Source organism: Dysidea avara, chromosome 11, assembly GCF_963678975.1.
Source record: "Dysidea avara chromosome 11, odDysAvar1.4, whole genome shotgun sequence".
NCBI lineage: Eukaryota > Metazoa > Porifera > Demospongiae > Dictyoceratida > Dysideidae > Dysidea > Dysidea avara.
In genome coordinates, this window is record NC_089282.1 from 7,462,551 (window position 1) to 7,581,958 (window position 119,408).

The window sequence follows — 119,408 nt, forward strand, 5'->3', positions numbered from 1 at the left end:
TTTAAGTGCTTCGTTTTGGATATACTGAACAATAATAATGATACTTTAAATAGTTGAACCATACCACATTATGGACTTCAATTCCTGACAGCTGCCAAGTTAAATTGCATTCACACTTCACTAGTATGGAGAAGTCTATTTTCCTTCCAATGGCACTGTTTTTCCTCATTAATATTACACCATGTAGCACAAACTAACGTGGTGGTACCTACTGAGCCAGCTAAATCTTCAACTACTAGACACACGTGAACCATTTAAAACTAAACATATAACAGTACTAACATATGTGGTCTTTCCCTACATACCTCCTGCTCTCTGACCAAATATGTGCAGGCATGCAGTGAGCATAATCTTGAGTGCCATTAGGTAATCTTCTTCTTACTTTTTCAGCTTAACATAATGTGCATGCAGCCTGCCAACCTCAGTGAGAGCTAGAAATAATCAACAGTATACTTGCCTACTTGTCAGTCAACTAGTCAGAGAGAGCTTAAGAAAGAACACCTTTTTTTGGCATATTGCAATACTGTAGAGAAATGAAGTTTTAGTCTTTCTACAATTGAGTTTCTGAAAAGGTTTGCATGTAATGCTACACTATGCAGCTTCTTCAAGTATGATAGCTGTGAGCAAGTATTCTTGTTACAACATGGGCTTACTGTATAAAGTAAAGTAAGGATTAGTGATATGATGTAACAAGCTAAGTCTATGCAGGATTGCATTACTAACAACCACAATATGTACTACAGAACATTTTATTGAAGGAACAAATTATCACAGATATTAGAACAATTATACCACATTAAATTGGCCCTAACGCTATGCGGATCAGTGTTTTAATTACTAGTAGGTTGCAGTCACATCACCAACTCATTCTCATGATCAAAAGTAATCCTTTGGTATTTCAAGCCAAAGTATCCACTAATGTGGCATTATTCATCCATGAAAATATTTTATACATTAGTTGCATGTGTACTAACAACCAGATTGCTGGTTAAATTAATTACTTGTTAAACTTGCCTTTCCAAATACTCATCAACAAGCAAAGGTGTTTTTTGTTCAGTCTAGTAAATGCACTGGCAAACTTAGATGGTTTCCATTAGTGGTGTGCGATATCAGGATTTTCATTTCGATATGATATCGATACGATATTGGGGTAAATATCGAAATTTCGATGCAATTTTCGATTGTGTGGGTGGTGTAATTGCGTGGGCGGCCAATATTTATAAATATGCTTGAAATACAATTTACACACTAAAACTATTGCATAAAACTAATAATAAGCCTAGAAAACTGGTAGACAAGTTTTTAAAGTGGCTAGATAGTACAGAACCAACCTTCATTTCTAGCGTGATAGCGCAATCACACACTAATGCTGTAGATTTATCGAAATATTCTTCGATATTTCGATAATTATTGCAAAATATTACCTTTTCGATAAATATTGAAATCTGCTAAAGCCGTATCAAAAATCGATACGATAACGATATCAACAAAATTATCACGAAATCGATATTTTTTTCGATATATTGCATATCACTACACTAGTTTCCATATATAACTTATCTAATCAAAAACAGCCAAGCTGTAAAAAAAGATGCGGCCCCTAAAAAGGACATGGTGAAAAAAGATGTGAAATCCAAGGTGGCGGCCAAGAAATGGCTGTGATGGTAGGTTAATGGCAAAAATTTTATTTACGACGATTCAGGTGAATTTGCGTTGCCTCCTCCACTAGGATTTGGCATCAAATTCACCTGAATTGTCATAATTAAAATTTTTAGCCATTAACCTACCATCACAGCCATTTCTTGGCCGCCACCTTGGATTTCACATCTTTTTTCACCATGTCCTTTTTAGGGGCCGCATCTTGTTTTACAGCTTGGCTGTTTTTGATTAGATATCACTTCTTTTTGTATTTGTATATTGCAAAGCCGGCCTATAGCTGGCTTTGGGGCTTTTTTAACCCATCTGTTTTTTTTTATTAACCACAGGAAGAAGAAAAGAACTTAAAGACGATTTTTAATACTTCAACTATTTTTGATTCTGTTATATAGTAATTACACAAATTATATACATATATTTATTAAATGTCAATTATTCCCCACAGGATAATTTCTTTGCACCTGATCTCCCTACTGGGTGACTTGAAATGTAGCTGAACTACAGGATGGTTTCTTTGTAGCTGATCTCTCTACAAGGTGACTTGTTTCTAGTTCATCTCTCTATAAAGTGGTTCGTTTGTAACTGAACTCTCTGCAAGGTAATTTGATTGTAGCCGAGCTTTCTACAGGCTTCTTTCTAGCTAATCTCTATATAGGGTAACTTGTTTGTACCATGAACTTTCTACAGAGTGGGTTCTTTGGAGCTGAACTCTCTACAAGGTGACTTGTTTTAGCTTATCTCTCTACAAGATGACTTCCTCTAGCTGATCTCTCTACAATGTGACTTGTATCTAGCTGAACTATCTACAGGATGATCTGTTTGTAACTGAAATCTCTACAGGGTGACTTGTTTCTAGCTGAACTCTCTACAGAGTGTGTTCTTTGTAGCTGAACTCTCTACAAGGTGACTTCTTCTAGCTGATCTCTCTATAGGGTGACCTAATCTCTCTGTATACAGTGACTTTTATCTAGCTGAACACTCTACAGGGTGATTTGTTTGTAGCTGAACTCTCTACAGAATGGTTTCTTTGTAGCTGAACTCTCTACAAGGTGACTTACTTCTAGCTGATCTCTCTAGACGGTGACTTCTTCTAGCTGATCTCTCTAAAGGGTGACTTGTATAGCTGAACTATCTACAGGTGATCTGTTCATAGATGAACTCTCTACAGGGTGATTTGTTTGTAGCTGAACTCTTTACAGGATGACTTGTTTCTAGCTGATCTGTCTATAGGGTCACTTGTTTCTAGCTGAACTCTCTACAAGGTGACTTCTTCTAGCTGACCTCTCTATAGGGTGACCTGATCTCTCTGCAGGGTGACTTTTATCTTGCTGAACTCTCTACAGGGCGATTTGTTTGTATCAAAACTATCTACAGGGAGACTTTTTTATACCTGAACTTTCAACAGGGTGATTTGTTTGTAGCTGAACTCTCTACAGGGTAATCTGATCTCCAGTGTTGGGAGTAACGCGTTACTTATGTAACGCGTTATGTAATATTATTACTTTTGTGGTAACAAAGTAATATAACGAAATATGCTATAAAAACAGGTAATATAACGCAAGCTACTTTACTTACAAATGTAACGCGTTACCTAAGTAATATAGTTACTGTAACAAGTCTAATATTACGTAATATTATTACTACAAGTAACGAAGTTACTAATATCGTTAGTTATCCTCTGAGTAACACCTAGCCACAACGAAGTAACGAGGCCTACTGAATGAAGCTTATTCATCAGCTTCTTACTTATAACCAAAATTTGCATATTGTCCAACAATGCAATCATGTCACGTGATGATAAGGTGATAGTTTCACACGTGACAGCTTAAGGCTGTGGACACAAAGTAATATAATATGTAATATTATTACAGTTACTTTATTTTATGGGTAATATGTAACTGTAACTAAATAGTTCAGTTGCAAGTAATATGTAATATGTAACTAGTTACTTTTACAAAGTAACTTGCCCAACACTGCTGATCTCCCTACAGTGGGTGATTTGTTTGTAACTGATATCTCTACAGGTAGATTTGTTTGTAAGTGAACTCTTTGCAAGGTGATTTGTTTGCAGCTGATTTCTCTACAGGGTAATTTGTTTGTATAGCTTAACTTTCTACAAGGTGATTTATTGTAGCTGAACTCTCTACAGGGTGATGTGTTTTTAGCTGATCTCTCTACAGGGTGATTTGGTTGTAGCTGATCTCTCTACAGGGTGATTTGTTTGTAGCTGATCTCTCTACAGGGTGAAGCCGATCTCTCTACAATGGGTGATTTGTTTGTAACTGAAATCTCTACAGGTTGATTTGTTTGCAGCTGAAGTCTCTACAAGGTGTTTTGTTTGTAGCTGATCTCTCTACAGGATGGTTTCTTTGTCACTGAACTCTCTACAAGGTGACTTGCTTCTAGCTGATCTCTCTACAAGGTGACCTCCTCTAGCTAATCTCTCTACAGGTTGATTTGTTTGTAGTCGAACTCTCTACAGGGTGATTTGCTTGTAACTGAATTCCCTATATTGTGTCTAGTTTCTAGCTGATCTATCTACGGGGTGATTTGTTTTTAGCTGATCTCTCTACAGGTTGATTTGTTTGTAGCCAAACTCTCTACAGGGTGATTTGCTTGTAACTGAATTCCCTATATTGTGTCTAGTTTCTAGCTGATCTATCTACAGGGTGATTTGTTTGTAGCTGAACTCTCTACAGGGTGATTTGTTTCTAGCTGATCTCTCTACAGGATGGTTTCTTTGTCACTGAACTCTCTACAAGGTGATTTGTTTCTAGTTGATCTCTCTACAACGTGACTTCCTCGAGCTGATCTCTCTACAGGTTGATTTGTTTGTAGATGAACTATCTACAGGGTGATTTGTTTGCAGCTAAACTCTCTACAGGGTGGTTTGTTTGTAGCTGAACTCTCTACAGGATGATTTCTTTGTTACTGAACTCTCTACAAGGCAACTTTTTTCTAGCTGATCTCTCTACAAGGTGACTTCCTCAACTGATCTCTCTATAGGGTGACTTGTATCTAGCTGAACTATCTACAGGATAATCTGTTTGTTGCTGAAATCTCTACAGGGTGACTTGTTTCTAGCTGATCTCTCTATAGGGTAGCTTGTTTCTAGCTTAACTCTCTACAGGGTGATCTGTTCATAGTTGAACTCTCTACAGGTTTATTTGTTTGTAGCTGAAATCTCTTGTTTCAAACTGATCTCACTGTAGGGTAACTTGTTTGTAGCTGAACTATCTACAGGATGGTTTCTTTGTAGCTGATCTCTCTACAGGGTGACCTATTTCTAGCTGATCTCTCTACACGGTGACTTGATTCTAGCTGAACTCTCTATAGGGTTTTCTGTTTGTAATTGAACCCTCTACAGGATGGTTTCTTTGTAGCTGATCTCTCCACAGGGTGACTTGTTTCTAGCTGATCTCTCTACAGGGTGACTTGTTTCTAGCTGATCTCTCTACAGGATGACTTGTTTCTAGCTGATCTCTCTACATGGTGACTTGATTCTAGCTGAACTCTCTATAGGGTTTTCTGTTTGCAATTGAACTCTCTACAGAATGGTTTCTTTGTAGCTGATCTCTCTACAGGGTGACTTGTTTCTAGCTAATCTCTCTACAGGGTGACTTGTTTCTAGCTGATATCTCTACAGGGTGAACTTGTTTCTAGCTGCTCTCTCTACAGGGTGACTTGTTTCTAGCTGATCTCTCTACAGGGTGAACTTGTTTCTGGCTGAACTCTCTACAGATGATTTGTTTGCAGCTGAACTCTCTACATGGTGGTTTCTTTGTAGCTGAACTCTCTACAAGTTGATTTCTTCTAGCTGATCTCTCTACAGGGTGATCTGTAGCTAAACTTTCTACAGGGTGATTTGTTTGCAGCTGAACTCTTTATATGATGGTTTCTTTGTATGTACAAGGTAACTTCTTCTAGCTGATCTCTCTATAGGGTGACTTGTTCATAGCTGAACTATCTGCAGGGTGATTTGTTTGAACTCACTACAAGGTGATCCTTCTAGCTGATCTCTCTACAGGATGACTTTTTCTAGCTGAACTTTCTACAGGGTGAACTGTTCATAGCTGTACTCTCTACAGGGTGATATGTTTGCAGCTGAACTCTCTACATGGTGGTTCCTTTGTAACTAAACTCTCTATAAGGTGATGTCTTGTAGCTGATTTCTCTACTGGATGACTAATTGTTTCTAGCTGATCTCAATATAGAGTTAAAACTTTCTCTATAGAGTTATAACATGTTTGTATAGCTGAACTCTTTACAGAGTGGTTTTTTGATTGGTTGCTGAACTCTCCAGCTACACGGTGACTTGTTTGTACTACAGAATGACTTGTTTGTAGCTGAACTCTCTACAGAGTGAGTTACTTGTAGCTGAACATTGCTTAAAGTGATTTGTTTGTAGCTGATCTAGATGAACTCTCTACTGGGTAGCTTTTTTTGTAGCTGAACCCTTTATGCAGTGATTTGTCTGTAGCTGAATTCTCTACATAGTGACTTGTTGTAGCTGAACTCTCTACAAGGTGCCTTGTTTATTGCTGAATTCTCTTCAGTCTGATTTATAATGTTCTGAATCTCTACAGCAACATATTTGTAGCTGAATTCTCTACAGGGTGACTTGCTTGTAGCTGAATTGTCTATAAGATTAACTGTATGTAGCTGAACTCCCTACAGAATAACTTGCAATGTAATATAATTCTATAATGGAGTAAGTTATAAACGTAGCTGAATGCTTTATTAGGGTGACTGTTCTATTAGAGTATCTCGATCTCGTATATGCTACACGTAGTTGGCTTTGGAATCATAACTCAGTGGTTTGTAATCCGATTCTTCTGTACTACTGCATTGACTTTCTATGATAATTATTCCAGCCACACACCGATTTTCAGCTGACTACTCTAAGCGGTTTGCCTGGTAGGCGTGAAAACTATTAGTTTTTTATTCATAAAAATCGATCGCATAATTGTGACACAGGTTGGGTTTTGTGTTATATCTCGATGGCCTTTAACTGGATTCCTTTCAAACCACAAAAAGGCATTCCTACGATAGTTATTCCATCTACACAGCAATTTTCAGCTCATTCCTTCAAGCGGTTTACCCTGTGGGCGTGACAGACCTTCGACCTTATTTTACGCAAATAATCGGTCATAACTCCGTGAATGTTCATCGGATTCCTACCAAACTTGGTACTGAGATTCGCCTTAATGAGCCCTTTAAGTGTGCCAAATTTCAGCCCGATTGGAGCACGCATTCGTGTTTTATTTCGGATTTTGCAAAGTGTGCGAAAAGAAGAAGTAGAAGAAGAAAAAACGAAGAAAAAAAACCCAAACTTTGGCCGCTCGTATCTTGGAAATGGCTGGAGCGATTTTCTTCAAATTTGGAATGTGGACTCCCCTACCTAGCCGGCACGTCTGTAGCAACTTTGGTTTAAATCGGATGAGAAATCACGGAGCTACAAAGGTGTGAAAAGCGCGTTTACTTTCTTCCTGTAAATATACTCACGGTGTGGCGCGCCGGCTTCTTGGGCCGCACGACACACTACCGTGTCTTGATTCACTTCTTTTACTTAGCTATTGTAATCACCTACACTAAGCTTCATTCACTTGCTCACTATTAGTGCTGCCATGATATAGAAAACTCTGTATCATATATCACCAAGGTTTATATCACAATATGAACATATATCACGATATAGAACTAACTGTAACCAAACATATACATACTTTTCATTGTAAGTTTAAATTTAAGTTGGATGTATACCACAAGCAAAAGCTACTCTTATTTATCAGGTTTTAAATGTATTTTGCTACTGCTTTACAGAGTTGAGACAAGTGGCTGGCACTACATAGAAACCTTAAAATCTCCCAGTTTACTTTGGGGTTGGCTTGTTTACCACACTATACCATCAATACATAGCTTAATTAAATGCCAAATACCATATGTCTGTCCTCCCCCACATCATTATACTAAGAGACGCCACTATTGCACAACCATCGATATAATTGATTGGCTATATCATATCGTATCACCGCCTTAATTGTTATATCAATACCATCAATATATCGAGGCAACACTACTCACTATGAACAGGTATTGTACTAATGAAAACTTAAAATATCTGTGATTAATGATTATGACTCATCATTTGTTACTGTCCCACTAGGTACACATGAGAGGGTTACTGAAATCCTGTAAATGTTTCTTTTTGACAAGCATACAGCTGTGACACCTGGCGAAAATCTCAGACATCCAAATAAGGGAGGACTGAGTGTACATCCAAATAATATTAGTAATGCACATCACATGCAAGGATGTCAATGGCAAGATTTGTAATCATTACACCACTACAATACACCTCCACAATCAGAATCATGAATAATAGCTACAGAAGGTTGGTAATTGTCTGCAGATATACTACAAGACTGATTATGGAAATCTTTTGGAGTACGGCTTAGAAACTGCCAAACTGGCAACTTCTGGTACACAAACATTACCAATTTTGGTCATTGCTTCACTAACCATAACTGAACAATTTAGAGGTGTATAGCTAAGATTTCCTGGAGGAGTTGAGTCCTGAAAGGAGTGCCTGAGGATGCTTCCTCTGATTGCCAGTTTTCAGACGGAAATGAGGCAACTACATTTGTGCAGTAACCGAAACACACATCATGTGTGCATCAAACTTGACACATCCACCAAACTGGATGGTATAAAAGGAGACTACTTATAACACTTCATCATAACACAACTGATCATTTACTCACTAACTACAAGTGAAGCTGTGAACAATGAAACACACTGGACTGCTAGTGATCATAATATACACTGTAGTAGTTACTATTACTACACAGTATGGGTGAGTATTGTCTTCTTCAGTTAGTATCAGATTATTAGATTGCGGCTACTCTTTCAGAGAGGGGACACAACTTGTTGATCAGGACATAATGAAGGTACAGTACATACATATTAGTAATAGTCTATTGTATACAGACTATTGATATTAGCACAAAGCTACAAACAACAGTTGTTATTGTTATTGCTATTAATGCTTTACAGTGACCAGCACTGAAGTTACTTTGCTGTGCATTACAAGGCACTATCGTGTAATCGCAAGTGTATTTCTCTCTATGAGTGCATATAACAGAGTACGAACAGATTTTCATGCTCAGTACATGAACACTGAGCAAGCTGAATACTAACAAAAGCTTTATTTTGAACAACAGAACACTTTTACTGCTCTACTAAAGTATCTAGATATTGACTGCTCTATTAGAGTATATCAACCTTTTTTAGTAGATATTCAAGGAGCCCTTGGTGGGTACCCCAGGGGGCCCCTTTCAGGTAGGAGCCCGGGGAAAATGCCCCAGTTGCACCCCCCAGTGGGGAGCCCTGAGAAGCTTACCATTATATAACATGTATGCTGCAGATGTAGAAGACCTAAGGAGAACTATTATTCAAGAACTGATATTACACTGAGCCACATTTGGAGCACTACACTATGTATAGATCAATTGACATTTTAGAATTTCATTTATCAATTATTCACACCACACTGTTAAATGTGTGAAATCTCAGGTATCCATATAAGGTAGAGGATTGAGTGTACATCCAAATATGGTTTTGCACTTTACAAGGAATCCTTCAAACATTTATAGTCACTGCACCACTACAATACAACTCCACAACCAGAACCATGAATAATAGCTGAGTCATTAAGTGGTAACTTTATATTGTGTTTATCTAGTTAACACAGAAGGTTGGTAATTTCTGCAGATGTACCAAGACCAAATAAGGACTTATTTGTGAACTGCTTAGACACTAGTACACAAACATTACCAAATATGGCAGTTGTTCCACTGACAACTCAAAGGGATAGCTAAGACTTCCTGGAGGGCACTTAGTCCTGAAGCAGAGTGTCTGGAGTGTTTCATTTGACTGCCAGTATTAAGTTGATTGCCAGTATCAAGATAAGAAGATTATGCAGTAACTATAACATATATTGTGGCTAGCTGAAACACAGACAACATTTGATAAATACATCAAAGGAAATAGCTAATTTCACTTCACATGCATACTGATCAAAGATGTAGCCAGAAATATTAAAAGTCAAGGCAGACTTGATTACTCCTATCAGCTGCTCTGTTATTTTAACCAAGACACTTTCTGAATGATAGCTATACACTACTGTTGATGGGTGACTTTAACATATTAGTATACTTGTCTCCTCCACACCAAAGTCCCAACATTTTCTTCCTGAGGGTTAATAATCAATGAGTACAGTATCTTCAGATGATCTTGTACTTCAATTATTTTGTGACCGTATCATATCCATAGAGATCCTTCACAGGGTACTAAATATTAATGTCTTAGCAGCTTGTGCTAACCTGCTACACACGTGTGCATAGCACACATCAGTTATGGTAATTGAAGCAACAATACATGCATCTATATAGTTTGCTTGGAGTTGCCTATAGAACTTCTCACAGTGATCAAATTGTTGAACAGTTTGCCATATATGGTCATCACTAGTTTGTTGTTATTATAGGATAGTCATATGACTAATAGCCAGTGATGGTGACACACTCACAAAACTGGATGGTATAAAAGGAGACTACTCATAACACTTCATCATAACACAACTGATCATTTACTGACTACCTACCTACAAGTGAAGGTGTTAACAATGAAACACACTGGACTGGTAGTGATCATAATATACACTGTAGTAGTTACTATCACTACACAGTATGGGTGAGTATTGTCTTCTTCAGTTAGTATCAGATTATTACAACGTGCCTACTCTTTCAGAGAGGGAACACAACTTGCTGATAATGACATAATGAAGGTGCAGTACATACATATTAGTAATAGTCTATTGTACACACGACTATTGATATTAGCACATAGCTACAAACAAGAGTTGTGTTGCTATCAATTAATAGAAACCATTGTGAAACTGCATGTGTAGTTGTGTGCATGAATGCATGCGGCAGTGCAGGAACAGACTTTCATAGTCAGCATATGAACATTGAGCAGGTTGAAAGCTAAAAGTTTTCTGATGCAATGGTAGCAGCAGACCATTATTAAGTTCTGACCAGCATTTATGTACTGTTGGTAATAGGTGACGGTATGCTACCCAACAATATCATTTAGTGTGTAGCAACTATTAAGACGTTTGTGCATTAAGATTGAGTATGGTATATTTACAGCGACAAAGCATTGCTCAACCTACTAAGCCATGTACTAGTTCCAATGAAGGAGAATCACTCTATAAAGCATTACATGCTGATATGATATGGATCTGTAAGAGTAAACAATGGACTCCATACAAGTAATCTTACTACATCTATACAACTAACAACATTAATACTTTACAGGTTGTCACCATCCATTGGTACTACTAAGTCTTTAAGTGCTACTTCCTGTAACACAATAAAACAACAACTAACCACTCACTGTAATACACCAACAACAAGTGGAATCTACTGGGTACAGGATATGCAGGTATGGATGTGTACAGCATTAATAATAGTAATAGTCCACATTGTGTGCTGCTGTTTAACAGGTTTATTGTGACATGGAAGAATTGGATGGTGGAGGATGGACATTAGTGTGGCAACATTCTTATATGGAACATCTTCCACTCACTCACAACATGACATTCTTCAGTGATCACTACAAGAATTGTACCACACGAGCATCTGGATGGTGTAACATACCAAATAAGGCAAGATTTAGTGAAGCTACTGAACAAATGATTGTGGCATATCACAAGGGAACTGTAGTGTATGCTTACAAGGGTCTCCTGAATAGGAACATTGATTATAACTGGAGTGGAGCTATACTACTAGACTTTGTGAAGATTGTGGACAAGTGTACACAACAAACTGGGGTCCAACCAGCTCCTGAAAACAGGATTGCTATTGGTCTCACTTTTGACAAGTATTCACCATACAACTACAAGCGTAATTGTGACACATATGGTGGTTCATTTACAAATCCTACAGAATGTCGATGGGCAAACTGCCACCTACCATCATCTATTTCAAGTAGCAACAGGAATGTCCAAATGACAATAGCCATTTTTGTGCGCTAACACCACTAACAGTAAACAGTAATACATTTCAATAAGAGTGACACAGTATAAACATACATAGAACTCTCCAGTTTACTGTTAAATGTTCTACATGCAGTATGTGTGGGTGACTGATATGTACGTACATTTTAAATGTTTTCAAATTTAGAGTGTTAAGTGAACAATTACAGAATGGCACAATTAACAATACAGTTATAATGTTCACAATAACTCATTGTCAAGGTTAAATTTTGTTTGCATTTACAAGGTAATAAATAGTATACAATTCAGCAACAATGTACGTAGGTCACTGCAGTAGACATATTCTTGGTGCCAAATCTTATTCTATACTAGAAGAACTGATACTGTGATAGTAAAGGGAGTGAATGAAAATACCATGATCTTATGACTATCATAGAGATATAAAAGAGCTCATTTCAAATATTCATCAGGGAAGTCAAAATATCATTGTTCTGAATGCATTAGGCCAAAGGAGCATTCCACAATCAAACATGAAGCAAAACTTGAATCACATTGTTCATCATGTAAACTCATAACATTCTGGCTCTCACCAAGGTTGATAAGCTACATATAGATAGTCATCTTTGCTGGTTGAGGAGAATACGCAGCTTTGCTCCATAACATACCAAGACCTACTATTAAGTAGATGAGAATGTGGTCAAAGTGGAGGAAGGGCAAGTTTACCTGCACCGGTATATGTTCTATTGCGTGCTATTTCTCTCAGAGCATTGGATAAATAATTGATCCTCAGTACTGCATGTTGACATGTATGCTATGCTATAGAAATTATTTCCAAATATGGGGAAGTATTGTCTTTATCATGATGCTCCTTGCAGACTGTACACATGAAGTGAGGGTTAGTGATAAGATGGAACAACAGTGGCGGATCTAGGAATTTATAAAGGGGTTTCCAGCTCAGTTTAGAAGGTGGACATATACACTGACATGACGCACGCAAAAGTCTGTACTATATTGTCTGGTTTGGTAAGGTGAAACTAAACAAACAAAAAAAAGAGGTCACAGCTTATTGATAAAGTACATAAATCCCTAAATAACTCGCTACACACTGCTCTAATAGCAAGATTGCATAAGTCATTTGGCTGGTGAGATTTGGTTACAAGTTGAACAGAAGGCAGTGATTCAAGAAGCTAATTACACTTTTTCAGATCTCAGAACCTATGCACATATGTACGTTTCGCATCAAGGTTGGAATAGCTTTAAATTTGTGCAAAAAATTTTTTTCGACATGTTAAAATCTCCAGTAATTTGTAGGTGTTGCTTCATCAGTCCTACTATGGGGATCAATCTGTTTGCTAAGAATGGAATTATTTTATTATTACAACACTTAATGTTGAAGCAAATAATTAATAGGTGGATCTGAGGGGAGACAAGAGGCAAAGCCCCCTTGGCCCTTCTCTTGCACCCTTGGAATATTGACACCAAAATCCAAGTTGGAAATTATTCATTCCAGCTTTATTGAAGTACAGAAAGCCATTGGAAAAGTAAGAAACAACAATTAATGTACTCTAGAGTTATAAACTGCAGAAATTGAGGTAAATAAGTTTTGTGCAAGATCAAGATACTCTAATAGAGCAGTCACTACTCTAATAGAACAGTCACAATTTTAATATCAATTGATAATTTTTGCAAATTATAACTTCCTTTGATTTAATACACTTTACCATCAAACACGTTTATCTCAGAAAAGCAATAGATGATTTACAAAGCATACACTTTGTTAAATAACTATCTAAAATAAAATATAGGAGTAAAAAAATTCTTAGAAGACATCTAAATAGAGCCTAAGAATGTCCAGTCCTTCAGTCATCCAGTTATACCAACCAGTTATGTAAATGAATATAACTTTTGTACTAGAGTTCCACTCTTCTCGTCTTAGCGAAATCAATACTGTTTTTATAGGATATAAAACTTCTTGCCCCTCCTCAGCTCCCTAAAAGTGTCTCCTAGATCTACTTATGCAAAGTATTAACAGTATATAGCCAAAGTCCTGGATTATTTGATTCTCCTCAAACTTGGCTTTTAAAATTTTCACTGACAAGTAATGATGTTCCTTGTTTTATTTTAGTAAATGCATATACAAGTCCAGCTTTCTGTATATGACTAATAACAAATTGCTACAAATGACAATTTGATTTAAAACTTACACATCTATACGTTGTACTTTTGTTGCCAGGTTTGTTGAAATGGTGATATGACATGTTCTAAATCCATTTTGCTATATTCATGCTTTACTGACAATTATACATCTACATTTACAAAAAAAATGATGCATCACCAATTTCTCCTTCATCCACGTAACTGCTGCTGTTGTTACACATAAAAATATCCATGATTAATTACTGGTTATTTGTCACTATCATTCATCATTACTTACTGAGTTGTATCATCTCAGTGGTAATCCATAGGAAGGCTACAGAAAGGCTGTAAATGCAGGAGTCAAGACTCTTTACTTCATGAGGGTGTTTTGTCTGTGCAGTTCACAAAGATTTGCACTCAAATCTTCTATATCAAAAAACGAAGTGTAGTAGCTCAATTTGTTATCATCTGAGCACTTTGAGACTGAGGGCACAGCCAGAAATTTTCTCAATTCCCCCATTGAGTAGCTGTGGTGATGTTTTTTGATGTGGCTGTAACACTTGCAGCATTACAGATGGTTAATACTGTTCATGTGTTACATTGGTGGATCTGTCCACATCACAGACATCCATATAAGGGAAGATTGAGTGTACATCCAAACATGGTTGTGCACTTCACAAGGATGTCAACATTTAACAGAATCCTTACAAAAGATATACAGTCACTACATCACTACAATACATCTCCATTCTCCACAACCAGAACCATGAACAATAGCTGAGTAGTCAAGTGGTATATGTAGTTAACACTGAAGGTTGTTAGTTGTCTGCATCTGTATATACAAGACCAAGTATGGAAACATTGTGAACCTCCTAGAAACTACAATTTCTGATAAACAAACATTGCCAATTATGGTCTATGTTCCAGAATTAGAAAGTATTGACATAACAAAATGGAGATGGGTAGAATTGGCAAGCACCAGCACCTTACTTCCAAACACTTCATGTGAGCAAGAGTTTTTATTATACTAAATAAACAGCAATATTTCATTTGATCACAGTTATCATCACTGAAGAGACAACAAAACATAATTCATTCTATAATTACATGTAGGAACATAATATGAAATCTGTTGCATTTGGCTTTCTATACTCTAAGTTTAGTTATGGCAACTAAATTTCCAACATAACAGATTCTTTTCCTACTAATCAACATATCCAGTGAGTTACAGTAGGAGGCTGCCAGTAGAATTTCCTTAAATACAAAGTTTTTGTGGCTTTACCATATTTACCATACATATTACGTACTCTTGTGAAATACATATAATAGCTATATATTGCAAGAGATAACAGAAGTGAAATGCACTGAAAAAAAGTAACAAAAAAGTAACAGCTAATATTCTACACAACTGGTCAATTTTAGTAATTGTTAAGTAGTTTGCCATATATGGTAATTACTAGTTCATTATAATGGGATTGTCACATGACCAACAGTCAGTAATGGTGATAACACACTCACAAAATTGGATGGTATAAAAGGAGACTACTCATAACACTTCATCATAACACTTCATCATAACACAACTGATCATTTACTGACTAACTACAAGTCAAGCTGTGAACAATGAATCACACTGGACTGGTAGTGATCATAATATACACTGTAGTAGTTACTATCACTACACAGTATGGGTGAGTATTGTCTTCTTCAGTTAGTATCAGATTATTAGAATGTTGCTACTCTTTCAGAGAGGGGACGCAACTTGTTGATCATGACATAATGAAGGTACAGTACATATATATTAGTAATAGTCTATTGTATATACACAGACTATTGATATTAGCACATAGCTACAAACAAGAGTTGTGTTGCTGTGCATTACTAGGCACTATTGTGCAATTGTATGTGTATTTATTTGTATGAACCTGTTAAACAGCAGGAACAGACTTTCATGCTCAGCATATGAACATCAAGCAAGCTAAAAGCTAATAAAAAAGTTTTCTTTTAGGCTGTTGCAGCAATGGTAGCAACATTAGTAAATTCTGACCCGGTCACTTAAATTATGACCAGCATTTATGTGTTATTGGAAACAGGAGACTGTGTGCCTACCCAACAATATCCTTCAGTGTGTACATAGCAACTATTGAGGTGTTGTATATACAATAAGATTTAGTGTGGTAATTTCTACAGCGACACAGCATTGCTCAACCTACTAAGCCATGTACTACTTCCAATGAAGGAGAGTCACTCTATAAAGCATTACATGCTGATATGATATGGATCTGTAAGAGCAAACAATGGACTCCATACAAGTAATCTTACTACATCTATACAACTAACAACATTAATACTTTACAGGTTGTCACCATCCATTGGTACTACTAAGTCTTTAAGTGCTACTTCCTGTAACACAATTAAACAACAACTAACCACTCACTGTAATACACCAACAACAAGTGGAAGCTACTGGGTACAGGATATGCAGGTATGGATCTGTACAGCATTAATAATAGTAATAGCCCACATTGTGTGCTGCTGTTTAACAGGTTTATTGTGACATGGAAGAATTGGATGGTGGAGGATGGACATTAGTGTGGCAACATTCTTATATGGAACATCTTCCACTCACTCACAACATGACATTCTTCAGTGATCACTACAAGAATTGTACCACACGAGCATCTGGATGGTGTAACATACCAAATAAGGCAAGATTTAGTGAAGCTACTGAACAAATGATTGTGGCATACCACAAGGGAACTGTAGTATATGCTTACAAGGGTCTCCTGAATAGGAACATTGATTATAACTGGAGTGGAGCTATACTATTAGACTTTGTGAAGATTGTGGACAAGTGCACAAAGAATAATGGAGTCCAACCAGCTCCTGAAAATGCTCAAGTTATTGGTCTCACTTTTGACAAGAGGACACCATACAACTACAAAACTAACTATGACACATATGGTGGTTCATTCACAAGTCCTATAGATAGTCGATGGGGAGACTGCAAGCTACCATCATCCATATCAAGTACCATAAACCTTGTCCAAATGACAGTAGCCATTTTTGTGCGCTAACAACACTGACAGTTAAGAGTAACACATTTCAATTAGAGTGATGCAGTATGAACACTGAAGTTTAAACTACTCCACTTTGTTGCATAATTGTTGAACACATAAAGCATCTATTTGTGATATGTTCCTTTTGTATGCTTGCAAATAAAAAGAATTATCTCTTATAAATAATTTTCTTCTACACAGCTGAAATCGCATACAGCTACAATCGCATACAGCTACACACGAATACATCATAATAGTCATGGAATATGACAGTACTCAGTTGTATACATTGAAATAGACTGCAAAAGCAAATACTAAGTCTTCTAGCAACAAATTAGTAAATTGATACCTACCAGTGACACTGTTATATCAAATATGACACTGGTAATTACTGGACATTTGTAGAGTCAACATTATGCCTAACTGCATGCAAGTGTTACCATGTACATATGTACATACATTTTAGAGCTGAGCAGTATCACACTTATGTAACCTGGTGCAAAATCTCAGAAATATTGCAATAATTAGCTTTATACTTTGTTTTATTTTCATGCAAAAAGTTCTTTGTAAAATATTTTTGTATGATTTACATGAATGACTGCTCTATTACAGTAGTGTGATCTTATGTAAAAATTTTCTTGTAAGAAATTTTTGTGCAAGTTTTGTATATGAAAATTATTGAATGCCATTATGCAATGAGAAGCCCCTTGCAAAATTAAACATCCTGATCATGTGCCAACATTACAAGTGATGTTGTGCACATCTGATTTGAAACTAGCAGCAATGGACACATGCAAACATAAGCAACTGGATGCGGAGTGCCACTTGGAAAGTGAACAGGAGAAAACTGTTGGAGGATGTGATGAAGTATGGTTTGCAGCAAAAAAAACCCTCCAAACTTATAGGTCTGTAATGCTAGCTATATCACTCGATTTAACCATGATACTGATGCTGCGTGTGACCACATGCAAAGTGTAATCATCATATGCTTTTTGTAGAGGTGTACTGATAATCAGATCAGCTAAAATATTGGCCACCGGTATGGTAATTTTTACCAATATTGGTATTGGTACAGAATGTGATGGATAATTTGAAGTACAACACGAAGGTTCGAAATGATTCAGTATGGCCATTCACATGAAGGCAGATCACTTCCACTACACGTGTTCACAGTACTAATGAAGCACACTGACAAGAGTACATGCACGTGATAGTACAGCACAGTAAGTACATTACATAATAGTTACAGTAATAGTATCAGAGTTACTAGTTCCTGACACAGAACAGCAGGAGGACTAATATTGCTACTGATATTTATTCAGTAGCAATAGTTTGTACATAAACAGATTATGCATTGGTTTTCTACGTTATTCATGTGGCTCTTTAGTGCCAATAGCTTATTCACTCTGAAACAAGCATGAGGGGTACGACAGGATTCAGAGTCTTGTTGAACACGTCAGGAATCTTAACAGGAATCTAGGAATCTTTGAGAATCTTGGAATCTAGAATCTCTGAAGCAATTTCATCTCCATAAATTATAGTAAAATTCTGCATTTTGTTACACTGCTGACGGATGGGCATGGCAAGGAAAATTAAATTACCATAATTATGTAGTTAAATAGCTTCAGCGGAATTCAGGAATCTGAGTGGAATCTTGGAAGAATCTTGGAATCCTTAGAGAATTTCACTGAGATCCGGAATCTTGTTAATAATATCTGGCAAATTTTCATGTGTCGTACCCTAGAACAAGCACTACCCTATGAGAAGCCATACAAAATGCATGCGATTCTAGTGCTTGTTGCTGCAAAGCTTATCACAGTCTTTACAAATGAAGCAGTTATAGAGTACCTTGTAATAAAAAGAAGGGTCACAGGTTAACCTAGTCTGGCGCCGCCGACCCTATTTAGGCGCTTATACAAGTGCCCCAAAAATAGGGTCTGGTCTGTCTAGCATACAGGACTTGTATTTAGGAATGTGTAATTACACTGCGGCTCACGTTAACAAACATATCGAACAGCGAAGAATTCAATCACAACAGTGATGCTTTAAGGGTTTCAATCAGTTAATTTCTATAGGCGGTTGATGTTTAGGCTGTGGAGACAATATTTCTACTTTCCGAGGGAAGGCGTCTATTACACACGAATGGTAAATGGAAAATCGTCCCCGGGTTTATTCACCCTGACACAAAAAGAACTCACGCAACTTTTGTTTTGTGACTTTCGCCCCAGTATTTACTAATGTCGTGCAGCCAAAATGCATTTAATTGGCAATACTACGATTTGATTGGACGCACCAGTTTTTGGTAACGGTGGCACAAGTCCTTGATTCTAGACAGACCAGACCCTATTTTCGGGGCGCTTGCATAAGCACCTAAATAGGGTCAGCGGCGCCAGACTAAGGTTAACCAAGGAAACTTGCTGTACCAGCTTTCTCACAAGCCATTAGAATGTCGAGTAATGCAGAAATTTCCATTTAAGGCTTCATAGGAACATGCATAAAAAAGTTTGTGGGTGCCTAATTGTCTGTATTGCACAATAGAAACCCAACCACCACAGGCAGAGCATAGCAATGAATACATGCACATGTTGTTGTTGTAGGGTAGGTAAAAGTACACTTTTAACTATAATACAAATATCAGATTGACTATCGGTTATCGGCTTCTTTTGGTGGCATCACTATTGGATATCTCAATATTGGTACACCTCTATTTTTTGTGGGGGGGGGGGGGGGGGGGGTGGGTATGTCCATATAATCACTAACCCCAGTTTGTATCAAGCTTTCATGCTATGTAGATACAATGGTATGCTTGTCCCAGATGTGACAAGTCATACAGTAGGAATAATCGTCTGAGTAAGTACATCAAAGAAATCCATGAGATTGAAAGTGGCAACTGCACAAGAAATTTTAGCTGTCCCTTTAATTGTGGAATAAGACCACATGCAACTAATAAGGAATCACTCTCTCACTGTGAAGAAATCCATAAAGATTTGCTGGGTAATGCATTATAAAAATACAGTATACCAGCTATTTTGCAGACTGACAAGTTTACATGGTGCTTGTATGCATCATACAGTGTGATAGTACTTCATACAGCATGATAGTACTGTATAGTAGGGACCATAAAGGAGTAGGCATGGCCCATGGAAAACATCACCCAAAAACCAGCCTCAATTTTCCTGACGATGATGAGACAGCATTGGTTAGGCAAAACTAAGCCCAAATAAGCCTTCAGATTGACCAGAAATGCTTTCAACAAGTTGCTATGGAATTTTAAAAATATTTAATGAAATTTTTTAAAAAGGTATTTATCAGAATTTTCTAGTGACTGACTGAGTAAGTAACTGGCCGATGCTTTCAGACAAGTGTAACTCAATATCGGCTAAGGCTAACGGGTCTGATTTTTTCACTATTTGATGTTGCACTTTAGCCCGAGAAGTGCCTTTTGGCATACGCAAGTATGTACAATGCATTCTTCATGGACTTACCAGTGTCCTCCTTTGTGTCCCATTCAACTTTGTTGACAGCAAAAAGTGTCAATATGGTGGTAGAATGCGATGGCTTCCTTTAAGCTTCATAATGGAAATTTTTCGTATTTTTCATAGTGGCTACTTTGATTGCAGAGGTGCTTTTCAAACAGTTCTTGATTTGTACTACTGTGTAACGGGTTTAACATAGCTGACAACGAATCATAATGGGTACTTCACTTTTCAGACGATTATTGATATAACTGGGGCATGCCCATTTCTTTCCTTTGGTACACATAGCTACAAACAAGAGTTGTGTTGCTGTGTATTACTATGGATTATTGTGCAATTCTGTGTGCATTTCTCTGTATGAATGCATACAACAGAGTATAGCAACAGATATTCATGTTCAGCATAATTATGAACACTGACCAAGCTGAAAGCTAACAAAAAGCTTTCTGTTGAGCTGTTACAGCAACAGTAGTAACAGACCATTATTAAATTCTGACCAGTATTTATGGATTGTTGGAAATAGGAGGTTGTATGTCTACCCAACAAAACTATTTTGTGCGTAGAACCTATATATTGAGATGTTTGTACATTAACATTGAATATGCTATTTTTACAGCAACAAAGCATTGCTCAACCTACTAAACCATGTAATAGTTCCAATGAAGGAGAGTCACTCTATAAAGCATTACATGCTGATATGATATGGATCTGTAAGAGTAAACAATGGACTCCATACAAGTAATCTTACTACATCTATACAACTAACAACATTAATACTTTACAGGTTGTCACCATCCATTGGTACTACTAAGTCAAGTGCTACTTCCTGTAACACAATTAAACAACAACTAACCACTGACTGTAATACACCACCAACAAGTGGAATCTACTGGGTACAGGATATGCAGGTACGGATGTGTACAGCATTAGTAATAGTAATAGTCCACAATGTGTGCTGTTTATTGTGACATAGAAGAATTGGGTGGTGGAGGATGGACATTAGTGTGGCAACATTCTTATATGGAACATCTTCCACTCACTCACAACATGACATTCTTCAGTGATCACTACAAGAATTATACCACACGAGCATCTGGATGGTGTAACATACCAAATAAGGCAAGATTTAGTGAAGCTACTGAACAAATGATTGTGGCATATCACAAGGGAACTGTAGTGTATGCATATAAGGGACTGCTTAATAGGAACATCAAGACTCACGGTAGTGAGTCGCGCGGCCAGTAAAGCAGAAATGCGCGCCGCAGACAATAAATGACGCGACCACTACGTGAGGATTTTACAAGAACGAACGTTGTCGAATTCGGCCTTCCTGTAATCCACCCGTCACTTACGCTATCCCTCTGAAACTCTGGAGTTGAACTCATCGTGTCACTAGTAACCACCACACAAGCAGTGAAGCAAATCCATGCCGATTGTTTCGTGATCGAGGTTGCCGACATCAAAGGGGAAGTTTCATTTTTTTTTTTTATCGCATGCGGTTAGACGCAACCGCAGGTGTATGCCTTGCGTTCCTTTGTGCATTCCAAACATTCATCGCCCTGTTATCGCTTCAGTATTCACTCAATCACCTCAAGATTCACATCATCGATTTCACCATACATGATTACCCTACAGTCGTGATTTCAGCACCAAATGAAGTTTCAGTCGTCCTCAGTCGACCTAGAGGCCAAATACAAATCCCAGATCTTTGTTTTCCGCAATACTCGCTTGGCATGTAGGGCAATGTGTCTTTAAACTGTTCTGAAAGTTTCGTTCAGATTGAAACATTTGTTTTCGAGAATGGCTAGTTTGAAATTTGAATTTAGTCGCCCCCACGTCATTTGCTCTCTAAGAATTTTACTCGGAATTTAAAGAATGACGCAGAGCACAACTGCGGTCACTGGGTATTGATGAACTGGCGCTCTATGTAGTTAATCAGTACATATAGCCACCAAGAAGTGTGCTGCCATAGATTATAGTCCATAGATATAATCTATGGTGCTGCATACCATCCTTCGTTTTGAAATTAGTCGCCCCCACATAATTTGTCCTCTAAGGGCGTGGCTTAAAGAATGACACAAGAGTACAACTGCGGTTACCAGTTGTTGACACAAGCTGTGAGTAATTAGCACATGTAGCTAGCTTAAAAGGAAGTATGCAAAATCGCCTAATACAATTGTCACCATGCATTATTGCATTTTATAGCACCCCCACACAAAATTACACATGTAATTACAACATACAGAGGAGACACATGAATACCAAACACTTTTCACAACAATAAGGTAAGAATTGTACAATAATGACTGTAATATAACTGCTATGCAAATGTTTTCCAGTGGCCCGCCATGGTAGCAAGTCTCACATGACGGCATGTATATTCATCCAAACACAATGGGAGTAATGAGTAAGTATGATGACAACAAGTTGGTATGACTCCATTTGTAGAATCCAGATGAGTGGGTGTGGCTCCAGTATGTCTAAACAGTTAACAAACATTCCTGTTATAAATACGTGCTAGAGTTGCAATATAATAGTATAGTATTTAAATGCAATAATACATATTCTCCATTGCATCACTATCAAACGACACTAAGTGGAGGATATTGTTGCATCTCTAGTATGTACACTCTATCAGTACAACCTATCTTAATGGCCACTAGTATAGAAAGACAACCACTCTTGAAAAGCCAATTCCAATTGAGAATTTATACACTGTTACCTGCTGAATGAGTGAAGGTGGCAATAAACAAGTTCCACCGTAATTTATACACGTGATCTGATCCTGTATATTCTGTCAGTGGATGAGATCCACTTGGCCAGGACAAAATGTGACTCAAGTGCCCTGGATGATGCATACTCAACCAACTTATGACTCAGTGGCACAATGGAACTGACTATTTATAGAGAATACAATTATATTTATTTCTAAGATGTGTGGATGTGTGGACACATTACAACACATTACATGTACATACAAGACATGCTACGTACTGTTTTAGCATTTCAAGTCACCACACTATACACGTGCCAGTCAACAATGCTTCATAGTGCCCATCAGTAAACCTGAAGAAAAGTTACGAAAAATAAAAATTCACATAAGTACAATGAAACCTCATTAATATGGCAGGCTGTGGGACCAAAAAAATTGGCCTGAATAACAAGGTGGTCTTATTAATGAGGTCATAAGTAATGCTTAGCTATATTTGGGACCTACTAGAGGTGGCCAATATAATGAGGTGGTCTTATTAAAGAGGTGGCCACTAAGTGAGGTTTCACTGTACATATAGTTCACATTATTGTGAACAATATTAATGGTTAACAATATACACTGAAACCTGCAGGTCACTTCTTGTGGAAGATTGCTCTCTACACAAAATGACACATTCAGAGATTGTATTTAGATGGATGATACAGTAACGCATTGTGACTTCAATACTCGTGATGTGTCACTGCTAGGCAGCAACCATATACACGGCACTGCCACATCGCACTTGCTCGCACACACAATTTTGCTAAAGATTTTACAAATTGATAATTAAGGGGTGTGGCAACTAGCTGTTTTGCTCGCAAGACTGTGTGGCAGCTGTTTCCCTTCTGTACAAGTGGCCACCAAGACAGGTCCACTGTGGATGAAAGCCAGGCATTACATATTTGGTATTTCATGTGTTGAAGACATTCCAGGGCTTCTGGTAGTCTCAAATCTCACCACAGTTTAACTCAGGCAGTGTTGTGGTCACCACTAAACTACTGGAATGCTGTGTTATGTTCATCTTATGCTTGGCTACTATATTGTAGAACTGAAATGGATACTCTGAAAAATATACTATGGATAATGACTTCATCACTTTCTTCATCAGGAGCTTATAAGGACCAATAGTGAAACTTTTTACACTTGGGGCTGACAGTCAACTACCTATGTCTGAAGCAGTGCTTTTGGTGCTCTAACAGATTGGCTGCCCCCTTGCTGCCAGCACTCACTGTCTCAAACGCTGTCATACACTAAATCCATCTCTATAGCCAGTTAGAACAGCATGCTTCTTACCTTTTTTTAAGGCCGCATAATGCAGCCACCTCTGTAAAAGGCAAGGTTAGAAAATTTTGTCCCTACGGCCTGAATAATGACCAGTTTTCACTGTACTATTAGTGATTAGTGATCATGGAGGATTATTTAATAAGATACTAAGATATACAAACGCTACAACCTCTAAATATAGCAGTAAATTTTTTACCCTCGTCCAATGTCTCGTAATAATCGTGACTTCGTGAGAGACTCTACTGTGACAAATACATGTTTATCATGATATGTGCTAATCGCCTTTTTACAATTAAGTTTTACAACACAAATACATGTATAGTTAAACTCACCAATTGCGACTAAATCCCTTCAACACGAAAAGACAAGTAATGAGACAACCTTGGAGACAACAGCCACACAAGCCTATTCGGTGCGTTTATTTAGTAGTAATATAAATTTTAAAGGCATTTATTTACAACAGGACATAATTACGCGCCCCTCTATTGTCTCTGTACATACTTGCCTTTTCTTTACTATTCTCATTTCATTTCACAAGATCTCTTGGCAGGGGCGTAGCTTCTTCACTTGAATTAGTCAATGCTTGAAGTAGATCGAGATACTCTAATAGAACAGTCACATTTCTACAAGTGCCATATTTTTATATTGTAAAGTCTGTAAGTAGCTAGTAATTTAAACTATACAATCCGATGCTAAGCAGAAGTTGTAACTATGCTAAATATTGATTGCTGTGTTACAGCTGTTTTGTGACTGCTCTAATAGAGTATCTTGATCGTTTCAATGCAGTACAAGATGAAAGGCAAAGTGTTGTTAAGGGTTTACTAGTTAAAATGGGTGTTAGTTGACTGCAGTTGCATGCCACTAACAGGGCCATCCAGAGAAATTAGAGGGCCCAGGGAAAAGAGTTAAAGAGGGGCCCAGGGGCAAGGAAGGGTCTAGATCCTGACTGCTTTATTAGAGTATATCGATCTTTCTTTAAACAGGTATTCAAGTGGCCCCTTTTGGGCTTTGGTAGGGGGCAAAATACCCCAGTTACCCCCAATGTGGGCGGCCCTGGCCACTAAAATTACAGTTATATTTTAATATTCTGTCACTGTAATCTGGGGTTTCTGTCAAAACCATGGAAACTCACCTACTGTTATCAACAGTGCATTGCTTATTCTAACAAAAAGTATTGAAATCCCATCCAAAAACAGCTTATAGCTGTAAAAAAAGTGCGCGTCCAAGTAAAGCAGAGTTAACTGCGACAAAAAGTAATGATATCATAATGCGGCCATGTGCGAGGTGTGCAAGTTGTAAAATTAATATTAGCTAATCAGATAATACAATGTTATTGTTAAAGTGTTAATGAGAACTATGTGATGCTGCTAGTTTTTAAGTATGTGAGCATCTTCATAAATGCCACATAAATTTAATTCTCAATAAAGCAATGTGTATAGATTCTCTGATAGTAATAAATAGTTTGAGTTTGGCCGCCTTTCCTGTATACAGCAATGCTACGAACAAAGGAAAGGTGGCCAAACTCAAACTATTTATTACTATCAGAGAATCTATACACATTGCTTTATTGAGAATTAAATTTATGTGGCATTTATGAAGATGCTCACATACTTAAAAACTAGCAGCATCACATAGTTCTCATTAACACTTTAACAATAACATTGTATTATCTGATTAGCTAATATTAATTTTACAACTTGCACACCTCGCACATGGCCGCATTATGATATCATTACTTTTTGTCGCAGTTAACTCTGCTTTACTTGGACGCGCACTTTTTTTACAGCTATAAGCTGTTTTTGGATGGGATTGATTATAACTGGAGTGGAGCTATACTACTGGACTTTGTGAAGATCGTGGATAAGTGCACAGAGCAAAATGGAGTCCAACCAGCTCCTGAAAATCAAATTGCTATTGGTCTTACTTTTGACAAGGCTTTTCACCATACAACCATCAGTCTCACTGTGCCACGTACAAATGTTCATTCACAAGTCCTGGTGATTGTCGATGGCTTAACTGCCACCTTCCATCATCCATCTCAAGCAGTAAAGACAAATGACAGTAGCATTTTTATGCACTAACAACACTGACAATAAACAGTAACCCATTCCAATAAGAGAGACACAGTATGAACACTCCGCTTTATTTCAAATTTCAACATGCTGTATTTGTGTGATATATTCCTTTTACATGCTAGCAAATAATGAGCATTATTTCTCTTAAGTTATTCACTTCTGCAAGGATGAAACTGCTTTCGGTTACACATGAATACTCAGAACAATCATGGAATATGACATAAAGTAGTTGTATACACTAAAGTACGTAGACTGCAGATAGCAGATACTGAGTTTTCTAATGAAACTAGTATTTGGTACCTACCAAGTTAAATATGACACTGGTTGCTATTGGACATTTATATATTCTACCTTACTGCATATGGGAGTGTCATTTTAGAGTTGGGCAGTATCAGATTATTTTAATATCTCAGAAAATATTGTAACAATTAGCTGTATAATATGGTAGATTAAAATCACTTAAATGCAAGCAGACAACTTCATTTCTTATACTGAGATAGTACACACTACACAACACTATTAGATTGGCAAAATAATAGATTGATGCTACTAATATAATCAGCTGCTACTTAAATCTATGTCCAAATATCACGGTATTTTGAAAACATCCTGATTAAACACTTTCATCCCTGAAAAACGTCAATATATGTACCAGTTCTTCCACTATCTGTTTATTGTGATTATCATTAAGCGCGGATGACCACATGTTGTCTGTCATTTGATAATCTCAGTGACTATTAGTGAGAATCCTTCACCCCCAAAAATTATGGTCATTGCTGTAAGTCACCTTTCCCTCTAATGGCACTGCTTTTCCTCACTAAATTTTTATTATTGTAAAATACCTATTGAGTCAACTGAGTCCTTGAACCAACAAAGGAACTACAACCTTATGAGAACAAGATGAGTCAGTATTGCTGACCTGGATGACCCACTGATACCCGATGACCCGATCAAGGTGTGTGCTAAGACCTCCAGTTTAGGCGCTTTACTAGTGTATTATGCAAACAGGTAGCTACATATATAATAACAAAACAGGGAAGTTTATGATGAATGATAAGTTAGTGGCTACAGTGGTTCACAAAAGTCTAGACAGCAAAACTATTTCCTATAAAGGTGATTGGCTTCAAACCTTATTGATAAATTAGCATGGCTCCACGTATGCCTACAAACACCACCAGTATGTCAGTTTATTGTGATTATCATGCGTGAATGACCACGTGTTAATTTTGATAAGTGGTTGAGGCTCACAAAAAAACTGACCCACTGCAAGACTATAGACTATGACTTGAAAAATACTATCAATTAGTGGGTGTGGCTCCACTGCAGACAGCAACTGACATGGCTTCGAGCATAGTTACAAACTGCAACACACCTACTGATAAATAGGTATGACTCCACGTACTGTATACCTACAGCCAGTAACACATAATCCCTATAATTGGCTCAAGAAAGAAGCTGGGACTAGACTATGATGCATTAATACACTTCCGCAATGTCAAAGATCAGACCTGACCCAGTTGACCAGGTTCAACCATGACATGAATTATGACATTCATAACATATACCAGCTCATGTGGGTCCTTTCTATATGCCTCTGCTCTCTGACTATATTATCATCATCTATATTAGGCAGGCTGTGAGTGAAATCCATCATGGAGTTTGTGTACTTCTTGCTTTACCCAGTGTAATATGGTGACTATCTGTGTAAAATCTACCACCCTTGGTAAGAACTAGAAAAGATTTCGTGAATATGATATTAGTAGTGAGACCATACAACATGGTATGAAGTGACACAAGGTATGGAACAACATTGCATTAGTACCTTGGCTACTGACGTTTAACCTCCAGGTCTACATGCATTATTCAAGAACTGATTACAATGAGTCAGGCCTCAGAACTGATGTAAACAAGGACATTTTGTAGCTTCAAATTAAAATTGTTCATGTTTCTTCAACTTTTAAAATCTTCTGCAGTAATTTTGGCTGTAGTAGTCCAAGCTATCTTCCATTATCTGCTAACATAAAACTATTTATCCATGACAATACTTAATGTGGTATTCATTTGCTAATGAATAGAGTCCTGGATTATCTAATTACTGTCTCATCAACAGCAATGATGTCTCTTATTTCCTCTAGTAAATACACTGACAAACCCAGTTTTTCCATATTATTGCTACAAGTCACAAAATAATTGGTTTGAAAAAGTTCTCCATTCTACTATTCTTCAAGTACCAGCCAGACATACTGAAGTATTACAATGAAACATTCCAAATTCATTTTGTTACTCGAGTATTGTTCTTAGGTCAGAAAAATTGTATCTTTCCATTTCATCCCTGCAATTGCTGCATGCTGCTCCAACTACCGCTGCCACAAACACAACTTTCTTAATTTATTTTGTCTAGCTTTTGTAATCAACTAAGTCTCCTTCACTTGCCATGGTACTCACTATGACCACACATTTTGCTAATGTCTATTAGTCATTATCATTCATCGTTAGTTGCTATCCCATAAGAAAGCTACTGAAAGCCTGTAAATACGGGAGTGAGAAATCATGATTCATGATGCTACTGTCTGTGTAATTTGACAAATTTTGCCCACAAAATTCTGTGCACGCTGCGTCAACAAGCTATAAAAACAAATTTGTTTTATCTGAGCAGTCTGAAACTAAGGGATATGTCAAAATCTTCTCTACACAATGACACAATGTAATACAATGAGCACTATTAACAAACTAACAATATGGCTGTAACATTTGGAGCATTACACTATGTACAGATCGGTTGACATTTTAGTGTCTCAGTTATCAATTGTTCAGACCACATTGCTAAATGTGCCACATTGATGGATGTCAATACAGTATCTCAGATATAAAGTGAAGGATTGAGTGTACATCCAAATATGGATAATAATAGAGTAGTCAAGTGGTAACATTGTTGTGTTTATGTAGTTAACACTGAAAATTGTTAATTGTCTGCAGATGTACCAAAACCAAATATGGAAATGTTTTGAACTGCTTAGACAATAGTACACAAATATCACCAATTATGGTTGTTGTTCCACTAATTACATTTGAAAATTAAGAGGCGTTATAGCAAAGATTTCCTTGAGGGCACTTGGTCTTAACATTGTGTGGGCAAGATCAAAGGATAAAGTGCACTTTAAATTTCATAAAGTACACTCTCAGCCGGCCAACAGTGCTTCATCGACCACAAAGAGTGCTTTATTGCACCGTAAAGAGTGCTTTATTCATTCAATAAAGCACTCTTTGTGGGCAATAAAGCACAGTTGCCCACGTGCTCTAGTGCAGGCTAATAGCCTGCAGGGCTCACGCCAGTACAACTAATCATCCAAGCCGGTGAAGGCTGATAGCCTAGCCGTGCTGAGTGATCAATCACCCCAGCCAATACGAGTTCTACCACTGGATTGCTTTTATAGACATACCTAAATGCTTCAATGATGGATGGGAGAAGGTAACGTTGCTGTTACGTTTGTTAATGTAAACGGACAAGTCCTGGAGATATCACGGAAATATTTCACCATGTGACTCACAACAGAATTGATTGTGGGTAGCAAGCAAAACCTGCCAAAATATGCGATGAACGTCTACCATGCCAAACTATGGTGAACTACATGTGAGTTACTTTGTTAAACTAATTTGTGTGCATTCAGGCTGCTAATAGTTCGTGCAATGCGTGTTAATTACGAGTCCTAGTGTATGGTGAAGCTACACGACTAGAAAGTTTCATAAATCATTTAAATCATTTAAAGCATAGCCTTGCTCGTGCTATATGAAAAATAAAGCATTCGGCGCTTGGCCTCGATGCTAATAAAGCACTCGGCTTTGCCCTGTGCTTTATTAGCATCTCGGCCGCACGCCTCGTGCTTTTTTTCATATAGCACTCGCGGCTATGCTAAAGTGTTTGGGATGCTTCATTTGATTGCCAGTATGAAGACAAGAAGTATTCATAAAATGTGCCATTATGCATTAAGTGCAACAAGTATTGTGGCTAGTTGAAACCTACTTTACGCAGCATATTAATACATACTTTAATGGAATTAGCTAACTTTCACACTGATCAAGGACGTAGCCAGAAACTTCAAAACTTCATTGCACCTATTGGATAGGCAACTGCTCTATTAGACACAAGTTGTCTTCTTTCAAACTCAGTTCCTCATTTTCTAAGGTACTTTAGCTACGCCACTGTTAATGGGTGACTTCAATTTTCTAGTACACTTGCTTTCTTCACACTCAAGTTGCTTGCAAAGTTTTCTTCTTTAGAGTCAACGTTCAATGAGTACAGTATCTTCAGATGATCTTGTACTTTTAGTTGATTTAATCCCTGACAGTCTCATGTCCATAAAGAACAGGGTACTAAACATTAATGTTTTGGTAGCTTGTGTTAACCTGGTACACCCACATCGCATGCATCAGTTACGTTTATTGCAGCCACAATACATCTATATAGTGTGCTTGGAGTTACCTATAGAACTTCCCACAATGATAAAATTGTTGGAGGACACTAAATATTCTTGAAAGAAAAATAAATATGTACATGGAGAGAAAAAAGTATAGTACTGCTTAAATCACAAAAAGTGGCAATTGGTAATACACATTAGTTTACCGTATTTGGTAATTGTTTAGCAGTTTGCCATATATGGTCATCACTGCTTCATTATTATGGGATAGTCACATGACCAACAGTCAGTGATGGTGACACACTCACAAAACTGGATGGTATAAAAAGAGACTACTCATACGTAACACTTCATCATAACACAACTGATCATTTACTAACTAACTACAAGTCAAGCTGTGAACAATGAAACACACTGGACTGGTAGTGATCATAATATACACTGTAGTAGTTACTATCACTACACAGTATGGGTGAGTATTGTCTTCTTCAGTTATTATCAGATTATTAGAATGTGGCTACTCTTTCAGAGAGGGGACACAACTTGTTGATCATGACATAATGAAGGTACAGTACATACATATTAGTAATAGTCTATTCTACACAGACTATTGATATTAGCACATAGCTACAAACAAGAGTTGTGTTGCTGTGTATTACTAGACACTATTGTGCAAGTACATGTGTATTTCTCTGTATGAATGCGTACAACAGAGTAGCAACAGAGTTTCATGTTCAGCATATTATATGAACACTGACCAAGCTGAAAGCTGATAAAAGTATTCTTTTGAGTTGTTGCAGCAATGGTAGCACCAGACTAATATTAAATTATGACCAGCATTTATAAATTGTTGGCAATAGGAGGCCATGTGTCTAAAGCTACGTATTTTGATGGTTGTATATACATTAAGATTGAATATGGCATTTTGTTTACAGCGACAAAGCATTGCTCAACCTACTAAGCCATGTACTAGTTCCAATGAAGGAGAGTCAATCTATAAAGCATTACATGCTGATATGATATGGATCTGTAAGAGTAAACAATGGATTCCATACAAGTAATCTTACTATATCTATACAACTAACAACATTAATACTTTACAGGTTGTCACCATCCATTGGTACTACTAAGTTTTTAAGTGCTACTTCCTGTAACACAATTAAACAACAACTAACCACTGACTGTAACACACCAACTGCAAGTGGAATCTACTGGGTACAGGATATTCAGGTATGGATGTGTACAGCATTCATAAGTTACTCTCTAGAATTTCTATGGATATAATTACATGAAAATATCAATGAGAAAACATCCTGACCACCTGGTAGACTCCTGTAAGCGTTCGAGCGTAAATCGGATGGCTGCAGGTTCGAGGCCACCTAGGTCCAGTCATGGATTTTTTCTCCTTTCTCCAACTTTTCAAACACACCTTAAGTAGCTAAAGTCTAGTAGCTAAAGTCTTTGAACAGGCTGTAGGACCAGGTGGACCTTCAGCACTTGTGCTGTGAAGCATTAATAAATAAAATAAATAAATAAATAATAGTAATAGTCCACATTGTGTGCTGTTTAACAGGTTTATTGTGACATGGAAGAATTGGATGGTGGAGGATGGACATTAGTGTGGCAACATTCTTATATGGAACATCTTCCACTCACTCACAACATGACATTCTTCAGTGATCACTACAAGAATTGTACCACACGAGCATCTGGATGGTGTAACATACCAAATAAGGCAAGATTTAGTGAAGCTACTGAACAAATGATTGTGGCATATCACAAGGGAACTGTAGTATATGCTTACAAGGGTCTCCTGAATAGGAACATTGACTACAACTGGAGTGGAGCTATACTACTAGACTTTGTGAAGATTGTGGACAAGTGTACAATTAATAATGGAGTCCAACCAGCTCCTGAAAATAATATTGCTATTGGTCTCACTTTTGACAAGCAATCACCATACAACTACAAGTCTAATTGTGACACATATTGGGGTTCATTCACAAGTCCTATTGATTGTCGATGGGAGAACTGCTTACTACCAGCATCCATTTCAAGCACCGCACATGATGTTCAAATGACAGTAGCCATTTTTGTGCGCTAACAATACTGACAGTAAACAGTAACACATTTCAATAAGAGTGACACAGTATGAACACAGAAGTTAAAACTACTCCACTTTGTTGTTAAATTGTTGAACATGTAGTATCTATTTGTGACTGACATGTACTTTTACATGTTTGCAAATTATGAGTATTAAGTGACCAAATTATAATCACAATGGCACAATTGATCTGAAGCACACATAATTTGTATGTTCGGTGAATGCACTTATAAGTAAGTACACATTGGACCAGTATGATTCAGTACAGTCATCAATTCCATTGTACATTTTTAATCTGTGACTGGATTTGGAAAAGGGGTCTTCCACACACATCAAATTTACCTACTTTGACGACTCATAACTTCACATTGGAAAAGGCTATTGACTAGAAATTTGGTCAGTAATGAGCACCAACATACTTAGCTTAGTGGATGAAACAATTTTCAGGTTAATATGTATCTTGAACACTGAGTTATGGTCTTCTAAGTTCATAGAATTGGATGTGTGCGGAAGATCCCTTTTTGCAAATCAAGTCACATTTCTCTATGTATTTGTGCTAACAAAAGATCACAAATAACACACCATACAGACTCTACAGAAGGACATTGTCATATAGTATTATGCAGTAGACACACACTTGTCACCAATCTTAGGATCCCTTAGAAGAACTGATGTTGTAAAGTTAATGAGTGATCCTTGATCTCAAAATTCTGACATACGTACGCGCATGAAATTCTGTCATTTTAGCTAGACGATTAAACCATGGATGGTGACCTGATCTATTCAGTGAGCACCACTACTACTTTGAGTGTTACTACCCTAGCGTCTAATTGGGGATCAGCATTGTAAACTGTTCTTCACTGTTGTAAGATGAATTGACGTTCTGCAGCTAGATAAGACTGAGATCTCTCCTGTACCTGTCGTGCTATTGTCTTGTAGCATTTCTAATTCCAGAAGATCATCTTCTGGTGTTCATCTGTCCATTCGCAATCTATTAAGCTCCTATGAAACGATGCAGCTTTATCATCTGTGTCATCCATTTGGACAATGCACGAAAATAAGGAATACTTACGTTATATGGAACATCAGTAAATCACGCCATTTATTGTTTGTTTTATATGGAGTGTCAGTAAATCTCGCCAGTTGTTGTTCATGTTATGAATGTACATACCAGCCTTATATGGAACATCAGTAAATCATGCTGGTTATTGTTTGTGCTATGGATGTATGTACCAGCCTTATATAGAGTGTCAGTAATGTATACTTACGTATGTAAAAGTGCTGTTACTTCAAAAATTCCTTCTTATCAGCCAACTGAATAGTTCTCTGATTAACAGGAGGCAAAAAGAAAGCATACTACTATAGTATGTATGCATTGAGCTGAATCCTGGGTTGTTGGTTAAGAAGCCATACAAGATCAAAGTCTTTAAACATGATGTTGGTGATACATTTATTCGTAAGCTCATGTTACGGGGGTGTGCACTTAATTGTTGAGAATATGGTGTCCAGTGCAGCATCAGCGAGTGCGGAGCAAAACACTCTTGGAAAGAGGTCAAACAGCCAAATGAAGTATCTACTTATGAAACGATGGGAGTACTTTAAGCAAGAAGCGAAAAAGTGTAAATTTTCTGTCAACATCAAGGAGAAAATCTCGAAGGCCACCAGTTATACCTTCTTTGCTAAGTTTTGGCATACATTACGCCACACAGGGATTTCAAAGACATCCATTGTATGGAGTACCGCAGGAAAGGAAGTTTTTCTACACCAAGAAAAAGGTACAAAAAGCACTTTGCACAAGCCAGCTCAATTGTAATCGTTAGGTACAAATGTTCACGAGTCCATGTTGATGCAGACAGTTTCAACCAAGATGCCATCAGATGGAAGATCCATTCATTGTACGGAATGAAGGAAAATCGATCACTCTCAAAGATTTTGGTAAGTTAAATTTTGAATCCTGGAACCTTTGTCACGTACTCCGTCTTAGGCCAAACTTAAGAATGATGGTGTTTTCTCTGGGGGGAGAACATAGCTTAAAAGAGTGTTGAGTGATATGGGATTTAAGTACAAGACTATTAGTGACAAGAGGTTAGCATTGCAACAGTTTGTGCTTTAATGTCACTACACATGTATGCAGGGTATACTATGAGCAGCCTTGCCACAATTGGATTACTGGAGGAGTTCCTAATAGTCACTAGTGATAACGTGTAATTTCAAGGATGGTTCGCCACATACACACGCTAGTAGCTATGTACTTTAAACATCTTCTTACTAGGATTTGATGATAGTCATACGGTAACATATGATACAGTACATATATTGTGACATAAAATTTCATGACACTGTACGTATGTCACATGGTATAAAATTGAATGTGGGGACAAAACCAACCATAGTCTTAGTGATACTAGTGCATATTATACCCTCATAATTGTTCAGGCTTTAATTAAAATATTGTGACAGACTGTGTAATATGTTATGTAATATTGTAAGATTACGTATATATCCTGTGATGATGTACGCATGTGCAGTGTGCTTTAATAAGAGTTTAGTTGGTTTGTTAGCGAAACGTGTATATTTGTATCCTTCATGATCGTGGTAATCATAGACATTACATGGTGACAGAAGTGGGATAGATCAATGGCAACTGCTCCTTTACAACCTCCAACACCATTCTGTTTCAGTAAACCAGACGAGTATCCAAAATGGAAGAGGAGGTTCGAACAGTACCGTGTGGCCTCTGGACTGTCAGCAAAAGAAGATGAAATCCAAGCCAGCACACTTCTTTATTGCTTAGGGGCCGATGCAGATGATGTTTTGACAACCACCCGGATCACTGACGAGAACAGGAAAAAGTACGCGAAGGTTTTAGAGAAATTTGACGATTTTTTTAAACACAATGTTATTTTTGAAAGAGGTCGTTTCAACCGAAGAAACCAACATCCTGGCGAAACAGCGGAAGATTATATCACAGCTTTACACCAACTAGCACAAGAATGTGAGTATGGCAAAATGACCGAAGAATTAATTCGTGATTGATTAGTGGTCAGCATCAGAGATGAATCGCTTTCAGAATGGCTGCAAATTGAATCTAATCTCACTCTGGAAAAAGCTAAGAAGTTCATAAGACAAAGAGAGACAATCCAGCAGCAACAGAGTATACTGAAAGGTAATAAGGATACACAGAACGATACTCTTGGTGCAATGTACATGAAGCGCAAGGTGATGTCAGGAAAAGTCCCAAAAAGAGTGTCAACCAATCCAGTTACAGCTCCTGCCCAAACAAAAATCTGCAGAAGGTGTGGGAAAAATTCACATCCCCGCCAGCTTTGCCCTGCAAATAATGTCGTCTGTTTCCGCTGTAATAGGAAGGGTCACTTCAGCTCTCAATGTCTATCAAAAACTATGGGAGAAATGACTACGTATACCCCACCCTACCAGAAAACGGATAGTGACATACCAGACGATGACCCATACTCTGATACTGTTTTCCTTAGTGCTGACGCAGTTTATGTCGATGCTGTAAACAAAACTAATTCTTCCCAGTGGAATATCACAGTTACAGTTTGAGTACATGCAGTTTTGTTTAAAGTGGATACTGGAGCAGAGGTAGCAGCTTTGTCAGAGAAGACATACCAGCTATTAAATTCACCCAATAAAACTATTTAGTGTGTAGAAACTATGTATTGAGATTGTATGCTTTACAGCGACAAAATAGTGCTCAACCTACTAAGCCATGTACTACTTCCAATGAAGGAGAGTCACTCTATAAAGCATTACATGCTGATATGATATGGATCTGTAAGAGTAAACAATGGACTCCATACAAGTAATCTTACTACATCTATACAACTAACAACATTAATATTTTACAGGTTGTCACCATCCATTGGTACTACTAAGTCTTTAAGTGCTACTTCCTGTAACACAATTAAACTACAACTTACCACTGACTGTAATACACCAACAACAAGTGGAATCTACTGGGTACAGGATATGCAGGTATGGATGTGTACAGCATTAATAATAGTAATATATAGTCCACATTGTGTGCTGTTTAACAGGTTTATTGTGACATGGAAGAATTGGATAGTGGAGGATGGACATTAGTGTGGCAACATTCTTATATGGAACATCTTCCACTCACTCACAACATGACATTCTTCAGTGATCACTACAAGAATTGTACCACACGAGCATCTGGATGGTGTAACATACCAAATAAGGCAAGATTTAGTGAAGCTACTGAACAAATGATTGTGGCATATCACAAGGGAACTGTAGTGTATGCTTACAAGGGTCTCCTGAATAGGAACATTGATTATAACTGGAGTGGAGCTATACTACTAGACTTTGTGAAGATTGTGGACAAGTGTACACAACGAAATGGGATCCAACCAGCTCCTGAAAATAATATTGCTATTGGTCTCACTTTTGACAAGTGGTCACCATACAACTACAAGGCTAGCTGTGACACCTACTATGGTTCATTCACAAGTCCTATTGATTGTCGATGGGAAAACTGTCACCTACCATCATCCATTTCAAGCAGCAAAGAACATGTCCAAATGACAGTAGCCATTTTTGTACGCTAACAACACTGACAGTAAACAATAAAACATTTCAATAAGAGTGACACAGTATGAACACACAAGTTAGAACTTCTCCACTTTGTTGTTAAATTGTTGAACATGTAGTACTTATTTGTGACTGATATGTACCTTTTACATGTTTGAAGATTAAGACTATTAAGTAAATGGTACAATTGACAGAATATGTATGTATGGGAGCAATTTCTACAAAACTTTCTATTGTGGTACCAGCATCAGTCAAATACCGAACACACACTGACAATTCTGTGTGATTTCTTAAATCTGTTGATTCATCACACATCAATGACAAGACTGGACTAGACAGAAATTTTTCTGTGTTTTTCTCGTCAAAATATTGACCAACAGCTTTTATCATTTCTGCTGATGTTGCTGCAGATGTGTAGGTAGCATTGTCAGGTGTTTGCTGTTGCCACCTTGCAAGATTATCACTTTCATCACATTCTGTACATAATTCAATCAAACTTTGATAGTTAGTGGTATGTGCAATTTCATGTTTTAGTAGCCAATAGACAATTTTTATGTATTTACATAACATCATTAAATTCAAACACCTGTCAGAATCTGATGCGCCACGACTGTAAAGTTGAGTATACACTGAGCCTCTGCATGTCATGTTTTCACACAATCCAGCCTGTGATATGGCTAATTTGTGTGCCTATGGTTCCTGGTGTTTCAAAACTCTATTGTTTTTCTTAGTAGAACCAGTAGCTTTGGGCCATTTTGTAAATGGCTTAGTTATAAACACACCATCTGATCCCTTAGGAAGGCCACGTTCACCACTATAAAATTTTTGACAAAATTTGTAATAAGCTCCCTTCTTCTGGGAATCAAAGCTCAACCATGGATGTTTAGTTTTGAAGTTTATTGGTGTCTTACTTTTTCATAGTGGACAACTCTTTCCAAACACACCACTTTTGTTAACTATTGATCTTTTACTCACTTTTAATTTTGGAGGTATTTCTTCACTGGATGTGTTATCAGCTTCAACCTCTGTCTCACATAAACTATCACTGCTAGTTTCAGGCTCGGTTTGCCTATCAGAAGTAGTAACACTGGCTGTGCCAGTACTGCTGAAAGGATAGCAATCCGAAGATGTAGAAACTACACTTAGTCTATGAAAAACTGTTCTCACTGAGCTCCGTGTTGTTTCCTCCTCACTATGAATAACATCTTGATGTGAACTACATGTAGCCATTGGTTGCTCCACTGCTGTGGCGGCTGTGGTGCCCGCCATGGCTGAAGGAGTGCCGCAGCTACTCGATGTAGTTGAATCTTTTGCTGACTCCAGTAACCCACCTTTACGTTTACCAGTTTTCTCATAAAATGAAGTTAATGTTTTCTGCATAACTCATACTAAAATCCAGCTATATTGTAAGTTCTATTTTAAACACGTGTCCACTGAGTTGAGTGCTCAATATTTGGAATCATGATTATTGCACGTGCACAACTAATTAGCAGGGGAATACAATTCTTCTTTCCAATTGGAAATCTCATAACGGAAAGGTTTAAGTACTGTATATAGCTTACCAGCCCAAGTTGTCTTGTTTGTGTAGCAATTACTTAGGATTAGGAACTACAGTGGTCCAGGATGCTAGCTACTGTATTCTAATACTTTAGAGCATCTAGGTTTCTCATATCAATGTTTAAGTCCAGTATGGCTGATCACAGATGCACAGTGGTAAAATTACAGTGTTAATTACTCCTTTGGGGTGGATGGCTGGGTGAAAGTCTATAATTTTATGATACTGAGCTAGCTACACTTCACAACCTTATAAAACCAGTTGAAATAGCTAGTTGCCAGACTAGCTAGACAAGGTTGTAACATAACATTGTTGTGTTTGTGTTTTTGTACAGTTGGTAGAGGTTGATGCATTACTAGCTTGATTGTTTGGTAGTTGTATATGTATACATGTATATCCCAAGAAATATTTAAGCTTGTGTCATGTTACATAATTTTTTAACCTGGAAAAAATGACGTATTAGGCTGTATGAGATTGAATCTGAGAGCAATTATTTTAGACAGTTTTGTGTGCCATTTTAAATCAGTATACAGTGTAGTTCATTCACAATTTAGGGGGGTCTGAAATTTTAGAGGGGGAAAGTCCCCCCCCCCCCCCCCTAAAAGCTCTAGAATAAACACTGGCACAGCCAAGCCCAAAAATGTCTTCAGACCAACCCCAAACCCTTCCAGAAGTTTCTATGAAATTTAAAAACAATGTCTGTAACAGAATTTCATTCTGACTAACTGATTCCTTCAGCCAAGCCATAGATCCTAAAGGATCTATGGCCAAGCAAAACTCGACAATGGATATAGCTACGTGGGCTTGATTTCTTCACTGTTCGATGTTGCTTCATCCTGAGATATGTCTTTTTGCCGATCACACTAGCTATGTACAATACACATGCATTATGGGCTTGCCTTTGTTTTTCTTTGTGTTCCAGTTCTTTTTGCTGACAATGCCAGCAAGGTGTTGATTCACGATAGCGTGATGCAGCTTGGTTGTATTAGTCAAGATGTTGGTATATCTTGCCTGTATTTTCTGTATTGACTGGATTTATTTCAGAGACACTTCTTGTACTGTTCTTCATTTGTAACGCTGTGTAACAGACTGAAATAGGTTTTTTCACTACCATAATTTACTTTTTTCGTCGTAAAATAATTTTCATATGTAAAAACTTGCACAAAAATTTCTTACACAAAAAGGATTGAACTACTTTAATAGAGCAGTCCTTCACATAAATCATACCAAAATATTTTTACACAAAAATATTATCACAAAATTTTTTTGCACAAAAACTAACTGAAAGCGAATTATGGTAGTTATTTAAACAAGGAGACAGCATCAGCTAAAGTTGTTTTTCAGTTGTGCCCTGGACAAACATACGTTTACAAAGGTACATGCATACAATTTCAACAGTAACAATATTAAATAGGGCTAAAACGAATATTCTAAATGAAAGAGAATGAATATTTTTATTCAAGAACAAATAATAGAATATTCTATAATATAGTATAATACTGAAATATAGTGTATATGTGATATTTCTTATTATTTGTACTCAATTGTAAAACATCATTAAAATTTGATATCTTAAAATCTCAGTAGGCAGCTTTTGAAATGAACTAAAAGTGTCTGATGATGTAGCTACTAGATGTGTACCGATAAGGATTTTCAGTTGTATCAATATCCGATTAATTTGTACCTAAAAGAGCTGAATACTGATTATATACTGATTAAATTATTTTATATTCTGTAAAGTGTAAATCAAATAGAGCTACAGGTGTAGCTACTGCATGATGTATATTCTATTGATTTGTAGCATTGAGAAAAGAGAAGTGATGTAACTTTGCTATATTGCACAACTACCTATGGTGGTGTGGTCTCTATTACACAACCCAGACAATTAGGCATCACAGATATTTTAATACATGCTCCCTTGTCTGGTGTTTTGATTAGTTACCAAGATGGCTGTTGTACACAGGTGATCACTTTAGTTTTCCTGTAGTGCAGTTTTTTATTCTTAAAGTGTAGCTAACAGTTATACTGTTCTGGGTAAGAATGTTTTAACACTAATAGCAGTATTCACATGTGCAGTCATATGGCTTCTCGTAATTTAGCATTTTATAGAGCGGCTTTCTGTTTGTTTGTAGTGAGCAAAAAGGCTTTTCATAGCTGGCCATGCAAACTAGCTAATCAATTCATAGAGCATTTGTACCCATTATTACTGAATATGGAAGGCATATCGGCAACTGATCTGATCACCCTCGTGATAACCAATCCGATTATTGGTACATCTCTAGTCCAGTGTCTGATGTTGTTGAAGTTGTAGAGACTGACAAAGATTCCTCATTACTAATTTCGATGTTTCGAATTACAATAATTGCTTTGAACGAATTCGGAATTCGAATATTCGGTATATTCGTTTTAGCCCTAATATTAAATATACTAGTTTAAAGTTATTTAACTCAGTTAATGAGGTGGGCAGGCTGTTCCAGATAGTCATTGAACAGCTTGCCCACCCCCTTAGGTGAACGAAGTTGCTATTGTTCCGGCAGCTGGAAATATGTTGTCAGGGCTATTGTTCCGGCAGTCCACTAGATTTCTCTCACTGTCAAGCATACTAGTTGTATGCTATGCCCCAAGTATTCAACTTTATGGTATGCATCTAGTAGGTTGCCCCAAGTACTTGACTTTAGGGCATGCATCTAGTAGGTTGCCCCGAGCATTCAACTTTAGGGGATGTGACTAGTAGGCTGCCCCCAGCATTCAACTTTAGGGGACGTAAAAAGTAGTATTAGCATTAGGGTTAGGGTTGGGTTCACCTTTGTCTTCAATATAATTAAAGAAGTTACTCCATTCGGAGATATATAAGGTAGAAACTAAGGGAGTTGGGTAGCTGGGAGCCACGTAGCACTATTGCTAAGACTCTGGGTTCAGCCACTGGAGGTTCCAGGTTTGATTCCCGATCAAGACTTTTGTGTAGCACTATTGCTAAGACTCTGGGCTCAGCCACTGGAGGTCCTAGGTTCGATTCCCGATCAAGACTTTTGTGTTGTTTTTTTTTCATTTGAGGACCCCACATGACTAACAGAACAATAGCAACAGCCTTAGGTGAAAGCAAAGTGTAATGCATGGCTACTGTTCAATCTTGATGAGTAGATAAGGCTTGCAAATCATCAGTAATTTTGGTGACAACTGGATTGATTGCTGCTGTGCTTTTCCTACTGTTTTTAGTTTGTAGCGCTGTAGCTATAACAGAGTGGACATAGCTAATAGCGAAGCGTAATAGCTACTCCACTTTCGACTCAGTAACTGATGCCTGGGGCCATGTGTTCATACGAAAACATTAACTCTGGCGCCATCCTTTCTTATGATGTGGTATGCATGGGTTCACCAGTAATCATAATGTTACAAAAAGTAAATAAAAATTATTAGGAATTTTAAGTTCGATTAATGATCATAGAAATAAAAGTAGGGAAACAAGGGAGGTGGCCTACACCTGCAGATATATACTAGTGGACCACATTTAATCCCTAATTCAGTCATGGGTATAGGAAAAAAATGTCCACTAGTATATCTATAGGTGTAGCCTACCTTCCTTGTTTCCCTACTTTTATTTCTATGATCCCAAATGAAAATTCCTAATTTTTCCTTATACTAGTAAATGATGTGCTACATGAGTGTACCATGTTGGCATAAGTTGCCAAGACATTAAATCACAAAAGCTGACAATTGATTAATAATGCACATTTATTTGCCATATTTGGTAAACGTTGAGCAGTTTGCCATATATGGTCATCACTAGTTCATTATTATGGGATAGTCACATGATCAGCAGTCAGTGATGGTGACACACCCACAAAACTGGATGGTATAAAAAGAGACTACCCATAACACTTCATCATAACACAACTGATCATTTACTAACTAACTACAAGTCAAGCTGTGAACAATGAAACACACTGGACTGATAGTGATCATAATATACATTGTAGTAGTTACTATCACTACACAGTATGGGTGAGTATTGTCTTCTTCAGTTAGTATCAGATTATTAGAATGTGGCTACTCTTTCAGAGAGGGAACTCAACTTGTTGATCACGACATAATGAAGGTACAGTACATACATATTTGTACACAGACTATTGATATTGCACATAGCTACAAACAAGAGTTGTGTTGCTGTGCATTTCTAGGCACTATTGTGCAATTGTGTGTGCATTTCTTTGTATGAATGCATGTGAACGAGCAGGAAGAGACTTTCATGTTCAGTATACAAACATCAAGCAAGCAGAAAGCTAATAAAAAGCTTTCCTTTAGGCAGTTGCAACAATGGTAGCAGCAGTAGTAAATTCTGACCCTGTCACATAAATTCTTACCAGTATTTATGCATTATTGGAAATAGGAGACTGTGAGCCTACCCAACAGTATCCTTCAGTGTGTACATAGCAACTATTGAGGTGTTTGCAAGTAAAATAAAATTTAGTATAGTAATTTTTACAGCGACAAAGCATTGCTCAACCTACTAAGCTGTGTACTAGTTCCAATGAAGGAGAGTCACTCTATAAAGCATTACATGCTGATATGATATGGATCTGTAAGAGTAAACAATGGACTCCATACAAGTACTCTTACTACATCTATACAACTAACAACATTAATACTTTACAGGTTGTCACCATCCATTGGTACTACTAAGTCTTTAAGTGCTAATTCCTGTAAAAGAATTAAACAACAACTAACCACTGACTGTAATACACCAACAACAGGTGGAATCTACTGGGTACAGGATATGCAGGTATGGCAGCATTAATAATAGTAACAGTCCACACTGTGTGCTGTTTAACAGGTTTATTGTGACATGGAAGAATTGGATGGTGGAGGATGGACATTAGTGTGGCAACATTCTTATATGGAACATCTTCCACTCACTCACAACATGACATTCTTCAACAATCACTACAAGAATTGTACCTCACGAGCATCTGGATGGTGTAACATACCAAATAAGGCAAGATTTAGTGATGAAGCTACTGAACAAATGATTGTGGCATATCACAAGAGAACTGTAGTGTATGCTTACAAGGGTCTCCTGAATAGGAACATTGATTATAACTGGAGTGGAGCTATACTACTAGACTTTGTGAAGATTGTGGACAGGTGTACACAAGCAAATGGAGTCCAACCAGCTCCTGAAAATCAAATAATTATTGGTCTCACTTTTGACAAGTATTCACCATACAACTACAAGTCTAATTGTGATACATATCATGGTTTATTCTCAAGTCCTAGTGATTGTCGATGGGCAAACTGCCAGCTACCATCATCCATTTCAAGCAGCAAACAACATGTCCAAATGACAGTAGCTATTTTTGTACGTTAACAACACTGACAGTAAACAGTAACACATTTCAATAAGAGTGACACAGTATGAACACAGAAGCTAGAATTACTCCACTTTGTTGCTAAATTGTTGAACATGTAGTATCTATTTGTGACTGACATATACTTTTTACATTTTGCAAATTAAGAGCATTAAAGTGAACAAATTACACAATGGCACAATTGATCTGAAGCACACAGAATATTGTATGTTAAGTGCATGCACTTATGAGTAAGCACACAATGGAGCAGTATGATTTACCGCAGTCATTAAATGCATACTAGCACGTTGTTAAATTCTCCAGTGTTCAGGCCAATAAAAAGATCACAAATAACACACAATACAGCAACTACAGTACATAGGTCAATATCACATTATATTATTTAAATGCAGTAGACATGCACTTGCCACCAGATCTTATTCCATATTAGTGATGTGTGATATGCCAAAAATAATATCTATTTTTACATATGCCTATCATTGGCAGCTCAATATTTTAAGCATTCCGATAAATACCTATTGCAGTTTACATATAACTACATATGCTAAAATCAAGCAGTGGCATAGCTACCATCGAGGCAACCTAGGCAGCTATTTAGTACTGCAAAAGATTGAGATATTTTAATAGAGCAGTCACCTACTTCAACTTGAATAACCTCGCCTGCTAAAATTTCCTGGATACGCCTTTGCCAATGATAATTCACTATGAGGCCATCGTTAATCAGCAAAATTCACCCTACCTGGTATGGTTGCAAGAAAAGCAAAGTTAGACAGTAACAGCACCCTACATAAGTAGATTACTAGAGAGTAGCTGGAATGATGGTACATGATTTCCAACCATGGATGACAAAGGATTTACAGAATTAATGCAGCAACTAGAGTCTCATTATGAGATATCCCACAAGACAACATTTTCAAGAGATAAGTCATTCCTACAATGTACAAAGAAATGAAACAGTAAGTTGAAGCAAAACCCATAGATATCCTACAAAGCAAGAGCAAATTAGCTCTTACAACTGATGTTGACTTTAGTGGCTAATGATGCCTATCTTGGGCAAACTGTCATTATTTAACAGCAACCTTTGAATAGGTTTTACTCTGTCTTGCAGTTAAGCACTTTACAGGAATTGCACACTGGTGCAAATATTGCTGCTTGCTTAAGACAGATCCTTAGCAATTACAGCATTGACTAAGCTTCAGTATCTACTATGGTAACAGACAATGCCTCTAACATGGACCTGGCACTGCGACTTGGAGAATGGAGTATTAGGCACACTTACAGTTATGTGTCCTTTATTTGCAAGACCATGGGTAAGCTTTTCTGCTTCTGAATGGTGTGTGCTGAAAGACCTTGTTCAAATCTTGCAACCCCTAGAAGAAGCCACACAGAAGCTTAGTGCCGAACAAAGAGTATCTTGTAGTAAAGTAATCCCTTTGTTGAATGCTATATTGGTTGAACTCCAGAAGAATGTAGTTGACAAGGATGAGATGAATATTCCTGATGATGAGGAAATTTAGGTACCAGAAAACCAGGGAAGCAGTGTTATTATAGTTAACGATCCCAGAATTCCACAAATTTTGCATAACATTTTCTCCGTGAACCTTCCATTGGAGAGTTGGTTCAATCATTTCGCTGCCATACAAGTGATTGATCAAACAATTGGATTATTTTGAGGGATTCTGGGGGCGAGGAATACGATGGTGCAGTTAGTTTTCTGTTACAAATGTCTGTGTGGTGTTTTATGCCAATTGTAAAATTATTTTGCAATATAGTTACCACAACGTGTTCTCTTAGCAAGAAACAGCCCAGCACATGTTAGTTACACCAATGCAAACAATTTTGTTCATGCAGTTTTCAATATTAATGTGCTAAAGTTAGCAAATTTGCACCATAAGTAGCTTATCTCTTTGGTGTCCCACTTTGGTAGCTGTCACGGAGCTGTACATTAAAAGAAAAATAATTGTATAAGCAGCTATAAATCAACAGTACAACTCCTTGCTTTGCATGCACATTGCATTTTTGGGTGGAGGTGACTGGTACAGAGTGGTTGCACTCCACCATGTGCATACTGTTTTCCCATCCATAAGATACCGAATGCATGCAACTATTAAGTGGCCTTCTATGGAGGTGACCTTTGTTCAGAGGGTCTTACAAGTAAGGCTGCACTGTGGTGCATGTACTAAGGTATTTATAACAGAAAACAGAAGCTCAAAATGTTATTGCAAAGCTAAGTTATAAGCATTGTGCCATTTGTGGGACATTTTTTCAATGGAAAGATACAGAAATACTGTACGTATTGTTGCCCATTTTAAAGGACAAATTTGCTTATAACTCCACCATCCAATGACGGATTTTTAAAAACTAAGTGTTTTTTGAAATTCTCAGGGAGTACTGCACAAGGCTTTACTAAATAAAAACTATTTCCATTAATTTTAAAATTTTCCTGGAATTGCTACTATAGTTCTAAAGAAATTCAACAAGTAGTTGCAGGTTTGATTACGTCAGTAGAAAAGAGATGGCTAAGTTACACACGAGGAAGATAAAATTCATATAAGTATATGTCAGTATCGGATTGGCACCATGATGACAATGTAGCAGATAGACATAATTATATATATTTTTATTTCAAAACACTTGCTCACATGCAACAAATGATTTTTATGGATGCAAGGAGTTGCATTCTCCAGCATTACAATGTTCGTTATTACAACTTAAATGTACTGTCAGCTATATTTGTAGCACCACTGTCATTATAAACAAGCTATACTGATTCTTTACAGCAAAATTTCTAATAAAATTTGCAGGTGTAGATAGGCATGCAATGCTATATCGGATCAGCTACATACAATTAACAACTTGAAAATTTTATTCACTATCAATTATCAGAATATCAACAAAATCTCATATCGGTGTAACACTTACCTCATGACCACCATAGAGATACATGTACATACAATGGTGAGGTTCAAGTGTGAAGAAGATATTTAAAAACATGTAGCCATTCGTATATGCAGTCAGCACACTGTAATGATTAGAACCTAGCACTGTTTGTCACTACACGTTACATACACCTTCACGTGTGCCAGAAATAAGCGTGCAAGATATGATAAAATTTATTAATGTATGATACGGGTACCTGTTGTACGATGAGCATGTAGTTGTAATGGATGTTTGTGATGGAGCTAGGTCAGCCTCAACCTCTCTATATTTGCAGCTACGGTGGCATGCAAACTTTTTCTTCTGGCAGAGACTGGAACCCATGGCCAGTAGGCCATTCTTTCTTCTCCAACAGCATACTCATTCCTCAAGTGCTTTGATCTGTGTAATATGACAAACCACCAAAAATTATTTCAATATTCATGAGTGAAAATATTTTGTGTAAATTTTATTTGTTGGTTGAGGCAACCACGAAATGTTCTTATGCTGTCAAATATTTCCTGAACTATGGTAGATACTTGCTCTTGACAAGTAATGACCATCTATGCTAAACAATTAAATGATCCAAAGTATATTTCAATCCACACAAAAGCAGCCAGGCTGTGAAAAAATGGTGCGGCCTTGAAAAGCCTGGGTGAAAAAAGTTGTGAAATCAAAGGTGGCAGCCAAGAAATGGCTGCAATAATGATAATGCTCATAAATTTTAAAACAATGCACACAGCCATTATTAACATTTTTTTAGCATTAACATCATTGCAGCCATTTCTTGGCTGCCACCTTTGATTTCATAACCTTTTTCACCCAGGCTTTTTAAAGCCGCACCATTTTTTCACAGCTTGGCTGTTTTTGTGTGGATTTCACTTCTTTTGTACTTTATAAGGCCCCCAAAACAAGCCTATGGCTGACATTGAGGTTTATTTTTACTCACATTTCTTATTTTCTATGTAGATACAATGATGATCATTGAAGACAGACTTATAATGTATTTCATTGCATAATTTAATTTGATATTATTGTAATACTCTAATAGAGTGCACAGTTTTGGAGGACTTCTAATAGAACATACATAGAATGTTCTAGAACAATCTAGTAAGTACTTCTATTGGTAGATCTATAAAATTACAAACGTTTGATTATAAGCAGATTTCAACTAGAAATTTCATCAATAAAGCAGTGAGGTGATCAGCTAAGGTAGCAGTGGTTCAGTGGGTAAGGATGCTGGTGTTAGGTATGGAGGTCCCTGGTTCGAACTCTGGTAAGTTTTTTTTTCAACATTTTTTGCACACTTTTTTAACCCCACGGTGACTGCTCTATTAGAGTATCTCAATCCCGTGATTTTACACTTGCTTGATTTTTGCTTTATAACTTTGTCGCTGTGACTCTATTAATATTCAAACTATCAAAAGGCACTGCCACGATGATCAGCCTATCTACACACCAATTTTCAAGTTATTTCTATACTAAGTTTACCCTGTAGCCGTGACAGAAGTGTGATCTTTTTTTATGCTAATAAACGCTCATAACTCCTTGAATGTTCCTTAGATTCATAACAAACTTGGTACATGAATCCACCATTACACGCTCTTCATTTGTGCCAAAGATCGAGGCAGTTGAGTTACATGTTTGCATTTTATAGCAATTTTTGCAAAGTGTGCAAAAAGAAATCAAAGCCCTCATAGCTCCCCGTATGGCATAAGAAGAAAAAAAAATGAAGAAATTAAAATGAAATTTTGAACGTCCATATCTCGCAAATGGCTGTTGTGAATTTAATCAAATTTGCTGAGGGCATACCATACCTGGGAGACAGCTATAATGCAAAAATGGTGTGCTTTGGAGAAGGGGCCATGGAGCTATGCACGTATGAGAAAGCTGTTTTCTTTTTTCCTGTTAATATACTCACGGTGTGGTCGCTGGCTTTCTTGGCAACACGGCACACTACCGTGTGTCTTGATACATAACATCAGTGTTGTGTATTTATGTATAAAGAATGACACGCTGATACAGAACTATAGATGCTTCAGCCTTTTAGTGCTATAATTAGACAAAGATGGTACTTTGTACATTTCTATTTAAAACACTTCGATTCCACAAAATAAATCACATGCACACTCCACCAGAGGGAGAAGATGAAACTCTCTAGTATATCAGGAGCATAATGTAGTTCTCTTTGTAAAATAATTTTAATAATGTGAAAGTTTTACTGAATTTTTTTCTCTAGCTACTAAATGCATATACATATATATGTAACTAGCCAAAGTTTCCAAGCATTAATCATGTGACTTACTACATTTAAGCTTTTAGCTTTACAATAAGTATTAAAGAACGTGGCTAAATATCTTTTACCACTATAGCTACGTCAAGTGCTATGAAAGATTGAGATACTTTAATGAGCATAGTCTGGATGTGGCTCACAAAAGAAGCTGTGCTGCTGTACTATGATGCATTAATACACTGTGACCTGATTGTCCAGGATGACCCAACCCGGGATCAATCCTGATGTGAACTATAATAGCATGCAATTGTAACATATACCAGCTCATTTGGGCTCTCTCTACCTCTGCTCTCTGACTATATTATCATCATCTACTATTTAGGCTGAGATTGAAATCAAATATGGAGTTTACGCATTACTTCTTCAGTACAATATGGTGGCTATCTGTGTAAAGGCTGCACCCATGGTAAGAAAAGATTTTTTGAATGTATTTTTAGCAGTATGCTTTCACTTTTGCCTCCTGCTTGGCAAGAAATTTTTGAAGTAACAACAATTATAGTCTAAGACTTGCCGCAATTAAATTACTGGAGAGGTTCCTAATAGTCACTAGTGATAATATGTAATTACACAGATGGTTCACTACATACATATGCCAGTAGCTACATATGTACTTTGAACATCTTCTTACTAGAATACGGTGATAGTCATACAGTAACATGCAATACAGTATATTGTGACATAAAATTTCATGACACTGTCTGTACATATGATGTCGCATGGTATAAATTGAACGTGGCAACAAAACTCACCACAGTCTTAGTATGTTATGATTATTCATAATTGTTGAGGATTTAGTTGAAATACGCTCACCACATTAAGTACAAGTAATGTTGTGAGTCACTAGTTGTGACATATGATATCAAACAGTACGATAGTACTGTTTAAGTAGGGATCGGGGTGGATTTGGTGCGCGCCTCAAATTTCGATCCCTCAAAAATCATCCTAGAAATATATCACACAGCAAATAAACCTTTTACTAAAGAGTCTTCAAGTTTCTAACTTTATTTCTAGCGTTATATATCAGGAAACGACTAGAAAAGTGCTGGAATTTTATTTCTAAAAAATCACTAAAACAGAAATTTTCGTCTGCCTGCCAGCCTGCCTGCCTGCCAGCCTGCCTGACCACATTCGCAAGGCTACAGGCCAAACGAAGCAGCGAAGGATCACTATTCTTTGCCACAATATTTAACTCGCTGCTGGGATGTGCCTTTTCGGGTTCCGACGAGTGTCTGCCTTCTGCGCTTTGCCTTTCCTTTTATCTTCAATTACGGATCGTCTTCTTCTTTTCCAGTCACGGAGGCGTTAATAATTCGTATCGACACTTTCCTTAGAGCAGCCGTATTCGGACGCCACAAAACTAATAACGGATTCCGTACTGTAAGGGCAAGTAGATGCCTGTATAGCAACACTTGCAAAGCGATCAAACAGCCTAGTGAAGTAAGAACACACTGCCACGCCCTTATCAATCAGAGCGCACGCTCGTACTTAACGATCAGTGGACCACACCCATTATTAATGGTCCAGCTGTAACTAATTGTAGAAAACAGGAGATAGAAACCCTGCATGCCTTTCAATTTAGTAATCGAGCAGCTTGCATAAAGCAAGCAGCAAGATCGAGATACTCTAATAGAGCAGTCAGTGCCAAAGATCAATAATAGCTATATACCTATACCAAAAAAAGTTAACAAACTAGTGAATTTAAAAATTGTTAATTTAGAAATGGAAGTAGGGATCAAGCGATAAAAACTACTGAAACAAGTGATTTGAATGATGGCAACTATTACAACATAGCTTTGTGGGGAAATCCCTACTTTGGCATTGAACATATATGGTGACGTGGTGAGATGCCAATGTAAGGATTTCCCCACAAAGCTATGTTGTACTAGTTGCCATCATTCAAATCACTTGTTTCAGTAGTTTTTATCGCTTGATCCCTACTTCCATTTCTAAATTAACAATTTTTAAATTCACTAGTAGCTATACTCATTCACAATGTGTGCACATGCATACACAACACTACAATATGTAATAGTTGTAACACGGGCATGAGGGCTTTGCCTGATATGTATGCCCGACTGCCCGAGGGCATACATATCAGGCAAATCCCGAATGTCCCGTGTTACAACTAACATGTAACACTTCTTAGGCTGATAGCCTATTCAGGATGATCAACCACCCAAGCCAATACGAGTGCAGCCACTGGATGTATTATATATGCATACCTAAAATTTTCGATTATGGGTCAGCAGCTAGTACGTTTTGGTTATGTTCAGTTATGATAAACGGACATATCCTAGAGATATCACGGAGAATTTCCTTTATGCGAGTTTAATGCTTTAATCAGTGCTATTGAATCGTTTACGGGAAGAAAACTACGCAGTTCACTAAAGGCCTAGACAGGTAAGCTTGCTTGTAGAGTGGTTACTACGTGCAGAATGGTAGCTTCGTCATGGGGGTGTGTCCGTATTCAAAAATGTGCGGAAACAATCGAACGAATAAGTTATAGCACTAGTTTTCACCTTAGCCCAACGTTTTTCAACTCGTAGAATGGCAAGGGTAACAAAACGCTCTCCGTCTATGTGGTTTTCATGGCGAAATCTAAGTTGTACATCCTAATCACGTGAGTATTATTCGATCTCCACAATCGATTTCGGCATCTACGTCTATGTAATCACTGCCCAGCTGTAGACTGGCTACATTTCATATGTAGCCCGGCTAGCTGGGCTACATACGAAATGTAGCTCGGGTGGCTCCTTTGATCTGAGGTGTGAAAGTGTTACATAGTATTATTTACAATACACACCACTACACTACAGTACACACTATACTGTACATACACACCACTAAAGTACAATACAGTACACATCATATGTGACTTGCTGAGTGAAAACCAGCCGTTTTAGCAAAATGCTATTTTGCCATAAAACCACACTGGGTAAAAATACGCGTGTTACATGAAAGATTTACGCACACTTTAATTGCATTCGTACACACTGAACATAAGCTCAAATTAATAAAACCTATATACCAATGGATTCCCCTTTTCATGGAGAGTAAGCAAATGTTTGTTTCTTGTTTGCACAGCAAAGGATACATGAGTCATGGGCGCGTATTTATGATGCAGTAAAAACAGTGTTTATCATCCTCATTTTTTAGATGGAATGGCCTTCATCTTTGTCGACATGGAAGAATACAGGGAAGGCACTATACCTTGATTGATTTGCCAGTTCATAATGCACAGATAAAATAGTTACTTAGAATTATGTAACTGTTCTATTAGAGTACAACACTATTTCTCTGCATTGGCTTTAATGGATTTAAAACTGGATTTCTCTGATCACCTGAAGCTCAAAAGCCACAAGCCTGAGGGCTGAGGGTACACATATCAGCAAATACCTCATAGCCATGGTATAACTATTACATAGACCTCACACATATGTACCTGTGAAAGTTGACATCAACACTTTCCAGATGTTCCATGATCTCCATGTCAGGAGAAGAGATGTGGTGTAATGTGTGTACAGCAGATAATAACTCTCTGAACCCCTTGATCACTGTCTGCTCATTTTGTTCTCCTGCTTTATTTGTAGGAGTGTCACCCTCCATTGTTAACTGTGAAGTAAATATGCATGCTATGCATTGGACCAATGGGAAGATGGAGACAAACAACATTAATTAAAACCAGTCAAACTGGTGAGACAGGCACTCAGTTGCAACATTCTGCAGGAAGAGGAGGAGGAGCAGCAGGAGAAGCAGCAGTGAAAGTAGCACCATTGTGTTTATATACCCACCCATTTCCTCCCTCAGCACTAACCAGAGCTTTCCCCAGTAAAATAAAGTAGAGCAGTTAGCACTATCAATTTGCTACCAACATCAGTCATTTTATACATTCTTTTTACATCAAAAAATTTTTGGAGTAAGTAGTTGATGCTACACACTCTACCACTCTGTATGGAAGCCCCCTGCTAGCAGTTGTCCCACATGTTACTGTTAAATGGGTGGTACTGTAGAGAGTAGAAGGAGTTTGGTTCAGGATATATAATATGTAGGTCCCTACTAAATATTAAATGGTAGTAAAGCCCTGGTCATTTCTTTGGAATTAATCAATAAATGACCTTGATTAGCTTGAAATCACATGATGCCTCATGATAACCTGATTACCATTCCAGTCTATGACACGTCATCCCATTCTCCCAACTTCTAGTGCATTACTCCCTATCCCTGTGATATTGAGATACTAACTTGGGAGAATGAGTTAATGAAAGGAAATGCTCCAAATCACTGCAGCAGGCTAGCTGTTAAGTTTAGCTGCTCACCTGTTGAGTAGGCAGCATTGTCATAAAAAAGATAGTTTACTGCATTATTCAGCATCAAAATATAGTACAGGTTCATCATGTTGAGTGATAACAACATTAATAATGGAACTTGAGGCAGTGAGGGAGGAAATGTTCAATGCAGGAATGCTGTTGGCAACCATGCATTCCACAATTGCAAGATTCAGCATGGTAAATGTCATGAATCTGCAGTAATGACCTAAAGATAGTGATGACCTAAAAGTGCAGTTGCAATGCTCAAATTCATTTGTGTAACCCTTTCTTGCAGGTGAAGAAGTTGCATAGAAATATCTCTAGCATAGATTACTTACGGCCTGTAGACTCGAAGATACTAATATGTAAGGCCATCCCAAGTGGTATTCCGGGCTTGTTTCTGGTCTTGCGATGAGGGAGGGAGGGAGGGCTTGGCCATTATACAAATTATTAACATTGAAGACACCACATTTAGCACTCAAAATCTATTCAAACCACAAAGCTCTTCTGAGATATTATAGCTACTATTATATTCATGCATGTAGGTATAAAACGCCACATTGGCACAATTTACAAATTTATACAAACATTAAACAAACCTGCATGGCTTCTAACAGCAACCACCTGTTTATGAGATGTGCATTAAATAGAATTACGCATGCGCTATACTAATACTAGGCATTCCAGTATCCGAGATTTTTTAATAAAAAAATTCTCCGTATATTCCCCAATAGAACCCTGGCACAAAATAACAACTCGTATTTAACTTGGGATTGCTCCGTCGTCCAAGCTCCAATGAGGACGAAAATCACTGTGGGGTTTGTCCACACGTTGATCATCATGAAAATCTTAGTTTTATCGTGCGCGTTACATATAAGCAAGTTTTGTGTTGTTTTGTAATCTTTTCAAGCCTTATAATGTATGTAGAATGCTTTAAAACTTTAAAAAACGTACTGTTGGGTGGAAGGTAGTCACTGGTGCTTACTTTAAAGTGCGTAGTTACTTCGCTCGGGTTAGCGATTTTCAGCTCCAGAGCAATCTTCTGATGGCTGTGTCATCAGCTCAAAAGTATAAACCACTTCAAAGTCGGCATAACAATACCATAATTGAAACCACAACTCCACCTTAGGTATTGTTGCATCATTGCGGCACCTCCACTTTAGTTGTTTACTTTTATAAGTTGTTAACTTGATGTTTTTACTTACTTGACATAGCCTCTTGCCTATAGGTATACACCATTGTATTGAGAAGTGTGCAATAGGTGAAACATATTTGCTCACCACAAAGTATACAAAGATAGCTGAGATCTGATACAATCTGAAGTTACTCTCATTACATGTACAAACTTGCAGATAGAAGCAACTGCAGTTTCAAGATAGTCCAGATCGCTAGATAGCTTCCTGATTCAATTGTGCCATTTTTCCCTTTAAAATGTATGGGGAGCCCCAGAGAAAAAATGTACCTTTTTTCAGTTTTTAAGCACTGTGCATGCCAAAGTAGCTAATTCCAACCCAACAAACTATATATTTCTGAGATCGGCAATCAATACTCTATCTATTGAGCATATAAAAAGCCCATTTTTCCAAAATTTAAAAATCGGGCTGGATTGCCTACTAATACATGTAACTGGTGCGGACGGGGACCAGAAACAGGCTACCACTTGGAATGGCCTAAGAAGCCTCAGCAAGAGACACCATCCAGATCCATAGCAATGTAGTGGCAGCAAATCATAGATAGCTAATAGACAAACCATTACTCATAGTTAATATGTCTTTTATATAGACAGTGTGACTGTTAGAAAAGATCGAATTACTCTAATAGAACATTTTACTTGGGATGTAGTCGATCTGTTTACCTGTTGAGAAGTCATGTATAATTGTTTAGTTTTGTATGTAGTTATTTTTTTTTTTTTTGGTCTTGCCAGGGCTCCATACTTCTTAGTAATAACTTGGTAATCCTGAGACTGGACTCCTAACCCTTTGTTCATGTAATTGTCAATTATTATGATGTTTATCTCTCTCACCCTATTACAGCAGTCAGGCAAATGTTCAGTTATATAGTAACTGTTAAAATCATTCTGGCGAAGGGTATAAAAATTTCCTAGGTGGTATGTATTTGGCAGAAACTTGCTATAAGATTCAAGCTTGAGCTACAGCAGTCACCCTAATACAACAGTCCAATAAACATTAAAATTATACTTGATAATTAAAATCACTCTCATTTTCAATCTCAGAAGGTCAAATTTTCAAAAAAAAAAAATGAGGGGGGGGGATTTGACAGAATCAGCCTCAGTTTAATTTGTATAACCTTCACACAATGCTTCTGGTGGACTAATGTTAACAAAATTCTTGTACGTATACCTTGTGTTCACAAGAATTATTGGTGCCATGCCTGGGTAACCATAATAGTGATGAAGTTCGAGACTGATGGCTGGATACTGCCATGATTTGATCATCAGTCATTCAGTGTTACTGTAATAGTGTAAAGGAAATTGTCAAGATATAAATTCATGAAGTTGGATATATAGATATGACCACTCAAAATCTGAACCTGTCCGTGCATAAAACTAACTACATAGATACTAGGTGAATGATGTCACCATTGTAAATTCTTGTTCATACTATAATAACAATATCTACACAGCATAATTCATACACAAATACTGACTGTATTTATTCCGTCTATGTTTTGGTGTTGGAACTAATAGTCCAAAAATTCTACCTTGGCTCAACCAAAAATAGACCACAGCTCTCGATAGTGAATAACATTAGAGTCATTTATAGATTTGAGGTTCGTTTTGTCTCGTTATAGGGAGTTTTTTAAAATAGTTGTTCCAATACTAAAATAAAGACGGGGTTAGAATAGGTAGTATTGGAACACTATTTTTGCTGTGCTATGATTTTAATATTAATATTTATTAATACTGTGCAGGCCTCACAAGGAGCATACATGCACAAAGTGATTACATTACAAAAATTATAATATCTTTTGTTTAATATAAATTGGCTGAGATCAGAAATATTTACATCATCATTTGATAGAGAGTTCCATAGCTTGATACTACTTGGAAAAAAAGAATTTGAGTAAGCATTAATTCTTGCTGGTAACTGAAAGAATCTCTTTGGGTGTCCACGTGTAGAATGGTTAAAAGGGTGAGGTGGAAGTAGTCAGCATAATAACAAGGTCATCTTAGCTATATATATATGTTTGGGACCTGCATGATTGATTGAGATGGTCTTATTAAAGAGGTGGTTGCTAATGAGGTTTCAATGTATAATATGAAATGACCTGCTAATAATGAAGTTGTACTTGTGTAATGTTCTAGGGAAGGTATCATAAAATTATACTGAACATTCTTGTGCATAGTTATTAAGACAAGATGTCAACATAAAAAATTTTATGTGTGGTATAAATTCAATGTTGTAAGGAAACCTTTATTACCTACCAAGGTGATGAATTAACTATACTCTTTTTGGTCTATAGTTAATTTCCATTAGCACAGACCATAGATAACCTATGCACAGACACATTGCTGTAGTCAAAGGTTTATTTAACCATTACCACATGTATATTTGTCTTCTTAAAATGTTTCTGGCATGTACGTATATGTCTGTTCATGACTCTGCGTGTATATACTTGTCTACATGAAGTATGTTGGTACATTTGTTTCTTTGTACCTACACTGATGTCTATACTCATCTACTGGTCTGCCTATACCCACTCATAATTCATGATCATAAGCATAAAGTATTTAGGTAGAAGCAAGTAGAATGATAGGCTGTACATTCTACTACAGTTGGTGTATTGGACACTGAGATATATAGGCAGACTGTCTATGTATTATGAAGAGTCAGTGTGACTATGTGTGTATAAATGTACATTACTGCACAATATTATATGGTGTCCACATCATTCTCTTTGCTCAATAAACAATGAACCCAAAATAATATACTTGTCCTGCAGCCGCTCCCTCTAACCTAATCTGTAGTATTGTTCATACAATTAGTATTTCCTCTCAGTTTTTCAGATCGTACTTTGCAGATTGGAAAAAAGCATGTGGCTATATTGGAGGCAGTGTATATTCAAGCAGACATACTTATATTGTAAAAAACGTGAAAAAGCAGCAAAACTACTCTTTAATTAGAATAGTCAGTTTACTGAAATTTAACATGTGTAGCGAGATATTCTGTCCCCTCCTCTCAAAATATGCACACGTACAAAAGAAGAATCCAAATACGCTAATCAAACTGGATTCGCAGGGACAATGAATGGGCTCCATATCTGTATGTATAGAGCATAGCTACTGATGACAACTGGAGAGGTGCCATACTTAGCAATGTTGACCAAAGAAAAATGGTGGGCAAGTGCATGTAATCTTTAAATGGTGTACAGCCAGCTCCTGAAAATGCTTTTGCTGTTGGATTTACTTTTGATAAAAAGTCACCAAAGGCTTACAGAGGTGAAAACTGTGACGCATATCGTGGTTGGTTCACTATCAAATCCTGTTCATTATTGGTGGGAAAATTGTCGTCTACCATCATCTATTTCAGGTTACTCTTACCATACTCAAATGAATGTGGAAATATATGTCTGTAAAAAGGATTAACATTGAATGTTTAGAACTGTGGTAACACATCACAACTATTGCATACAGTTTGTTAGCTTTAGAAACACCATGTAGTACAATAGTACAAATTTGTTCTCTGAAATATATACAAGCACCAGTAATATATATGTAGAGGGTAGATATTTGATGTGTAGTAAGTGGTCGGGTTGCTCTGTATTTAGCTAACAATTTCCCAGGCGGGTCATATCTGGTAGAATTAATCTTCTAAATTTATGCTCCAAAATTTCCATGTAGGTTAAATGTTGATACACATGGAAATCTCTGAGACTGCTCTCCTGTAGGTGAAGCAAGAGAAACAAATAACACAAATGCTATTTGACAGAAAAAAAACACCATCTGCACATGTATTGAATATCACAGAAAAGTTTAGGAAGATTTTGGCGAAACAGATTCGTGCCATTTTCTTGTCAAAATCTATTGCAGAATTTTGCTCTAGCCAAGCTTTTCTGTTTTACAGTGTTATTCAACATGAATCGTACCTTCAGGAAAACTAGCAGATCTTGTTCTTGCGTGTGTTGTAATATCTGAGGCTCCAAGTGCTTCAATATAGCCACACACATGTACACCTAGACAAATGTGTTATACCATCTGTAAAGAGCTGGATTGGTGAGATCAAGTAAATTATTGACAAAACATTCGTCCTAAGCAGTCAAATACACATCTGCCACACTCACTTGGTAGTCAGTGCCCATTACAACACACACTGTGATGTACAGACAAATCTCAGGCCAGTCTAGATAATTCCAAAAGCACTGCTGGAGCCAGTGTTGACAGATCTAATGAGACAAATGAGAGACATGTTTATGTATAGTGTAAGCCAGAAAATCATCAAACAGATGTATGCCAGTAGGAAGTAATATACTGCATGTACTTTAAAAAGTTATACTACAATCATGCATTTTGTGAACACAAAATAGAAACATAGGTAGCAAAATAGAAGCCAGGCGTATCAGAGGACTCAAAACTCCTAGTGTAAGCAGGTCACAATAAAAGTATTTCTTAGCTGCCTCACACTTGTGTCAAAGTCCACTGTGATCACGTGCACATGCATTAAAATTTTTATAGCTTTATACATATCATATTAATGTTTGTACAGAAACGTAGGAATTCATTTCTATAGTAAATCAGTCAAGAAATTCTGACTAGTTTGTTTTAATCCTGATTGTCCAATAAGTTTATACATGTACAGTTAAATACAAAGTAATATTATATGATGGGTTACCTGTGATGGAGTGTAGCCAGATAACTTGAAGGCTGAATAACAAAGTGGAGCCTCATCTTGTAGAATCAGCTCAACAAGATGGGTAGTGACTGAATAGACTGGAGGAATGCCACTAAATGCTAGTGACTTGGGAAGGTGTACCTAAATAATGTGAAAACACACAATGTTTTACCAATGAAAGAGCTTGATCTACAGTATATCATCAATACAATAACAATATAGTTGAAAACACCTCAAGAATGTACTGGTGTCATCAAATATATGTACTGTATTAGTTTGGTTGCAGAATCAAGTTTTGTCATAAACATAAGCACACAGCCATTTATATTCTGTTAATGCATTTTAGTTGCCAAATCTAAAGCAGTACTGCAAAATTACATTACAAACTTTTCCTGCAAGCTAACAATTATGCAAGCTATGTTGTCATGTAGAATAGAAGCTTATTATGCTATAATAGGACGGATGGCTGTGGTATTCAGGATTAATAGTGCGTGCATTGTAAACAGGAAGGAGTAAATAGTGCAAGGCAAACCCACTGTAGAAAATTAGACTTAATACATACTTGACATCAAATAATTTTAATTATTTTATAACTGTATCATAATAACTAACAGATTTATGCACTCGCGGTGGCCACAGATAAGCTGAGGTGAGCAGATGGGACAAGTCTTGTAGTATAGTCAGTGTAGTTGATAGTGAACCTCTTGTAATAAGGAAGATCGTAACTACAAACCAATCAAATCCTGCTTGATTGCCCTTCAGAAAACCTGAGCAAGAAATATTAATACACACACCATCACATACAACAGGGCACATACGTATGAAGCTGCAGGATGTATATAGAAAATGAATAAAGTTGACTGTCTGTATACTGTACTGTTATACCTGTATAAGCTATATATAAGGTACTGTTTGTAGTATATACAAACAGGTGTTGTCACATATACTAAGCTCTACTATGGTAACATTTGCACAATTGCACATAGCACAAATGAACATGTACCAGCTAACACACTTGCTTACCAAGAGTTGATTTGTTGGAGTATTGTTGTGTTTTCAGTTGTAGCTTAATAGAACTGAGTAACAAATGAATGTTATTCATAGTCTCATTGTTATCATTCAATAGCCTCAGGTATATGCCATACCTTGTGAGAGAGTATGAGAGCAACAGTAATATACTATTACTACATGGGTAACATGCATGTGTGGTTTACAGTAAAGCCTCTTTCAGTCAGCAAACATTCAATAAAGGGTTTTATATCAACTAGGAGCCTTCATATAAAGTCTATAATGAGGATCATGGTCCCAAAAGGTCCAGTTCCGTTTTGTTTTTTTTTTGTCTGTGACAGAGGAAATCTCTACATGCATATATGTACGTATGTAGCAATTCTCAGTGTCAAAGTGTACATTCTACTGAAACATGGTCATGTACATGACTAAAGCAACAAAACTATCAGTGATAATGTTATCTTATGACTATATTTCACACACTTGAGGACTAGTTGTGCTCCCAGAATGTCCATTTGACTTGGGATAACAGTTGAGTTGGTTGTGTCAGTTGCTATTGGGGGGAAAGTTGTCGACTCCACTGACCTCAAAATTGGCAAGCATTTTGATAGCAGCAACACTATCACTGAATAGAAAATAAACAAGTTTGTGATATTGTAGCAGAAAGCTTGTACTAATCAGACAGGTATACACACAATAAATTTATCAGCTTACCACTTGTTGAAAACCATTGCTCATTCAACAATGTGATACAAAATGTTTTCTTCACCTTTTCCATCCATTTATCAGCACTAGAAATAGATGTATAGCAGGTAATATAGAGCAACAGTGTTTCGATAAAGCGACATAATTACAATGCATGTAGTTACGTGTAGAGTACAGAAACTTGTACAGAGATACTTACCTAGAAACTGGACTGTTCAGACATGACAACAGTGCTGATGGAGAAGCAATTTCTGTTACATACACAGGAGGAACTGGTGGTCTGTATTCAGAGGGTACAGGAAAGGATGAAAACAATGGCCATGGATAGCAAGAACCACCTGCACTCTATGAAAAAGAGAACAACAGCATTAATTTTCATTGCAAAGATTCAATTAAATCACAATTCCAGTTAGCAGTTTAGATATACACACAAAAAATGTACATGCATACATACTTGTACTAGAATGTTGGATGGTACAATTCTCTCTGATGGACCACCAATAGTGTTAGTTGATACAATAATTCTGTTACGCTCCAGAGAGCAAGCATCCAAAATGTATGAACTACACAGTCACATAACACCAATAAAAATATATCATTGAAAAAATACAATACCACACCTTGTGAACAGCCACTCATGGACAATATGGCCCATTACTCATAAATATAGTATATAGACATACGTACATCACTAACCCTTGATCTAATGCACAGTCCTTTTGTAGTGCAAGTAGGGCATCACTAATGTTATACTGTGACTCCAATAGCAAGTAGGAGTCCAGGCAAGTCATAATAATGCTGAAGAGACTAAGGTAACAAGTATAACAAGATGAAATTGTGGATTGGTACTTTAATAACTTACCGTAAACCGAACAAATGAGCTTCTTGAAAATTTAACAATGAAGTCATCTTTGGTGAACAGTCCACTAACACCAACCGATCAATGAGTTCCTAATGGTGAAGAACTAATATATCACTTATGCATTATTGGACAATTCACTGACAAACACAGTGGTAGGGTCATTGCTGTGTCCTTTAGGTTGCTGTCGACGTGGCTGAGATAGCGCTTCATGAAGAGCAGGGTATGATGACAGGATGTTGAGCAGGTTCACCATAGCCTAGTGAGTACCACAAAAACAATGATGTAGCTACTTGACAAAGCAGTTACAGGTGTAGCTAACTGCTTATTTACTTAGGTGTACATACATAACATATGAGTAGGGATCGCATCAACGCACCACCAAAAAGCCACCTTTAAAAATCATCCTTGAGACATCTTACACAACAAAAACCACCTCTATGGAATAATACTAATCCATCTAACATGAAATACAGTATTAAAAACAAGAAAACACTTTCAGGAGGCCAGATAAGGAATTTTAAAAACATTGCCAAATTTTGAAATTTCATCTGCCTCACTCATTGATCACAGTTGCAAGCCTAGAGACCAAACAAAGCAGTGCACGGTCACCATTTTAAGCCACAATAACAAACCCACTGGTGGGATGTGCCTTTTGAGGTTCTGACGAGTGTGATCTGTCTGCACCTTGTTTTTCCTTTTATCTTCAATCAGGTTGGTTGTCTTCTTCTTCAAGCATCGAAACCATATTGAGGCGTTAATTTTCCATGTCAACACTTTCCCTGATCAGTATATTTAGACACCACAAAATTGTTTCAGAAGGCACTTACACTACTGAAAGAGGTATTGGACACCCAGTTGTAAACTAAACATAGTCTAGTGCTGCACCTGATACTTTAAGGCTGATCAGAGGCATAGCAAGAGGGGGCATTTGCCCCCCCTCCCCCCATCACTAAGTGTTTTTTTAACCTCCATCACAGGTTTACCAGTATTACAGTAAACTGATACGCAAATGACTATTAAATTATGTGTGCTACTACGCAGTATCACACAACATTCGCTAGTGAATGCACACAACATTCATGCCACCGAATGAAAATATTAGAGACACACTTCTATATTTAGCATAGATTACTCACGTGATAGAACATTTTTGAACCTAAAAAGAGTGACCGCTTTTGAAGTGACCTCGCAGGAGTCGCAACTAACAAGTGACAAAGGAGACCAGATGACGCTACGAACCTACTTCCTATGAGGTGATAAAGTGTTAAGTGTACCAAGTTCATTTTCTCAAGTCAATTACACTGGATCTTCGTATGCCAGTCTAATTTCTTTTACTTTGTCAGTCAGTCAGTCAGTCACGTTCTGCTAGCAAGACAGGTGTTGAACTGGGATTTTATGCAATACATGGCATTTGAATTTCACTGGCTGAAGTGAGTGAACATGTCATCCTGTCCGCAGTGCAGCACAGGCAGTGGCTAACCTTTATTTAAACTAAAATATTAACAATAGAGCCCTACTGGATTGTGGTTGAATTGTTGTGGCACGTGTGATGATGCTCGACGAATATAACTCCATTGATAAGTGGTAAACAATCAGTACTGAAATAGTTACGTAGCTAGTTGTGTAAGCTGTAATAATACAACACCGTATGTTGGCTAGCCCACCATTGGGTCATTAGCCTTTTTTGCAATCATGAACGATTTTGAGTGTTTTGTGGGGGAATTCCTGCCCCTCCATCACCTTCTGGCTAGCTACGCCCCTGAGGCTACTGATACAGCAACTAAGTTGTCACTTCGACTTTTGCCAATGCCTGGACTGCAATTGACGAAGAGATTTTTATAAACGGACTAGGTAAATACTCGACAGTTTGTTCCTTCAAACATACTGACTCAGTCACTTGCTGGACGAGATCTTCCTACTAAATACTCGAGTGGATAGTTTGGCTGACCATGAGAAGATTTTGTTACTTCATCCTGGTACTCAAGACAAAAACGGCCTGCCTGTTCGAACAACTTCCAGCCTGGGTGAACCTACTGATTCTGTACTAGCTATTTCGTACTGAGACAGGTCATAGACCTGAGTGCCACTGCTACTACAATCAGAGGTAAGTTATGCACAGTACTACGAGCCTATGCACTTCCAATTTTGGCACAGCATGTAGCTACTTTAATAATCCGATCAGGAACTTGATAGCAAATATAGTTTATAGCTATGTCACCTCGTAGCTAGTTGTTATGTGCCTCGTATATAGTTGTTATGTGTTTCTTTTTCTTTATTTACTACAGATAGCTATTATAGTATTGAGTTTTATAATACCTATGGTGTGTCATGCCCTCTAAAGAATCAAAGAAACGGGAAAGGGATAAAACCTATTCGTGAATCTGTAAAGCTAATGGATCAACTGATAGGAAAGAATACCGTACTGTTTAAGTAGGGATCACCCAATATTGCCTCTTTTAAAAATCATCCTAGAGAATTATTACACAACAAAAATCATCTTTGCGGAATAATATTAGCCCATCTAACATGAAATACAGTATTGAAAACAAGAAAACACTTACTAGTGATTGGATAAAGATTTTTTTTTAATTGCCAAAACTCGAAATTTAGTCAGCTTCACTGCCTGCCTGACCACATTCACAAGCCTAGAGGCCAAACGAAGTAGCGCATGGCCACCATTTTATGCCACAATAACAAACTGACCAGTGGGATGTGCCTTTTGGGGTTCCAATGAGTGTAGGCTCTCTGCACCTTGTCTTTTCTTTTATCTTCAATCAGGCTGCTTGTCTCTACTTCATCCAACAAAACTATATTAAGGCATTAATTTCCATATCAACACATTCTTTCAGTAGCATAATTATTTAGATGCCGCAGAATTATTTCAGAGCTGGATTTCAGAAGCACTTCAGTCCTGGCACTACTATAAGAGGTATACTAGCTACAACTTCACGATTGGGATTTTGTTTGCAATAGGTTTGCGACCACACCCATCAAATAATAAAGATCTAGATGGACTAATAGCAATAGAGTACGGAGACCATGCACACTTCTAAACAATCTAGCTATATACTTAACAGTAAACAAGAAGACCTTGGTCTAGCTAGCTGCACACCTCTTGGTTGACTCGTGATATACTCTAATACAACAGTCACTCTAATACAACAGTCATGTGTGATATTCTAATAGAACAGTCACAAGTTACACTGTAGCTAGCTGTGCTACAACAAAAAAACTAAACAAACTAGTATTTCAAAAATTTTGTTAATTTTACTACTATGCAATAAAAAGTAGTGAAACAAGAGATGAATTATGGCATTACAGCATAGCTCAATGGGAAAGTCCCTACTTTGGTATATGAGCTATTATTATTGTGTTCAATGCAAAAGTAGGGACCTCCCACTGAGATATGCTGTAATACCATCATTCATCTTTTGTTTCACTACTTTTAATTGCATAGATCCCTACTTCATTTTTAAATTAACAATTTTTAAAATACTAGTTAATTAGACACTTACATGGAATAACAAACTGTGAAGTACTCTATGAACAGTTACTTATATATACGACTAGACAGATACTATCAGCATCAAGGGGCGAGCGTTTTGTGTGTGCAGGGTACAACATATTATGATTAAGGATGTTGCAGTTTGATAGCAGCTTGGATTTACAACTAAGAAGAGCTTCTGAAAAGTATTGTGTAACTAATATAATTTGTAAGTGTATAGCTATACCTAGTAATTGTGTTTAATTCATTTATTAATTTAGCTACTACAATATAATTTCCTTCCACCATACACAGAATTTTGTAATAAGTTGTAATAATTATTTTATGATGACACTTAAATGTGAATTACTCATGATTGCTACATGTATGTAACATACAATATAATGATAATTTTACTGTTGCTGTAGTTATGTCTGTGTGTTCAATATGAAATTCTTCTTCGCTCAAAAAATCATTCTCTTCATCTAATTCTTCCTGTTCGCTATCTAATTCTTCATCTTCACCATTTAATCCTTCCTTTTCACTGTCTAAGTTATCCCGTTCACCATCTAATTCCTCCTCACTATTAAATTGGTCTTGTTCAAAATCGTATATTGGTGTGCTCTTGTTCTGTGATATTACTATCATCAGGATGTTCGAACAATCCGAAAGAATGAATGGTGCGCCAGTGATCTGTATGTTGGCGCTGTTCACTTGCATTGTTTGCTCTTCTCCTTTGCGTGTACTCTCGGTTTATTCGTCTTTGTTCACAGGTATATATTATCTATGGTTCATCAGAACTAATGTTTGCTCGTCTTCTTCGCATGTATTCATGGTGTCTACGTCTCCTTTCTTCAGTCTCCGCAGGTGTTTCTGCAGCTCTCTGCTCTTCTTCTAGCATTTCTACGCTCGTTGTCAGCCATGATTGGTGTCTTCCATTATGAAAACTGGTAGCAACACGTGGTACAACTTGACCGTGGCATTGACGATGACAAGTACAAATACGGAAGTCCAGTAATCTACGCCGTTAATTTGTTCGTGGCATTGACGATGACAAGTACAAATAAGGAAGTCCAGTAATCTATGCCATTAATTTGTTCGTGGCATTGACAATGACAAGTACAAATAAGGAAGTCCAGTAAGTGGCATTGACAATGACAAGTACAAATAAGGAAGTCCAGTAATCTACACCGTTAATTTCCTCCGTGACATTGACGATGACAGACACTTCTTGTTATACTATTGCGTTCTTGTGTGATAGTGAACAACTTGTAAGGTTTGTTTTTCGTATTTAATCGTGAAGTTGCCGTATACTGACAGTTTTTTGTACTTAATCGTATATTGCCGTATAGTGGACGATGACTGACAGCTCTCTCGCTAGTGTTGGGCTTGCTTAGGCTCCCCCAATTACAAGTACACAAAAAAATTTGGAATTTTCAACTAGGGTAGGGACCATAGTACATTGATAAAAAGTACTCAAACAAGCTGGAGTAGTCCATGATATTAAATCACCGTAAAACAATAAGAAGTGTTATATCCCTACTGTGCTCAAGATACCATAATGAAATGCACAGTAAGGATATAACACTTCTTATTGTTTTACAGTGATTTAATATCATGGACTACTCCAACTTGTTTCAGTACTTTTTATTGATGTACTATGGTCCCTACTCTAGTTGAAAATTCCAAAATTTTTTGTGCACTTGTTTGTTAACTTTTTTTGTAAATAATTTTATTATGACTGGCAAACCCACGCATACCGCATATGAAATGGCACCGCATGCCCCAGCTATATCAATTATCGTCTGAAAAGTGAAGTATCTATTACGCTTCATTGTCAGCTATGTTCAACCCGTTACACAGCATTTCGAATCAAGAACTGCTCAAAAAGCACCTCTGCAATCCACACATACCATAAGAAAGAAATCGTGCCACGCGCCCCAATTATATTATCGTCTGAAAAGTGAAGTATCCATTACTCTTAGATGTAGGCTATGTTCAACCCGTTACACAGCAGTACGAATCAAGAACTATTTGAAAAGCACCTCTGCAATCAAAATAGCCACTATGAAAAATACGGACGATTTCCATTATGAAGGGAAACCATCACATGCTACCACCAAATCAACACTTTTCGCTGTCAGCAAAGATGAATGGGACACAAAGGAGGACACTGGTAAGTCCATGAAGAATGCATTGTACGTACTGTGGTATGCCAAAAGGCACCTGTCAGGCAGAAGCGACGTCAAACAGTGAAAAATCAAGCCCATAGCCTTAGCCATTATCGAGTTATACTTGTCTGAAGGCATCAGTCAGTTACTTACTCAGTTAGTAGAAAATTCCGTCGAATAAGATTTTTTAAAATTCCATAGCAACTTGTTGAAAGCGTTTCGGGTCGATCTGAAAGCTTGTTTGGGCTTAGTTTTACCTAACCAATACTGCCTCATCGTCGTCAGGGAAAATTGAGGCTGTTTTTTGGGTGATACTATTTCGTGGGCCACGCCTACTCCTTTGTGGTCCCTACTATACAGTTACTATTGTACTGTATGATATCCCAGTGAAGCCATACTTCAAAAGGTTGTGCTTGGTAGTGGGAAATAACTACCATATTTTGTGTTAGACACCAAATGTGCAATGCTGGCAATCAAAATTCAGTGTCAGCATAATGTGCTGAGTGTGAAGCCATATACATCAAACTGCCCACAGTCTTTTACTTGGATAGCCAGTTATATCATAGCATGAACAGTTGTCCTTGTTTGTATATGAAACCATATACATCAAGGGGCCCACAGTCTTTTACTTGGATATAAGCCAGTTATACCATAGCAGTTGTAGAATGTCTTAGTTATTAACTCTCGCCTCAACTTCGCCTCAGACTCATGTGGGCAATTGGAAACAGTGGAAATGGAAACCGGAAACGGAAAGTGGATATGGTCAAATCATCATATAAATGTACTCTAGAGTAAAAACCCTTATTTAGTGGCCACCTCTTAAAGACCACCTTGTTATAAAGACCACTTTGTAATTAGATCTCAAAGATGTCTAAGGTACACTGACCTTACAAGACCACTTCATGGTCACCTTTTATAAGACCACCTCTCCACATTGTGGTAATACCTAGGTTCCAATCATCGGCTCCATGACTTATCAAAACAGCTAGGTCAGCTAAAAAATACTACACTCTTAAGCAGACATGGGGCCAAGTACATGAGTACTTATACTTAAGTACACTTAAGTACAGATTTGAAAGTACTTGTACTATACTTAAATACTTTCTTAATTTCCCCAGTGTACTTGTACTTATACTCAAGTACTTCACTAAGTACTTGTATGTACTTGAGTACTTAAGTATTTGTAAGTACTGCAAACATTGTACATAGTTTGTACACAGTGGGTACTTAACAAAATTGCATGAAGGTGCATTGTACAATTCTTCTAGTGCCTTCCCTAACCTTACTATGTATCATGTAGCCACGATTAATGATGTCATAGAATTCTGGCAAATAAAAACAATGCTGCTGCTAAAGTTAGTGCATTTTAAATGTTTAAGAGAGTGAATAGTTGACAAAAACCTGAAAGTACCAACCCCACTAGGTACACTTACATACTACAATATACTGAATACAGTATATATTTTGCTACAGTAAAATGTACTTGTACTTTACTTGAGTACTTCCAGCATGTACTTGTACTTTACTTAAGTACTCTCTTGATTGTCGCCAGAGTACTTGTACTTATACTTGGAAAATTCAAAAGTACTTGTACTTTACTTAAGTACTTTCAAATGTACTTGGCCCCATGTCTGCTCTTAAGGTCATCATCTCTTTATGAGACCTCATTTTTTGTTGATACAATATATAGGTTGTAGTGTACTAGACTTGCATAGACTAAGGACTTGGCACATTCTGGTACAAACTAAGCAATAATGGTAGATGACTTGAGTGAAGTGTGGACCAAAATATGGGAGATGACATTGACCTCTTTCTATGAGTCACGAAATACATGTTTGAAGCTTATCAAATATTACCATGTAAACAGGTGGCCTTTATAAAAGGTGACCATAAAGTGGCCTTACCTATCTTTAGAACCTAATTACAATATAGTATTTGTATAGAAGTGGTCTTTAAAAGTGACACTAAGTGAGGTTTTACCGTAAGAGCCTAGCTGTTTTGATAAAGTCATGGAATACATACTTGGAATCTTAGCTATTATTACGAGGTGGTCTTTGTAAAGAGGGTGGTCTTTCAGCAGACCATGAAATGGTCTTATAAGGTCTCCTATTTTTGAGAACTAATTACAATGTGGTCTTTGTATGTAGGTGGTCTTTATAAGAAGGTGGTCTTTAAGAGGTGGCCACTAAACAAAGGTTTAACTCTAGGGTACGTTTATATGATGATTTGACCATTTCTGTTTTCCATTCCCACTTTCCATTTCCAATTTCCGTTTTCACTGTTTCCAATTGCCCGACTCATGTCAATACCTAAGATATTCTACTCTGCTGTGATATTACTATAACACACATCAGCTTTGCCTCAAACTCATGTCAATACCTAAGATATTCTACTCCGCTGTGATATTACTATAACACACATTTGTTTACTTTATGTGCTGTCCTGTTTGATGGATCAAGGGGACCAGAACACGGTGATACTAAACGATAGTCATCTTCTTCTTCCAGCAAGGACCACAAGTTGGATACAAACTCAGCCACAAAACCTACATTGTTGTAGAACAACATCAACAGTATATATTATATGATACAGGACACTATGGGACAATGCTGCAGTGTAGTGAGGAGCCCTGGTTTCAGTGGCATGTACCCAAGGAGACCACAGACAAGTATCCTGATTATTGAAGCATAAGCTTTTCTCTGTAACCTTTTTGAGATGTAAATTGTAAACAGAACACATTAACCTGCTCAATAGCTACTGAAGTATTAGGCAATATTCAATTTCCCCAAAATATTATCAACTCCGGTGTCAGCATATAGCATATGTAATTTTAAAAATATTTTATTAATACATTTTTCAAACTATAATTGGAGCAAAACATTCACAAATACAAATAGATATTAACCAGTGTTGAGAAGAGCCAGCATCCCTGGAGAAGTGGCTGCCACTTGAGTCACCATATAGCCATAACCAAACTTCTCACATTTTGAAACCTGTAGACAAGAATATCTCATTAAACCCAAATTAGTGTATTTTACTGCTGCAGATACATGCTCACAATAAAGCATTGTACTCTACACAAGTCTACTTGTTTTACTGCAGTACAGTACATACACTGTACCTGTAACTTCAGCTTATAGCGATTGAACATGTACTGAGTACAACTCTCCAATGCCCCTGATTGTTGTAGTAATAACAACCCCTGTATACAGTATACAAAATGACTAGGCATTGCTGTTATTTATGTGAGTGCTGGTACATGCCTTTGGAGTAGCAGCAAAATTGAGCAAGTTATCTACCAGAGTTTCTTTCCACTGAGTAAAACCAGCTTTATCGTCTTTAGCCTACATAAGATAGTAGTAAACTAACCAATGTTTGTATATGACATGTACCATCCTCCATGCCACTGCAATGAGGCTGTGCAGGTTGTAAGGCAGAATAGTCAGTAATCCTTCCCCAGTTTTGTAGAGCTGACGGCAAGCAAACAGGAAAGCCAATATCACATTTGATGAAGGTTTCGTTGTCAGACTACCCTCCAGTGACATTGCAACAAACTTTGAAATAACATGAGCCACAGCAAATCTAAAAGGGAACAAACACATACAGAAATACACAATGGCTGCTTGATATAAAGAATACAATAGTATTAATGCATACAGCATTAGTTCAAAATGAAATAATATCACACAAACTTACTTATTCTCTTGCCACTTTTTACCATTCTCTCCCCATAGCAAGTAACGAAGTCCTTTACTGGAAGTGGCCAACTGAGCAATGAGGTCTGCAATCACTGTCAGTATGATGTCATTAGTGTGTGAGATCTGTGGTTGTTGACAGTCAGATACAATACACAGGACTGAACTTATTACCTCTCCTTCCTGTAGTTTCTTTAATGGACTAATCAGATACAGCATAAACGAATCCTACACAAAATGCACAGTGAACATGCATGTGTAAATTATACAACTAACTTTACACAGGATCTCCTGGCACATTTCATTACCCTGAGCTACTTCCTTTATTAAATGGATGGCCATGTGACTTGGGTCTAGCTCCCGCTCAGCAGGACTGAGATCATGTGATCCAGATGGAAAATGCAACAAAATGTCCACCAATTTATGTAACACATCATCAACGGTAACTAAGGAAGACAGTATGTAATTAAAAGAGTCATAAGCTGGCAGCATAACTATAGGATTTTTTGTATCATACCATTTTTGTCTCCTAGCTGTACTGGGAAAAGTTGACGACCTCCTTTATACAGTAATAACCTCTCCAAGAAAGACATGAGGTGAGCAAAGACTAACACATCTAACTCTACTGGTTTGTACACCAGCTCAAATTCTCCATCTAACAAAAGATGTGTGTGATTTAACTGTACAGCTATGTACAATAGTAGCAGCACCATGGAAACCAGTTGAGAATATATACTAGTATCCAAGCCCTAGACAAATATGTTTCACTTTCTAACCTTCTACTGTTTCAGTCTGCAACATTTGACTTGATGGAAAACTGTACAATTGTCGTAGACATGCCTGCAACTAACAACACATTATCAACACTGATGTGATGAGAACAATACTATGTTACATCGTAGATAATGTATGCATTCCTAATGGATTGGAAATGCCCATTAAATTATTTTCCTATCCTGGTTACGGTACGCCAATACATTAGGAAGTGTATTGAGTGGCTGTTTGGCTTCTCTGGCTTGTTTGAAGGCCAGTGTGAAGGTGTGGATATTCCTTTTACATTGTTTATTGTGTTGCATTGTGTACTGAACGACATTGGGAGAAATATTGTTTGCGACAGGTGACAATGGCAGGTACACACAAGCTAATATTTCAGCAGCAGCACTATTAGCTGACTTCTCATCACCGTATTTACACAACCAAAGATATGTGTGATACATTGAAATAGATTTTATGCTACAGTACTGCTCAGCTTGAGCTAAACAATTGCACAAAGTAGTACCTGTTTTTGAAGTTTTGTCGAAACAGTGGAAATATACAGCGAAGCAGTGAATATCTAGCTAGCCTACTACATTCTACCTGCTACAAGTGGTGTAAACAGCAGCAAAGAAACAACGCTGCACTTTCTGTTTTTTTTTCAGGAAATTTGCACAACCATTTCAAAACACCTTATTTCACCTTTAAACCTGAATCAAGACACACGATAGTGTGTCGTGCGGCCCAAGAAGCCGGCGCGCCACACCGTGAGTATATTAACAGGAAGAAAGAAAACGCAATTTTCACACCTATGTAGCTCTGTGATTCCTTATCCGATTGGAACCAAATTTGCTAGAGACGTGCCGCCCAGTTAGGGGAGTCTACATACCAAATTTGAAGAAAATCGCTCCAGCCATTTCCGAGATACGAGCGAACAAAATTTCGTTTTAATTTCTTCGTTTTTTTCTTCTTCTTCTTCTTCTTCTTCTTCTTCTTCATCTTCTTCATTTCGCACACTTCGCAAAATTCGCCATAAAACACGAATGCGTGCTCGGATTGGGCTAAAATTTGGCACACTTAAAGGGCTCATTAAGGCGGATCTCCGTACCAACTTTGGTAGGAATCCGATGAACATTCACGGAGTTATGACCGATTATTTGCGTAAAATAAGGTCGAAGGTCTGTCACGCCTACAGGGTAAACGCCTTGGAGGAATCAGTTGAAAATTGATATGTAGATGGAGCAACCATCGTAGGAGTGCCTTTTTGTGGTTTGAAAGGAATCGGGATAAAGACCATGGAGATATGACACAAAACCCAACCTGTGTCAAAATTACGCGATCGATTTTTATGAATAAAAAAACTATTAGTTTTCGTGTCTACCAGGCAAACCGCTTAGAGCAACGAGCTGAAAATCAGTATGTAGCTGGAATAATCATCATAGAAAGTTCTTGCAGTAGTACAGAAGAATCGGATTACAAATCACTGAGTTATGATTCGAAAGGCAACTATGTGCAGCAAATGCGAGATCGAGATACTCTAATAGAACAGTCACCCTAATAAAGCATTCAGCTGCATGTTTAATTTACTCAGTTATATTACATTGCAAGTTATTCTGTAGGAAATTCAGCTACAAACAAGTCACCCTGTAGTCAGATCAGCTAGAAGAAGGTACCTAATAGAGAGTTCAGCTACAAAGAAGCCATCATGTAGAGAGTTCAGCTCAAATAAATCACCTGTAGAGAGTTCAGCTAGGAACAAGTCACCCTGTAGAGAGATCAGCTAGAAACAAGTCATCCTGTAGAGAGTTCAGCTAGAAGAAGTTACATTGTAGAGAGTTCGGTTACAAAGAAACTACCATGTAGAGAGTTCAGCTGCAAACAAATCACCCTGTAGAGGGTTCAGCTACAAACAAGTCACCCTCTAGAGAGTTCAGCTAGAAGAAGTTACATTGTAGAGAGATCAGCTAGAAACAAGTCACCCTGTAGAGAGTTCAGCTAGAAGAAGTTACATTGTAGAGAGTTCAGCTACAAAGAACTACCATGTACAGAGTTCAACTGCAAACAAATTGCCCTGTAGAGAATTCAGCTACAAACAAATCACCCTGTAGAAAGATCAGCTAGAAGAAGTTACCTTGTAGAGAGTTCAGCTACAAACAAATCACCCTGTAGAGAGTTCAGCTAGAAACAAGTCATCCTGTAGAGAGTTCAGCTAGAAGAAGTTACATTGTAGAAAGTTCAGCTACAAAGAAACTACCATGTACAGAGTTCAGCAGCAAACAAATTTCCCTGTAGAGAATTCAGCTACAGACAAATCACCTTGTAGAAAGATCAGCTAGAAGAAGTTACCTTGTAGAGAGTTCAGCTACAAACAAATCACCCTGTAGAGAGTTCAGCTAGAAACAAGTCACCCTGTATAGAGTTCAGCTAGAAGAAGTTACATTGTAGAGAGATCAGCTAGAAACAAGTCACCCTGTAGAGAGTTCAGCTAGAAGAAGTTACATTATAGAGAGTTCAGCTACAAAGAAACTACCATGTACAGAGTTCAGCAGCAAACAAATTTCCCTGTAGAGAATTCAGCTACAGACAAATCACCTTGTAGAAAGATCAGCTAGAAGAAGTTACCTTGTAGAGAGTTCAGCTACAAACAAATCACCCTGTAGAGAGTTCAGCTAGAAACAAGTCACCCTGTAGAGAGTTCAGCTAGAAGAAGTTACATTGTAGAGAGATCAGCTAGAAACAAGTCACCCTGTAGAGAGTTCAGCTAGAAGAAGTTACATTATAGAGAGTTCAGCTACAAAGAAACTACCATGTACAGAGTTCAACTGCAAACAAATTGCCCTGTAGACAATTCAGCTACAAAGAAATCACCCTGTAGAAAGTTCAGCTAGAAGAAGTTACCTTGTAGAGAGTTCAGCTAGAAACAAGTCACCCTGTAGAGAGTTCAGCTAGAAGAAGTTACATTGTAAAGAGTTCAGCTACAAAGAACTACCATGTACAGAGTTCAGCAGCAAACAAATTGCCCTGTAGAGAATTCAGCTACAGACAAATCACCTTGTAGAAAGATCAGCTAGAAGAAGTTACCTTGTAGAGAGTTCAGCTACAAACAAATCACCCTGTAGAGAGTTCAGCTAGAAACAAGTCACCCTGTAGAGAGTTCAGCTAGAAGAAGTTACATTGTAGAGAGATCAGCTAGAAACAAGTCACCCTGTAGAGAGTTCAGCTAGAAGAAGTTACATTATAGAGAGTTCAGCTACAAAGAAACTACCATGTACAGAGTTCAACTGCAAACAAATTGCCCTGTAGACAATTCAGCTACAAAGAAATCACCCTGTAGAAAGTTCAGCTAGAAGAAGTTACCTTGTAGAGAGTTCAGCTAGAAACAAGTCACCCTGTAGAGAGTTCAGCTAGAAGAAGTTACATTGTAAAGAGTTCAGCTACAAAGAACTACCATGTACAGAGTTCAGCAGCAAACAAATTGCCCTGTAGAGAATTCAGCTACAGACAAATCAGCTTGTAGAAAGATCAGCTAGAAGAAGTTACCTTGTAGAGAGTTCAGCTACAAACAAATCACCCTGTAGAGAGTTCAGCTAGAAACAAGTCACCCTGTAGAGAGTTCAGCTAGAAGAAGTTACATTGTAGAGAGATCAGCTAGAAACAAGTCACCCTGTAGAGAGTTCAGCTAGAAGAAGTTACATTATAGAGAGTTCAGCTACAAAGAAACTACCATGTACAGAGTTCAACTGCAAACAAATTGCCCTGTAGACAATTCAGCTACAAAGAAATCACCCTGTAGAAAGTTCAGCTAGAAGAAGTTACCTTGTAGAGAGTTCAGCTAGAAACAAGTCACCCTGTAGAGAGTTCAGCTAGAAGAAGTCACATTGTAGAGAGTTCAGCTACAAAGAAACTACCATGTAGAGAGTTCAGCAGCAAACAAATTGCCCTGTAGAGAATTCAGCTACAGACAAATCAGCTTGTAGAAAGATCAGCTAGAAGAAGTTACCTTGTAGAGAGTTTAGCAACAAACAAATCACCCTGTAGAGGGTTCAGCTACAAACAAGTCACCCTGTAGAGAGTTCAGCTAGAAGAAGTTACATTGTAGAGAGTTCAGCTACAAAGAAACTACCATGTAGAGAGTTCAGCTGCAAACAAATTTCCCTGTAGAGACAAACAAATCACCCTGTAGAAAGATCAGCTGGAAGAAGTTACCTTGTAGAGAGTTCAGCTACAAACAAATCACCCTGTAGAGAGTTCAGCTAGAAACAAGTCACCCTATAGAGAGATCAGCTAGAAACAAGTCACCCGTAGAGAGTTCAGCTAGAAGAAGTTACATTGTAGAGAGTTCAGCTACAAAGAAACTACCATGTAGAGAGTTCAGCTGCAGACAAATTGCCCTGTAGAGACAAACACATCACCCTGTAGAAAGATCAGCTAAAAGAAGTTACCTTGTAGAGAGTTCAGCTACAAACAAATCACCCTGTAGAGAGTTCAACTAGAAACAAGTCACCCTGTAGAGAGATCAGCTAGAAACAAGTCACCCTGTAGAGAGTTCAGCTAGAAGAAGTCATATTGTAGAGAGTTCAGCTACAAAGAAACTACCATGTAGAGAGTTCAGCTGCAAACAAATTTCCCTGTAGAGAATTCAGCTACAAACAAATCACCTTGTAGAAAGATCAGCTAGAAGAAGTTACATTGTAGAGAGTTCAGCTACAAACAAATCACCCTGTAGAGAGTTCAGCTAGAAACAAGTCACCCTGTAGAGAGATCAGCTAGAAACAAGCCACCCGTAGAGAGTTCAGCTAGAAGAAGTTACATTGTAGCAGTTTAGCTGCAAACAAATCACCCTGTAGAGAATTCAGCTACAAACAAATCACCCTGTAGAAAGATCAGCTAGAAGAAGTTACCTTGTAGAGAGTTCAGCTACAAACAAATCACCCTGTAGAGAGTTCAGCTAGAAACAAGTCACCCTGTAGAGAGATCAGCTAGAAACAAACCACCCGTAGAGAGTTCAGCTAGAAGAAGTTACATTGTAGAGAGTTCAGCTACAAACAAATCACCCTGTAGAGAGTTCAGCTACAAACAAGTCATCCGGTAGAGAGATCAGTCAGAAGGATCACCTTGCAGAGAGGTTAGCTACAAAGAAATCACCCTGCTTCATCTTTTCTTCTTCCTGTAGTAAAGAAAAAATGACAGGTTAAAAAGCCCTAAAGCCGGCCATAGGCCGGCTTTATGGCCGACTTTGGGGTATACAAATACAAAAAGAAGTGAAATCTAATCCAAAACAGCCAAGCTGTAAAAAAAGAGTGCGGCCCTGAGAAAGGCTATGGTGAAAAAAGATGTGAAATCCAAGGTGGCGGCCAAGAAATGGCTGTGATGGTAGGTTAATGGTAAAAATTTTAATAACGACAATTCAGGTGAATTTTGTGCCAAGACCAAGCGGCACCAAATTCACCTGAATTGTTGTTATTAAAATTTTTACCATTAACCTACCATCACAGCCATTTCTTGGCCGCCACCTTGGATTTCACATCTTTTTTCACCATAGCCTTTCTCAGGGCCGCACTCTTTTTTTACAGCTTGGCTGTTTTGGATTAGATTTTCTTATGTTGTTATTTACTACTCTCCAGCGTCCCTACCCAGTCCAGCCTCCAATTAGTATAGGTGGTAACTAACCCAGCTGTAAACAACAAACACTAATTTGCTGGTTACAACAACAGCAAATCTTTCATTTGTCAAGGCCATAAAGTTTACACGCAGCGAAACAAGCATGACATAACTATGTAAATAATATGGGCATATCCAATCCATATGACATACATTATCTATGGTTACATGTACGTACATCCATAACAATTACAAGCATACTTCACATGCAGTGTGTGACATTATCTATGTTTTCATACAACAAAATCTTATACGCAAGTAGGAAAATATTTATAGCCCATTAGTAATGCTTTGCATTCAGTGGGATGAATTTCACTATAGTAACATTTGTACTTACTATCAAAGGAAAAGACTTCAGTTGATAAATCACTTCAGTTCTGCCATAGTAACCATGCTGTGTTAACAAAACAGAGTTATATAACAAAACCATTTTACTTAACATACATTGTATGTACGTACATATCACATTTACAAAATCACACATACATACCATCCACTTGCAGAACCATTGTGCTTTTGGGTCCAGTAGGGCCAGGAAATGGAATGGAGTGAGCAGTTGTAAATTACCTCCATCATCGCAACAAACTGATAACAAGGCAAATGTGTCTGCTGCAATTTGTCTAATAACACTGCAAGAACAAACAAACATTATAGTGAGGCCTAACATATGTATGCAAGTACAGTATGTATAAACAAGTACTGATTCATATGCATATGTAAAACAATTTACAAGCACTTAATCTAGTACCTTTCATTATATCTGACCCAGAAAGTAGTCACATCCTTCTGAAACTCATTGAGTAATCGAAACTATATGCAACACAAAGATTATGATGTCATAGATAAAGAGTAAAGTAGTCACACACCTTCTTCAGTAGTCTAACATCACCACCCTCTCCCATATCAATCTTAGCAGCTACTCGTGACTGTTGTAGACCCTCAAAATACCATCTTAAGTGTTCAGCTACAAATGTCAGTACAAAACAAGGATAATTTAATTGTATATCACCAACCAAAAATTTGGTAAGCTACAGTAGCATGTTGTTTCCTTATATTTACCACCTTAAATAAATGTAAAATTTTATTGCGTGCGTGTGTGTGCATATGTGACTGGGTCTGGGAAAACCAGTGTTATTGCCCATGACAGCAGACTTGATTTTCACCATTTACACAAAGTTTTATGAATAAACTATCAAATTTCACAATCAAAATCAGCTATACTTGCTTTTGCTGGCTGCTTTTCCCAAGCAAGTGGCAATCCATATGAGCAGTCTGGGGCCCCAATGGAGCTCTGGCCAGCCTAGGGATAGCTGTGGTTGTACAGTTCCACGGTGTTTAATAAAGACCTGTGCTGTAAATGTCCTTTCATTTTAACCAGTTTTGAGACCTGAATGACCTATAATTTGGCTAATTCATCCCTATGCCTTCTTTTTAAGTTTTTTTAGCCCTGCTCTGGCCCCCACCGCCCACCCCTTTTGGAGCTGGCCTGATACAGTCAACATTGAGTTAAAACTATCTAGGAAACTTAGCTGTTAGCTCCTTGTACAGTGGATGCTCTGGAAGGTAAGAAATTGGTGTGAAACATGTGAAAATTTGGTACACGTATGTAGCTTCAACTATTGGTGAACTACATACAACACACTGAATACTTAAAACTGACATTTTCTTGATACTTTAAAATCAATAAGACTAGTTTTCCCAGACTAGGTTACATATTAGAAACAAAGACTAAACACAAGAGATACATAATAATGGATAGTTCATGATAAAAATTTATGTGCATCTTTGATTCACTCTGCTTAAAACTATAACCCTTAATATACATACCAAGACAACTGTATGATTCTTTGGTAGCTTTAGAAGTATGAGATGAAAACATCCTCGCCAGTAGCTTCAAACTGAGGTCCTGTATGATACATACATACATACACATCATAAGAACTTGATATATGTAAAACAAAAAGTTTGCTTTATGTACTGTATGGTACATAGTATTATAACATTGTAAATACAATACTGTATAGCGGGAAATTTTCGAAAGGTTGAATTTTCGAAAAATTCGAAAATAAATATGTGTTTTCGAAAATAGTACATTCCGGCTTTGAAGTGACAATCAAAGAAAGTATAGCTAGGTATACATAAATGATTTTTGCGAGTGCACGCATGCATAGCCTTCTGCTAATATCAGTTAGCTATAGGCTTAATGTATTATAGTTAGGCACTGGGCCACACACAAGTAGCTAGCCATATAGCTATAGCTAGATACCATGCGCGCGCATATGAGCGAGCACGAATGACACCACAAGTCTTGAAGCCTATAAGAGCTCGAGAGACCAGAAATTACTAGGAAAGACAGTAAACATCTATATGGGCTGAAAAACGCCATGTACTTAGCTATGGCTCGAACAACATGGTTCAACCTACGAAGGAAGACTCTAGGATAGCTAGACGAGATTCTATCAAAGCCAGATTGAACATTTATCTAGCTGTACTGAACAATCAAAGTAGCAAATTCTAGCTATGTATATGATCAATGTAACCACTGTTAGCTTCCTCCGTGAATTAATTATCTACGGTGCGGCGCGGTAAAGAGACATTGTCTTGAAAATATTTTTCAAATTTCCAATCAAGCACTCTTTTTCGAAAATTTAACCTTTCGAAAATTTCCCGCTATACAGTAAATACATGAGTTAACTTATCTGACATACTGATAGTGAAGCATTTGAATCTCTCAAAGTTTTCTGCAGTGACTGTCTTAACTCTGGCCAGTCTTCATTAGCCAACAAGTCACCAGGTGGAAACTGATGTAAGCTACGCATCGCTCTCAGTCGAACCTACACAACAAACAAGAGTACATTCTCATCACAGCTCTTGTACTTTATAACTGTGAATTCACTCCATGCCACTATGAACACACTTGCTAGATACACTTACATCGGTTTGCTGGTGAGAGCCGAGATGTTCCACTATTCCTTTGATTTGTTCAAGTGGCATAAACATCAATCCAGTTTGGTTGACAGCACTGGAGAACTCTGAGCTAATGGAGTCATCAAGGTTGAAGTACTGGGTAGCTGTTGATGTTGATGACACTGAAGACTGTTGATCAGGACTGATCATCAAAGTGCTGTTGTTTAATAACTGTAGAAGAATCAAGTTTTATTTACAAGCAGCTTAAGCTCATACTTACCATAGAGTCTACAGCACTTTCCACACTTGAAACTATAGACTGGTACACACTGGTGTGCCTGTAGATGAAAAAGTAGATATATATGGATATGTGTATAAGTTTGCTAATAAGCTAACATTTAGATACATGCATGGCTTTAGGGGTAATGTGTCTGTATTTACTGTGAGAGTTTCAGTATACTAATCCAATAGGAAAACAACTGTCAGAGTATGCAATAAATGGGTTGCTGGTACATGGTCTGTTGATGTAGTGTATTATCTTGAATCATGGCTAGGGCATTTAATTCTTTCAGACAACTGTTTACCCCAGCCACTAAACAAGACTGGCAACTATGTGAGAGGAGTGTTTATACACAAGACCACTAATCGCATACCCTGTATTCCTTGGAATCTATTTTATTTTATTCCTTAAAGTTGTATTCTCCTTGATGTATTCCAACCTTTAGTATATAACACAGATTCAAGTTTATAAGAAAGGCTATAAAATGTTTTCACTTTGTTGGTAATCTCATGATTTGTAGCATTATCTGCACTAGGTAATTATGTAACATACTGACTTGTACATGCACACATTGTTATGTAACACTATATATAAGTTCACGCATGCGTAATTGTACTGTTGACCACGTTTGATGATATTCGTTGTTGTTGCGGCTCGAGATGACAATTCGATGATTGTTACACTGGTGACAGGAGTGGGATCGCCTGAACTCTTCATAAACAACCAAACAAGCTGTGGTACCGTGGTGAATTAGTTGCGATAACGGTACCTGGACAGGCGAGTAGGTTTTATTTAGAGTTCAAGTTGTTTTTGTTTCCTGTATTGCTCTCAGGTTACAGCGATGGCACAGCAGTTTGATTTGCCGCTTCCAGAGATCACTGTGGAAGATTTCCAGAGGTCGTGGATACGATTTGAACTGGTCTCCGAAGCCAAGGAGTGGTAAACGGAAGTTGATACTGCCTAGTCTACTGCGAGGCAAGCTAGTAGATATTTATGTAAGCCTTGATGATACTACTCGTGGTAATTTGGAGCAATTGAAAAAGGCCCTGATGAAACAAGCTGGGCTGGTGAGAGATCCATTAACTGCAGGACAGCTGTTTATGTCAAGACATCAACTCCCGGGTGAGAAGATTAGGGATTTTGTAGTGGAATTAAAAAAGTTGTTTGTTGAATCTTACCCTACTGAAGCTCTCACCTCTGCAATACTTCTGCAGCGTTTCTTAACTGGTTTATCACCTCCTATTTGCCGCCAATTGCTCCTTAAGGGCCAACCCAGTACGCTCGATGAAGCTGTCAGGCATGCAACTGACGCTGAGTATGCTCTTTCTTTTGAGTCTGCTCAGGAAGAGGTGCACAATATCAATGCAATCCACCAACAGCCAGCACAACAGAATGGTCAGTTGGAAATACTAATGGAGAAAATGACAAAACAGCTTGAAACTTTACAAACCAAACTTAAGCCACCTAGAGTATCTTATCGTCAGCCTAGACCACCAAGGCAGCGGCTTTGTTGGACGTGTGGGGAACCAGGACATCTACAAAGGAACTGTCCTTTAAACGAGGAGAGGTCAGCCCAGAAGGTTGGGGGTTGGCCGAGGCCTTAAATGAAATCCACCAAACACTTTCAGACACTGTACATATAAACTCAATTTTTTCTGTTAATGGCTGCATACATACTACACCTATTAAATTCATGCTGGATTCTGGTGCTGCTGTGTCAGTAGTAAGTCATCACATAGTTAGACATATCTCAATCACCGCTATAGAGACAATAGCAGTAGATGCGAATGGCTCCCCCTTGGATGTCATTGGTCAAGTAAGTGCTGACATACTATTGGGTGAGTTTGCAACAAACCAGAAGTTCATTGTTGTTAGGAACTTGGCTGTAGACTGCTTACTTGGAGCAGATTTTTTGCGGACACATGGTGCAATATTAGATTGTTGCAACAACACCTTGTCATTTGGGGGTAACACTGGGCCTTCTATTCCTATTGTGTTGAGCCAGAAAACTTCAGTTTCCCAATGTCCTGATAGTGTGACTACTATCCTGAATGCAGTGAGTGATATAGAAATATCAGGAAGGTCTATTCAGCTTTTGTCAGGAAGGGTTGAAGCCACCCACAAGAATGGAGTAACTGTCCTTATAGAGCCAACACCATCACTGCCAGCTCATCTTTATCTAGCTTGTTCCTTAGGTGTGATAGAAAATAACAACGTGACCATCCAGGTGATGAACACTAGCCCTTCCCCTGTGACAATCTTTCAAGGAATGAGATTGGGTGCAGCAACACCAGAGGACAACATTTTATCTGTATCAATACAAGATTCAGCATCTCCAGAGGACCTGCCATATCCATCCAACAATCCACCTAGTTTTGATAACATCGCTACTCCAGACTTAACTGCAAATGAATGTAACCAGTTACTAAATCTTCTGACAAAATTCCAGGGTATATTTGCACCAACCACAGGACCACAAGGCTGTACATCAACAGTGTAACACTCCATCCCAACTATCGGGCCTCCTATCCGTCAACCCATGCGCCGCGTGTCTGTGGCACTGAAAGGCACTATCAACACTGAAGTTAACCGTATGTTAGAACAGAAAGTAATTCGACCAAGTTGCAGCCCATGGTCATCTCCTGTGGTAATGGTGCAGAAGAAAGATGGCTCGTGGCGTTTCTGCATCGATTATTGGAAGTTAAATGCAGTTACACACGGTGATGCGTACCCGTTGCCCAGAATTGATTCTACTATTGACTCCTTAGCAGGATCTTGCTATTTTACCACCCTGGACCTAGCAGCAGGTTATTGGCAGGTTGGGTTGGAGGAAGGTAACAAGGAAAAGACTGCTTTTTCAACCACGCTTGGTCACTTTGAGTTCAATGTCATGCCTTTCGGGCTTACAAATGCTCCAGCCATGTTCCAGCGCCTCATGGAGTGCACCCTTGCTGGCCTTACTCAGGAACAATGCTTGATATACCTGGATGATATTATTGTGTTTAGCTCATCTTTTTCAACTCACCTCGAACGGCTAGAGAATGTACTTACAGCACTACAACATGCCAATCTATAATTAAAGTTATCCAAGTGCCTCTTTGCACAACGGGAAGTGAAGTACCTGGGACATATTGTATCTGCAGTAGGAGTAAAGCCAGACCCAAGGAAAATTGTGGCTGTATCACATTACCCAGTACCAACCAATGTTAAGGAGCTTAAGCAGTTTTTGGGCCTTACCAACTATTATCGCAAGTTCATATCTAACTATGCCCACATTGCAGACTCACTATACAAAATACTGTGGAGACCCAATAAGTTGTTTAATTGGAGCACACCTTGCCAACAAGCATTTGATCACTTAAAGTCATGGTTGATGCAACCTCCTATTCTGGGATACCCAGACTTTTCAATTCCATTTGTGCTTTATACCGATGCATCGAAACTAGCAATTGGTGCTGTGCTTAGCCAACATCAGAATGGAGGAGAAACAGTTATCTCCTATTGGAGCCAACAACTCACAAAACCAGAGCAAAATTATTCAACAATTGAATGGGAGGCATTAGCAGTTGTTGGAGCTATTAAGGAGTTTTATCCCTACCTCTATGGCTTTACATTCAAATTGGTAACCGACCACAACCCACTAACCTCCCTCCGTAATGTTAAAGATGTTGGTGGTTGCCTTACAAGGTGGATGTTGTACTTGCAACAGTTTGATTTCACATGGAAGCACTGAGCAGGGAAGAATCACACAAACGCAGATGCCTTGTCTCGTGTTGCTCCATCAAATTCTGTGCTCGGAGTGTTCCATCAGTTTTCTCCTCCTATAGCTGACATCAAAACTGCCCAGCAAGCCGATAAGGTGCTCTCACCGATCATTTCTGCTCTGAATAACGATTCCCCACTACTAGCAGATGTGGCTCCAGGCCTTAAGCATGCAGTTCTGGAAGATGGTGTATTGTGTAGATATTTTTGCCCTTCGTCATCAGCACAGGGCAACCTACAGTTAGTTATCCCTGATACTTTAAAGAAAAGTGTCCTACAACAACTTCACAACCAGTCAGGACACTTAGGAGTGCACAAGACTTTGGTCAAAATAAAAGAACGTTTTTACTGGCCAGGTTACGAAACTGATGTTACCAATTGGGTTCAGGAATGTTCAGAGTGCCAGAAAAGAAACCAGCCACACATGACACCGCAAGCTCCACTTGAGACTATCACCAGCAACTACCCCTTTCAGAAATTGTCTTGGGACATCATGGGGCCTCTACCACCAACTGCGAATGGTAACAAGTATATTGTAGTAGTGACTGACTTGTTCTCCAAATGGGTTGAAGCTTTCCCAGTAAAATCAACGGATATCGAAACCCTTGCACTACCACTTGTTGATAAAGTTGTCTGTAGATATGGTACACCTTTGTATCTCCACAGTGACCAAGGTGCCAATTTGACAAGTAAACTGATGGCATCTGTGTGCAACCTACTTGGAATCGAACAAACTAGGACTAGCTCCTATCACCCCCAAGGCAATGGCCAAGTGGAACGTTTTAATCGCACTCTTGAGGCCATGCTAGCTAAGGTTATTAGTGATCACCAACTGGATTGGGACAACCACCTCCCTAAAGTGTTGTTTACATATAGAACTGCTATACATGAAACAACTGGCTTCACTCCCTTCCACATAACATTTGGTCGTTCCCCAGTTCTTCCAATTGAAGCATTCTTGGACTTCACACAACAGAGATGTGGTGCAGTGACTACTATTCTATCGTTTTTAAATGAAGTCCATCAGTCATTACATAAGGCTTATTCAAGTGCCAGAACTCATATTTCGTCGGCCCACAGGCAGAATAAAGAGCGCTATGACAAGCAGAAACCATTTGTCCCTTTCCAAGTTGGTGACCAGGTGTGGCTGTTCATCCCCAGTTGTGCAACGTGGTAAAACTAGGAAGTTTACATCACAGTGGAGAGGACCGTACACAGTCTTGGACAAAGTGAGTAAAGTTGACTATCAAATAAAGTTAGTAGGATCTTCTGCACAGCCCAAAGTGGTCCATCACAATCGACTTAAACTGTGTTATGGTACCCCACAACAAATTGCTGCTCCAGCCCCACAGTTACCATCCAATACTCAAGCACGACCCCTCTATTCTGACATAGTTCAACGGCCAGTCCACTCAGCAGTGGGAGGATATACAACTTCATCCAACGGACCAGCTGTGAATCCTTGCAACAATTCAACTAAAACTCTAGCAAGCACTTCGTCTGGTGATACCACGACCTCTGCTATAACCAGTTCATCTCGCCCTCAACGCCAAAGACGAGCCCCTTGTAGATATGATGACTTTGTACCTCCATAACTTGTGAGGACACAAGACCTGGAGGGGGAATAATGTAACATACTGACTTGTACATGCACACATTGTTATCATGTAACACTATATATAAGTTCACGCATGAGTAAATGTACTGTTGACCACGTTTGATGATATTCGTTGTTGTTGCGGCTTGAGACGACAATTCGACGATTGTTACAATTATTTGAGACCCAGTATTTACTTAAAACACGGTATTATTTCTGTTGTAGACCTCTATAGGTGACTAAACTTGACCAGACATTTACATATGTGATACAGGCATGCATACATACGTATGGTATGGGATTATGGGTTATTCTATCAGGGGAGGAAATGCACAGACATCAGGGTGTCTTGTGTGGTAGACTTGTGTCCAGTCTTCCCAACTCCAAGAGTAGCTCTTCCATCCCAAGACTAGCTTTGGGGTGTGATAGTACAGGGTTTCATTAGGATTGTTAGAAATCCCTGTGGCTTCAAAGTTGGGAACCCCCAGGCGTTTTGCCCCCAAGCCTTATGCAATTGGGAGCCACGATTTGTAGCTGACCATGTCACTGGTCCTATTGCATAATTGTATAGGAGAACCATTGAACCCTGCACACCTACCAAAACAACCACCATCATTGGACAGCAGTTGACAAGTGGACAATATCAGCTTGAGACAAATGGCTGATTGTGGTAATCTAATTCGGCCACTAAACCACAATGACATTAAAGCAAAATAACTAATGTTAGAATTCTGGCACTGGCAAACTGGATCCCTATAAGTGTGGCAACACACTTATTTGTGTCACTGCTTCAAGAGCAAGCTGCTGGAGTTGGTTCCTTACTATAATTTCCTTGCACAACTGTTAAATACACTTGGTTGAATAACATGAAAAACTGGTGAACAAAGACTGTTGCCATGTACACATTTCAAATTACCTTTTTTTGTAAATGAACAATTACTGAAATATTTGTGTTACTCTACACAATTATTAATCGGGGGACAGTACAGTGTTCACTGTTGCTATACACACAACCACTATACACTACTACACAGTATAGACTCACTCATTAGAAGCTAACACTTCATCCAGTATTAATGGTACAGTATCATGACCATCACCCTCCACTACACTCTCCTCCAAACGTGACTCCACCAGTGGACCAATAGCATCATCAATACTCTTCCTGATACTTCTCACTAGATCATAACTATGTGTTGACACACCAATATGATAACAATAATAAAGTGACTATACTGTGCATAAAACTACATGTGCTATTTCCATCTAGATATGAGTTTAGTCTAATGTTTATTATACTGAATGCAAAACTTATTCATATTCACATCAAGTGGATCAAATACCCCATAGTTATGCAAAAGACAAATTTCAAAGTCTCATAAAATATGGCCAGTATATGTATTGTATTGAATTGTAGAAGATGCAGGTATCATTAGCTGGTACTAGCTATTAATTTAAAAATGAAATAGGGTTCCTGGCCAGCAATAAAAAGCAGTGAATGGTAGCTATTACAACATAGCTATGTAGGAAAATCCCTACATTGACATGTTACCACCATCTGTTCAATGCCAAAATAGGGATTTTCCGACATAACTACCATCATTCATACCTCTTGTTTCACTACTTTATATTGCTAGAACTCTAGTACTAGTTTGTTAACTTTTTTGTTACAGCATCGCCATGTTATACATGCATGGCTGTGACTGCTTTATCAATCTCCCTGCTTGTCTTGAATAGGCCACACAACAGATTAAGGGGCATGGTCTACCATATTTAATTTTGTATAGCAAAAGCACAGCCAATTGCAGCTAGGTTATTAAGGGGCATGGTCACAGTGTGCTCTGATTAGTAAAGACGTAGTAGTGTAACATTTAGGGGCATGGTCTGACCATGTGATCATTTTATAAATGCAGCTACACATATCTACTCCACTTACAGTACCTCAAACATTTCAAATATAGTTTGTGAGGTCTATAAATATGCTCCAATAAGGGAAGCGCTAATGTGGAAAATTTCTGCCTCAGTATGGGTTCCTTGCATGAAGAAGACAACAACATAAATGAAAACACAAAGCACAGAAAGCAGACACTTGTTAGAACCTAAAAAGACACACACCAGCAGTGAATTCATTATTATTGTGTGAATCAGTGGCCGTGCCTTTGTTTGGCCTCCAGCCTTGCAACTGTAGTCAGGTAAGCTGGCAGCCAGACAGACCAAAATTTGGGTTTCGAAGGTTTTTAAAATTCTATATATGGCTGTTTGTGAGTGTAGATTGAAGTTAGATTAACAAAGACTTATTCCATAAAATTGATTTTCATTGTGTATTATGTTTCTATGATGGGTTTTAATTAGGTGTCACCAATCATTTTATGAGGGAACCCTATTAAACAGTACTACTGCACGGCCGCTATAATGAGGTGGTCTTATTATTAAAGAGGTGGACACTAAGTGAGGCTAATTATTTTCAGAACATAAATGATAGCACATTTTGAAAAATTGGTCACAAACTGAATTGAAGGAAGGGAAGTACCACACAGCTCTTCTTCCCAAGAGAACATAGTATAAACATATTCACATGTAAACATGCACACTATGCATACCTCTATAACTACAGAGTGTGGGAGAATTCCATATTAGCTTAGCAGACAATGTATCTCCACCACACAGCATTTGTTAGCAGGAAACAATAGTCATTGTGTCTATTGTCACAGTAAGATTGTTGTCTGCATAGTCTATGTATGTAGCTTCAGCAAGAGGAATGAAACTAGGTAGAATGACTATAGTATCTTTCTATACTATCTGTGCTCTGCTGGTTCTTCGTGGGTAAGTCACTACATTACTGTATTGCTATAGTTGGCTAGATGTATGTATTTAGAGAGGCTAAAGAACTACTTGAAGATTACTCTGTTAAGAACCATGGCATAACAAAGGTACAGCTAGTTAACTACACATGAAAATACACAATTATTTTGTGTTCATGGATGTATAGAAAGATGTTACTGAGCCGTTAAAAACATGCACTACCTCCATCGAAGGAGAACTTTACTATGCTACACCATATGCTTATCAAACTGATACACTACTGTGGATCTGTAAGAATCGTGAATGGGTTCTGCACAAGTATGTAAAATACATGCAATGCCTAGAGTTCATAAAATAAAATGGTTTTCAACAGACTGTCACCAACATTTGGACTCAGCAAGTCCACCAGTGGTAAGTCTTGCAAGCAAATAAAAGAACAGCTCTCAAGTACAACAGTTAAAAGTGGGGTCTACTGGGTTCAGGAGATGCAGGTTTGTGTTCATTGCTGAATATTACTTGTACAGTACTGCTCAAATGTAATGCCATCTCGCAAGAGTGCGAGTGGTTTAAAAATGCGGGCATGGCACCTGTTTCACTCTCGAGTATTTGTTCCAAGCAAAACGGGATAAATACTCATGAGCGCAACAGGTGCCATGCCCTTCATTTAGCTCGTTTTTTAATCATTCGCACTCTTGCAAGATGATGTTACATTTGAGAAGTATGTACTGTACGTACATGCAGATAATCACTTATTATTAGGTGTACTGTGACATGGAAGAAATAGATGGTGGAGGATGGACATTAGTGTGGCAACATTCTTATATGGAAGATCTTCCCCTGAACAGCCAAATGACTTATTTCAGTAACTATTACAAGCCATGCACTACCAAGGCCACTGGATGGTGTAACATTCCCAATAAAGCAAGATTTGGTGCTACCGAGATGGTGATTTGTGCATACCACACAAAAAAACTAGTTTACTGTTACGCAAGCCTGTTTAACCGTCTCATTGACTATGACTGGAGAGGTCCCATACTCAGTGATGTAGACCTCAGAAAAATTGTGGACAAATGTACACAGAAAAATGGTGTGCAGCCAGCTCCTCACAATTCATTAGTTGTTGGAATGACTTTTGATAAATATTCACCAACAGATTATAGTAATAACTGTGACACATATAGTGGTTCACTGAACAGCCCTGGTGATTGTCGATGGGAGAACTGTGGTCTACCATCATCCATTTCAAGCCGTAGCAATCACGTTCAAATGACTGTGGCAATATATGTCCGTTGAAGGACAATAACTGCAAACTGTGTTGTAGTGTAATATTTAGATTATTATTATTTAGTACTGGAATTTATTACAGCTGAACTAAAACAAATGGCAAAGTAAGATACATAAGATAAAGGCTGAATGTTATACCATATAAAGAACAAAGTACTTAAGAAACTACTAATTTTAGGACCTAAGGTCAACTCCTGTATGAACCTTCATAATCTACAAAGCCTTTTACAATACATTAGAATGTCCCTTTTTTAAAAACTATATCTACACCTTGCACTTCACATCACAACAATTCTTAAAACTCGTAAACACACACATTTTTAGCAGATAGTTCTTTATCCACTACATATGTAATAGCACATGATGGGTAGTCTAGAAGGCATATAGTCTTACCAATAGGGTACACTGTATTGGGCAGGGATATGTAACTCACTCCCAGGAAGCTTGATGTGTGATGCACACCCTTGTTTCATGTCTGGGTCATATCCAGAGTACTGTTTAGGACAGCATCAGTGCTGACCCAGTTTCAGCCCTCATACATTTAAAGTGATGACTGCGATTGTTTATCACAGTGTGTAACTAAAAGTGTCAGAAAACATGTATCTAATCCAAAACAGCCAAGCTGTAAAAAAAGAGTGCGGCCTTCAGAAAGGCTATGGTGAAAAAAGATGTGAAATCCAAGGTGGCGGCCAAGAAATGGCTGTGATGGTAGGTTAATGGTAAAAATTTTAATAACGACAATTCAGGTGAATTTGGTGCCGCTTGGTCTTGGCACAAAATTCACCTGAATTGTCGTTATTAAAATTTTTACCATTAACCTACCATCACAGCCATTTCTTGGCCACCACCTTGGATTTCACATCTTTTTTCACCATAACCTTTCTCAGGGCCGCACTCTTTTTTTACAGCTTGGCTGTTTTGGATTAGATTTCACTTCTTTTTGTATTTGTATACCCCAAAGCCGACCATAGGCCGGCTTTAGGGCTTTTTAACCTATCATTTTTTTCTTTACTACAGGAAGAAGAAAAGATGAAGCAGGGTGATATCTTTGTAGCTGACCTCTCTGCAAGGTGATCCTTCTAGCTGATCTCTCTACGGATGGCTTGTTTGTAGCTGAACTCTCTACAGGGTGATTTGTTTGTAGCTGAACTCTCTACAAGGTAACTTCTTCTAGCTGATCTTTCTACAGGGTGATTTGTTTGTAGCTGAATTCTCTACAGGGCGATTTGTTTGCAGCTGAACTGCTGAACTCTCTACAATGTAACTTCTTCTAGCTGAACTCTCTACAGGATGACTTGTTTCTAGCTGATCTCTGTACAGGGTGACTTGTTCCTAGCTGAACTCTCTACAGGTAATTTGTTTGCAGCTGAACTCTCTTACATGGTCGTTTCTTTGTACGTAGCTGAACTCTCTACAAAGTGACTTCTTCTAGCTGATCTATCTACAGGATGAGTTGTTTCTAACTGAACTCTCTACAGTGTGATAGCGGAACTTTCTACTGGGTGATTTGTTTGCAGCTAAACTCTTTGCATGATTGTTTCTTTGTAACTGAACTCTCTACAAGGTGACTTCTTCTAGCTGATCTCTCTACAGGATGACTTGTTTCTAACTGAACTCTCTACAGTGTGATCTGTTCATAGCAGAACTTTCTACTGGGTGATTTGTTTGCAGCTAAACTCTTTGCATGATTGTTTCTTTGTAACTGAACTCTCTACAAGGTGACTTCTTCTAGCTGATCTCTCTACAGGATGACTTGTTTCTAACTGAACTCTCCACAGTGTGATCTGTTCATAGCGGAACTTTCTACTGGGTGATTTGTTTGCAGCTAAACTCTTTGCATGATTGTTTCTTTGTAACTGAACTCTCTACAAGGTAACTTCTTCTAGCTGGTCTCTCTACAGGGCAATTTGTTTGTAGCTGAATTCTCTACAGGGTGATTTATTTGAGCTGAACTCTCTACATGATGGCTTCTTTGTAGCTGAACTCTCTATTAGGTACCTTCTTCTAGCTGATCTGACTACAGGGTGACTTGTTTGTAGCTGAATTCCTTGCAGAATAACTTGCAATGTAATATAACTGAGTAAATTATAAATGCAGCTGAATGCTTCATTAGGGTGACTGTTCTATTAGAGTATCTCGATCTCGCATTTGCTGCACGTACAGTAGTTGCCTTTCAAATCATAACTCGGTGATTTGTAATCCGATTCTTCTGTACTACTGCAAGGACTTTCTATGATGATTATTCCAGCTACATACTGATTTTCAGCTCGTTGCTCTAAGCGGTCTGCCTGGTAGACACGAAAACTAATAGTTTTTTTATTCATAAAAATCGATCGCGTAATTTTGACACAGGTTGGGTTTTGTGTCAGATCTCCATGGTCTTTATCCCGATTCCTTTCAAACCACAAAAAGGCACTCCTACGATGGTTGCTCCATCTACATATCAATTTTCAACTGATTCCTCCAAGGGGTTTATCCTGTAGGCGTGACAGACCTTCGACCTTATTTTACGCAAATAATCGGTCATAACTCCGTGAATGTTCATCGGATTCCTACCAAAGTTGGTACGGAGATCCGCCTTAATGAGCCCTTTAAGTGTGCCAAATTTCAGCCCAATCCGAGCACGCATTCGTGTTTTATGGCGAATTTTGCGAAGTGTGCAAAATGAAGAAGAAAACGAAGAAATTAAAACGAAATTTTGTTCGCTCGTATCTCGGAAATAGCTGGAGCGATTTTCTTTAAATTTGGTATGTAGACTCCCCTAACTGGGCGGCACGTCTCTAGCAAATTTGGTTCCAATCGGATAAGGGATCACAGAGCTACATAGGTGTGAAATTTACGTTTTCTTTCTTCCTGTCAATATACTCACGGTGGGGCGCGCCGACTTTTTGGGCCGCACGACACACTACCGTGTGTCTTGATCCCAAGTTCCTTTTCTATGGTGGGTCCAACCAAAGTCATTGGCAAAACCATTTTCCCATGATATTGCCTGGGCAATATGCAAGTTAAACACCAAGTGGCGCCTTTGAATACCCATGCTAAAGTGGTATATATCGTACTGTAGAGTATCATTAGCTGTTTTCAACTAGTACTATTAATTTAGAAATGAAATAGGGTTCCAACAATAAAGTAGTGAAACAAGAGATATGAATGATGGAAGCTACAATATTACAACATAGCTATGTGGGAAAATCCCTACATTAGCATATTACCACCATCTGTTCAATGCCAAAGTAGGGATTTTTCCACATGGCTATATATGTGACCGGGCCTACGAAAACAGGGCATGTGGGCACAAACTACACCCTATCACTCTACAGGTAATATCTCAGTAGTGGAAAAGTATATTTCCATTCTGTAACTTGCATCATGATGCCAATCAAATGCTTACTAAGAACCGAAAATTACAAAGCCATAGCATAATGATACAGAAAGTTATGAGTGATGAAAGTGTGAAAAAGCAGGCAAAAATCATGTGCCCACATGCCCTATTATCGCAGGCCCAGTCACATATGTTGTAATAACTGCCATAATTTATATCTCTAGTTTCACAGTTTTATCACTAGAACCCTACATACTTCATGTTTAAATTAATAGTTATTAAATGTACTAGTTTGTTAACATTTTTGTTATATCATAGCTATATTATACAGGTGTGGCTGTGACCGCTTTATTAGAGTATTTATATGATCTCCCTGCTTGCTACACAATAGATTAAGGCATAACCATCATACATAGAAACATGATACATGATCAAAATCACCTTTATGGAATAATCTTAGTGCATCTAACTTTAAATTCACACAAAAAATACTCTGATATTAAAAATCCAAAGCCCAATTTTGGCCTTCCTGCCTGTCTGACCACACAGGTGTAAGACTAGACACTAGACGAAGCAATGTACAGCCACCATTTCACGCCATAATAACAAACTTACTGCTGGCAAGTGATTCTGATGAATGTCAGCCTGCTGTGCTTTACCTTTCCTTTTATCTTCAATTACATGATCATCATCTTACTAGAGGTGGCCACTACAATGATGCAGTCTTATTATTACAGAGGTGGACGTTTCACAGTGCATACATGTATAACTACAGTCTGTCGGAGTTAATTACACATGTACACATGTAGTAATAGTTGATTAATTTACCAAATAGATGCACATGTTCATACATAATTATGTAGACACACTTCTAAATTATTTTCAGTACAAAAGTAGTTACGTAAATGATAATACATTTTGAAAAATGGGTCAAACACTGAATTTTTTCTAGCAGGAATCTACAAAGGAAGTATATACAGTACCACACAGTATTTTCTTCCCAAGAGAACACACATAGCATAACCTATATATTCACATGCATACTATGCAGGTATCTCTATAAATCAACTGCAGAGCATGGGAGAATTCCATATTAGCTTAGCAGACAATATGTCTCCACCACATAACATTTGTCGGCAGGAAACAATAGTCTATTGTGTCTATTGTCACAGTAAGATTGTTGTCTGCATAGTCTATGTACGTAGTTTCAGCAAGAGGAATGAAACTAGGTAGAATGACTATAGTATCTTTCTATACTATCTGTGTTCTGCTGGTCCTTCGTGGGTAAGTCACTACATTACTGTATTGCTATAGTCGACTAGCTTTATTTAGAGAGGCTAAAGAACTGCTTGAAGAACATTTTGTTAAGAACCATGGCATAATATGGTACAACTAGTTTACTATACATGAAAATACATAAATCGTTTGTGTTCATGGATGTAGAAAGAGTCGACAAAAAAATGCACTAAATCCAATGAAGGAGAACTTGACTATGGCACACCACATGTTTTTAAAAACCCCACACTGTGGGTCTGGATGTGTAAGAATTGTGAATGGGTTCTGCACAGGTATGTAAAATACATGAAAGATCTAATGCTCAAATAATAAAGTGATTTTCATCCGCCTGCCACCAACAATTGGACTTACCAAGTCTACTAGTGCTAAGTCTTGAAAGTAAATAAAAGAACAGCTATCAGTTAAAAGTGGAATCTTCTGGGTACAGGAGATGCAGCATTAGTTGTACATGCAGATAATCACTTATTATTAGGTGTACTGTGACATGTTCAAAATAGATGGTGGAGGATGAACATTAGTGTGGCAACATTCTAACATGGAAGATCTTCCCCTCAACAGCCAAATGACTTACTTCAGTGACTGATGGTGTAACATACCCAATAAAGCAAGATTTGGTGCTACTGAGATGGTGATTTGTGCACATCACACAGAAAAACTAGTTTAATGTTATGCAAGTCTGTTTAACCATCTCAATGACTATGACTGGAAAGGTACCATACTTGGTGATGTTGATCTCAGAAAAATTGTGGACAAGTGTATGGCAAATGGTGTACAGCCAGCTCCTAAAAACACTTATGCTGTTGGAATGTTTTTTGATAAAAGTTCACCAAAGGATTATACTGGCAAAAACTGTGATACACATTGCAGTTCCCTGACCAGTGCTAGAGATTGTCGATGGGAGAGCTGCCTTCTACCATCATCCATTTCAGGCTAAAACCATCATGTTCAGATGACTGTGGCAATATATGTCCGCTGAAGAACAATGACTGCCAAGTGTGCTGTAGTGTAGTAATTAGATTATTCTTTTCTTAGAAAAATTTTTTGTTGTAACTGGTACAAACATGTATGTTATTTGGCATTTAAATTGGGGATATGTAAGATGAAGACTGACGTTACTCCAACACAGCCACTATAAAGCAAATCACGTTTTCATGCATGAGTTACATATCATGAGCCATTGGCCTAGGGTCACTGCTGATGCCTCCAAAACACCGTAGCCTGGTAATACAATAAAAACTTATGCCACACAAAACATTTAAAATGTCTCCACACCTACATATGTACATAGCACCTCACATCACAACAAATCATTAACACACAATTTTTCAGCAGAGAGTCTTTATTTGCTATTAACAGTACAGGGCATTCATGCATATGGTAGCCTACAAGAAACATTTACATGTAGTCTCCATGGACAATATTTGAAGAGTCAAAAGTGCAAATCTTTGAATTGACAAACTTAGCTAACTATATACATTACACATGTTGGTAGCATGGGTATATGAGCAAGAATAGAAACTGTGTTGTACATGTGTACATATGCCAGACTGTCAATTTTCTAATACAACCAAATATCGGGATTATTATAGTATTGTTGAATTCCCCAGTAAGATACAGTAGTTTCATTACCCTATTTACCAGTTCAATTGATAAGTGAATGTGGTTGGATAATTGACACACAATTCACTTACATGTATATACCTGCAGGTAGTAATTATTCTAATAGAAAACACACTTACTCTAATAGAACATACAGCAGCTAGTGAAATACTCTAATAGAACAGTCACTGCTATGTGGCTAAGGTGCAACTGTCCCAGCAGCACAGTGTAATAACATTGCACTAACTATTTTTAGGGATGCACCAATACTACTTTTTACCAGCCAATCCAATACCGATACATTTTTGTGGAAATTGGCCAATACCTGGTCGATACCAATACTTTGCCATTGAAGCATCATTTACAAGAAACAGCCAGTATCTCCACTGCTGTTATACCAACTTATAACACACTTGCTAATATCTTATTGCACTGCTTGTTGGTTTTGTGGCCATCTTGTTTTGAATCACGACAATCAATCATTGCATATGGCTTAAACAAATCTTGTTTTGTGGCTCAGCTGTACTAACAAACAACAATCATAATCAGTGGCTTCTCTCAAGTAATTCATTGTTATATGTTCTTCCATAATGGTCCATTCCACTCACTACATATGCCGCCATCTTGAAAAATAATTAAATGATATCATATATAAAGTATCGGTTATGGTATGGAGCACTTAAACCATAACCAATACTGATCCGATATCACCAAATAAGGTTGATACCGATAAAAATAGGTATTGGTGCATTCCTACTATTTATGAAAAGTAAGGCAATATGTGGTGGGCCTAAATTGCCTAGAAGCAGCTGAGGAAAGGTATGAATATTTGTCAGCGTTAAACATGAAGGGAGAAATTCACGGATTAACTGACTGAAAGTTGAAAAGAATAGACAATGTGAAATAAAACAAGAGTAAACACAAAGCTGAAGCTACAGCAAAGGAACAATTTATACTGAAGACCATACAAACGTAACACATATGGACACAAATATACGAATACGCATATTGTAAACGTATACTATGAGAAATTCAAGTCTCTTTGGACACACAGTACATACACAGTCCACAGACCACATTGTTGAAATTGCTGGTCCACCAGCATGATCAGACCACCACAGCCACTGGCCATAACATGTAGCTAATTACCCCCCTTAAAGGGACATGAATGCTACCAGAAGGCAGCACACCACAAAATAAAATGGCATTCGGATGTTTGTTTCACAAGATTATCTGTCATCCCAAGTTCCAAACTAATTTACTACGGTAATACTCACACTAACAACCAATGATGATGATAGTGACATAATTTGACAGTTATATGTACAATATAATTACAAGGGGCCAGGAGTTTAAGCTCAGGGTTACCAAGTCTGGAGCCTTTAGGGGGCTCGGGGGCTTACAGCATAAATCATTCTTTTCACACACTTTAAAAAAAACTATTATAAAATGCAAAAGTGAAGCTAGATTATCTTGAGCTTTGGTGCACTTTAAGAACGTGTTGCGGAACAATCATGCACCAACTTTGGTGCAAATTTGATCATTACTAGTCATAGAGCTATGGACAATTATTTGCATTCAAAAGGCCGACTTGTTGTCACTCCTACAGGGTAAACCACTTAGGGGAATAACATAAAATCAATATGCATACACAGTAGGTTAACCATCATAGCTCAAACCTTTTGTGCATGGTTTACAAGAAATTGTATTGACAGCTACAAAGTTACAAGGCAAAAACTAAACAACTGTAAATTGTGGAGTTGAAATACTCTAATAGAACAGTCTCTGCGGGATAAAAGGTAACAGATCGGTGGGGTAGTACACTACTATTAAGGCCTACTCTAATAAAACTTGTGACAACAGGCTGGAAATTGTATTCTAGCATAAAAGGTACAGGATTTGCTGTTTAAAATTGAGCAGTTGTAACTTGTCATGTTTTGCATGAAAAATCAAGATACTCTAATAGAACAGTCACTGCAAAATCCTAATAGAAAAATAGTACAATCATGAATACCAAACTTGGTAGGAATTTACTTTTACAAAACACTATTGCAAATAAATACAGGCACTATGATACAAGCCATGAACAAGCAAGCACAAAATTATGTCAGTATAAATTAAATTGTCTTTGGTATCAGGTATTTTTCTGTATTGGTAGAGCACTAATTTGTCTTATATCATCTTCGTTGCATCTGTAGATAAGTAGAACAATGATTTGTGTAAAACAAGCCTCAAAACCAGCTTATGGTTGGCTTTGGGGTATATATTTAAAATACAAAATAAAGTGAAATCCAAACAAAAAAGCCATTATCAAAATGTAATATCATCAATATCACTGCAGCCATTTTATGGCCGCCACTTTTGATTTCACAACTTTTTTTCACCCAGGATTTTTGAAGGCCACACCCTTTTTATACAGCTTGGCTGTTTTTGCATGGATTATATCAACAGTTCAACGGATCTATTACATCCCATGATGGTGAAGCCTGATAGTTAAATATCCTGTACAAACAGAAGATGGTAACAACATGAGCTGCCTGCTGAAGTATGTTACGTATTGTACTCTTCGGTAGATAGCATACATTGCTTAGTCTTGTAATGGTCACTGGCATGAATGGCCTACACAGACAACTTCAACGGTCCAAAGATCAACCAAAAATCCAGCATGTTGAAGGTGTAGCAGTAATGAACCATAGTGATCTTCTTTACGGTTCCTTGGAGCCAAAAAGTGATGTTGAGTATAGGCTTACCCATCCCAAAACAGCTTATAGCTGTAAAAAAGTGCGCGTCCAAGTAAAGCAGAGTTAACTGCGACAAAAAGTAATGATATCATAATGCGGCCATGTGTGAGGTGTGCAAGTTGTAAAATAAATATTAGCTAATCAGATAATACAATGTTAATTGTTAAAGTATTAATGAGAACTATGTGATGCTGCTAGTTTTTAAGTGTGCGAGCATCTTCATAAATGCCACACAAATTTAATTCTCAGTAAAGCAATGTGTATAGATTCTCTGATAGCAATAAATAGTTTGAGTTTGGCCACCTTTCCTTTGTTTGTAGCATTGCCGTATACAGGAAAGGCGGCCAAACTCAAACTATTTATTGCTATCAGAGAATCTATACACATTGCTTTATTGGGAATTAAATTTGTGTGGCATTTATGAAGATGCTCACACACTTAAAAACTAGCAGCATCACATAGTTCTCATTAACATTTTAACAATAACATTGTATTATCTGATTAGCTAATATTAATTTTACAACTTGCACACCTCACACATGGCTGCATTATGATATCATTACTTTTTGTCGCAGTTAGCTCTGCTTTACTTGGATGCGCACTTTTTTTACAGCTATAAGCTGTTTTTGGATGGGATTTCAATACTTTTTGTTAGAATAAGTAATGCACTGTTGATAACAGTAGGTGAGTTTCCATGGTTTTGACAGAAACCCCAGATTACAGTGACAGAATATTAAAATATAACTGTAATTTTAGTGGCCAGGGCCGCCCACATGGGGGGAACTGGGGTATTTTTCCCCCGGCCCCAGCCTGAAAGAGGTCCCAGGAGGCCCCATCAGGGGCCCCTTGAATACCTGTTTAAAGAAAGACTGATTTACTCTAATAGAGCAGTCAGGATCTAGACCCTTCCTTGCCCCTGGGCCCCTCTTTAACTCTTTGCCCTGGGCCCCCTAATTTCTCTGGGCGACCCTGTTAATGGCATGCAACTGCAGTCAACTAACACCCACTTTAACTAGTAAACCCTTAATAACACTTTGCCTTTCATCTTGTACTGCATTAAAACGATCAAGATACTCTATTAGAGCAGTCACAAAACAGCTGTAACACAGCAATCAATATTTAACATAGTTACAACTTCTGCCTAACATCGGATTGTATAGTTTAAATTACTAGCTACTTACAGACTTTACAATATAAAAATATAGCACTTGTAGAAATGTGACTGCTCTATTAGAGTATCTCGATCTACTTCAAGCATTGACTAATTCAGGCGAAGAAGCTATGCCCCTACCCATATCAATAAGAGATCTTGTGAAATGAAATGAGAATAGTAAAGAAAAGGTAGAGACAATAGAGGGACGTGAAATTATGTCCTGTTGTAAATAAACACCTTTAAAATTTATATTACTACTAAATAAGCGCACCAGAATAGGCTTGCCAGGCTGTTGTCTCATTGCTTGTCTTTTCATGTTGAAGGCATTTAGTCACAATTGGTGAGTTTAACTATACATGTATTTGTGTTGTAAAACTTAATTGTAAAAAGGCAATTAGCACATATCATGATAAACATGTATTTGTCACAGTAGAGTCTCTCACGATTATTAGACATTGGACCAGGGTAAAAAATTTACTGCTATATTTAGAGGTTGTAGTGTTTGTATATCTTAGTATCTTAATAAATAATCCTCCATGATCACTAATCACCAATAGTACAGTGAAAACTGGTCATTATTCAGATCGTAGGGATAAAATTTTCTGACCTAGCTTTTTAAAGGGGTGGCTGCATTTTGGGGCCTTAAAAAAAGGTAAGAAGCATGCTGTTCTAACTGGCTATAGAGATGGATTTAGTGTGAACAGCGTATGAGACAGTGAGTGCTGGCAGCAAGGGGGCAGCCAATCTGCTAGAGCACCAAAGGCACTGCTTCAGACGTAGGCAGTTGGCCGTCAACCCAATGTGTAAAAGTGTCACTATTGGTCCTTATAAGCTCCTGATGAAGAAAGTGATGAAGTCATTATCCATAGGATATTTTTTTCAGAGTATCCATTTCAGTTCTACAATATAGTAGCCAAGCATAACACAGCATTCCAGTGGTTTAGTGGTGACCACAACACTGCCTGAGTTAAACTGTGGTGAGATTTGAGACTACCAGAAGCCCTGGAATGCCTTCAACACATGAAATACCAAATATCTAATGCCTGGCTTTCATCCACAGTGGACCTGTCTTGGAGGCCACTTGTACAGAAGGGAAACAGCTGCCACACAGTCTTGCGAGCGAAATAGCTAGTTGCCACAACCCTTAATTATCAATTTGTAAAATCTTGAGTAAAATTGTGTGTGCGAGCAAGTGCGATGTTGTGCATCGGCAGTGCCATGTATATGATTGCTGCCTAGCAGTGACACATCACGAGTATTGAAGTCACAATACGTTACTGCATCATCCGTCTAAATACAATCTCTGAATGTGTCATTTTGTGTAGAGAGCAATCTTCCACAAGAAGTGACCTGCAGGTTTCAGTGTATATTGTTAACCATTAATATTGTTCACCATTGTGAACTGCATGTACAGTGAAACCTCACTTAGTGGCCACCTCTTTAATAAGACCACCTCATTATATTGGCCACCTCTAGTAGGTCCCAAATATAGCTAAGCAGTATTTTATGACCTCATTAATAAGGCCACCTTGTTATTCAGGCCAAATTTTTTGGTCCCACAGCTGGCCATATTAATGAAGTTTCATTGTACTTATGTGAATTTTTATTTTTCGTAACTTTTCTCCAGGTTTACTGATGGGCACTATGAAACATTGTTGACTGGTCCGTACATAATGTGGTGACTTGAAATGCTAAAACAGTACGTAGCATGTCTTGCATGTACATGTAACGTGTTGTAATGTGTTGTAATGTGTCCACACATTCACACATTTTAGAAATAAATATAATTGTTTCTCTATAAATACTCAGTTCCATTGTGCCACTGGGTCATCAGTGGGTTGAGTATGGATCATCCAGGACATTTGAGTCACATTTTGTCCTGGCCAAGTGGATCTTATCCACTGACAGAATATACAGGATCAGATCACGTGTATAAATTACGGTGGAACTTGTTTATTGCACCTTCACTCAATAAGCAAGTAACAGTGTATAAATTCTCAATTGGAATTGGCTTTTCAAGAGTGGTTGTCTTTCTATACTGGTGGCCATTAAGACAGGTTGTACTGATAGAGTATACATACTAGAGATGCAACAATATCCTCCACTTAGTGTCGTTTGATAGTGATGCAATGGAGACTATGTATTGTTGCATTTAAATACTATACTATTATATTGCAACTCTAGCACGTATTTATAATAGGAATGTTTGTTAACTGTTTAGACATACTGGAGCCACACCCACTCATCTGGATTCTACAAATGGAGTCATACCAACTTGTCATCGTACTTACTCATTACTCCCATTGTGTTTGGATGAATATACATGCCGTCATGTGAGACTTGCTACCATGGCGGGCCACTGGAAAACATTTTCATAGCAGTTATATTACAGTCGTTATTGTACAATTCTTACTTTATTGTTGTGAAAAGTGTTTGGTATTCATGTGTCCTCTGTATGTTGTAATTACATGTGTAATTATGTGTGGAGGTGCTATAAAATGCAATAATGCATGGTGACAATTGTAAATAATTGACACTTCCTTTTAGGCTAGCTACATGTGCTAATTACTCACAGCTTGTGTCAACAACTGGTAACCGCAGTGTCATTCTTTAAGCCGCGCCCTTAGAGGACAAATTATGTGGGGGCGACTAAATTCAAATTTCAAAACGAACGATGGTATGCAGCACCATAGATTATATCTATGGATTATAATCTATGGCAGCACACTTCTGTGTGGCTATATGCACTGATTAACTACATAGAGCGCCAGTTCATCAATACCCAGTGACCGCAGTTGAGCTCTGCGTCATTTTTTAAATTCCGAGTAAAATTCTTACAGAGAGCAAATTAAGTGGGGGCGACTAAATTCAAATTTCAAACTAACCATTCTTGAAAACATATCTTTCAATCTGAACGAAACTTTTAGAACAGTTTAAAGACACATTGCCCTACATGCCAAGCGAGTATTGCGGAAAACAACAATCTGGGTTTTGTATTTGGCCTCTAAGTCGACTGAGGACGACTGAAACTTTGTTTGGTGCTGAAATTACAACTGTAGGGTAATCATGTATGGTGAAATCGATGATGTGAATCTTGAGGCGATTGAGTGAATACTGAAGCGATAGCAGGGCAATCAATGTTCGGAATGCACAAAGGAACACAAGGCATACACCTGCGGTTGCGTCTAACTGCATACGATAAAAAAAATAAATGAAACTTCCCCTATGATGTCGGCAATCTCAATCACGAAACTATCGGCATGGATTTGCTTCACTGCTTGTGTGGTAGTTACTAGTGACACGATGAGTTTAACTCTAGAGTTTCAGAGGGATAGCGTAAGTGACGGGTGAATTACAGGAAGGCCGAATTTGACAACGTTCGTACCTGTAATATCCTCACATGTAGTGGTCGCATCATTTATCGTCTGCAGCGCACGTTTCTGCTTTACTGGCCGCGCGATTCACTACCGTGAGTCTTGATTATAGTTCCACCATCAATGCATTACAAAATAAACACAGGATATGAAGTTTTCACACCAAACTATCTTACAGTTTAAAACTTAAATGGCCAGTTACTCAGGTCTCCACACATGTGTATGTACAATAACATGACAACTAAATCTAACATTATCACAATCAGGTTCAGAGAAGCTGAAGCTCCATACAGCACACACCATACATATTATAATGTGCTGTATGCAATGAACACAATATTGTTTATTATTTATACCTTATCATAACCATGTATATGTGTGAATTACACACAATCATAGTAGGATATATAGTTGGAGTGTGGACACTTAATAAACAAAACTGATTGGTCAGTATTTCAGACAGACTACACATTACATCACTCCAGCTACATATTCCTTGCTTTACACTTATTTTTTTGAAGACCACACATTCTCTTTGCATAATCGGCATAAAAATGTTACAGATTCCATTTATTCTTTCTTCAAGGTATACTAATGGAGTTACATGAAGAGCACAAAATGAACAAGACCCAAATTATGTGTAATTCTGTGATTTTAATAGAATAGTTACTTAGAATTATGTGACTGTTCTATTAGAGTACAACAATGACTGTTTTATTAGGGTATTTACTGGTGAAATTGGATTTTGTGATGTGTTCATACACTCATGATGATTCCCCAGTTAATACCACTTAAGATTAGGGGTATTAAATGCTCAATTATTCTTGTCTTACAGAGCAGGTGTAATCTAGTGGGGTAATGGGTCTCCTTTTATCCTTAACGCTTTGTACTTCCTCTTGTACACCTAGAAGGGTCTTCCCCAGGAAAAATTTTCAAGTTTAAGAATGTATCTGGAGGTATATTTAACCAATAATCACAACAGCAGTGGCATCCAAGAAGGAAGGTAACCAACTGCTCTATTAGAGTATATTAATCTTTACAAAAAAATGTGTCATTGAAAAATCCATTTGTTATGTAGTATTCGCTAAGAATCCTTGTAAGTGATACCTGGTTACCCTGCAGAGAGATGTGAACACCATAACATAACCTCAAAGCATGTGTTACAATAACTGTTACTGTTGTTAATATAAATAAGTGGCTAGTTTGCTATCACTTCCTGTAGGAATGCTGAGCAGTTCACTATGTAGTACCAGCTATGATTGACTTAATTGTAAGTTATCGTCTATTCAGTATCGTGAATAGTGATTTTAACATCGATCGTAATACTAAAATGGCAGTATCACTCAGTCCCATCACATATATGAGATTGCAGCACTAGCAGGTGAGAGAGACTCACATAGTAGTCAAGATCAAACAGGTGAGATCCAGAGACTTGCTAAATGTTGTAGTAGTCAAGATCAAACAGGTGAGATCCAGAGACTTGCTAAATGTTGTAGTAGTCAAGATCAAACAGGTGAGGTCAAGAGACCTGCTATGTGTTATATTAGTCAAGGTCATATCAAACCGAAACATATTCATGTAGTCCAAGCAAACAGCATTTTTTTTTGGCAAGATTAAGAGCCACATACATACATGTAGCAAAGAGTAAATCCTGCAAAATTTTTGAGGGATTAAATTTAAGAGACAGCTAAACAATACGTGCTTCATAATTTTGAACAAATACAGCATCATAGCTACTAATTTTCATCACTGGTAATCTGAAGATTGGTAAATCAAAATGATCAACATGATCTCTCCAAACAAAGTGACCACAAAATAATAGTTACTTCACAAATGTGTGCAGGAAAACAACTGAATATATCCATAAAATTTTATGCACTGATTGTATAATTAAATTAATATGGCTTTCATGCCGATGGATTAAAAACCCAACTTTCCAAGGTTTCTCTGATAAATACACCTGGGCCACAGGCCTGAAGGCCGATCCCTCATAGCCATGGTATACCTATTTCATTGATACACACATACATACATACATACATACATACATACCTGTGAAAGTTGACATCAACACTTTCAAGGTGTTCCATGATCTCCTTGACAGAAGAGTCAGATGAAGAGCTGTGGTGTAGCGTGTGTACAGCAGATAATAACTGTCTAATCCCCTTTATCATTGTCTGCTCATTTTGTTCTTCTGCTGTAGTTGTAGTAGGAGTGTCACCCTCCATTTTTAACTGTGAAGAAATTTTTATGCTACACCATTTGCTTCAGAAATACATACATACATACATACATACACATACAGTACATATAAGTACAAAACAGTGTGTGGATGGATCAAAGGAGTCACCCGGGCTTATTTGATGAGTAGCTGAGTTGTTTGCTCAATTGTGGGACTTAATAATTATGCATGACTTGGATTTTCACCACTCAGATGGAAGCATTTTATTAACCTTGCTATCCTACAAGTTGGGAAACATTAGGTTTGTTAGTGCCATAACTACACTAGCATTACAGATAACATGAAATACACTGTAACCTTTACAATGAAGTATACTCCTCTAGGTCTCTCTAGTAAACTCTATTATTGTCCTTCAATGCCTCAATAACGAACATTTTTCTGTGATATTCTTACAAGAATGTATCAGTTCCTAACCCACAATTGAAATTTTCAAGCATGTACAGTATATAAAATCAATTCAGTGATTGGCACTCAAATTGGCTTTGGTGATTGATCACCTGGTGCAGGATAATAGCCTGCTACAGAAGTGTTACACAATAGTTGTAACACAAAGCATTCGAACTTTGCCTGATATTTATTATGCCCTTAGCCCTCAGGTCTGCAGCCGTTGGGCATACAAATCAAGAAAAGCCCTCGTGCCCGTGATACAACTATTACTTTCATACATACAGTATGTAAATTTTTTTTTTATTGGCAGTACACACTTCAAATAATTTGGCTGATATTATTATTGAAACAAAATTGACAAAAATAATAGGGACACAAATATGCATGCTATGCACTAGGCCCACAGGAATGTGAAGACAAATAACAAGTAGTGTGGTGAGACAGGTACTCAGTTACTCTGTACATAGTACAGGTTCACGTCATGTTGAGTAATAGACGTTGAGTGATAGCAGAAATGATGGAACTTGAGGCAATGGGATGAAAAACAGAAGTTTTGATTGATGTTCAAGCAGGAATGCTGCATGGGGTGATGGTAGCCATGCATTCAGGATTCAGCAAAGTTTGCTTATCTGCCTACAGCTGGCATGGATGTACGTAATGACCTAAAGATGCACAAATTCATTTGTAACGTTTTCTTGTAATATACAGGTAAGGGAGTTACCAAGAACTATTACAGCATAGTTATGGCTTCACACAGTCCAGTAGTAGATTAACTTCACATACCAGTCACAGGGTGAGTCACCCTCCCTATTGCTGAACCACTACCTACATTATTTAACTAACACCTGCTTAACTCATTAATTCGCACTATTTATTATAACTTTTCCAGTTAGGGAGGGTGAACACAGTACAATAGTGTGCACCCATAGACTCTAGGTTCTAGTATCGATATCTATGGTGCATCAAGAAACCTGTTTAGCTCATGCCTCTGTTTTATAATGAGCTTGATTACAGCCGTCTAGTGTGTAGTTAAACATCTACTACAGAACATACCGATTATCAGTTGTTGTCTTGCCTCAGCATTATGGTCTCCAACAATGTGCTTTAATTAGAACTTTGTTTAATTCTACCGCGTATTTATAAGTAATCACAATTAATTTTAATTATGGAGAAATACTCGGAGAAGTTTGTCACACAGTTAATAGATTTTCTAGCGGTCCACAGGTGGATATATGATGTGAAAGTCACGGAATTGTTTAAGGAACAATTTTGGGACAGGATACCTCCACACGTAAGCTACATAGATTACATTGCCCTCTCCGTATAACTCCGGGTATGGATATGTTGCATTTTGTGCACTACTGAATAGTGGGCATCTGTGTAGCATAAATATCTATGCATTTGTTACACCATCTCCAGTTAAATGTTACATGCCCATAATAAAGCCCCCCTCTACGGGTATAGAGGTTTGTTTACCACCACAATTAAGATTTATGTTACATGTCAGAAAGTAGAACGCTGAATACTTACATATGCATACACACACCATGTGCTTAGGATATTCAGGACTCATTGTTGTAGTTCATGTGAGTCTGAGTAGTCTGTGCTATTATTGTATCCGCATTGATTGTATCACTCCACCGTTTGGGATCCAAACTTGAAGCAGACGGCTGTCATTGCAGCCCCCTTACTCCATCCTTACATCACATTAAAACCTTGTGAGGTTGGTGGCCTGCACGTGAGCGAGGGGTGCGATACCTACGCATGATTTGAAATTATTTTGTGATTTGTGATTTGAAATTGGATTTGTGATTTGAAACTTGATTTGAAACTTCACGTGTGATTACCGTAGTGTGATTTGTGAGACGAGACTAGTTTTCAAACAGTTTTAATTATTTGCATGGGTGAATCACTCAAGACTTGTTGATTTGTGATTTGGTTGCTGAATGGCTTATGTAATTTGTAGAGGTGTCATCCCCCCAACACATGAACCTCTACTCATTTGAAGTTAATAGGTAATTCCGCTTTGAAGTTATGATTGTTTTTATCGTCTCCAAAATTCTCTGAGTTTACCTGCCCTTGGGATGTACATTACCCATGGAGAGGTAAATTATCTCAAAATTCATGGGTGATATAATGATCATAACTTTGGAATAAATTCACCTATTAGCCGCAAATAAAACTAAGTTGCTTCATTCAAAAAGATCTTTATATTCGTACCATGTTTTAGTGAGTTAACTAATGCCTCGGGAAGATAAAGACAAAAATGATCAAATTTCTTGGCAAAAATGGCCATAAAAGTCACAAATCTGCGATGGCACTATATCAAAAAATTTATGTCATGGGGAGTACTAATGTGGAAAGTTTCATGCTTTTATGAAAAAGTGCATGATTTTTGCATTATGCCGCTATACTATAAGGCCAAGCCACACAAATTTGTTCATAATCCCCTTTGTACTTCGAATCCCTACTTAGGATGTCCTGGAGGTTACAAATGATAGGTTAATAAGCTAACCTCTTGTTCCTGTGTTACACCATCTTTGTAAGCAAGAAATATGATATAAACAAGGATTTGCAATGGTGACGTCACTATGGACAATTGTCACTTGTCTTGTTATGGATTCAACAGAATCGGCCTCAGTTTGCCTTCATACAAATCTTCAACCATTGTGTACTAATGCTGATAAAATCCTCGTACCTTGTCATAGTCCTTAGTAACAGTGCCGTTAAAATTTTTGGTCTGGGCAACAAACTTTGCGACATATTGACTGGATACTGCCATGATTTGATAGCAATCACCATAATAGTGTAAAGGAAATTGTCAAGATAAATTCACAATAGAGAGTTAGCAAAATATGGCCACTCCCACCTGTGCATAAAACTATTGGTTCCTAAAACCTAACTTCCTATGGGAATGACACCACCGTTGTAAATCCTCTTTTACTATAATATGTTAATGAGGTCGTCTTAACTTACGTTTTGGGACCTACTGCATGCAAGAAATCACAATCAAAGTACACTTTAGCTACATACGTCTGGTTTGGTAAGACCACTACAATGAGGTGATCTTATTAAAGAGGTAGTTACTGAATGAGGTTTCAATGCATGTACTATGAAATGACCTGCTAATGAAGCTGTACTTGTGTGATGTTCTGGTGCATTCTAGTGCATTCTAAGCAGATGCTCAGTATTGCCAGACAAGGTGTTGACACTTTATTATAATTTATTAAAACTTTTATGCATGGTATCTGTTAACATGAAATGTTGTACGGAAGCCTTTATTACTACAAAAGTGAGGAATTAGCTATTCTTTTTTGATCTATAGTTAACTTCCATACAAATTTAACCACAGACACATTGCTGTAAGACTCACATGCATATCTGTCTTCTTGAAACTACTTCCGGCATGTATGTCTGTCATGACTGCATATATACACTCTCCTGTATACTTGTCTACATGCAGTATGTTGGTGTACTTGTCTCTTCGTACCTATATTGGTATACTCATCTACTTGTCTGCCTATACCAATTCATAAGCATAAAGTATTTGGGTAGAAGCAAGTAGAATGATAGGCTGTGTATTGTACTATAGTGTTGATGTACATATTGGATATTCAGATATATAGGCAGGCTGTGGTATCTAGTCTACATATTATTTTGAAGAGTCAATGTGACTATGTATGCATTGGAGGCACCATAAATGCTGCAGATTTTCAAGTTGGGTAGTTTCACTAGTTTGTACAGGTGACCTCATTATGTATTATCTGAATGGTGTAATTTCAGATGCTAAATAAAATATGGCTTGAAAAATTATTGGATAACTTGTTCTAGAAGTGCCACTCAATAATTTCAACAATGAAACTTCTGAATTTACTACTGTACATGTACATCAATTCAGGCTTTTGCTGTGATTCTCATTTGAAAACTTTAGGACGTCGGAGTTCAACAAACCATCATTTAGTAGTGAGCTAAGACCACCTTTAGCTTACGTATATGACTATGTCAAATGGTTTAAGAAATCCAGGTGGAACGAAGTTTAGTTAGAGTATGGTAAACTAGCTTGTACAACTTATGGTTCATAACTCTACACTTCATCCTACCAGTGGTCCATGTCATGATACGTACATTGCAGTGTGTGTTGTAAATGTTTCCTACTACCTGTATATCTCATCCCACTACCTGATGAATAGCCACACATGTCATCATTTGATACCGTGTACTGTTTTCATAGTGTCCCCTATCTTATTAGTACAAGTTTGTTGACTGTAGCTCCAAAATAACAGCCTGTGGAATATCTGATATAGAGTTTCTGTTTTGGGTATGTAACAAAGTTATACCCACTCAGGTTTTTAATGTGTTATTGTAGACATGGTAACATTAACTAGTGGTGTGTGTGTGTGTGTGTGTGTGTGTGTGGTGTATAAAATGGTTTATTTGCTATTATTATATTTTAGTGATTTCATTATTTCAACAGTGTTACCATGCACAACAGTGGTTTGCTAAGTTACCAAGTTACCACTGGCTATTTTTTTCTACATGTGCAATGAATTTCATTTTAATACAATCAACCTCCATGACTGGCATGTAAACACAGAACATATCAACAAAAGACAGTTTTTATTTCAACTTGAATTGTAATTATAAACTGACAGCTTTGAAATTGTTAATATTTTTGCATTGCACAATTTCTAATTACTCAAACAGAAAAATTCAGGCTGTTTGCGTGGCGCCGAATCTCAATGGTGACTCATTCTCGCGAATCCCATACAAAAGTATGGGCAGCGAATGTGGCTCAGACAATAACTCACCATTAGAGCTATTGGTGCGGCTTCTCGATTGTAACGCATTACTTTTGAGTTAGAGGAATTTGTTGTTATCAAAGAATCGTCCGCAGCTAGTCTACTGTAAACACAAAAAAAATTAAGCGATTTGCACTTTTCCCCATAGACCACAATACATTCAGTCACCACTGTGACATGTTAAAGAATCACGTGTTTATTATAATATTTACATTACACATATTGTACATATTGTCGATACAGGCCAATGGAGGGAAAACTCTTTTTGAAATTAACCAGCAAGGAATTTCATGGCTCGTTATACACAATCTTTACTTCAGTCACAAATAATTTGATTTACAGATTGTGTACATTCTTACATAAACGTGCCATTTCTATGGAAAACCTCTTACGAATGTTTAGTAAACTACATGACCACAACAATTTTCCTGTTGAATGTCTTGCCATGTGTACACTACGTGTACAATGTGTGTGAGTACTGTACTGAAAATGGGACAACAAAAAAACTGAGCAAGTTGGCACTAAATATACCAGCCTAATTGATCATTTTTCTTTTGGATAAGCATATCGTCTATTGCAAGTAATGTACTGAAGTCTAGTCTGTCTTCAAAAACTCCCTAACATACCGAGAGTGTGGTGATGAGAAAAACCTCCATATAAAATCTACAGCAATCTGTGCCGGTGTTCAATTACTGTACCTTAAATGTGGAATTAAAGTGACTTTTTTTTCTTTTACGTATGTTTATATTCTAGACAATAAACTGCTATAATCTCTATAGAGAAGTTATACTGTATGGGACATAGTGTATGTACATGTTGTACATTTCTGTTTCACTGTAGTGGAGGGGTCCAATGTTGCACATGACTAGGGAGCAGTTACGCTACATGCCAACAGGACAAGTTGAGGTATAGTAAATTAGTTAATGTTGTAGGTAATTACATTGTACATGCTTAGCTTGGATACAATTATCTGCTTGTTCACAATTTGTTACAATTTTATTTTGTGGTTTGTAGTCGAAGTGGCCGGAAGACTTGATATCATTTGTTGCTGATAGTGTGGAGTATGGCTTGCAACGACATGTGTCTGATGATGTTGTTAAGGCAACTGTACCACTGGATGTATCCATTGTGAGGGGAATGAGTCAAAAGAAGCAACATGAAGTACTGTGTGTGGTGTGTGCGCGCGTGTGTGTGTACGTGTGTGTATGTGTGTGTGTGTTCCAGTCTACCCAGCTGTTAAAATGGGGACCTGGTGGTCTGGTGCCAACTGGGGAAGCAGCCCACCCAGCTATAACATCAATGGGTACCTGGTGTATACTAGGGAAGCAAATGCTCAACTGTCCATGTCTCATATAGCAGTTGAGGATCCAGGTGGGACTTTGGGTGCCCACACCATCACCTGTGAGACTTGGTACAGTCTCTTGCGGGTTACTAGTCCTGCCCCAGGAGGGCATGCCTGCATAGTACCTGAGTAGCACACAGTGCTGGCCGTGTAGCGGCAGCTGAAGGCTTTGTGTGTGTGTGTGCATGTGTGTGTGCATACGTGCGTGTTTGTGGGTGTGTGAGAGTGCTTGTGTCTGTTCATGACTGTGTGTATTGCATCTGTATATCAAAATCAACTCTTGGTGTGCAGTATACTATTTTTGTGGCAAATGTGAATGTCTACATTTTGCAAAGATGTGCATACCTTTGTCTTCAGAAATAATGTCTTTGGTACATTAACACACACATAAGCAGTATACCTGACCAAACCATTGACTGAGTGTCATACTATCATGTATACTAGTACTTTTTGAAGGGATATATGGTTCATGTATCACTTTCAACACAGATAATTCCAGTATTCACAAGTACACTATTCCTTCTTTGTATGTAATAGAGAAGACCACAGTACATTACCATTGTGCTGCCCACACTGATTGTCAGGGACCTAAATGCTGAAAACAAAAGTTTAATATTTTAAAAATTAGTTAACTTTTCACTGAGCATGAGTATAGTAACATATGTATAATAAATGTGTACCCAGCCGAGGAAAATGGTTTTTGTGTTTAAATATGAAAGCTTCAAATGAGTTCACTCTTAAAGTCTGTGATTCTATATCAACTCATTTTTGTATATCATATAAACATACCAAGATGTCTTTTTTGAAAGTGTTACGCACCCACACACACACACACACACACACACACACACACACACACACACACACACACACACACACACGCACACACACACACACACACACACGCACACACACACACGAACGTGTTGATCGTTGCTTTCTATACAGGTCAGCCGGTTGGCAGGTTACTTAATGAAATATTGTAAAGATTGTGATGTAGTATTGGATATTGGCAGTGGTCTGGTAAGCATTGCTAATACCATGACTGTCATATTGGTGTTTTATTGAAAGATCCAGTAGGCATGTGCATGCTTACACTCACATGCATGTACATACGTACGCATGCATGTACGTATGTACATATGTACCTACATATGTACATACATACATACATACATACATACATACATACATACATACATACATACATACATACATACATACATACATACATACATACATACATACATACATACATACATACATACATACATACATACATACATACATACATACATACATACATACATACATACATACATACATACATACATACATACATACATACATACATACATACATACATACATACATACGTACATACATACATATATACGCACGCACACGCACACACACAGATTTGTTACTGTGGTTGTACTGTGTATTATGCAATGAAGTTATTGTGTATACCATACTAATATTTTTATAATAGTCACTTGTCTAGTTGATAATTGATTATGATTGTTTAATTGTTAATTATGTACTTGTTTGGGTGGGAAAAATAGCACAAGCTGTTCAGTGAGAACTTGAATATGCTTTTAGCATGGGAAAATAGCAAGTTATTCATAATTTTATACTGCACATATTCATGGGTCTATAAGATTTGCATTAAAATATTTAAATAATGTTTATAAATATTTGGGACAATAAAGTTTTCGTTCTCCCTCTTATGCACCTAAAATTCATAAAGTGGTTTCCTCTGTTTAGAATACCTGTGTTGCTATGTGAGTAATTGCTGAATGGTGTCAAAGTGTCCAGGCTTAAATAGAAAAAGTTTCAGTGTGACCAGATGGACCATATATGGTGTAGATGTATAGCTTATTGGGCAGTACCTAACCACTTCTAAACATAATACTTGTTCATTATAATTAATTCCATCCACCACTAACTGTAAATATCATCAGTGTGGTTTTGTAGAGGGATTTTCTATAGTTCTGAAAGAAAATGATTAAATAAAACAATGTGTTTGTGTGTGTGTACAAATGTGTTTATTGTGTGTGTTGGTGCATATACCGATTAAGTGAAGACAGGTAACCCTGTGCTGGCTCAATGGCTGAGTTTCAACTTTGCTTTATTTGTGTGTGTGCGTGTGTGTGTCTCCATCTCTCTGTCTGTTTATCTGTCTGTATAGTACCATATCACATGGGCCATTTTCCTCAACCCTTGCTGTATACTCAGTGTTTGTGTCCCTACAGGGTTACTTGGGACAGTGTTTGGCACAACAATGTGGAGCAGATGTTATTGGTGTAGAGTGTGACTCATATCGTGTGGATCAAGGCAACAAGCGACATACTGACATGGTGTCAAGTCACAAATCAACACCTCTACACCATACCAGCAGTCCACAAGAATGCCACAGTTTTGTTAATCCAGGAAGCACTAAAGCTGCCAATAATCACATTTCACTTGGTGATGAAATAGCTTCAAAATGTTCTTGTTGTATAGGACCATCACACTTGGCTTGTGATACCAGCAGTGTTTCCATGGAATGTGTAAATAAAGAAACACAATTGTCATGCAAATGTATTGAACACCCTCACTCAATAGATGAGTTATCTTTAGCTGTGCCAACTGCAAAGCCTTGTGGTTGTCAACCAGTTGAAAATAATGACAAACACTCAACTTGTTTGGCCAAAATGACTAGAAGTTTACAATACAGTGCACCTACTAGATTTGTGATAAAACAATTATCGCTTAATTTTTCCGATCTCTGTGTACAACAGTTAGATGACTTAGTCAAACAATCCATCATTCCAGGTATCTGCAGAATAAATGCTTAATGCTGTAATATACTGCATTCCCCTTCAACCACATTGTAATGATGTTCATCCTTGTTTGTACTGGTGTACAATTGTACTGGAATTTTATAGATCAGGTGTTATACATGAGGCTTGACGTGTCAATAAGACCTCTACAATAGTATTCACACAATACTAATAGGACATTTGGCTATATGTTTTTGATTGGTTGTCATCCTTTATTGCACATATCTATGTACCCAGTTATCACCAAGCTTTTGCCCTTTACTTTTCTTCAATGACTTACAAGATTTTTTTCTCAGTTTTTATTGACTCTTTTGTGTGTCCTCTTTTTAGGTTCCTATCATCATAGATTGTGTCTAGTGGGATTACACTGCTGTGGTGACCTCAGTGCTGCAGTGTTAAACTATTTTATCAAGTCGTCATTCATTGGTCTTCGTAGTTTGGTCTTATTTGGATGCTGTTACCACAAGATGTCTTCATCTAGTACGACAGTTGTAGCCGATGTAGTTATTTGTCAAATTTAATGTGCAAACTAGACTACACATACATAGCGAGAAATAATGGCTAACACAGCGGCCTTGGTGTTAGTTCAGAATCCTCTAGAATAGCACCTGTCTTCAGTATCAGTTGTTTAATCTGTACCTTGTGAAGTTATGAAACTTATACACAGGAAGATAGAAGCCTTTTTGAAGTAGCAATACGTTAGTTCTTTTCACAGTTGATGTCTATTGGAACTGAGATAAAACTGTATATTTATTATAGCACACACACTACAATAAATACATTTATACTATTTAACAGTGAATAGAGATGGCAGTGGTTACAAGATCGGGTCGCAATTTGAATTCTTTCCTCTTAGTACAACTGTTAAGGTAAACTGACAGCTTTTAATCATGCACCTCCCACCATAAAAATTTCCCTCTCAGGATATCATAAATTCACAAAGTGATGACAGACCGAGATTTGATTTCAATGTGTATGCTGCCAGGCTTGCCTGCCAGGAAACAGTATCAAGGTAAGAAAGGATGGTGAATAGATTTCTATGATAAGGTTTTGAAACTGTCACAAGATTTTAAAATGCGTGTACATTATCTTATATGTTGTCACACCAATTGAAGCCTTGTTGTGATGACCTCCCAATTTGTGTCAATATTAACCCACTACGTGATCACAAGTTAAGGAACTGATCACCACCCTATGAGAAACTTGTTTGGAAACATAGCTTGACAATTGTGTTAATGTGCTGTTAATGAAACCTGTTTATTGTATATATAGGCTATGGGAAAACTAGGCAGAGACTGTTGTAGTATAAATTTGGTTATGTGTAGGTTAAATCATGAAAACAATAAACTACTATAGAGTTTAATGTATTCCTTTTGTAAACTTTTCCATTTCCTCACACATAATATGTATATCATCTTCACTGATGTCAGTGTGTATGTATGTTACAGGTGGGTGTCACAGAGTGACAAAGATCATGACAATCATATCAAACATGTTGGGTACAGAGCCATGTTTGAGGCAGTCGTCAGTACAGGTACTCCACAGTACAGTATATACTGAAAGGCTCATCTCAAATACTCCGTATATTGTACTATAGTATTCTGTGCCACAGGCCCATGATGGAGGTGTACAATTATTTTAAATACTGAATACTGTAGGTATCTTAGTTGTACTGTTAGCTTACTGTTTTACACTTTGTAGAACACCTTGTTCCAAAAAATTGCAAGCAAAAAGTGGACCACAAACAGAGATTTGAATGTTGGGAGAACTACATCGGTACCACTTTGAGCCACTATAATCTAACAGGTTTCAACATTTCATGACAATTTCAAACTAATAAGATCTAATTCTAACAGACGAACATCACTCTTCATTGCAGCAGAAGTTACTAGAGTATTACAGAAGCCATCATCAATATTTATCCTTCATAGAGCCTTTTACAGTAAGTCAACGACACCTGTGAAAAATTCTCTGTAATCATTTCCTAGGAACTCTGAATATTTAGTCTATACTGACATTGTAGTTATAGCTGAAATCTGTCCAGTCAGTACAAGTTTCTACTAAACTTCTTAATTTGTTGATAGTTTTGTTGTGTATTTGTATTTCTTGGTATTGCAGAAAACTTGACAGATACTTGTAAAAAATTATCTGTATTTTGCTAAACTACCCATCAGCATTTAAGCCCATGTAATTGGTATGTGTTTGTATATATGGTACTCCAGTGCTGTAAAATGTTTTGTAAGAATGAATGTTATTAAGAATGTCTGTTATTAATCTTTCGATAGAGCCACCCACGTTATGAAATTCCATAAACAGGCCATTATCAACTCGATAACTCATTTACTTTCACTGGTTGTGTAGGCATTGCAGGTATGCCTGCAAGGAGTACTGGAGCATCTGGTGATGTTGGATCGACTGCTGTACTTGAAGGAACATGACCTGTCTTCCCATCATAAAGCTGTTTTTGATGACTGTATTTCTCCTAGAAGTGTTGCTATAATATCACATAGATGATGATCAGTATTTTGAAATAAGAAATACCGTATAGAAGGAAACTTTGGCGGGGGGTAAACTTTGGCAAATAGCTAGCTAAGCTGCATTTGGCAAAATGAATTCAAGCTTAATATTTAGCTATAAAGATGCTAATCTCAGGCGCTGTGAGTATTATTGGCAGGTTAAACTTTGGCAAATTTGTAGCAAATTGCCAAAGTTTTCCTGGTATAATACTTCTGCAGACAATAACAAGTTTCTGTATACCCAAGGGTTACATCAGTAGCCCATAAACACTACAGGGAGGTTATGTAGCACAGGAGGCATAGCCTGTACAATGTGGCCACCATTAACAAAAAATAGCCTAAAGTATTAAGGACAAAATATCTACAGGGACAGAGAAGAACTAAACTTGCAATTAGTAATCAAATGAACAGTTAACTACAAAATAGTTTGTGATGGGTGACCTTAGTAAATTTTTGTTTAGTAGTTTCCATGGAAATATCACAGTGATATATGGATGATTAACTTTGGTTATAACAATTGACCCCATATGATAAATGTTGACTATAATTATATTATGTACGTAAATACATTGTACTTATCATACGTCGTCGTCAAGTCACTTTAAAGTCTATAGGATAGATGTATACATATATCACTGCAGTTCTTTATTCATTGTAACTATTCTAGACAATTATGATTGTAACAAGCCATAACACATCACACACATATATGTATGATTACAATATACATGCAACGAGCCCTTTTTGGAAAAATTAATGTCAGTCAATTCTGAACTAGTGATGACAATGGGATATCATAATATACATCACATGTACGGTTGGTGTCACTAAGGAATTGAACATCAACAAAACATATCCTGCTCTAGTTAACATACCAGTGTAATGGAGTGATGAGGAATTATGTGATTACATAATGCTGAGTGACATGGTTATTTAAATCATATTCCTGTCTACAACATATATAGT

The 119,408-nt window shown here is 37.7% G+C and overlaps 6 protein-coding genes and 2 long non-coding RNA genes across 11 annotated transcripts; 6 read left to right on the forward strand and 2 right to left on the reverse strand.

Annotated features, from left to right (window-relative positions):
• The first annotated feature begins 10,294 nt into the window (after nucleotides 1–10,294).
• Nucleotides 10,295–11,934, forward strand: LOC136238500 (uncharacterized). Its single transcript, XM_066029033.1, has 5 exons — nucleotides 10,295–10,407; nucleotides 10,465–10,501; nucleotides 10,866–10,987; nucleotides 11,034–11,160; nucleotides 11,222–11,934. Exons 1-5 carry the CDS (start codon nucleotides 10,340–10,342, stop codon nucleotides 11,750–11,752), a joined length of 885 nt encoding a protein of 294 aa, XP_065885105.1. The 5' UTR covers nucleotides 10,295–10,339; the 3' UTR covers nucleotides 11,753–11,934.
• Nucleotides 11,935–15,422: 3,488 nt separating this feature from the next.
• On the forward strand, nucleotides 15,423–17,023 carry LOC136239393 (uncharacterized). Its single transcript, XM_066030128.1, has 5 exons — nucleotides 15,423–15,540; nucleotides 15,598–15,634; nucleotides 16,040–16,161; nucleotides 16,208–16,334; nucleotides 16,396–17,023. Exons 1-5 carry the CDS (start codon nucleotides 15,473–15,475, stop codon nucleotides 16,924–16,926), a joined length of 885 nt encoding a protein of 294 aa, XP_065886200.1. The 5' UTR covers nucleotides 15,423–15,472; the 3' UTR covers nucleotides 16,927–17,023.
• A 5,532-nt stretch (nucleotides 17,024–22,555) lies between these two features.
• On the reverse strand, nucleotides 22,556–24,833 carry LOC136238701 (uncharacterized). Its single transcript, XR_010693169.1, has 3 exons — nucleotides 24,753–24,833; nucleotides 23,379–23,450; nucleotides 22,556–22,864 (listed from the first exon to the last, which is right to left on the reverse strand). It is a non-coding gene; the product is annotated as an uncharacterized lncRNA (long non-coding RNA).
• A 6,445-nt stretch (nucleotides 24,834–31,278) lies between these two features.
• LOC136238173 (uncharacterized) lies at nucleotides 31,279–31,969 on the forward strand. Its single transcript, XR_010692836.1, has 3 exons — nucleotides 31,279–31,382; nucleotides 31,440–31,476; nucleotides 31,846–31,969. It is a non-coding gene; the product is annotated as an uncharacterized lncRNA (long non-coding RNA).
• Nucleotides 31,970–43,234: 11,265 nt separating this feature from the next.
• LOC136237643 (uncharacterized) lies at nucleotides 43,235–44,509 on the forward strand. The gene is made up of 4 exons (XM_066027860.1): nucleotides 43,235–43,240; nucleotides 43,630–43,751; nucleotides 43,798–43,924; nucleotides 43,976–44,509. The coding sequence occupies exons 1-4, from the start codon at nucleotides 43,235–43,237 to the stop codon at nucleotides 44,507–44,509; spliced, it is 789 nt and encodes a 262-aa protein (XP_065883932.1).
• Nucleotides 44,510–58,615: 14,106 nt separating this feature from the next.
• On the reverse strand, nucleotides 58,616–108,086 carry LOC136238049 (protein broad-minded-like). Its single transcript, XM_066028370.1, has 34 exons — nucleotides 108,014–108,086; nucleotides 106,384–106,565; nucleotides 87,806–87,949; nucleotides 81,402–81,459; nucleotides 81,149–81,352; nucleotides 80,923–81,048; nucleotides 80,042–80,120; nucleotides 79,081–79,178; nucleotides 78,963–79,024; nucleotides 78,705–78,843; nucleotides 78,552–78,608; nucleotides 72,577–72,646; nucleotides 72,318–72,455; nucleotides 72,077–72,246; nucleotides 71,975–72,028; nucleotides 71,802–71,926; nucleotides 71,498–71,687; nucleotides 71,369–71,449; nucleotides 71,227–71,307; nucleotides 71,011–71,098; nucleotides 70,535–70,650; nucleotides 62,593–62,706; nucleotides 62,451–62,539; nucleotides 62,285–62,395; nucleotides 62,043–62,151; nucleotides 61,788–61,933; nucleotides 61,598–61,674; nucleotides 61,367–61,508; nucleotides 60,899–61,020; nucleotides 60,488–60,642; nucleotides 59,876–60,016; nucleotides 59,328–59,429; nucleotides 59,133–59,219; nucleotides 58,616–58,928 (listed from the first exon to the last, which is right to left on the reverse strand). The coding sequence occupies exons 2-34, from the start codon at nucleotides 106,557–106,559 to the stop codon at nucleotides 58,815–58,817; spliced, it is 3,765 nt and encodes a 1,254-aa protein (XP_065884442.1). The 5' UTR covers nucleotides 106,560–106,565; nucleotides 108,014–108,086; the 3' UTR covers nucleotides 58,616–58,814.
• LOC136239068 (uncharacterized) lies at nucleotides 89,425–90,944 on the forward strand. Its single transcript, XM_066029809.1, has 5 exons — nucleotides 89,425–89,583; nucleotides 89,636–89,690; nucleotides 89,750–89,880; nucleotides 89,936–90,053; nucleotides 90,322–90,944. Exons 1-5 carry the CDS (start codon nucleotides 89,495–89,497, stop codon nucleotides 90,853–90,855), a joined length of 927 nt encoding a protein of 308 aa, XP_065885881.1. The 5' UTR covers nucleotides 89,425–89,494; the 3' UTR covers nucleotides 90,856–90,944.
• Nucleotides 108,087–108,089: 3 nt separating the features above from the next.
• LOC136238050 (probable methyltransferase-like protein 25) lies at nucleotides 108,090–118,464 on the forward strand. 4 transcript variants are annotated; one of them, XM_066028373.1, is made up of 12 exons: nucleotides 108,090–108,251; nucleotides 112,600–112,665; nucleotides 112,774–112,920; nucleotides 114,050–114,124; nucleotides 115,357–115,918; nucleotides 116,257–116,406; nucleotides 116,725–116,795; nucleotides 116,850–116,938; nucleotides 117,375–117,460; nucleotides 117,628–117,732; nucleotides 117,783–117,868; nucleotides 118,212–118,464. In XM_066028373.1, exons 1-12 carry the CDS (start codon nucleotides 108,126–108,128, stop codon nucleotides 118,236–118,238), a joined length of 1,590 nt encoding a protein of 529 aa, XP_065884445.1. In that variant the 5' UTR covers nucleotides 108,090–108,125; the 3' UTR covers nucleotides 118,239–118,464. The 4 variants fall into 4 exon arrangements, with proteins under 4 accessions (XP_065884445.1, XP_065884443.1, XP_065884444.1 ...); XM_066028371.1 differs by having other exon boundaries at nucleotides 118,288–118,464; XM_066028372.1 differs by having other exon boundaries at nucleotides 112,774–112,887; nucleotides 118,288–118,464.
• Nucleotides 118,465–119,408: the final 944 nt, after the last annotated feature.

What these genes read in the sequence shown, in the direction of transcription:
- LOC136238500 (XM_066029033.1), top strand. Translation starts at nt 10,340, where the DNA reads ATGAAACACACTGGACTGGTAGTGATCATAATATACACTGTAGTAGTT. An exon ending in CTGATAATGACATAATGAAG is followed by an intron (nt 10,502 to 10,865) that starts GTGCAGTACATA and finishes GTATATTTACAG; the next exon opens with CGACAAAGCATTGCTCAACC. An exon ending in AAACAATGGACTCCATACAA is followed by an intron (nt 10,988 to 11,033) that starts GTAATCTTACTA and finishes AATACTTTACAG; the next exon opens with GTTGTCACCATCCATTGGTA.
- LOC136238050 (XM_066028371.1), top strand. Translation starts at nt 108,126, where the DNA reads ATGGAGAAATACTCGGAGAAGTTTGTCACACAGTTAATAGATTTTCTA. An exon ending in CCACAAGATGTCTTCATCTA is followed by an intron (nt 116,407 to 116,724) that starts GTACGACAGTTG and finishes ACTATTTAACAG; the next exon opens with TGAATAGAGATGGCAGTGGT. An exon ending in GAGCCACTATAATCTAACAG is followed by an intron (nt 117,733 to 117,782) that starts GTTTCAACATTT and finishes TAATTCTAACAG; the next exon opens with ACGAACATCACTCTTCATTG.
- LOC136238049 (XM_066028370.1), bottom strand. Translation starts at nt 106,559, where the DNA reads ATGGAGGGTGACACTCCTACTACAACTACAGCAGAAGAACAAAATGAG. An exon ending in CAAACAGGACAGCACATAAA is followed by an intron (nt 62,707 to 70,534) that starts GTAAACAAATGT and finishes GGTACTCACTAG; the next exon opens with GCTATGGTGAACCTGCTCAA. An exon ending in TAATGGGCACTGACTACCAA is followed by an intron (nt 59,220 to 59,327) that starts GTGAGTGTGGCA and finishes ACATTTGTCTAG; the next exon opens with GTGTACATGTGTGTGGCTAT.
- LOC136239393 (XM_066030128.1), top strand. Translation starts at nt 15,473, where the DNA reads ATGAATCACACTGGACTGGTAGTGATCATAATATACACTGTAGTAGTT. An exon ending in AAACAATGGACTCCATACAA is followed by an intron (nt 16,162 to 16,207) that starts GTAATCTTACTA and finishes AATACTTTACAG; the next exon opens with GTTGTCACCATCCATTGGTA. An exon ending in ACTGGGTACAGGATATGCAG is followed by an intron (nt 16,335 to 16,395) that starts GTATGGATCTGT and finishes GCTGTTTAACAG; the next exon opens with GTTTATTGTGACATGGAAGA.
- LOC136237643 (XM_066027860.1), top strand. An exon ending in AAACAATGGACTCCATACAA is followed by an intron (nt 43,752 to 43,797) that starts GTACTCTTACTA and finishes AATACTTTACAG; the next exon opens with GTTGTCACCATCCATTGGTA. An exon ending in ACTGGGTACAGGATATGCAG is followed by an intron (nt 43,925 to 43,975) that starts GTATGGCAGCAT and finishes GCTGTTTAACAG; the next exon opens with GTTTATTGTGACATGGAAGA.
- LOC136239068 (XM_066029809.1), top strand. Translation starts at nt 89,495, where the DNA reads ATGTATGTAGCTTCAGCAAGAGGAATGAAACTAGGTAGAATGACTATA. An exon ending in GCTCTGCTGGTTCTTCGTGG is followed by an intron (nt 89,584 to 89,635) that starts GTAAGTCACTAC and finishes GTATGTATTTAG; the next exon opens with AGAGGCTAAAGAACTACTTG. An exon ending in CGTGAATGGGTTCTGCACAA is followed by an intron (nt 89,881 to 89,935) that starts GTATGTAAAATA and finishes GGTTTTCAACAG; the next exon opens with ACTGTCACCAACATTTGGAC.